Consider the following 144,179-nt stretch of genomic DNA (forward strand, 5'->3'; position numbering starts at 1 on the left):
TTTATAACATTAGACCGTTGGTTTTCCCGTTTGAATGGTTTTACACTAGTAATTTTGGGGCCCTTTATAGCTTGTTGTTCGGTGTGAGCCAAGGCTCCGTGTTGAAGGCCGTACTTTAACCTATAATGGTTTAATTTTTAAATTGTTATTTGGATGGAGAGTTGTCTCATTGGCACTCACACCACATCTTCCTATATCAAGGTACCATTTATAGTTCAGGTTGAAATAAACAGTCATATGATGTAAATTAAACCTTTATAAAAAGTTCATTGTTATGATTAGCGTCATAGTAGGATTTTGTAGATATTTGGCTACAATTACATATTCAAACAATACAAGTTTTGAATAAAAACCTACACTTACAGGGCTTACAACTTAAATTCAATTTAGTTGATTTGATAATTATCTTGTGTTGCTACAACGTGGGGTTTTACTGTACAACATGCAATAGTTGAAAGTCTTCAAATGTTGTTAAAAAAAACGACCGAAATCTGTGAAAAAAAGTTTTACGTCGGAAAATAATGTATCGCTCCAATAAATAGACATTCCGTGAGAAAACACTAATAATCCAATTTTGTTGAACACTTCAAGAACAAGCCCAATTTTATAAGCAACTTGTGTAGAATTATCGAAACGACACAATTATGAAACCTACTTGCTTCACAGTGTTTTTTCCATTTTTCGTTTTTCGTTTTTGTCGAAACAACAATTTGGTGAAATGGAACGAAACAGGAAAAAAAGATAGCATCCTTTTTTTACAGTTAATCGATAAGCAATTGCTCCAAAAATAACTAATTGACTTTAACGTTTGTAACATTTTAATAGATCATTTACTTATAGTTATACTTATAGCCAATTCTTCGAAGGAACGTATCCTCTTAACTTTAATGTTCTCATTCTCAGGGACTAAGATGCTGAGACAAATAAAATTCCAAATGAAATAAGAAATTAAAAAAACACATTTCATATTTGCTAACCGATATAACATTTCTTATTTAAATGTCTTTGTATCAACTCACTAAAGTCTTCTGTCCATGGTCTTTAGATTTTTAAATAAAAGAAATATTTTCGAATTCTGATCTGAACATTTAGCGATTGTGGTAGTTTTATCTATAGTGAAGTTACCACTGCATGAGTATTTATGAATATGATATAAAATGAGAGCAGAATATACAACTCTCCCACCAAGTCACAATGTATAATAAGTAGACAAATATTGGTCAAAGTACGGCCTTAAGCACGGAGCCTTGACTCGCAATGAACAACAAGCTCTATAGGGACAAACATGTTTAAAGTAAAACAATTGAAACTGAAAAAACAACGTTCTAATCTATATAAAAATCAAGAACAGAGAAATACTTATAAAACACATCAGTAAACGAAAATCATTAAACATCATGATGTTCGATGCATGATAGGAAATATTATCCCTTCTTTATATCTTGTCTTGCTTCTTCTGAAGTTCGTACTATTTCTTAAGTTTCTGAATTTTACTTTGAGCTTGATTTTGATATTATTGAAACAATCACACAAGCATAATAATTCTCTATAAAGGTCAACGATTGTGTAATAAATGCATTACGACTTGAGGGCACTACAGAAACATTCGACTGTGAAATGACATTTATTGACAGTTCTTAATCATTATTAATTACTGTACAAACACAAAAAGATTAGGATTATCATCTGACTTGAGGAAAACCTTTGAATATTGATGTGTAGTCAATTAACCTATTTATTTCATTGTAAGCATTTATGTTCATCATTTATATCATGTCAATAATATTTCCGTAAGCGTAAGTATGTTAAACTTTGTAATCAGCAAACTTGTGCATTTAAATATTTCCCACTTGAATATGCTAATTTTAACTGTTTCCTCCTGCTTCAGTATCAATTTTATATTTCTATTTTTGCAATGACACTTTTATGGATTTCTCGTTTACATAGATTTTTTTTATTTCCTGTTCAAACAAATTACGTACTATTCATTTCATATTATATCTAGGTGTAAACAGCTCTATGCACATTTATAAATGTCTTTCCGTGACAATTAGGCACATTATCATGGCAGGTCAGTTTGTATATTTTTATTTATCTAAGTTGGTTACGTAAGCTTGTTATAAGATTAGACTTTATCCATCACTGTTTGTACCAAGTCGGGAATAAGATAGTCGTTTGATGTGTTTCCGTAGGGACTTTCAGTTCAGAATTTTTCTGTCGTTATTTTTGTTATTTTACTTTATTATACGTCAAATGTCACATGTAAAGGCAATATATCATGATAATAGTGTGTGATTTTCTTTAAAGAAAAAAAATGTTTTAAATCTTAACTTGATTTATACAAGGAATACAAAACAAAAAAACGAAAGACCTATTGTATTTGTTCTGATTATTACTTTTTTTTCTTTTCTTTCAAGTTTTGTTTTGTCGCGTATAAATTGTGTGTTGCTTATATATTTGGTATATGATATCAAGCAATGTGTACAACTTTGAAATTAACACTGATTAACCAAATACTTTTCCTTGTAAGAGTTATTTCCTCGAGCTATATTTTCCTTGTGATTTTATCACCTCTGTAACCGTATAAGAAAGCGACTCATTTTTTTAACCAAATTGCTCGTTATATCCTAAGGATGTTTTGTCCAGTTTTGACCAGTTTTGACCAAAGCGATTCGCAAACTCCATATGAGAGCTATTTCCCCTTCTGTATTTGACATCAGTGATATATAAATGCAAAGCATGAATGATAAGTGATAAACGTTTTGCATTACGTTGCAAAACACTTGACCATTGAAAAGCCAACCTGATGTGACCTTGTGTAAACCGGAAGAGGCTATTCGTTGTACTTCCTTAATGTAAAGTATATTGTAGAATATATTTTATGAATCATTATCATGTAAACTATTAAAACTTCCAAGCGAGGACTGAAGCTCATAAACTCGGCAATCAATCCTTGCCGTCACCGGTATTTTGTATTTTCTGCGTCACTGATAGTTTTTGCGGACTTGATATTTTGTAGTGTGACGTCACGATATATAAACTGTCAGTTTCATTTGTAATCTACAAGCGTTCAAAGTGACACTTCTTGTTGTGGTCGGAACTACTTTTTTGGGGTTTACACCAAAGACCCAAAAAGGAAATAGAAATGAATAGACGCGGAATATATACGATTCGAGTTATTTAAATTTCAGTTACCTTTTTTTTTTATTTTTTAATATGTTTTCTTCAAGTTTGAATTTTATTAATGTAGAGATAAATGTACAGTAGTATTAAAACGAAAAGAAAAAGATTTACTTTATAAAGTAGAACCTGCAAGTGGATACGAAGAGACTTGAAAACAATCTACCATAAGACTTATTCAAACTTGTATTGCTTTTTCCCCAGGTTAAGATATTGGAAATTTATTATCAAATTTTGCCAGAAAAGAAATTCAGACAACTGTCTATTCCTTTCAAGGCAAATTCAATTTAAGCATTTTATTTATATTCATATGATTAAACCATATACATTGTCTTTCAATCAGTTTGATTAGAGTCTTAAGTTGGCATGTCAGTTATCAACTGCTAGTAGTCTGTTATTTTGTTTATTTTCCTATGCTACACCTACTGACATCAGACTCGGACTTCCCTTGAACTGAATTTTAAAATGTGCGTATTGTTATCGTTAACCGTTTACTTTGGCTAGGAGCTTAGGGGGAGGATTGAGATCTCATAAACATGTTTAACCCCGCTACATTTTTGCAACTAGCTGTCCGAAGTCAGGAGCATCTGGTCTTTGTCAGTCTTGTTTCATTTTTAATGTTAGTTTCTTGTGTTCAGTTTGGCGTAAAGTATGGCGTTCATTTTCACTGAACTAGTATATATATTTGTATGGGGGCCAGCTGAGCCGGAACGCCTCCTGCATGGTGCGGGAATGTCTCGCTGCATTGAAGACCAATGGATGAATTTCTGCTGTTGTCTGTTCTATTGTTGTGGTGTTGTCTCCTTGACACATTCCCCATTTACATTCTCAATTTTACTTTTATTTCAATGCTATACGGATCATTTTAAAAAAAGGGGAATTTTGAAATTAAAAAAATCACTAAAAGTTACTTATTCTAACAACCCTCAACATAAGCAAATCAAAACAAATAGAACAGTCTTTGCTCTTATCCCTTAATGCTGCGTGCTTAGTTGAGAAGCCTCAAACAACTACCTTTTCATGTTAAGCCTTTTAATAATAACAGAGTATAACAGAGTATTAGTCGATAACCATCCATATTCGTGCACATGGAACAGCAATTTTCGGTACATATTCAGGCTTAAAATAAATTACAATAAAATGAATGAAAATATCATATTTTTGTAAACTGGAGTGTACAACCTGAATGAGTGTACGACTGTAAATGGTATAGAGAGTGCAGGTTTTTTTCTGCTACAGGTAAACTATCAACCATACAAAATGCTAGATATCCGCCGAAAATTCAAAACGGAAAGTCCGTAATCAAATGGAATACTCAGAAGCTCAAACATATTAAAAAACGGATTACAACTGTGTGAACAAAACAAATAGACATAATAGATCAAATGTCAGAAATAGTGGTACATCAGTCATCATTTTGTTATCATATTAATAATTATAAAAACAATCAAATTTGTAACAAAGACACATAAAAACGCATACAACCATACATGTGTTATAATGATTACATACCATGACGATATCATCGCATTCTTCCTGCACAAGTTATTTGAATGACCATCCAAATTTCACTCAATCCTCTACTAATTTATAACAAACACAACTTAATTACATTAATCAATGTGCATGTTAAACTATATTTAACACGTATTTATAATTACAGATTACCAAGTATGATAAACAAATAAAATATAAAGAATATCTATAGTTATGTTCTTCTCACTTTGCCATTTGTATAACAGTTCAAATTAAATATAAGAGACTATAAAAAAAACGCAAATATTGTCATCGGGAAAGGTTATTTCAGCAAGTCTAGATGAATCAATTACAGTCAAATATTCTTCGAATTTGTGTCCTATCGTACGCATTTGTGTAATCGTTTCTTTTATCTGATAGCATCAAACTCAGTGTAATTATTCAAACAAAAAAATCGAGACATGTTTTGATTTTTTTAAATGATTTTAATTTCCATATGAGATTTTTTTCGGTTTTAATTTATGTCTTTTTAACAATTTTAATATTACGTTTGAAGTGTCAACAATTGGTTTGAAGTACTTGATAAATTGCTTGTTTATTTTGGTGGTTTTGTATCTATTTAGAGTTCAGATGTTTCTACCTACTTTGCCTTATAATTTTGATAAGTTTACCACTTTGTCTCATATTCTTATTAAGAAATAATCACACACCTAATCAAATGGGGATTTAAAAAGTAAAAAAAACCAAATACGTATGTTAAAACTCGTTTAGGTAATTTTCTAGTACAATCAAACAAAAGAACTATGTCTATTTCACATGCTTTAATACTATAACACCCCTTTTACCGGATAACATTTATTTTTCGCTTTGAAGATTCCGTATATCGCCAAGTTTTTGGAATTGAAATGGCGATTATCAGTGCACCACATATTTCGGACCTGTTTTTGGAATGTATAATGGTATTACCACTTGCAGGAAACACATACAATTTCTCTAATCTGGATAAACGTGCTGATTATGAAGAACTTTCAGTCTGTTTTCATTACCATGAAAAATATACAAAAAAAACACAATAAAATCATTTAAAAAATTGTATAGTTCAATTGTGCAATGTTTGCTATTGCATGTGTTGTCATAGAAACAAGCAGTCAATGTGCAAACTGATAAGAGTAAACGTTGACAAATTCGTTTAATGAATATCGATACATATAGCGAATACTGTATACAATTTTGCTACCGTTATGCAGGTTTTCTTGCATTTAGGAAATATTTATTAATAATACTTCAGGCATTGTTAATGATATTGCTGCCACAGAAGCAACAATTTATATACATATGATGAACGAACAAGTTTAACCTCGCAGCATTTTTTAGTATGACGTCCATTATCACTGCACTAGTTCATATTTTTGTTTAAAGACCAGCTGAAGCGCGCATCATCACGCTGTTTTGGAGAACCATTGTGAATTTCGGCTGTTTTCTGCTTTTATCAGGTTGTTGTCTCTAACACACATTCCCCATTTCAATTCTCAATCTTATTTGTTAAATTTAACCACGGGACAATGACGTACTTATCTAGGAGAGAATAAAATTGTGTTTGTTTGACTAATAACAGTAATATCATGTTGTTGGTATAATTTTATTTTAATCAGTCAACTTGTGAATGACTCACCAGCCCTGTATACACATGCGTTTATGTCGTCTTGGTTTCTTTGAAATTTAATCCAACTGTTTACCTTAACAGTTTTCAAGCGGTCATTGTTCTGTGTTACAAGCTCCATGAGATATCAAACTTCTCATTATTTTCTCCAACATAGGACTAGTGTTTGTAAAAACGTAATACTATAAAGTCAACAAGTTTAATCACTAATAAATATCATATAACGAAACACCATTAAAACTATTAAGTTACCTTTTCAATTATTTTCCGAAGTGACGCCAGTTTTGTTGTATTGGTTTTGGATGATCTCATTTTAAAGCGATTAGAATTTGATAACATCAATTTTAACTGACTTCAATAGTTTGATTGACAACAAGGTGATCGAGGTAAAAAATGACACAAGTAATATAAAACGTATATCAGTTAAAAATATGAATAGATATATGTGACGACGTCTGACAAAATGGGCCCAGATGCGGTAAACCGTAATTTTGGCGATGACGTTGCAAAGTTAACGTCGACGAGCACCTGCGAAGTATTCCATCGGAAATAACAGACAAACAAGACGATGAGCTTATTGAAGAGCTACATATTGTCGACAAATTGTATTTTGCCCAAATAGAAAATTCCCAAAGTGAAAATCTGAGCGATGATGACGGAGTCGGTGTATGTTATGTTAAGTGTTAAGTAGTTACATGTGTCTCCAAAACCTATCTCTGCCTCGGGTCTTTTCTTCTTCTTTATGATTCAAATAACGTGTTTGCGAGTTAAGCAATTAACCAGTAAGATATTGTCATATACTAGTATGGAAGTAAAGAAAAACAGAACAAAAGAAAAAAGAAAAAAAAAGAGTTCCATAAGGTAATAGCTAATAGAGAATAATATATCATAAAACGCTTTCAAACAAGAGGAAAAGTCAAGTAAACTGTCTTGCATATTGAACGACAGATCGTATACCTTTCTTTTCTAAAAGGATAATAACAGTTAAGAAACTGAACAAAATTGGGTCACCGGACTCGTTTTCTCGCTATAAAATAAAATAGTTAAATTCACACAACACATTATATAATGAAAGTTCCTTTATCTGAGTTTTCTACTAATACTGACAAAGTAAAAACAGGAGTATTTTTTATGTTCTTAATAAGAATAAAAAGTAGTTAATATCAATTACTTTATAAGATTTGGACTGATTGGTATCTTTTATTTCAAAATTTAAGATGGACGAAGACATCTAAGCTACCTGAAGACGATTTGCAGTTTTGTATTTTGCTAAACTTATAAAAGTTAATGATTTGACATTTTTAAGGTTGATGGTGATTAATGTTTTTGTCCATTTAGAGATACTATAAATATATTGTATTGTTAATGCTGTAAAGTGATATTATGTTTTTGTATATAATCACGCCATCAGTATAATATATTCGTCCTTGGTAAATAGTTTGCAGATGTGTTGTATGAAATGACGCATTTGATAAATATTTCGATCAGAATTTAGAACATTAGCTGACATATTTTCACATTTAACTTAAAATAGAAACCCCGTGTTCTGTTAAATTACATCTTTGTTAAATGAAACAGTTAGCCTAAATAACCTTCTCATATTCAGACTGCTAATGGGTAAAAATAATTCACACTTATTTGCAATTCATGCTCTGTAAATGCATTGTCCCCAACAAAAAAGAATAAACTATCTCAGTCTTTAAATTTAATTATTCAAGTATGTACACAAAGAGATGTGGTACGATTCACGATGAGACAACCATCAAAATGGGTTTAGTCTCGCACTTTTAGCTCTCCTATGGCGGTCGTTAACATGCTTGTTGTACATTATCCAAGAAACATGTTTTTTTTATTAAAGCATAAGGTATTTGATTTATGATTTTTGAATTAATAATAAATATATTATGCTACGTTCCAAATGAAAACATTTAGGCAACTGTTTTAAATATGTTGGGTATTTTATTTCGAAAAGTTATCTAGGATGACATGGATAAGCAGTGCATGCAGTGAATACAGCAAAGCACCTTATATGTTTGATTAAAATTGTCTTCATAGTCACTGAGAAGGGAAGCATTTTTACATAGTTGTATACTTTTACACAAGGGGTAAAGGAATAGTTATTGTTAGATAAAGGCAACAGTAGTACACTACTGTTCAAAAATCAGAAATCGATTGAGAGAAAACAAATTCGGATGACAATCTAAAACCGCGGGAAACACATCAACTGCAAGAGAAAAAATAAAGAAACAGCAAAAACACTGAAGTGCAACAAAAAAAAAAGTGCAAACGACAGGACATTTAAAAAAAAACATGGTGGGTTGAATCTTGATTAATGGTTAGCTAAATAAACTGCGTATATAGCAATATTAAAAAAACATCGCTAAAAATGACAACATAAATGACAAACGTAAGAACACTCATTTCTGTGAAACGAACAAATGAGTAACATAAAAGTCGCTACTACATGTAACCACAGAATAATAGCAGTAAGGTCCCTTTTCGATATATACATTGTATCATTGTTGTTTTTTGTTTGATGATTTGAGCATTACGTTTAAAGATAAAGACGAGATGGTTTATTTTTGTTTTGTTTGGTTTTTCTTATTTTGATTTGGAAGGGTAATACAATGCTGATACAGAGCATGAATTGAAAATACGTGTGATTTTGTTATACCATGACCATTCTTAATCTGAGAATTTTTTAACAAAGATGCAACTTATATTAATAGAACACCGAATTTATATTTCAAATTAAATGTGAAAATATGTCACCCGTGCTAACGTTCTAAATTGTGACAAAAAAAATATTAAGTGCGTCATTAAACATTAAACATCTGTAATTTACATTTATCAAGGTCAAATATTTGATACTGATGTCCTGATTTTATAAAAAAAAAAAAACGTAATATCACTTTACAGTATTAACAATACATTTATTATGTTTATAGGTCTCTTTAAATGAACAAAAAAACATGAATCACCTTAAACTTAAAAATGTCAAATCATTAACTTTCATAAGCTCAACAAAGTACCCGTCTTAAAATCCTCTTTATGTTGTTTTTATAAGTATTCATAGAGACAGTCAGTTCTTATCATATTAAATTTGAAATTGCTTTGATGGGTTAGTTGCAATTATTATTCATTGTTTTTTTACATAATGATCCATATAATTATGATATCAGATAGAAAATACACTTTATTCGAAGTATATTTATATTCAAGGTGTACAGAAAACACAAACCTGAAGTATAACCTGACTTAAAATTTTGCCCAATGACGGACACCTTAGCCGAACACCTTTTTTCTCGTTTTTCTCCCAAAATAACTCAATCTGAATATTCATATGAATGAATGCCAAATGCGACTATGCACTGTACCTATAAGACACAGAGGCATGATGATTAATTTTTTTGAAAAAAAAAAGAAGCGACACACAAAATGAGGTCTTCTCGTTGAATAGTATAGATACATGTATACATGTCAACCTTTCTAGTATATCCATTGCAGGAAAAAAAAGTCAGATTTTTTTTTTTTTTTTTTTTTTTTTTTTTTTTTTTTTTAATTTATGTACCAAAATGCATTCATTATTAGAATGTGCTGTATTTTCGAAACCAGTTAAGATATCATCATAACATTTTCCATTCATGGTAAACACATTAGTAGCATTGAAAAAATGCAAAAAACTGAAAATATGTATGAATCTCATCTGGACCCATTTTCTCAGTCACGGTCACATATATTGTTCCCAACCTTTATATGATAAGAACCGTTGAAAATATATAGTTGTAATCCTCATCAGCAATAGAAGGTAAGTTGTACAACCGTAAAAGCTTTTTTTCTACCTAAATAAACTATGATGTATCAATATTTGCAAATGTTTTACTTGAGACTTTGAACAAGAGCATAACAGGTTACCTCTTGCTACAGTGTTATATCCTTTAATGAATTTGCATTACATGCAGCTTGAATAAATATAAAAAGAAGATGTGACATGATTGCCAATGGGACAACTCTCCACAAGAGACTACATGACACAGAAACTATAGATCGCAGTACGGCCATCATAATTCAAAGTTAATTTATAAACATTACTATATCAATGATAATTCATATCAACCTAGAAGTTTTTACTACCGAGTAGGTGATACCTTTGAGGAATTAAAATTCACAAGGCCTTATATAAAGTATCGTATCAATTTGCAAAAACAAAGTAAAACGCTGGTGATGTTTAAAGTACTTTTAAAGTAAACCTGTATTCAAAGAAACAATTATATCAACCATGCAGATTAGGTGGTAAAAACATCAAAGAAGTCTTAAGTATCATTTCTGGTTTCCATTGTACATTAGATCTTAAAAATATCATCACAAACTGGAAAATGTTTATAGACCCTCCGAGACATTATTTGCAAATTTTCCATTTATAATATTTTTCGAATATTCTTCAAATAAGGGTATGTCAGTTATCAGGATCGATAATCTGTGAACATGTGCATTTATATAGTTTCCACTCGGGTATAATGCTATTGGTTGAATGTTTCTTGTCTTATTATCTATATTATATTTATTTTTGTTCTAATGGTATTTTTTAGGTTATCTCGTTTAAATGCATGATTTACTACTATCTCTAAAAAATAGTTGTTTTTATATCATTACTAGGTGGGAACAGCTTTGGGAACATTTAAATAACTTTTTCGGAAACAGCCACATATATTCATAATGGCAGGTGATTTTTTATAAGATAAGATAAAATAAGATAAAAGTTTTATTAATATAATCAAGAACCCATAAAGAGCATCATTTTACAACACAATATGATTGGAAAATACAAAACTTATACCATACTATAACGTTATCGGACAGGATCAGAGCCTAACACAACATGTTTTTTTATAGAACTATTATATTAAATCTTATAACAATAAAATATCATATTACTTCACATATTTTGTCCAACTTGTTAAGCCTGTGTACATATTTTACCATATATATAATAACAGAAAAATAAAGAGAAAATCTTGCAACCTCTGATAACACTGCTAAATTTGAGGCTTTCTTATTTACACCAAGAATATACTTCAAATATCCGAATTGTGATTTATCCAAATAATCATATATGTAGATTAATTCATTAAGATAATCATGTTTTCTTGCATGCAGCAAAATTAATTTTAAATGAACGCCAAATTTCACTACAGTATAATAAAATTGGTTTTATTGTGTAATCATAATAATGAATTGCAGTATCAATACTTGGATTACAAGCTGACATGGATTTTTGTAATTTAAATTTTGCCTTAAGGATTTTTTGAATAGCTCTTCTTTCCCCTGTTGAACAGACCACTAGAAGTAAAGACTATCCCTAAATATTTACATTTATTAACTAATTATATAGCCTCTTTATCTAAATAAAATGATGCCTTCAAAAATTTCCCAGGCTTGTTAAAAATTTTAAAAATTTTGTCTTGGACAAGTTTACATCTAGACACCAGTCAATACAATAAGTATGCAATATATCAAGTCGGTTTTGAAGACCTTTTTTAGTGTTTGATAGTACAATAATGTCATCAGCGTACATAAGACAATCAATTCTACGCCCATTGATATCAACAGCATCTGGACTTATACATTTATAAAATCAAATTTAAAACTTAAAATAACACCTGTAAAAAAATATCACAATCTTTACTTGCTAAATATAAGGAAGCACATTAATCTATAACATTGCATATGAAAACACTTACAAAAAGTCATAATGAGTTAATGAACTACTTCTTTTTACAAAAAATCTATTCAAACTTCATTCGGTCTTTCCCAGGGAAATAATTATAAAAAAAGAAGATTTCGTAAGATTGACAATGCAACAACTCTCCACAAGAGACAAACATGAACAGAAATAAACAACTAAAGGTCACCGTACGGCATTCAACAATAAGGAAAGCATTCATATTTACGATGCTTCCGGTTTGAATTAAATGCAAATCCAATTTGCATGAAGTATCATTCTAATTTTCATTTTTTTTTCAAAATACGTCCGCTTTTTCTCCATATCTTATATCAATAATTGTTTAAAGACTAGGTTGGTCATTTAAACTAAAATGCAAAAGATATAACCAGTAATCCCCGCCACTTCATAAATTACAGAATAGGTATTCAAAAAAAACGTATTTAAGGAAGTTCGCTACTCAATTCCAAAAAAAGTTTTAAATGTTTAATATTACTGAAAACATTTACAAATAAGTCAAAATCTTTCCAACGAGGAGATATATCGTTGTTAGTAACGACACAGGCACAATATACATAAATCATATCAACCGGGTTTTTTTAAATTATCTATAGATATTGCAAATAACATATATCTATCATCAGTAAGATTGTGATTTAAAATGAATCATATCAATCTACTTGTATTTGACTATAACAATTTCTAAATTTCTATAATGAAAACCGAATACAATAACCACGATAACGCTGAACAATTTTGAAATTTCAACCTGCAGTAGGTTATGTATTTCCAAAAAATGTCAAGATATGCCCCATACGAAACGAAAATCATGAGCACTAACTGGTTTGCCAATTTATGTTCGTTCCTCAGAGATATTCGAACCAGTCCGTCTGTGACATGTTGTCAATAACGCATGTACCGAAAGCTTGATTGGGTAACAATGTTGGGTCACGAATTATATATATCAAAAACCTGTATAACCTTGACAGGCTTATATAAGTGATCGGACCAGAAACAAACTGTTACATTCGGCAATTATCATGAATAAAACTCATCTGTTGTTCAACGCTTTCAATTGTGTGTTTTTCATTTTGCATTCTATAAAATAATTTCAGACATTTTGTAAAACGCCTGCAAATTTGTTCAAGCATTTAACGATGCTTTATCAAATAATTCCATTTAGATTGATTGATTGTTGTTGCCTAAAGGAGTAGGGGCTATAATGGCCTAAAATGGCCCCATATTTACAAGATGATTAAAAATTCTAACAGAGCAATTTTTACTCCATAAATTATTAGAATATTAGTCAATGATTTAAAAAAAAATTGTTTATCCTACTAGAAAAGGTTAAATGACGTCACAATGGTAAGTGCAAATGACTTCATAATTCGGGAAATAAGCAAAAATACAGAAAATTGGATGTTTTTTTCCTAAATTTTGACCAACGCACCATGCTTGCACTATTTTTTTTTTTTACATTTTAACAAGTTCATATATATCGAACTTCGGATACAAAATCTTTTCGATGCAAGGTTGGTGCGATTGTTTATTTTAAATTTTTCGTAGCCAAGCGGGGCAATAAAAAATTGAAATGTACCGTTTAAATTGGACCTATTCATCTGACAAAGTGTAGTTTATACATTCTTAAAAGTTATGTCTATAGGAACTTTATATTTTTGTTAATAATTGTAACGTGCATTCCTAAAATTAGTTCTGTAAGTATATCTAGTAAAATTCTTTTAAAAAATCCGAAAGCAATGATCTACATATGTAAGGGATTCAATAACAACTTTGAGGACATTTTTTTTAATTATGGAATTTTAGAAAGACCTTCAATATAACAAAATCTGTACACTATCTTATGTTTCTGCTAATTATCAATTCAAAATCTGGTGTTAGGACAAATGAATGTACTAATAATACTGCGCTCTAGAACTTCATAACTACCTTAATTGCATCAACAATTAATGTGCACATATGCAATATAAACGAATGATAAATTTACAGCTCGATAAAGTGTAACATTAGGCCAATGTCATTGGTCGAGTTCACTTGAAGCTCTAAAGCTATTTTCAGAGTTTTAAGAGTATCACGTGAATGCACTCGAGTTGTTATTCGTAATAACTCTACGTAACTCTAGGATAAGGCCCTGACTACACATATCAAAGGAAAACATCTGTTTGGTTTGGCGTCATTCAAGTATTTCTTGATTTTAACCATGGCTCAGTGATTGTTGGAACCGGGGTAAGAGCAGTTAACTCGAGTGGTTCAATTGATTAAACATGAGTTAGTAAAGTTAGCTCTAGAGTTTCACGTGAACTCGGAACTTTTGGTTCAAAATTCATAACAGGAAACAGGATGTCAACAAAGCAAAAGTAAAGGTAAAAGTAACCTCAAAGTGAAAGTGATGGTACAAACAAAATTAAGGAAAAATGAAATAAAATATGAATTTCTTAAAACAAACCTGATAAACAGACAACATATATACATAATATATACAACTGACAATTTTGCCAATAAATCTCCAGACCCATTTTACATTTCTATTTTTTAACGGCATTATATAAAGTACATTTAGACAAGTTGTAAAAATAATTAGGTTTAATGTGTTTCCTTTATTTATTTTAAATCATCATCAATTACACAAATGAAAGCATGTATTTGAAATAGCTTTCATTAGAACTCTATCAAGGCACTTTGTCTATTCGAGTCGTAAGCGATGGTCTGTTGCGACCACTGAATGCACTTAAGGTCTTATTTGTCCTTCATTAAACAAATCTAGAATATATTTTACCTTTTCGTTCAAATGGGAGATTTGGTGAGCAAAAATTCAATTCAACCCAACGTTTCTCTTAAAATTTCCTGTAACAAGTCAGTTATATGGCAGTTGTTTTCTACAGTCTTGTTTTTTGTAGTTCAGTGTTTCTGTAGTTTCCTATTATAGTTTCAATGTTTCCTGGTTTAAAATTTGAAACACTGGTTTAATTTATTTAATCGAATTAAGACTTTTGAACAGTGGTCTTCTTCTGGCGTCTTTGTGAATTGGATGTTTAAGTATGGTCTTTAACAATTCGAACATTGATATTGCTATTCATAGATTGAAAAATAACTACGAATTCGACAACAAGAGTATGGTTTATGTTTTCTCAAACATTCATAAAAGCAGAAATCAAATATAATAACATTTAGCTAGCAGTAGCTTTTGTTGTTCAATTCCGTTAAAATAAGCTAAATAGCATGGCTGATTTATTGTTTATTTGTCAAAAAGAATAACCAAATTTTATTCTTAAACTTAAATTTGACCTAGTGTAGAGGTTGGCTATGCATGTGGTCGTCATGGTGTTCGTTCCTTAAAAAGAAATGAATGTCAATTTTGGAAGAAAAACCAGACACCTAGAATAACCATTATAGAAACAATCATATTTGGTATCTATAACATGAAATAAAACCGATTCACAAAAATTGTCACTTCACGCTTGTCTGTTCTCGAATGTGGTGTAATATTTATAATTAGGTTTTTATCGGGTTAAATGAACACTATCCGAGGATTATAATAAAAAATACTTAGCTAACGCCAAGAAAAAGATACCCCAGAAATTCGTTAAACAAAACGAGAATGTTTTTCTTTTTGGACTTTTCATTTGTAACTTATTATACAATGTGAGTCAAACCGGTGAACAAAGAATTACACAGCTAGGTTCCCTTTACTTAATGTGTTACTAGTCAGTTATAAACACTAGCTGTCCTACATTTTGTCGATACTTATTTTTTCGAAATCACCATGGTCATGTTTTCAAAATTTGCTTTACATTTATCTAGTATATATGTATAGATGGATTTCTAAGTCTGGGAAAAGTAACTTATTTTCTAGTTGTAATGTGTTTAAACTTGCTAGTACTCATTTATCTGTTAAGTTTCTTTTAATTTTTTAATTTTTTTTTTGGGGGGGGGGGGTATTTTCTTAATTATATCGGTGAAGAAAGTTTACAAATGTATAATAAGTTTGAGTCTTAACACCGTGATGATGCATTGATGCCAATATATTTTGTCCTTCATATAGGGAAGTGTGACGCTATCTAACAAGTATTGCAAACCGTGAAATTGATCGAATTCAAGATGGTGTATCTATCTGAATCCCGTAAAATGTTTCCCAGGTTGCCAATGATTGGGTTCTTTTTCCAAAAGGTGCTGTTAATATTTATTTGAATACAGAAAGAAGAGATGTATGCATAATAAATTTATGGATGTCATTACACCTTGCTAAGCCATCTATGGATAAATAGGTAGGGTTTAAAGCCGGTTTATTTTGTTAGGGAACCATGTCTTCAGACTTACAACAAAACATTGTCTGTGTTTATAAAAGTGAATCTGTGTGCACCAAAGAATGTCTTCGCTTTGAACAGAACCTTTCATGCACAGACAATTGTCCATGTTAGTCAAGTGAAATGTGTAGAAATATTAACACACGTCTTGTGATGGCTGATGGTTATGAAGATGATGGAGATCAGGCTTGATTTAATAGATTGTAGTACTTGTCACACTGTCCTATGTTAGGGGAGGGTTGGTGCACCTTCAAACTAGTGGATCAAGTCATTAACTTATAATGCTATGGTTGTCATTTGTTTCTCTATTTTAAGCTCACCTGAGCTGACAAGTCAAGTGAGCTTTTCTCATCACTTGGCGTCCGTCGTCCGGAAACTTTTACAAAAATCTTCTCCTCTGAAACGACTTGGCCAATTTAAATTAAACCAGGCCACAATCATCATTGGGGTACCTAGTTAAAAAAATGTGTGGCGTGACCCAGCCAAACAACCAAGATTGCCGCCATGGCTGTTATTAGAACATAGGGGTAATATGTAGGTTTTGCCTTATATCTCGAAAACCAAAGCATTAAGAGCAAATCTGACATATATGTTAAATTGTTTATCAGATCAAGATCTATCTGTCCAGAAATTTTCAGACAAATTAGACAACCTGTTGTCAGGTTGCTGCCCCCGAAATTAGTAATTTTAAGGAAATTTTGCAGATTTTGGTTATTATCTTGAATATTATTACTAATAGAGATAAAATGTAAACAGCAATAATATTAAGCGAAATAAAATCTACAAATGGGTCAAACATGACCAAAATTTTCAATTGACACCTTAATATAAGGAGTTATTGCCCTTTATATGTAATTTTTAACAATTTTCATCAATTTTCATCAATTTTTGTTAATTTTAGAAAGTATTTTCAACTGTTATTACTGGGCCAAGTTCAATATAAATAGAGATAATTCTTACAACAAGAATGTTCAGTATAGCAAGTCACCATCACCAAAACACAATTCTTTCATCAATTTATCTGTGTCCATTGTTTAACATAGACCAAGATGAGCAATACAGACTCTTGATAGCCTCTAGCTTATATTTGTTTTGCATTATTGTGTTCATAGGCTGTTATATATAGCTTGAATATATCTATAATACTTAAATAACAAGGTCAAATTTGTCAGCCCTCATCGGGTAAAAACGACAAATCAAAGAATTCAACTTTATAAAAAGGTAATATAGGAAAATGTTGTTGATTGAAAATTACACCACTCCAGACCCTTTTGTTTTCTCCATAATAAATATTGCCAATAATTACGAAGTTCAAGTCGAATCCGATACCGATACCAATAGTATATTTACCTGTTACCTATTACCTTACCTGTACGTTCCACATCTGACAGGCGCTCCACCAAACGGTGATTTTAGTATTTTGCTTTTACACGGGTCATAATCACAGGGTTGACACTACTAAATTCAACTTTATTTACATCTAATATAGGACAATACTGTTGATTAAAAATACCTTTTGTTTTCCAAATAATTAATATTTACCATTAAATGATAAGTTCCAAGTCAACGGGTTCATACAGAAAGATTTGAAAGCAGAGAAAACTGTTTATCTTATAATTGGCATGACTATATCAGATGACAATACCAATACTAGAGTAAGAGTTACGCTTAGTTATATACTTTAACTCAGTCACGGACCCGCGATATCACGGATGTGTTCTAGTTCATTTGAATTGTTGTACGTTTGTAATTTTGGGAATTGTAAAGACTTTTTGTATGGGTTTTACTCATTGTTAAAGGCCGTACGGTGAAGTTGAAGTATGCCAGTTGGTCTGTTTTTGGTGAGTTGTGCAATAGCAATCGTACCACCATATTGAATACCTTTGAGTGAGTGGTTCGTTGCATGGAAAAATGGGGGTTATAGGTACAAAATCGGTGATGAAATAGACTATCAACGGTAAAATTCACAACAACAAATTATGATATGGAAGCAGCAATAATTGTGAGAAGCAACGAGTAGTCTTAAAACAGTAGTATCCACAGATTCAATTTGATGTCCTATTTGACTGTAATATACTGTTGCTTTAGGTTTGATACCGCACCCAATAAGCACGCTTGAAAATTTTTTTTTTGAAGTATTGCCCTTCATGACACTTGTTCGTTTACGTGATCTTGAAATTATTTAAAAGGTTAATAGGTTATAATCATTTTAAGGTTTTTAAAGTTTTGTTTATAACACATCGTTTCGGGGACGTTTTTTTGGGAAAAAACATTTATTATGATAAAGGTTTGTGTATAAAAACTAACAGTAGACAAGCTTATTCACTTTCGTTTGTATTGAAGAATAGATTAGAAAGTGAAAAAAATAATGTCAAAATGGAGACCCTCCAAACTTTTCACAGATTTGTAAAGATGACCTTTTGACCTCAATTTAAAAAATGTGACCATATCAGATCCTGACGACAGGCATATTATTATAGTACAAGGTTTTTTCTTTCAAATGATATATTATAGGTGTATGTCCGCACTTTGAAGGACGTCGGAGGAGACCATAGACTGCATATTTTTTTGGGTCGTTAAATATACATACATGTATTTTGTTGGAAAACAAATTAGCACAAAGTACTTTTTTTATTTCTTTTCATATTTTCTTTTTGAATTCGGGGTACTTACATTGACAACAACCTTAAAGAGAACAATTATTTCAGTTACCGGTATTCAAATACACTGATCATTACTTCGTCAATTTACTTGACCCATCTAGTTATCTCTCAAACGATGAATCGTAAAGCTCAATAAAAAGTTTGAACAAATAAAAATGATGGGATCTGAAGCGTGAGCGTATTCTCATTTTAGGTAATAAGATTTAAGAAAATTCTTTTTTCAAACACGCCGGAATGTAAATAGTGTTTATGACTGCCTCTACCTCTATTTTTAGTCATAAATTAAATTTCCGGTTTTAAACGCATGCTCTGAGAACCAAATTGTTTGATAGATAACAAGAATGAAAAATAAATAAACCAATCAGAGCGTTCTTCATATCATTGTTTTTAGATCGCAAGAACCACAATTATTTTACCTCCTTAAAAAGGGCAATTATTAGTCGCATTTATCTACATGTTATTGTAAACTACGATTATATATTATATTTGAACGTAGTTTTCAATTTAGACTCGTTTATAATATATAGAGATACTGTTTTCTTTGAAATGTTTACTATTTAAGAAGGCATATCAGTTGCAAATATGTTAAAATGAGTATTACATGTGGAATCAAAAAAATTTCCGTAGTATATGGATGCAACATCAGTTATATCATCTTCTTTAGTAGTTTATCAATAAAATGGATAAAAGCCTTGAAGAATATTAACTTGAATGGATACGATACCGAAGACGGGTATTTAAGCTTCATATCTCAGCCGAAGCCTACACGATGGACCACGAAGGCTATACGATGGATTACGAAGGCTTCATGGTGGATGACGATGATAGCGCGATGGCCATACGATGTCTAAAATGCGTTCTACCTGTTTTGATTTTTTTTATGATACGAACAGAATTTCAACAGCATATCGTTTCTGTACAAGTCTGCCATGCATGGCGGGAAATCGATCTTTTTGTCTAATTCTTATAAAACTTAGTTTATTATCCCCTCGCCTACTACATGTAAAAGAGGGACGAAAGACACCAAAGGGACAGTCAAACTCGTAAATCTAAAACAAACTGACAACGCCATGGCTAAAAATGAAAAAGACAAACAGAAAATCAATAGTACACATGACACAACATAGAAAACTAAAGAAAAAACAACATGAACCCCACCAAAAACTAGGGGTAAGTTGCGTGTACATAAAATTGTTATGGACACTCTAGTACCAAGATGCTCAAAACATGGTATGGTGTTACTCGATAAGAATATCTTAAGCGCTTTTGACTTTAAAGTTCAAAGTTCAAGGTCACAGTGGCAGTTTTAATACAAGGCAATTTCACCCTTGTGGACACTCTAAAACCAATATGCTTCAAAATATTTTAACCACATTTGGTATATTGTTCCTCCTTGTAATGATTTAACATGTTTTACGTTCAAAGCCAAAAGTCAAGGTCATGCAGATTGACTTGTATTTTCTCCTTGAAATAGTATAATACACAGGTACTTGTTTGCTCAAATTTTTACTTGATGGTTCTAAAGACAATATTAATGGTATTTCCAGTTACTGAATGTTTTGGTTGATTTATAAAAAAAATAGTTTAGGTATCAAATATGCACATTCAATATACCATTTTCTGCATTTGCCATATACAAATACAGTGTCCATATTTGTCCCCAATATGTTGCATACGAGGTGATGCAACGCTCGGCATTGCCTTGTCTGAACTGTAAAATGTGTAGACTTCTCTGAATAATCACCCATAAGTATGCCCATGTTTACTGATCTATCTTAAAGGTAAGGTAATAGGTTCCTTGATCCCTTTTATTCAAACAGAGCTCTTTCCGGGAGAATATCATAAAAATATAGACAAAAGGAAGGATGTGGAGAAAGCAACAAATGCGGCAAAATATGGCATATAGAAAACAAAATGGTTATGGAGTAAACATTTGTGTGACAACAACTCAGACGATACATAAAAAATCAGAATAATGAAGAAAAAGTTGGTTTCCCTTTATACGTGTACCTGCAGTGTTGGTGTACGAGTCGCCTTTATGACTGTTATACGGTTATTTGATATGAAAAATTGACAAAAAATAATATTTGACATGAAAAAGTAAATCCTGAGCCTGTAATAGCTGCTCCTCTGGTTCCATTTGAATTAATAGAAACAACGCTGTCGCCTTTCTTGATCTCATAGAATTATATGATATGAGCTCCATGTTTTATGAATGTCTTTCTTAACTGTCGTATTAGACTGATTAGTGCATATCACGTATGGCACTTTAAATGTATTTTAGCGCAAAAATTAAGTTACATTTAGTTGGATTTATTGTCGTCGTAGTTCCATCTTGTCGCCTTCGTACTTTTATTCGATGGCAACACGACGGGATTACGATGTCTTCACGTAGTCGTTTTGCCATCGTAAGACCTTTGGGTAGTTTCGTGTTTCAATCGTGTAGACATCGTCATGTCAAAACTGACCGATGGAAACGATGGAAACACGAATGCAATACGATTTTCAAAGATGCATTCCCGTTGACATTACGGTGGGTGATACGAACTCAATACGAACCATCAACATCGGACGCACCTTCGGGGATTTTTTAACATGTTAAAAAATTTAGAACCCTTCCCGAAGTTGTCCCCGACGGCTAGAAAAAGTAGACGATGGTTCTGCGATGGTCAAAGATGGCACTACGAATATGCCGATATGGATACGATCAGTACCGATTTTGAAAATTTCCATAATCGAGTGGCCATCGGCGTAAAAATCGGGACAGTGTGACGCGGGCATCAACAAATTACTACAGAACAAACCCAAATCGAACACACCTTTTTTCGAAATCAAAGCACTGTAAGCGCTGTAGGCAATTAACCAAAACCAAGACAAACATAATTAAGAAAACTATGGCTATGTTGCTTCGATTTGTTTTTTTAAAGATTTTAAAGAACTAAAATTAAACATTCATATATTGTTCATTTATGTTCATTTAATGAATTAATCATTAAGGCAAATAATTCATATTTTATCAATATTTTTAAAAGCAACGCATTTTTCATGGTCATGAGTCTGCAGTGTTACAAGTTCGCAATGATTGCAGTTCTTCTAGTTGATAGTTAACAAATAAAAACAGAAGATGTGGTTTGATTGCCAATGAGACAACTATCCACGAAAGACGAAAATGACACAGACATTAACAACTATAGGTCATTGTACGGCCTTCAATAATGAGCAAAGCCCATACCGCATAATCAGCTATAATAGGCCCCGATAAGACAATGTAAAAGATTCAAACTAGAAAACTAACGGCCTCATTTATGTAAAAAAAAATGAACGAAAAACAAATATTTAACACATAAACAAACGACAACCACTGAATTACAGGCTCCTGTATACTTTGGTATAAGTTGACTGTTAGTGGTTAAGGTTGACTTTGGTACGAGCTTGTAAAAGTATAAATGGACTTACTTCCCTGAAAATAAAAGGGAGTTGGGTTCTACAGTACAAAAGTTATAAGATACAAATCAGACAAATGTTGACTTCTGCAGGGATCAAAGTTGAGGTCTGACTGACCTGCCTATAGTAAATGTAAATGACCCCATCCTGACCCCATGTCCATGGTGTCTAAAATTGGAATAAAATGACAGGCAATTATAAAACAGTTGGTCAAACATACTTGGGCTTGAAAGATATGTTTCTTTAAAAGGAGCCATATTTAATTGAAAATTTTTATAGGACCAGAAATAATTAAAAATATAATTAAAGTAAATTCTGTAAACCTACTAATTTTTTTCCATCATTTAAATTTTATAATAAAGAAGAAATAATTGTAACATAATGCTGTTACGAAGTCTACAAAACAAAGCTCCCTTAATTATTCATTTTCGTGGTCGCCTGACATTTGGCAGAGTATAGTACACCTATTGGTTAGGTCTAGCAAAGTGATATGCATATGTGACGCCTATGAGATTGACCTTGAATGTCTTTCTATCGTTTTGAAGTGACAAACAGGAATAGATATGGTTTCGGAGTTGGTATCTCAATTTTTTACATATTCTCAAAACACACACAAGAGGGGGTGGGTGACTCTAGGGACTCCTCCAATAATTCATTCCATTTGTTATATTGTCCCATACATGAAAAAATATGGTTGAAGGATGGGGATCTCGACCGTTTACAAATTCTCAAACAGGAAGAGTTAGAATGGCCCACGAACTCCACCTACATTTCATATGATTTGTTATATTGTCCAATACATGCATATATATGGTTTAGAGGTGGGGATAGCGACCGTGTCCAAGTTCTCAAACAGGTGGGTTGGAGTGACCCCCAGGGACTCCCCTATATTTTATTTTATTTATCATATTATCCTAACATGAATTTATATGGTTTAGGGGTGGGGATATCGACTGTTTCAAAGTTCCCTAACGAGAGGGGTGGAGTGACCAAAGGGACTCCCCCTGTATTTCATTTGATTAGTTATATTGTCCCATACATGAATAGATATGGTTTAGGGGTGGGGATCTCGACTGTTTCAAAGTTCTAAAACAGGAGTGGGAGGGGTGACCCTAGAGATCCTCAATATTTCATTTGATAAGTTATATAGTCCCATACATGAATGTATATGGTTGATGGTATGGATCTCAAGTTTCAAAGTTATCAAACAGAAGGGGTAGAGTGGTACAAAGGAGAACACTTATATATCATTTGATTTGCTTGCATTCAGGTATCATTTAATCTAGTTGCACTATTTGTGAAAATAAACGAAGAAACTGCAAGCTATTTTAATTGATCCATCAAAATTGAGAGAAAAAAATACCCATTGAAATTGCAGTAATATGTTTACACTTGAAAAGCATCTAACATGCATTAACAACATTTATAACTGATAAAGAAAAATAAAACTGTCACCAGGAACATATATATTGTTAGATATACTGTTCCAAGCTGTCACATTGTACTGGATTTTGACATTACAATTTGTCAAAAAGTAATTTTGAGTTTCTGTACAAAATATTTTCTGCTTTTCTTCTTTTACATATATATTTTTGCTTTCAATTCTAGTGCTTATATTTATTTTCCATGAATAGATGTATTTTGTCACCTGTCTGTGGTTTTTTTTTTGTGATCTCCAAAACCCGGAATACCTTTATCCCCTTCCGGAATCGGATCCGACATTGTAATTGTCACCTCACGGCAGCCGTTTTATTTTCAATTATGTTTTTGTCAGATACGATTTTACTCGAAATTACACATTATTTGTGGGCGATTTTCTGTAAAAAAGCTAGCGGTTAAACAAAATGAACATCGCTGTCATGAATTAAAATGATGAAACCGTAAGGAGACTGGAAACTATTTTTTTTCATTTTCTTGCAAGACAAGTGGAACGTCCGTCAGGCTTGTCGAGCGTAGCTAGTAACAACTGTCCCAGTCGAAAGTCCGACTTCAAAAGTGGAGAGTCGCAGACCTCGGACCACCGCTAATTTGAACCCCTACCTCCAAATTGAGTACATACGAAAATTTCGTCTTCTAATTTGAAATTGCCGCCAACAGCATTATGTCATGAACAGTTGAACTTATTTTAATAGACTACTGACGTATAGTTGACTACGTATTGACGACACACACTATTCCTACGAGTATGCCACTTATGAAATCTAACCTAATTGACTTTAGAGATTTTCGGCGATTAAATATTTCATACATTTGTTCTTTGACATCTTAACCAAAAGCTCATGTGCAACTTTAAAACATTACAGTGATTCGACGATCACTTAATTTATTCTGGTCATATTTTTGTAATCCAAAATTAAAAGTACAAAATGTATGAAAAACTGTTCAATTAGTTAAAAATAACATAATATCCAGCTAGATATTAACAATGGCACGTATTTCATCATTTATTGGGTAGAACACAAATCTAGGGCGGTCGTATAAGGCAGCTTAACATCCTTAAAAAGCATATATAGGATTTCTTTATCGTTACATTTTACAATAATTGAAAAAAATACTTGTGTATATTTTTAAATGGAAACGATAGTTTTATCTGAATTTTGAACCTCATAAAGAGATTCTTACAAATTCTGCTTTCATATTATTTGTTAAACTGTCAGAAACATATCCTTTTAAATATTTTCCACCCAACAATATAATAAAAAGATAGATAAAATATAAAGAATGACCGGAAAAAAGGTATGATGTGGAGTTATTAAAATTAACTGTCATAATGAAAACTACGAAATATAACCGAATAGGGCGTTTGATGAGGTATGGTATATCTTTTTAATACTTTATCGTACTAATCAGAAAATTTAAGAAAACCATATGATAACTAAAAGTACAATATTTCTATTATTTTTCGTCATGATATTTTTTTTCATATGTACGTCATTCCAGTGTGTGATTTCAAAAGTCTTGGAATACCTAATTCAAAACTAAGCGATGTATACAATTTTGATGGATGGCAATTACCCGTCCCATTACGTCCTACGTCGAGTTACGTACATACATCATTTTATTGGAAATCTTTATTACAAATAAGGTTGAAATTCAGCTGAAAATATCTTATCAATTAGTAACAATTTTGAATGCAAATCTACACGAGCGTATAGGACTTGCAACTCGAATTACTTTTACTTAAGTTGATAGTTACCAAATAGTATCACATTGTACAATGTTTAATTGGAACGTTAACAGACCTCACATGTTTTTATCAGAACACATATATATGGTTGTTTTTTTTGTTTATATCATTTAGTTATTATAGGTTAGTCGTGTGATTTCTTATTGAAAGTTTACATTTATATATTATCATGTCAGACATTGTAGTTCTAGATTAAAATGAATAGATTCCGTTAAAAGTGTGCCATGGTAAAAATGTCAAGAAACAAAAAACAAACATAGTATCTTTTTTTTAAGATATGAGACTCTAAATTGAAATAATATAGATATTGAATTCTACGAAAATAACATTATTCAAACCTTCCTTCAGCATAAGTATGTCCGTAATCGGTATCAGTTATCAGAAAACATATTCATTTCCATAGTGTCCACACGGGTATGCTGATATCCACAGCTTGCTTCCTGCTTCTGTATGATATGAGTTTGTGTTTCAATGGTCTTTATCAGGTTTCCTCATGTAAACCGATTTAATATTCCGTGTTTTCCTATATTATAACTAGGTATCATTAGCTCTTTCATCATTAATCAACTCTTTCAGTAACAGTAGCACACTTAAATCATGGCAGGTGAGTTTGTATATATTTATCAATGTATACGTCAAACATCACATGTATAGGCAAAACATGTCTGACTTTATTAACAAAAAGTTTTTAATCTTTTCTCGTTAAATATAAGGAAAACAAACAAAAAATATTCACAAACAGAACTAAATTCTAAAACCAATCATATCCAAGTAATCCGGTCTTCCAATAATAAATAATGTACTATTATCATGTTTATTATTTCAAGGTAAATTGCGATCACAAGTGTCCAAAGGAATTAATCTATAATTCATTTTCCCCAAATTCGTCCACCTTTTCTCCCTATTTTACTGTATTCATGACAACCATACTATGATAGCTCGCTATCCTTTCCTGTCGATTCGAAAGTACCTACAAGTGCATACATCAAATTAAAACACTCAAGGTATTTATCATTTGGCAAGACTACTCAATACATTAATAGCTAGGGGATTCCCATGCACTCTAATAAAGATTTTTTTTCTCTTGAGTGGTTTTCCCGCCATGTGAATCCAAAATCAGTCGAAATTTTACACTCAGACAATTACAATTTTTCGACTATTCTGGTTGCTTAAGATCAAATCATGAACCATATGTCGATAATAAGACGAGATACTGGTTTATCATTTTTGGTTACTATACCGTCTATTTTTGGTGTTGTTAATCGGTAAATGTAAGTTGCGTCAACTTCAGTCGTTATTCCTGATAATTTTGAAAGAGCACGTTTATGGTTGGACGCACGTCATGTTGTAAAATGCAAACGAGAGGCAATCTATACCAAAAGGACATTCAAAATAATAGGTCCAAAATAAACTGTCAAAAGACAACTATATGGCCTAACAAAAAACAAAACAAATAATTGTACACAAAACACAATATAAAGCATCATAACCCCACCAAACACTGGGGTGATAATTTGTGCATCAGAAAGGTAATCAAATATTGCTCCACATGTGACACCCTTCGAGCAACTCATGTTGGTACACACCTGGAAATAAGTCTTATTCGTTAGGTCACAATCGGTAAAAGAGAGCGGAATTGTAGTTTACATTAGGAAAATAACCCATATCATCTCTGGAACGGATATTCCATAGTCGTAACGGTCAACCAACTGGGGATGACGTACGTAAAATGTGCAAAGGGATGACTTCAAATTCATCACTTGGAACTCTCTGATTATAGCTTTCTTGTGAGAAGCAACCCTCTCTCAAAAGAAGAAATTACAGGACCTGTATTACCGATTTAAACTGGAAATATATACTCCGTATGTTTCAGGCGAAACTCATAAAGTAAGATGCTTACACGAAAATACGACAGTCAGGTTGTGTTTTACTAGTTGGAAATTTGAAGCTGACAATCAAAACGATGATATCATCATATCTGTCATATTTCCTAAATTGAAATTGTCCACCTTGCAGTACCAAGGAAAATATGAAGATATAAAGCAGAACTAGTTTCGAGCGAATCCTTATTCTCAAAGTAACTAAATCAAAATGGAACAAAAATTGTTGTCTTTTATTTTGCCTAAATATCGTGACATCTGAACTCTCACTCAGATAATGCATCACAACATTTTAAAATGGTAATTGGTACTTATCTAACAATACGACATCACCTAATTAATAAACAATGCATTTTATCTTACGTGTTGTACCCTCTTAATTAACTTTAGTCACTAAAGAAAATGTATTATTGTAAAACAAAACGAAGAAAACTTTAAAAATAACATCGTGACAATACAGTTGGACAAAGACATAGCATAATATGTAGGAGGACGGAAAAAAAGTTAACTAGGCGTTCAATCGCCTGCATTTCTTAAAACGCCGAGTTAACTCCATATTTCAATAGACACTAGAACACACCCGCGAAATCGAAAGCATTTAGACCTTGGTTTAAAATATGTAAAATGTTGTAATTTGAATTTTTGTAAAAGGTTTTACAATGTCTGGAAAATTTTAAAAAGTATCAAAAGCCTTCTCCGTATTTTCCAAAGTCCGTTATTTATTTCCTTTAGTTAAATTCCATTATTTTCGCAGCCCAAGACCACACTATTCCTCCCCTTTGCTAAAATGCATTTTTTGCTAAAAATTTAATTAAAGAAAAACATTTGCACCTCTTCAAACATGAAATAAATGTAACTGATTATAGGGGGTTTAATCGGGGGTTCTCATCCCGGACCTCGTTAACTGTTCTTTTGTGCTTTCTCGTATTCCGCTTAAACTACATGTATGTACGTGAGCAATTCTCATTTTTTTTTAATTTCCTATGTCCCGCTTGACCCAATTTCTCTTTTTCACAGCATAATAATTTGACTTGAGTCGGAAAAAAAACAATCCCAGTTTTTGAGGTACTAAATCTGTACTCAAAACACCCATTGAAGTATTAAGACTCGCTAAGTTCTGACTCTGAAAACGTAGTCGAACTCATTTTTTTTAACAACATAATCCCTGGTTGATTACGGGTTTCTATCGAAGAATGTTTATCAATGTGCATGTATATACATATTTGGAATAAACAACGCCACATTGACACGGTTCAAATAAATTCTACCAAAAATAGCATTCTTAAAATATTCTTAAATCATAAGTATGTTTGTTATCAGTATCACTAAAAAGGTGCATATGATTTTTTTTTTAAATTGGTATTCTGATATGAATTGCTTCTTTCCTGCTCCTGTATCAATGTGATATTAGAATTTGTTACAATGGCCCTTATTATGTTTCCTTGTTAACATAGATTTATTATTATCTATTCGATCACACAAATTACGTAGTCAATTTCTTCTTGTGTGAATAGCTCTATGAACATTATTAACTCTTTTAGTAACAGATACGCATATTTATTATGGCAGTTCAGTTTGCATATATTTATTTAACTAAGTTTGTGTAGCTTGAAATAAAGCAAGTTGAATCCATCATTTTTTATATAAGAAAATGCATGTCCCAAGTCAGGAATATGACGGTTATTATCCATTCGTTTGAAGTGCTTGTGCCCTTGATTTCGCCATTTGCTTTGGGACTTGGAACTCTCCGTTTAGAATTAATCTCGGAGGTCAGCATTTTTGTAATTTAATTTTACTATAAGTCAAACAATCAACTGTATAGGCAATATATCATGTGTGTGACTTTTTGAAAACTAAACTTTAAGACAAAAGGGATCGTGTCGACTTCCCCATTGTGAACGTTCCATTAAAACAATATTCCAGGGCTTGTCTATACTATTGTAGCGTTGTCGTTTTTGTATGGATTCGTGAGTGTCGATGTGTATTTTTGTAGCGTAAATTACGTAAAATCTATGTTCGAATGGCACAAAGAAAACAAAACCACAACACAAAGTTTTAATTCAAATCACTATGTAATCTGATAAATTAATAAATGTATATCAGTTTGACATAATAAAACAGTTGAACAATAATCCTAATTCACTAACACAATATTACTCTCAACCCTTCTAACTAACAATCTATCTATTCTCTTTCTCTATTATCCTTCGGATCTCTCTCGCATCCCCTTATATACATAATTACAGGCGGTACCCCGACGGTCCCAAAAATGGGCTACCGGGCGGTTCTAAAGACACCGGGCGGTACCTCAACGGTTCTAAAGATGGGCTACCGGGCGGTACCCTGACAGTTTCAAAGATGGGGTTCCGGGCGGTACCCCGACGGTTCCAACGATGGGGTACCGGGCAATTCTTAAGATACCGGGCGGTGAAGTTAAATGATATAGATACCATTCATATAAATAAAATACCGGGCAGTGCCCTATATATTTGTAATTTAACCCAAATGTATGTAAAATTGATGATTGATTGATTGTTGGTTGCTTAACGTCCAGTGGCAAATATTTCATGCATATTCAGAACGAGAACAAGTTCACAATAAATACAATAGGTAGGTTGATACAATAGAGGCCATTTGGGATGAACGTCAGAGAAATTTGGAATGCCACCGTAAAAGGAGGATATATTGGATAGGGAAAAAATTTGGCCTTGCAACAGCAACAGGCCACCTACGGACCCCTCAGAGAGTTAATGACTGGAGAATTTCAGCAAAAGTATCATAAGTCATAGGTTATTGGGGACAGGAAAATGCTTTTTTTTATCCCTCCTCCTTTATTTCCAATATTCCCATTGTTTTGTTCTCTATCAATTTCAATATTAACATACATTTAGTATGTTATGAACATTCAAGTAGGGAGCCTGTAATTCAGTGGTTGTGGTGTGTTACATATAAGTTTTTCGTTAATTTTTTTGTACATAAATAAGGCCGCTTGTTTTCTGGTTTGAATTGTTTGACATTGTCAGTTCGGGGCCTTTTAAAGCTGAGTATGCGGTATGGGCTTTGCTCGTTGTTGAAGGTCGTACGGTAACCTATAGTTGTTAATATCTGTGTTATATAAGTCTCTTGTGGAGAGTTGTCTCAACATGTCAATCATACCACATCTTCTTTTTTTTTTGTAATCAATGCATTTTGAAAAACATTTAATGACTGGAGGATTTCAGAAAAGGTATTAAAAGTTCACATGAATATTTTTAGCGCTTATCTGTATATTATAAACATTCATTACTATATAAATATAGTGTATATACTTTCAATTCGAAGTTTACAAATCGATCCATAGTTGTCATTGATATAGTATACAGACGCTCTCTATTTAATAAACTATGCGACTGCCGTGGATAGTAAACTTGAAAATGATAGCAGATAGAATTCTGAAAATACACTTTATATATGTATGTTCAAAGTATACAGAATAACGCAAACCGGAAGTCTAATCTGATTTAAAATTTCGTCCAATTACGGGACAATACCCGGATGCCTTTTTTTCACGTTTTTATCCAATAATAACTCAATCTGAATAATCATACGAATGGATGACAAATGGCACTATGCACTGTACCTATAGGACACAGAGGCGTGTTGATTAATTTATTGTGAAAAGAAGAGAAGCGACACCCAAAAATGAGGTCTTCTCTTTTAATAGTATAGATGCATAGGCAGATCCAGAAGGCTGGGCCCTCCTTTATGTTGAATATTTTGTTGTTGATCAATAGGGCCACTGAAGCGTGACTGGAGCGCAGCCCTTTTAAGGGCCGTCAGCGCCCCCCCCCCACATCCCCTTACAAAAATTTCTGGATCCGCAACTAATATGCATGTGAAATGACCCCTTGAGTAGTAGACATTTCTAAGAAAACCGTGGACAGATTACTTAGGAAGCATTACCCTATATAATTAAAAACCAATTGTTCAGAGAGAACAATTGAAGGTCTTTCCATTGAAAACAATGTATTTTAATATGAAAGTTGTAAAATTAAGTTTAAAATGTCATTTCAATCGTCAACTGATAGGTTATTGTACGCTGATTCCAGAAATATATGGTTTCTATGCAATATTTTTTTAAATAAGGGAAATAATTTGTTACTTCCGGTTTGAAAAATGTTACTTCCGATAATATTTGAATATTTAATTGACACTGATTCCAAAATGATCTGGTTCTATATACTTTTTTTATTAATAAAGTACAAAAAATAGCTACTTCCGGTTTACACAACTTCACTTCCGGTTGTTTTTTTCAAGGTTAAATGGTTTGATCCCTTTTGCCAAAAGTCTCATGGCTATATTATGTATACATATGAGCTGAAAGTAAAGGTCAAAAACTAGAACGTCAAATTAATCTATGACCTTGAGATCAATTTCAAGGTCATAAACCAAGGACCTCAAATCAAAAGACCATAGGTCCGAAAAATATTTGGTTAATCAGTTATATCACCAAACGCGTATTTTTAAATACAAGAGGGGAGAAAACTCACTTTTACGTTTAAAGTACTCTTGCAATCAAAATTTATGTGTTACGACATGTCGCAAATAACAATTTAGTAAAAATAATATGTCGATATCTTATACGGTTTCTGGAAATTAGTGGAAATAAGCCAAATTCAAAAATTAGAATTTGACCTTGACCTTTGACCTTGACCTAATTTTTATTTTTTTGGACCAAGGACCTCAAATCAAAAGATCCTTGGTCTCTAGCACTTATGGTTTTCAAGATAGAAATGCATATCACTTATATCAAATGCATTAGGGGAAATAACTCTCATATGGAGCGTTCATATCACTTCGGTCAAAATAGGACAAATCATGCGAAGGATATAACGAGCAATTTTGTAAAATAAATTTGTCATAATATTTTACGGTTGCGAAGGAGATGCGCTAACAAGGAAAACAGTGTTTGAGGAGATAACTCCTACAAAGAAAAGTATTCGTTTACGCAGGGTAAATTTCAAAAGCGCATAAACTGTTCGATATCATATACCAAATATCTAAGCGACATATTGCGAAACAAATGTTTATCGCAAGAAGAAAATTAGGCGGAAGAAAAAAAAAAAAAAAAAAAAAATAATCAGAAGAAAAACAATAGGTCTTTCCACAGAAAAGTGGAAAGACCTAATAATTGGGAACTAGATTCCAAGACCACGAATAAAGTGAATTTAAATAATTGTGGTCTGAAGCCTACTGAACAAACGTATTTTTAATATTGTATTTGCTTTAACTATCAAATCCAAGTTTCTTTGCTTAAACTATCAAATCCAAATTTCTTTGCTTTTACTATCAAATCAAAGTTTCTTTTTCACGGCGACCACTTCTATCATAGATTGATTGTTGGTTGCTTAACGTCCAGTGGCAATTATCGTATGCATAATCCGGACGATTGCTATAATAGAGAGTCTCTATATATTATAGTATATAGTATTATCATAGTATAAATGTAGATGAACTGGAAAATAATTGCCCTTTCTTCGATTACCTAGAAATCTTGGTTATAAACAAGAAGTCCTTTCTATGACTTAAAAGTCGGTCTGATTACGGTTTTAATATCCAGACGCCTTTGTTTTTATCGTTTTTCTCAAAAAAAATCTCAATCTGATAAGCAACTGAAACGACCCCTTAAGGTGGTATGGGAGTCTAAAATAAAAATGATAGAATTTGTTCATACTTTGTCAAAATGTAGTATATATTGATACATGATCAAAAATATTATAAAAATGATAGGTCACCGTGCATTTTCTCAAGCTACAGGTTGTGACAAAATGACAAATTTGGTATGGATTATACAGGAAAAAACACCATTTTGTGAATAAAAACTAAACAAAATGATAGAATTTTAAAATAAATTAGGAAAAGATTGCTTTCAGACAATGCTTTGAGAATATCAAAAAAAAAAAAAGATAGGGTCACCGTACGTTTTTTCCGGCTTAAAGACAAAATAGGAAAATTTCATGTAGAGTCCTTCAGAAAATGCACTGTTATAGAGTTACCTCCCCTTAAAATGCCAATTTGAAAAATATTCAAAAACAACCAAAATTAATCTACATTTGTAAAAATATTAATATTTCTAAGTTATATTCTTATAAATTGGTTCTTTTAAATGAAAATTCACATTAAATTCTGCATTCCTGCATCAAATTTTGCTAACTTATTAGAAAATATGGACCTTAGATTCTCTGTTTTTTACAATCCAAGATGGCGAAAGACACCCAAACCACCTTAAACAGGTTGGGAACAAACCCTCTGGATGGTGATTATACCTGTATAGAGGGATAAACCTTCTTTAAAAGGATATAATTACCCCTCTATAGAGGGGTATTTGTGTTTGCACTGGATTTAAAGCAAATTAGGGCAGAATGTCATTTTCTAATTATATTGGATATAATCTCTAGCAGTAGGTGCATCAACATATGCACTTTACTCAAAATTGGGATAACCTGTTTTCTGCTAAAGTGACAAAACTTGAAATCTATTGTATACCTATCTGAACACCTGATCAACATCAAAAGGAATAGACCTTTAAAGTTCATGTTACACAAATGTAAATCTAACAATAGAAATTCTGTTCAGTGAGGCATAAGTGAGTAGATTTACTTGATCATCACAGCTTTCAATCATGATGAACAATCGATTTTATATATAGTCAGATAAGCAGCAAACTGGGCATGTGCATATTAAACTAAGTACATCAATTGGTGCATCAACTGTTGCAGGTTACCGCCATAATAAGTAGAGAATGCCATTCTGCCCTGTTTTGATTTAAATCCAGTCTAAATAAAAATACCCCTCTATAGAGGTATAATGTTATCCCTCCATAGAAGGTTTATCCCTCTATACAAGTATAATCACCATAGAGAGGGTTTGTTCCCAACCTGTTAAATAGTAAACATTTCAAAGAAAACAGTAGACAGAATACTTAGGGACCATTACCCCATATGATTATTGGGAACTATATTCCAAGACCACGAATAAAGTGAATTTAAATAATTGTGGTCTGAAACCTTCTATACATACGTATATTATTAATAGTGTTTTTACTTTTAACTATCAAATCCAAGTGTTTTTCACGGCGACCACTGTTGTAATAGATCAATTGATTGGTGGTTGCTAAACATCCAGTGGCAAATATTTCATGCATAATCAGAACGATTGCTATAATAGAGAGTCCCTATATATTATAGTATATAGTTTTATCATATTATAAATGAAGATAAACTGGAAAAAAATTGCCCTCTCTCCGATTACTTAGAAATCTTGATACAATGCAAGTTAAAAACAGGAAGCCATTCATATGACTTTAAAGTCGGTCTGATGACGTTTTCAATATACAGACGCCTTTTTTTTTTTTTCGTTTTCTCAGAAAAAAACTCAATCTGATATGCAACTAAAATGACCCCTTAAATACTAGACATTTCAAAGAAAACAGTAGACTGAATACGGGAACTATATTCCAAGACCACGAATAAAGTGATTTTAAATAATTTTGGTCTTCTGAACATAAGTATATTATTAATAGTGTATTTTCCTTTATCTATCAAGTCCTAGGTTTTTTTTTCATGGCGACCACTGTCATAACAGAGAGTCTTTATATATTAAAGTATATAGTATTATAATAGTATAAATGTAGATAAACGTGCTCTATTTGAGTACTTCTAAGCAAGTTTGAAACCGGAAGTCTTTTCTATGACTTAAATGTCGGTCTGACGACGGTTTTATTATCCGGACGCCTTTTTTTTTATCGTTTTTCCCTCAAAATAACCCAATCTGAATAATCATAATAAGGGATGAGAGATGCGACTGTGCATGGTACCTATAGGACACAGAAACATGATGATTGATTTATTGTGGAAGAAAGAGAAGCGACACACAAAATAAGGTCTTCTCGTTTAATAGTATAGATCCATAGGCAGATCCAGAAGGCTGGGGCCCTCCTTTATGTTGAATATTTTGTTGTTGATTATATAGGGCCACTGAAGCGTGACTGGAGCGCAGCCCTTTTAAGGGCCGTCAGCGGACCCCATCCCCTTACAAAAATTTATGGATCCGCAACTGATATGCATGTGAAATGACCCCTTGAGTAGTAGACATTTCTAAGAAAAACCGTAGACAGATTACTTAGGAAGCATTACCCTATATAATAATTGGGAACTAAATTCCAAGACCACGAATAAAGTAAATTTAAATAATTGTGGTCTGAAGCCTACTGAACAAACGCGTATTTTTAATATTGTATTTGCTTTAACTATCAAATCCAAGTTTTTTTTGCTTTAACTATCAAATCAAAGTTTCTTTTTCACGGCGACCACTTCTATAATAGATTGATTGATTGTTGGTTGCTTTACGTCCAGTGGCAATTACTTTATGCATAATCCGGACGATTGCTATAATAGAGAGTCTCTATATATAATAGTATATAGTATTATCATAGTATAAATGTAGATGAACTGGAAAATAATTGCCCTCTCTTCGATTACCTAGAAATCTTGGTTATAAACAAGAAGCCCTTTCTATGACTTAAAAGTCGGTCTGATTACGGTTTTAATATCCAGACGCCTTTGTTTTAATCGTTTTTCTCAAAAAGAATCTCAATCTGATAAGCAACTGAAATGACCCCTTAAATAGTAAACATTTCAAAGAAAATAGTAGACAGAATACTTAGAAACCATTACGATTAATGATTATAACCATTATGATAATTGGGAACTATATTCCAAGACCACGAGTAAAGTGAATTTAAATAATTGTGGTCTGAAACCTTCTATACATACGTATATTATTAATAGTGTTTTTACTTTTAACTATCAAATCCAAGTGTTTTTCACGGCGACCACTGCTTTAATAGATCAATTGTTTGGTGGTTGCTAAACATCCAGTGGCAAATATTTCATGCATAATCAGGACGATTGCTATAATAGAGAGTCGCTATATATTATAGTATATAGTTTAATCATACTATAAATGTAGATAAATTGGAAAATAATTGCCCTCTCTCCGATTACTTAGAAATCTTGATACAATGCAAGTTAAAAAACGGAAGCCATTCCTATGACTTTAAAGTCGGTCTGATGACGGTTTCAATATCCAGACGCCTTTTTTTTTTATCATTTTCTCAAATAAAAAACTCAATCTGATATGCGAGTAAAATGACCCCTTAAATACTAGACATTTCAAAGAAAACAGTAGACTGAATACGGGAATTATATTCAAAGACCACGAATAAAGTGATTTTAAATATTTTTGGTCTTCTGAACATACGTATATTATTAATAGTGTATTTGCTTTTATCTATCAAGTCCTAGGTTTTTTTTTCATGGCGACCACTGTCATAACAGAGAGTCTTTATATATTAAAGTATAAAGTATTATAATAGTATAAATGAGTACTTCTTAGCAAGTTTGAAACCGGAAGTCTTTTTTACGACTTAAATGTCGGTCTGACGACGGTTTTATTATCCGGACGCCTTTTTTATCGTTTTTCCCTCAAAATAACCCAATCTGAATAATCATAATAAGGGATGACAAATGCGACTGTGCATGGTACCTATAGGACACAGAAACATGATGATTGATTTATTGTAGAAGAAAGAGAAGCGACACACAAAATGAGGTCTCCTCGTTAAATAGTATAGATTAAGTTTAAGGAGTGTTTACACTCGCGTTTATCTCCACGTAAACGCAAAGGAGTTGCATCTTCTAAATTTGTTTGAAAGAAATGTTAACATGGACAAAGGCGCGTGTTCTCAGTTTTTAAAAGTGTACGAATGTTTTCTGGTTGAAGTAAAAGCATGTTGACGCAGACAGGCAATGTATATTAGATGCAGTGATCTATTATATTACACGATTAGCTACTTAAAAAAGCTAACTGAACACATATATAGAGTAACGATTACAATGCATTATAGAAAAGAAATAAATAAGGAAAATTAAAAGAGAGTAAAAAAATGATATATACAATGGGCGCGTATCACATTTTTATGATAATTGATTACACCTGCAAATATAATTGCTGTGGGCAAAGATGAATGTGCCAATACTTTTATTTAGTTATATTATACAACATTAAGATTCATGTCATTCAGCTTATGGGTAGATAGCTTAATTTGTGTTTAAAGCAGTATAAGTCTACGGCTACCTGTTTTTATCTCGATTATACTAAAAAGTTACAATATGTGGTCCTTGTGGATGAATAGTTTAACACAAATTGAGATCACTATAAATAAACGGGTACTTATATGTATGTCCATAAAAATAAAAAAAAGTGACCATACGTCCCTTTTTCATGAAGTGGCCGGACAAATTGGATACTTTGTTGTTTACCTCAAGATTGATTTTAATACATATAATAGAAGAATCTAAAGTTAAAAAAATGTAAAATGTATTGTCACATCAACAACATTTGGCAATTTGTTTTCCATTTTGTTAGAATAATTTGCAAATGCATTAGAATTATGTCTTAATGGTATAGTTTAAACACAAGTTGAGAGCTCTACGGTTACACACATTTATTTTGATTACAATTAAAAGCGACAATAACATTTTTTTATTTATTAATATCATAAACTGGCCTGATAATGGATTTTTATACATAAAGGTGAAGAAATGTAAGTTTAAAATTAAAAAAATAATTGTTGTCAGCATCAATATAATTTGATAAATTGACATCGTGTATATAATGTTGATCACCACAAGTTAAACCATGAACTACAGCAAATATTTTTGATTGTATTGTATCAAAATAAAATTTCATAGATGATTGTATATCGTCTGTTTTATTTAAATTTTGTAGCATTGCCTATCGTAATCGATACTGTTTTTTTAACATAAAGAAAACCCAAACTTTTGATTGGTTTTACAGCTATATTTTTTATAGAGATACTTTATTCATTTATAATTGACAACATATAAAAAAAGTCATTTGAAATACAGAAAATACTGATTAACAGAGTTCAATCATTGGACTCGGATGAAATGCATTTTTGAAATAAAATTTAAAAAGGTGGTGCAAACTGAATAACCCGCGTATATAGTTATTTTAAAGTGTGAACCACATTTTTAATGTTATTTCGAAAGACAGAAAAAATATAATTGTCTTTTTGTAAAAAAATAATTATCAATTCCATTTTAAAAAATTCAATGAAGTGCATGGCCACCCGTTTTAGGGGTTATCTCTTTTAACATATAGCAATCGCATTGTTTTATTACATTTTGAGTGAAAAAAACGGATACTGATGTTGTGCCAAAGTATCAGTCGAAACAATTTCATTTCATATTGATCGTCTATATTCTTATCAATAGTGCTGCACAAAATCGTTGTTCCGAATTCCTCAGGCAATGTTGGCTTATGATGAATTGGAATAATCTGTTATGGTTCCTATTATTCATAGAACTCTTAACCTTGTCAAGTATTTATGCTTTATTTTTATTTATTTATTTATTTTTTTTTTTTTGGGGGGGGGTATTCCTGCAAGTCCCGAAAAATGTCTTGAACATAGCAAATATGAATAAATGTTGTTTTCATTTAGGTGTCCATTATGATATATTGATAGACGATGAGCGCAGTAATCTAACACAAGTAGCGTTACTTATTCTTGATCTCACACCAAAAGCGATGAGACGACTGGCAACATCAGTCCATACTTCTTGGACCCCAGAAGCCATTCGACGTCACTATATCCGATGCACAGATAAAATGAATAACAAATTAAAGCTAACCAAAAATGAGAAGGAAATGTATAGAAACCCAGGAGATGGATTTATCAATTGTGACACAAGTTTTCTTTATAAAATCATTCGTGACTACGATTTAGTTATCTGTCCAACAAACGATTGGGATGCAAAAGTGACAGTTATAAGGAACTCTGGAGATATTGTCGAGACACTAAGAGAACTTAGAAATTGTGTTGTGCATAGACCACACGTCAGCTTTCGAGAACATGAATTGCATAATTTACATGAAGACATGCGAATGATTATAGAAAAAATTACTAGATTTACCCAAAACAATGATCTTCAAAACCATATAGACAACTACCTGCCTAACGCGTATTAAAACCCTCCGCTTTAGAACAGATAATGTAACAAAAATTAGTGCATACCCCTGTGTATCGAGGTTGTAACTGAATTAACTAATTATACATTTGAATGTTAAAAATAACACTATCATAATTCACCAATAAAGATTATCCAAAAAAAATTGTCATCAAATATTTCTAGACAGCGTGACAGCAAAGATAATAATTAGTACATGTTGTTAGCGATTGATTTTTTTCGATTCCATTATTTTTCAGCAATTTGTGCTGCGCTATCGGCATTTGTGTTGTGTATAAGAAAACAAGGTACATGGTTTTAAAAACTATTCGGCATTATACGTTGTTATATATTGGTTTTGAATAAAAATGTGAATTTTCCAACCTAGAGATAATAGACATTTCAAAGTACTGTCCCTTGTTTATGCCTGAGTCAGCGTATAAAACACTGCCATTTTAGTCAGCACGGGTTTTGATAAGAGAAATCTGAATATGCAGTTGTTTTTTTAGTAACAACTCATCGTGAGGCACTTGAAGATTAGTGTTGAGGGCAAACTTCAACATGCATTACAGTGTCTTTTATTGGCGAAATACGAAATTTTGAGTCCCGAAAACTGTCTCAAGTATACAAGCCGGAAGCTTTTCAATTAAATGTGTCGAGGCAGACTAAACGAATTTTTGAATGATATCCGGTCATACTAAAACTTATCGACACATGATTGATTCAGGAACAAATGATCAGTTTTATCTAATTTTCGAGCGCATTAGTTTTCTAATGAATGATATGTTGATTGGTTGATACACTTTTTTATTGTGTGTAATGTCAACACTATTAACCATATGTATAGCGTAAGGGACATTTGTATGAGTGACCAGGAAAGAACTGTCAACCGTCTACATGGACAAACTTGCAATCCTGGTCAATTAAGATTGCATATGAACGCACCTGCATGTTGGGTGTGAACACACAACCTTAATGTTGACATCATAGTGATTAAGTTATGCTCTTTATAGACCACTCTTTATCCAATGTCAGTTGAAGGTTTTACAATAAGTTGTTTCTTCTTTGCTTTTATTCATTTGTATGTATATACAGAAATAACAAAACATTGTCTTTTGGTTGAGTGTTCTTTAAATTATGTGACTTTCGAATTAACATTATTTGTAATTGACTTCTGTAACGAAGTGAAATAATTCAGACACAGACAATATACTTTCAGTTCAAAAAACTATTATAGAACCTAATAATCATAGACCGTTGAATAATTTCGGTAGTAAATTTAAACCCTCAAATATCCATCATAAATGTATTGTAGGGTTTACTTCAGGTGTTATTTTGAGAAAAAAAAATTGTTAAAGGAGTTTTGTATAAGCAGAAATGAAGTTCGTATCATAGTTTGAATATATACAAGCCAATCGCTTAGACTGAGACCTTCAAACGTCATACGATGGATCAGGTGTTATGTAACCGAAACATGAAATGAAATGTTCAAAATCTAAAGATGAAGTCAGCACGTTTTTCAGAGATTATAGTTTGAAGCTGTCCATCAGTTGACGAATTTACGAATAAAATGAGAGCGAAATAAAGCAGAAATACTTCTTCCTCTAGAATCGTTAATCTCAAGTTTATTTGAAATATTTGAGATGCATAAACTCGTTGAATTTATTGAATGACTCAATCGTATCAATATTTATCGAAAGTAAGGTCAAGGACTTTGCGAGATGTATTTTTTTTTCTTTTCAAAGAAGGTTCGGTATAAATTTGGTTTCATATGAGTACATAAAAGAAGTTGGCAATTACCAATTCACAATTGCTAAACTTGATACCAATTGAAATATCAATCTACCAAATTCTTTAGATAAGTTCACCATTTATATTTGACAATTCGTTGTGGAAATCAGAGTAGTTTTTCATAGAGGAACATATGACGGGACTATGCTCAAGGAATTTGTATTGACGTTTTAGATATTTGTAGAACAGGCTTTCTAATGAGATGATGCAGTCGATCTCTAAATTAAGTTAAGGAATTGTAGTGTAAAAAATAGAAAAACGCAAGTTTTGATATTACTGCAAAACTGTATTAATTGTGATCTCTAATTTCGGAATGAAAATGAGAACACATTTATGACAACACTAGTAAATTGTCTTGCAAATCAATTCATTTGATTATTTTAAACAAATTATTGTTCTTTGTGAAATACAATCATGAAAATCAAATTTAAGAATAGCATTATTTTTATATTACAAAACTTTGTAACCTTTTTTGTCAATTCCGTTCGTTTTCGTATTTTTGTTGGGTCTGTTTACTGTTTTTATTCGAGCTAACTGTTGAAACCTAAGTAGACAATAAAAAAATCTAGCGTTTCATCCTTTAATAATTCTATCTTTGATGAGTTTCTTACAGCCACTCGATCGCGTTAACGGCTTGTGGATTTTCTTGCCGATTATATCTTCAACTATTCAGATACGGTCAACTATTCAGAGCTAACAAAATGCATTCACCACTCGTCATGCGAAAAAAAAACTCAATCCTAATACTGTGAAAGTACTTTTATTCGTGGGGTACCAATTTTCGTGGTTTTCGTGGATGACCTTATCCACGAATTTAAGTGTCCAACGAAATAAAACAACCATTGTCCAAATCAAGACATGGAAAGATCCCCATGAAGGTTTGACTACTGATATGATCTAGAGAATACTTTAATAGCAGTCACAGAACTACAACTGCATGCAGGAATATACCCATTTAATCTTTAATAACCTAAACTGTACAACTTTTGATCTTTTAATTGTACGGGAAATAATAATTTCATGCTGGGCTTGATTTTGATAAGAATTATTTGACAATTCAAGATACGTTTATAGCATTTGTTTATAATACTGATTTATTTATGTGACATGTTTATGGCTTAATTAATACCTTTGATGGTCCTTTATCTGTTGATCACGTTATCTTGTGTTAATTAGTGTTGTCACTAAGTTTGGATCAATGATTTTGCAATAACCTCCAATCCAGACTATTGGTAACTTCGTTTCTAAAGGCTATAATTTTTCAATTATTCATTTTTTAGAAAACTAAAATCCACGAATTTAAAAACCCACGAACATGTAAATATTACTCAAACCACGAACATTGATACCCACGAATTAAAATACTTTCACAGTATACAATTATGATTGCAATTTTTCGTATGTGCGTAATACGTATGACGTTTTGCTATCATTCGTTTTATCCTGGAACAAAAAAAACCAGCTTTAATCAAATACATTCTCCAAAGCTAAAATTAAAAGGAAATGTTCCGTAAAACTTAAACAACAAAACGCTCGATAATATGAGTGAACGTAATGAATGGAAATTCCTGACTTGATAACAACATTTTCCAACAAAACATATTGGTTACATTTGGTTTAAATAGGTACTAAAATACCTTTAATTGTATGACAGATTTGTTTGGGGTTAAAATGACAAAATTGGGAGAGCAACTCTAACAGAAAGAATTGGTTAACCTGATTATAATTATGTTCTAGCAGCAAAAACTGTCGTAATATACGGCACAGAGATACATCATACCTGACTTGAAATATTTCAATGAAGATTTATTCTTATAGAATACATAGAGTGGAGTTGAATATTAAGACTTATCATACGTAAATGAATATAAGTCTCAAACCAAAAGTCTGACATTATATTTGCCTTTCAGCAAATTTATCTATTTGTTACATTTAAGTTTATCTATTAGTAAAATAAAAAAAATGATCCACTACGGTAAATTCAGTACAGTTTAGACAAATCGCGCGCAGTCTTTTCAGACTATTTGTGATGCTGTTTATCTGAACAGGTAAATAATAACCACTGACTTAACATACTAAATTGACTGAAAGCAAATTGCCTGATAACTACAGAATTTACCGCTGTTTGGTAAATCCGAAATTTACTAAACAGTAGTATACCGCTGTTCAAAACTCATAAATCCATGGACAAAAAATAAAATCGGGGTAACGAACAAAAAACTAGGGAAACGCATTAAATATAAGAGGACTCAAAATAATATAATATAAAAGACTCAAAATTATCTAATAACCAAAAGTCAATAATATTGGGCAAGGAAATGGGGAATGTTTCAAATCGACAACAACCCGACTGTAGAGCAGACAACAGCCGCAGGCCACAATGGGTCTTCAAGGTAACGAAAAATCCCCGCACCCGGATTCGTCCTTAAGCTTGTCCCTTAAAAAAATATGTAAACCATTTCAGTGTTAATGGACGTCAAGTCTTTAAAAAGCTGTTCTGATCTAAATGACTGTATAAGACGAAAATGCAATTATAGTGTATACACCTTCCAAAAAAATATTATTACAATGATACAAAATGAAAACAACATTATAAAAACAAGTACGTGATATATCCGATTCGTACCATTGAAACCATCCTCATCATAAATGCCGGAAAACAAGCTTACTTTCTTCGTCTAATTCATTCGTTTCGTCCCCGAGGGTATCACCAGCCCAGTAGTCAACACTTCGGTGTTGACATGAATATCAATAATGTGTTAATTTTTTTAATTTCCTGTATACAAAACATTGAACTTTTGAAAAACTGAGGATTTTCTTATCCCAGGCATAGAATTACCTGAGCCGTATTTGACACATTTTTTGATTTTGGATCCTCAATGTTCTTCAACTTTGTATTTGTTTGGCTTTCTAATTATTTTGATATGAGCGTCACTGATGAGTCTTATGTAGACGAAACGCGCGTCTGGCGTACTAAATTATAATCCTGGTTCCTTTTGATAACTATCATAACAAAACAAAGCCACACTTCACAAATTATCTAATGACAGTAAAAATTTCGCTTAACTCACAATTAGTATAATCGATTATGAAGAACTTGTATTTCTAATAATGCTGAACCTTTGTCAAGATTGATAAAAATACACTATTTTGAAAAGATAAACGCGTGTCGCTCCTGGAATCCTATGTAAACTTTAGGACATTAGTTGTACTGTGAGGGGGTTACAGTTTACTCTAAAATAATATTCAGATTCCAATCAATACATAAACACATATTAAAATCAAGTTGAAGTGGAAACACATACATGTTGAGATTACGAGATTGAGAAACCAATACAGGACGTTCCCTAAGATAATATGAAAATAAAAATAACAACCAGTTCGTGGTACCGGGGTGCTATTATACACAAGTTCAGATTGGACTAATATTAGAATTAACTAACAGAACTAAATAGAATAGTTCAAATATCAATTCGGAAAATTCGGAAAATTTAACATAATTAATGTTTGACAATTTATAAAGATATACAGTCATCCTGAAGTCAACTGTTAATATATATAAAATAAACTTTCAGTGAAAGACATATATTTTTTAGCCATCAATACAAGACGCACATCCAGACAGAATGAAGCCTTCGTATATTATCTAACCTTTGAAACTATGCCAGAAATGATACGAAAGTTGATACCAGAAGAAGTTAGTCCAGCTTTCATATCCACTTCATATAGTCATAACAAAGACAAATATAATAAAGCCTTAAAACTTTCTGAGAGAGAACAAAAAATCGTTTCGAATTTAAGTTCAGACGGATTTCTGAAATGTGAAACGAATCTTCTGTATAAGCTATGTCAGTACTTTGATTTTGTGACTGCTCCCGTAGACGGTTGGGGAAGTTTCAATAATGAACTTCAAAATATAGGTGACGCAGTAGAAGCAATAGTCAAATTAAGAAATGAAATTATCCACAATTCAAATCATGATCACAAGAAAACAATCGATAGAATGGTTGAAATCGCTAAAGTGGTTGATAAAGAGTTATCTACGGATGAAAGGTTTGAAGATGCTGTGAAATCTTTCTGTGTTCATGAATTTGATGAAAATTATGTTGATGAGTTTAAATCTGCCTTCCTAAACATGACAGAAGAAGGTAAAATATTATTTTTTATATGTATTTTTTCTCTCAATTTTTTTTTATCCTTGTTTATTTGGGTCATTGTATTAAATCTCATTTACATACCTGTATTTCAGAATTTGGAAAGTATTTTTATTTATATTTTGTATCTGCTTTTCCAATGAAAATTAAATGCAAACATCACTAAATGACAGACGATATTCCAAAAACATAATGTATGCTGGTTTATTTTTACGATGTTTACCTTATGTTGGCAAAATGTATACACTAAGGGCTATATAACCTGCTGTTCGGAGGATGTTGTTTAATACAGTCCATAAGTATTTCTCGTTTTTTATATTGATTATACTGCTGTTTTTCCTATTTCAAAGGTTTCACATAAGTCATATTGGGTCTTGTAAGCCTTCTGTTCAGATTGAGGCAAGACTCTATACTTAAGGCTGTAGTTTGACCTATATATTGACTTATAATCTTGATATTAGTTTACATTTTACTTTTGATGACTTCAATGGACTTGTATCATTGGAACTCAAGCAATATATTCTTAAATCTTTGAATTGAAAGCAATTGTTTACGATGCCCTTTCCTTTGCAGCAACAAATGGTTCACAAGGTTCTTTTGAAGACGAAGTATTGAAAGGTATGTTTTCCCTTTAACACAATATGTAGTTACCTGTAATTCAGGATTATTTTTTGTGTACCAGCGTGGCATTCAATATATGAAAAATAATAAGTTTTTCATTGATCTCAAATCTACTACCAAAGATATGCACATATTATAGAATTTCAGTATTTCTTTTCTTTTTTGTTCCGTTTTTTTCCTTTTAACTGATGTGTTTCCCTTGGGTTTTGTTTCTGACCTGGATGTTTTTAATCAATTTATGACTGCAAGTATATTTCAAAATTACTTTTAAATATATTAAACGTTAGTTCTGTGTATTTTCCCTGTATATTATGTTATTTGAAAATACAAAAACATACTAAATAGTTATCAAAGGTACCAGGATTATAATTTATTACGTCAGACGCGCGTTTCGTCCACTTATGTTATTTATTTAATTACAGAAGATGAGCCAATGTGTTTTGACGAAGACTACAATCCCGATGTACTGCAAAAACCAATCGTGTTTTCATCCGATCTTTTTGAGAACACAGGAGAATGTATTCGAACTGAAATGAAAAATATTAATGAGTTCACTGACAAATTATTCAAGCAAAGCCCTTTAAAAGGTAAACGTAAGATCATGTCGATATAGAATAATGTTTAGTATTCGACGATTATTTCTTCTCGTGGTTGTAGTAAAGACTTTTCTGAACTTTGATAACTAATGATAAACGAATATTCATCCACTCGAGTTAGCAATAAAAAATGCAGACTATCCAAATGAGATATAACTTTCGCTTGACAAAAAACTTATTTATTTTGTATTTTCTAGGAACATATTCAAACTTAAATGTCTATATTTAACATAATGATAGTTATTATGAATGTAGGACAGAAACTCACAGGACAAAAAAATCAAGGATAAAAAGTTACAGAATAAAATGTTTTTTAGATTGTTTTCTTTGAATAAGAAAACAGTTATTTAAAAAAACAAAAATCTTTTATTTCTCTTGAAGTATTGTATATATAAACAAACTTTGTAAACAAAATGTATAAAAAATATCAATAATGATCGAATTATTCTTTAAAAAAAACTAAATGTCAAAGTGGCTAGGTGACGAGCAATATAATAAACAGCAAACATTTCAAGATTATTTAAATTTAAACAAATCAAACAAATATCGCCAAATGATTTTTGACATTATATCCTATCACAGTTTAACTTTCTGTCCTATGACTTTTTATCAATTTACCATTTATAGGCTAAATCCTCACGACCCTACTGCCTGTACATCCTTTTTTGGGGGGGCATCGCAGAAGTCATGTCTTCTTTAACTGTCGATGGCGCTAAAACACTTAATCCCTGGGATGATTTTAAATGATTTTATTCTCTAATGTATATTGTTATTATAAAACACCCATGCAACCACGCATGCAATACTGCATTATATGACCTGACACCTTTTTAGTGTTTCGGCAGTTAAACCTTGGTTTGGTCATTTGAAGATGCATTTTTATAATATGATCAACTTCGAAAAATTATAGAATTTTATGTATATATTGATGTTTGTATAGTTCAAAGATGACGCAGGAAGGTTAATGCTGTTCTAGAGTAAATCGGCCATTTGTTCATTAAAATATCATGAAAATTTGAAATTATTTTTTATTTTGGTCCAAAAACATTCATACCCAGAACTTGTTTTTAGCATCCAAGGTTTTAATTAAGTAAGTCAATAGGTGATAAAGAAATTAAAAAAACAAATGGCACACATACAGGTGAACTCGTTTGGACCCTGCAAGATGATTGACCAAAAGGAAAAATGTAAATCCTATAATGCACTGGTCATTAGTCATTTCTTTACATGCATGTCTTCTTTCATAATCATAACAGACTAAATGCACTGATCCAGGGTTTGGTGTTTGAAGGCTCTACCAATGTTTGGAGTTAAAGAACCATATTTTACCCCAAAAAATGGATGTAGTCTAATCTATGAAATATATTCATTTCTTAAAAAAAAGGGGGTGGGTTGAAATTGAAGAAGAAAAAATAATAAGCAACTGCGCATCCAATTTAGCATTTCAAGCATGTCAGTCATTGTGATTACAGTTTCTAAAACATATCATTTATTCATTTTTTTTTCTAATATATTTTTCGGTGTTAAAGAAGTTATCTAGTCCTCCCCTGAGTGCTCCGTATAAAAACATTTTGGGGGAAAACACAGATACATTGGATTTGACAGTTTGACACCACCATTTAATTGTTTTTGTGCTGCTACTCGTTACTGGACACGTTACTAGGATAACCTTGGGGTGATATGTATAAAACTACTTATCCGAAAGGACGGATTTTTTTCTACATGTCCTACGATAAATAAATAATACCATAAGATCTGTCCTACTAAAAAGCGCTTGGGAACGCCCGAGAGCGCCCGAGAAGAGAAAAAAAAAGCCCGGGAGAATAAGTGATTTCCTGAATGAAAAAAAAACATTAAGTGTTTCACCCGTATAAATGGGAATATTTACGATGCTAAATCTAAAGTGTGTAGATAGTGTTGTTGCACTTTTACATTTTAGATTTAAAAATTGTATATAAGTTGGTAAATATAAGTATATAGAAGAATCATGAACGATATTGTCCTCGATCAAAACGTATATTTAGTTAGTTTAAATAAAATCAGTGCCCGAGGTCTAATATTCGCAACTGCATGGTGAACAATTACTTTTACCGTTCTTAAATAATGTGCAACTCTTTTAATTTTATAAAATTAATATTTATCTGGAAAATTTGAGAAACGTATCTGTCGGTGTTTAACGATTTATAAATCTTCAGTATAAACTGTGATCCATTATTAATTTTTCGAAATAGTATTCATATATTATTGTTAAAATTGAAACATTCATCTCTATATATTTTCCACGGGCGCTATTTTTTTCCCGGGCGCTTTTTCTTCATCCGGGCGCTCCCGACGCTTTTTAGTAGGACCCGATTAGATATCTTAACTTAAGTAGTTTTAAATTATTGAAAAACAATAGTTACTAGTTTTAAATAGTTTGAAGGAGTATGATTGAATTTAAGTAGAGTAGAACTCGTTTTTATAGTTTTACTTTTAATTTTGCAAGTTAAATTAATCTAATCGTTATTTTTCAGTACAATATGAATTATGTTGAAACAAAGTTACAATTTCTTTTAAAACTAACAGTGTTTTTTAAATAGTTTATTACAGTGTAGACAGTTGAACGTTAATCTTAACGGGATTCCTAAATGTTATGACACATTCAGTAGGTCAGTCTAGTCATTAAGAGTTCAAATAATAGTCGTCTGCAAATGCAGCTGGTGGATATTTAATTACATTGTTTTTATCATCTCTGGGAATCAGGTTAACTTAGTGTGGAATTTTCTGTCTAATGTTGCAGACGTAAACAGTTCGCTTTTATTACAGCGAAAACAATGTGAAATTATAATAAATGTTGTAAATATTGGATAAAAAAATTAGTTATAAGCAAACATTCGATGTCACTGCTTTAGAGAAGATAATACTTTTGCAAATTTAAACGTGAAATTACAAAAAATCCTAATGCAATTGTTATAAAATATATCATATAACAAGTACTATGAGAAAAATTTCAAAATATTCATAACTGTCATACAAGCGCGGAATATAGTTTCAATTGGGAGATATATTCTCCGTAACACATGCGAATATCAACCAGAATACAGGTGTGCCTATACATGCGATTTCTTTATAATAAATAACTAGAGGCTCTAAAGTACGAAGCCCTGTTGGTCTCACAAAGATTATAAAGTGTCTTTTAAAGATATAGAGTCTAGCGCTAGAGATGTACAGTCTAGCGCTAGAGATGTACAGTCTAGCGCTGGATATGTAAAGTCCAGCGCTGAAGATGTAATGTCTAGCGCTGGAGATGTAAAATCCAGCGCTGGAGATCTAAAGTCTAGCGCTGAATATGTAAGGTCAAGCGCTGAAGATGTAAAGTCTAGCGCTGGGGATGTAAAGTCTAGCACTGGAGATGTGTAAAATCTAGCGCTGGAGATATGCAAAGTCTAGCGCTGGAGATGTAAAGTCAAGCGCTGCAGATGTAAAACCAAGCGCTGGAGATGTAAAGTCTAGCGCTGAAGATGTACTATCAAGCGCTGGAGATGTAAAGTTAAGCGCTGGAGATCTAGATGTTAAGTCAAGCGCTGGAGATATAAAGTATAGCGCTGGAGATGTAAAGTCAAGCGCTGGAAATGTAAAGTCCAGCGCTGGAGATCTAAAGTCCAGCGCTGGATATGTAAAGTCAAGCGCTGTAGATGTAAAGTCTAGCGCTGGGGATGTAAAGTCTAGCGCTGGAGATGTGTAATATCTAGCGCTAGAGATATGCAAAGTCTAGCGCTCAAGATGTAAAGTCAAGCGCTGGAGATGTAAAGTTAAACGCTGGAGATCTAGATGTAAAGTCAAGCGCTGGAGATATAAAGTCTAGCGCTGGAGATGTAAAGTCAAGCGCTGGAAATGTAAAGTCCAGCGCTGGAAATGTAAAGTCCAGCGCTGAAGATGTAAAGTCTAGCGCTGAAGATATAATAAAATTAACGGTATCAATTTTCTTGCACCAGATGCGCATTTCGACAATACATGTATCTTCAGTGATGCTCGTGGCCAAAATATTTGAAATCCAAAGCTTATAAAAAAGACGAAGAGCTATAACCTAAAAGGTCCAAAAAGTATAGCCAAATCCGTGAAAGGAGTCCGAGCTTTGCATGAGGGAGATACATTCCTTAATTTATAACAATTTCTATAATTTTGTAATAGCAAATTTTAATAAAACATAAAAAATCCGTATTTTCATGCCAGTACCGAAGTACTGGCTATTGGGCTGGTGATACCCTCGGGGACTAATAGTCCATCAGCAGAGGCATCGACCCAGTGGTAGTAATAAAATTAACGGTATCAATTTTCTTGCACCAGGTGCGCAATTCGACAATACATGTCTCTTCATCAGTGATGCTCGTGGCCAAAATATTTGAAATTTGAATAATATAAATAAAGGCAACAGTAGTATACCGCTGTTCAAAACTCATAAATCCAGGGACAAAAAGCAAAATCGAGGTAACAAACTAAAACCGAGGGAAACGCATTAAATATAAGAGGAGAACAACGACATAACACCTAAACGTAACACACACAGAAACGGACCAAGCATCAGACAAAACACCACGGAAAAAGACGAAGAGCTATAATACAAAAGGTCCAAAAAGTATAGCCAAATCCGTATAAAGTGTAGCGCTGAAGATGTAAATTCAAGCGCTGTAGATGTAAAGTCTATCGCTAGAAATGTAAAATCGTGTTTTATAGTGTGTTGCAAATAAGGATGCAAGAAAAGCCTCGGTCACATCTTACCGGATAGCTCGAACGCACGCCTAACGGAAAACCTTTTTTCAATCCGTTCATGTCCGTTAGACGTCCGTTCTTATTCTTAAGACGTCCGTCCATATCCGTTGCATGTCCGTTAAGCGTACGTTTTATCCATCGACGTCCGTTCTGTCCGGTGGAAAATTTTGAGCATATTCGAAACGTTGAACGGACGTCCAACGGATAAAATGTCCGTTGAACGTCCGTTAGGCGTCCGTTTTGTACGGTACTCGTCCGTTTCGTTTCCATTTTGTATAAGTTACGTGTCCGTTATAGATCTGTTGGTGGTCTGGATGATAAACTCACCAACGGACTTCATCCGGACGTATAATGGATAAAACGGATATTGAACGAATGAGAAACGGACTTCTACCGGACGTATAAAGGATAAAACGGATGATCAACGGATCTGAAACGGATATATGCCAATTGAAATTTTTGCGTCAGAAATGCCAGTTATTGGTATGTCAGATTTCTTAAGGTTCATGAATTCTTACTATTCATAATCAACCTTAAAGTAAGGCCGATTCTTCACAATCAAGCAGTTCTTATTTCAGACGCTGACCTTATGCGGTAATTTGAAGAATAAACCAAAAACAGTTTTTGAATATGTATGCGATGTACATGTATTATTATTGTTGCCTTTTATTTTTCCGTATATACGTATATATTGTTCATCCGTTTTCTCCGGTACGCTTCCGTTAGGTGTGCGTTTTATGCGGTACTCTTCCGTTGGATGTACGTTCGACATCCGTTCTGTCCGGTACGTTTCCGTTTCTCGTACTTTGCATATCCGGTATGTGTCCGTAAGGCATCCGTTACACGTCCGCTGTATTCGGTCAGTACATCAACGGACTCCCAACGGATAACAATTCTGTCAACGGACAACTTTAATTATCATTCGTTAGGCGTCCGTTCGTGCTTCGGTCACACCTTACCGGATAGCACGAACGGACGCCTAACCGATGAAAAAAAAAGATGTCCGGCCAGAACGGATGTTCAATGTATATACGGATGGTATGCTTCTTTCACGAAAAAATACTTTGGGTAGCACTTTACCAAAGAGAATAAGCCTTCTTCAAATCTCTTCGATCACAAACTTAAGTTTTATAAAAATGTCCATGAACCAGAGTTTGAATGGTGTCGAAACTTTCATATTGACTGCTTTATTTGAATGAACGAATCAGTACATTGCTTTAAAATTAATGCACTTATATAATAGAATCGAAGAGTACATCGATAGAGTATGGTTATTAAATTGGGTATGTTGTAAATGTTAGATGAAATTGTCTACGTTTTTTTATTCTTCTGAAATGTTTACTGTTTTCAGAGTGTTTTTTTGTTTCTTTTTAGCCATGGCTTAGTCAGTTTATTTTCGACTTGTGGGTTTTTATGTCCTCTGGGTATCCTTTGCCGGTTTTTTAGTTATGATTTTTTTTAAAGTAAAAGAAATGGCGGATAAATTGTTTATTTTTAAATAAATTGTTACCTATGTCAAATTCAAAACATTGCCAGTGTTTATCTTATGAGAGCACCAAATGATAGACATGTCTACCGAAACAAAAACATATTCTAATAAAATCGTTATCACGATATGATCGATTTTTTAATATGTTGATGCATTATAAGCATTTCCAAAATTATTTGATTTCATAATATTAATCCACACATTATGCTATCTTATAATATTATTGATTTTTATAATATATCTTAAATTATGGTGTACCATAATATTCGTTATGGTGTAATGTAACTAGCACTTTACCAAAGAAAATAAGCCTTCTTCAAAACTCTTCAATCATTAGCTTTAGTTTTTCAAAGATGACCATTAACGAGAGTTTGAATGGTGTCGATAGAGTATGGTTATTAAATGTGGTATTTTGTAGATGATAAATGATAGTTATGGATTAACCGTTTTACAGATGATATCGGATATGTTCCTTATTTCATAACTAAAATCCCCTTTCCTTTTCACGTATATGACATACCAAATTAAAGTATTTACCGGGTTTGTAATAACATGAGCAACACGACGGGTGCCACATGTGGATCAGGATCAGCATACCCTTCCGGAGCACCTGCTATCATCCACAGTTTTCGTTGGGGTTCGTGTTGCTCAGTTTTTACCTTTCTGTGTTGTGTATTGGGTTCTATTATTTGAATATTTGTCTTTTCTTTTTTAGCCATAGCCTTGTCAGTTTATTTTCGATCTATAAGTTTGACTGTCCCTCTGTAATCTGTCGCCCATCTTTCACAGAGAGTGGTTATGTTGTTTTAGTATTTTGTAAGCTCGACATTTTTGTAAACTTAATAGGTAGTAACATTCGTATATGTAATTTATTATTGTATTAGTTTAAAGCAATTCAATGGGACGTCATATATCTTATATGAATTCACTCGTTTAAACTTAAATTGGAGAAAAACAGTTTCTTACGACAAAACACGATAATACCATATCAACCCGGCTTTTTACTAGTCTGAAATGTTGACCAGGATTCAAGTCTTGCTAGTTCACAAAGTGTCAGTCTGTTGTCTGCTCTCTGGCTGGAGTGTTGTCTCTTTTACATATATTCCCTATTTCGATCTCAATTTTATGTAATTAGACATGACGTCCTACTCGGACATATTATAGTGAATCCGGAGTAATAAGTCATTACTCTCAATAAAAAAATACTACTTAATTCGGAAATTAAGGAATACAGGTGTTATAGTTTTAGAATATTAGCCGAGATAATAGAACAATTTTTAAACCTTTATACAACATTTCTCGTAGCTTTTATATTATATTCTATTGTTTGAATCAACTGATTTACAATTCAATGAATTGCGATTAACACGTAGTGATTGATATTTGTTTGGAGTGTTCAAATCTCTATATTATAAATATTTAATATATTCATTTATATTATTCTATATTATATTTTGACTAACAAACTTCGTGTTTTGACTAGTATGATGTGCAAAAAAGTCAACGAATAAATTTGGATAAATAGAAATAGAATTTTTTTTTTTCGATTTTAATATTATATATTAACAAACAAAAATAAAAGTCTATTATAAATGTCGTCATGCATAAGTCATCATCCACATTTCATACAGTACTTATATCTTTATTTCCAAAAGATTATTTTGACAGGTTGCACTCCCATTAGTACGTTGTGATATAATTTTAACTAGGCATTAATATTATGAGTTCATTCTGCAATGTGTATAAATTTTCATATCAAACGTAAATTATGTCATCTGTTTCTTACCAATTAATCATACTGCTGAACTAAATAATATTGTATTACATGACCTTGCTTCGCATTGAAATAGTTTAATATTTACAATTTATTTCTTCTGCTGTTTTTATACTTGTATATACATTAATTTTGTGGTTCCTAAGAACCAATATGTTATCTTATTTTTTTAAGAATTTTTTTCTGCAGATATATAGAAGTCAAATGGACAATAACTGAATTTTGATATGCAACGTGTTATGTAGGAAAATAACAATCATAAATGTCATAGTGCTGTTTTAAATACTCAGGTGTATCTATCATCAAATATTGACCGACGTCGAAATAAATATTTATTGGTAATACATCAAAATGAATATCTAATTTCTACCTGCCTATGTTTATAGATTATGATTTTTTTTTTAATTCTGTCTTGATGTCTCGATTTTTATTATAAGATGTAATTTTTATTTACATGTAAGACAACACAAGAAACTTTTCTTTTACAGACACAATTTTAATTTTAAAGGATTTGAAAAGAAACATTTCAAATTTGATGGTGACAGAAAAAATACGTTGTATGCATGTGTATTCGAATTAAAGTACCCACCTAACCCAATATGCACAAATACACATATGCAACATTAAAACGGTCTGCAACATAAACTGAATTTGAAACAATAACAATTGCATGTAATGAGTTTTTGTGGATCTGACCATTAATTAAATTTCGTCAAATCAAGACATATAAACACGTGAAAGTAATGTGTTTCTATACCTATTGTGTACATAGTCATTTATAATTTATAAAGACGTCTGAAGGATGTGTACTATTTTTTTTATAACATTTCCCCTTGATAAAACTAATGTATTGAAAACGAGGTCAACTGACACACTTATTTTCTACATTTATTTTCTAAAACGCGATTTATTCATTGTTTAAGGAACGATAATACATTTAAGAAAAAGATGGCTTATAAGACGACACGATTTGTCTCCCTTGTACAAAATACTGTCCTAGATAAAAGACATTGAAGACGAAAGCATTTATAATGATGACGTAAGCAAGGCGACGATTGTCGGATGAATATAATCAATAGATGATCATAAAAATAGCATTTTAAGATTAATAAATTACGGAACTTGTTATCAGTACCCAAAACATTGTTTTTCGGACACATCAAATTTAATTTTTTCATGCATAATTATGAAATTCAATAATATTCAAAATTATGGATACGCATAATATAACTGGAAATATTATTTAATCTCATAATATTATGGATTTTCATAAAGCAGTCAAATTTAGCCAATTCCATAATATTATGGAGTTCGCTAAGTGCCCCGACTGTCTAAGACATTTCTGATTATTAAAATGAAAATCAAACATGTTCAAACGTGCAAAATAATAAACACAGCTTTTTGAGTTAATTGCTAAATGTATCTGTAATTTAGATAGAATATCGCCTAAAGCGTAGTAATATAAAAAAAAACGGATCGTTTTACCTGAGGAATAGATAACCTAAGCTATATCTTGTAAAATAATATTAAGAATAACGAATGTCCAAGGCTCTTCTACTTCGTTTTTAATTTAGCTTTTTCAAGTTTTACTTTTGTCTAAGAACGTTACCAAAGGGTGGTTCATCGAAAAAAAAATGTGCGTCTTGCGCATTAAATTTTAATCCGGGTAAAAAAAATGTATATTTAGTTTGATGAGTTATTCACTGCGTGTGCATGTTTTTTTTAACTCATGAACATATTTGTTAAATAAACATTGGAAATTCACTTCTGTAAAACTACACACCAATAGTACGCTGGTTATTTTTGATGTGTCAACTGTTTCCATCATGAATCGTTTTCATACCATTTATAACGCTGAGCAAAGTAAAATGGTATGAAAAAAATGGTTTTAATTGCTTTTTTGTAAAATGAACCGAAATTAGGACATTCCTTTGGTAATCTTTAGTGTCCATTTAAAGACAACAACATTGAAAAAATACCGAACTCATGTAACGCGTATAGTCTTTTTTGCAAAGGACGCAATTTAAAGATCCAACACAACAAACGATATGACCACAAAAGAGGGACGAAAGATACCAAAGGGACAGTCAAACTCATAAAGCTAAAATAAACTGACAACGCCATCTGTCATACTGTGGACATGGTACAGACATTTCTTTATGTAGAAAATGGCTTATTACAACTGGTTTTCTAGCTATCTCACATCACGTCTGGTGTTGCATGTCATGTGTGATTTCAAGTGATATCCCAAAGTTTCCTCCTTATGACACCTTGTACTATAACGACATATAATTTGTATGGTGAAACGTCGACATACCTGACTACGATATATCCATACTTTTCAAAGTCTGTTTTTACTTTTGGTGTCACTTGAAATTGATCTCCATTAAACTGATAGACTTAAATAACAGAAAAATATTAGACATGATTCATGAAGAAAAGGAAAAGATTTCACTAATTTCAAAATAGAAGCAGTAGAAAGGAACTATTTAACGTATAATAAAAAACAGTCAACAAAATACATCATACAAAAAAAATAAATACAGAGAACACAACATCAACTTAAATACGTGACCATATGTGTCCAGAATTGGCAGTATTTGCCCGAACACCTATAACTCGTTGTGTTGCCTTATTCAATTAATATCCAGGAATTTCATAAGTATTACATAAGTTGTTTACTTGAAGATTATTTTTATATTGATTGCTTTGCTCATAAATCTATTATAAATGATAAGAACTATTCGTATGTGTTCGTTGACAATTGTTTTGCTTATTCAAATACGTGTTGTGCTGTAGAATAATATTTTTACAAAGTTTTTATACGATAAGGAGACGTGGTATGATTTCCAATGAAAATACTATTCGCTAATCTTTAATTAAAGTGGATGTAAGGCAATTGTATGGTCTTCAAGAATGAGAAGGTCTCATTCATACCGTATAGTCGGCTATAAAAGGCGAAAACATGAAGAAAAAAAAACAGTTCACTTAATGTAAAAAAGCAACAATTTACAAAAAACAAATGTGACAGACATCAACTAACGTAAACTACTGACTTGCAGTAGCTCTTTTTAAAAAAAACCGTACCACTAAGATTGGTCTTAAGTCAAGAACAAATCAGTTAATTTACGATCAATCATAGTCTGTTTTTTTTTTTGCGAAATCGACTTCAGGCTCGTAACTTGGGAAAGCATACACATTATTTGAATATGACGGTTTTAAACATGTTTGTTATCGCTTAACTCTATTCCCAAACTTAGTACATTTGTAAAACACCACAAAATAAGACAAAAGGGTAAAAATCAGTTAAAAAAACTCATCAGATCGATGCAATCAGATAAAGCACCCAACATAAACTCGACAGAAGAAGAGATATCAGTTACTATGGTACTTAACTATAACATGTATAAGGGTTATATTTGGGAAATGGCACTTACCTCCATTTAAGTCGCACTCCCCCGACATTGTGTAGCTTTTTTTCCTTTTGAAAAATATTACAACATTTTTATTCTGATTGGTGTACAATTTTATGAATAATTTCGTTTTGTAGAAAATATACTCAACTGTTTTGTCTACACATTGATTGAATTTTCTAACATAGTGGATACTCAATTGCGTTGTTTTTTTTAACGGAAATGTAAGTTTTTAACTAATCTTTTTGTATATGTTTCTGATTAACATTTAAATTGAATTGAATGATATCCGTTGACAGTGTTTAATTCATGTGGCACTTTCTCAAGATAATTATATTCGGATAGGTCTACATTTTTATGGATTATTATTCTATATAACCTAAACAACACAGTTTTAGAAGGCTTATATTTTTCTTATATGGTGCGTGGATTGTGGACGACAATGTGTGTTTTTCAAATATTGTTGTTTACAAATTACTTTACTATACAACTTAAATTGAATGGAGTTCTTAGAAAGTGTTTAATTTTTCAATAAATCTACCGCATTGTTTATACAATTAAAATAATAGTATAACTAAACAGTGATACATTTATCTAGTGCAAGAATATAGACAACAGTGTTGGTTTTAAATCAAATCAAACCAAACTTTCTTGACATTGGTTTATAATGCCATTTATAGTAAAATTCAAGAGTTGTAAAGAGGGACGAAAGATACCAGATAAACTCATAGATTGAAAATAATCTGACAACGGCATGGCAAAAAAAAAGACCAAGAGCAAATACTATCACATAAGACACAACATAGATGCATGATAATATAGCAAGTTGATGTAGTTGGGTAATGGATGTTGATGTTCATTTCATTTATACAAAATAGTGATCAATAGCGATTAAATTAAAGTATGTCTGACAAGCATTATTATCCATACATCACGACGATAACTGTAGACAACATATACACATCGTAAATAATATTACACTATCCAGAAACTGTTATAATTTATCAATTGTATTATGCGTAATGGTATACGTTCAATAACCAGTCGAAAATAACTGTGAATCTTACCTAAATTATATATATGGTGTCCTTTTGTTACATTATTATCTTTCGTATATGCATAAAGGTAAAGGTTATCTCTGATTATAAGGTAAATGTAAAATCTAGTCCAAAGGTTACCCTATCTTTTATTGTTTTAAGTAATATAAAATAGGTACATTCCCTTCTAGAATTAAAAAGTAAACCTTGACTTTAATTTAACATGTTGTGTTATTTTTCCACATAACAGCTCCTATTAAAAAAAATAACAAATGTGAAATACCTGAACGGTACAAATTTAAAGTATGATAACAATTAGTAATTATATTTACCAATTACATGAATTATGTCCTTGTAAGAATGATTAAAGTTGCGATAAAGAAACCCCTGGTGTAATAACTTCGATGTAATACAAAGATTGTTTTCGTTAAAATCAAAATCGTAGATACATACACGAGCGAATGGAACAAATTGAGATTTATAAACACCATAAGATTGTTAGAAAGAAACATCTTCGTCTACGTGTAACAATATATAATTAACAATAACAATTGAAAAAATAATCTATTCTATCAGTATTAAATCACGTAAGGTATTACAATTCTCTGCATGGTCATGTTTTTAACAGAGAGGCATATGTGGATGATAATAAAAGTATCTCACTGTGTTATCCTTCACCTTCACTAAAATAGATTTGGCTCGTTTAATTTTCAGAAAACTTTGACAAGGTATTTACATTGACCCTTTGACAAAAATATAAAAATTAAAAAAAAATGAACTATCTATTTGATCAGAAATATTACACTAGTTATATAATAGTTTGACGAACACTTATTTAGATCAGCAAGAGGCTTAATATTAACAACAAGTCCTGCAATCAAGCTATTGAATTGTACAAATATAACATTTTTTTAAATTTCTTAAATCATAAGTATGTCGTTTATCAGTATTACCAATGCTATTTAAACTGATCGGGCGGAGCTTAAGTTTTAATTAGCATAAGGACAGTCTATTTGAAGATGTGTGTGGCAAGGATGATTACCGTTATAATTATAACTGATTTCTAATCACCTATCAGTGTTATCAAAGTAATTTACTAAAGAATAACTGGACACTTCATTAATGAGTTTATCCTAAAACACCTATTCATAGATGGAATGGTTTGTGATGAGCGAACTGGTGAAGCTCCGCCCAGTCAAGTGAAATAAATAGAGTAATATCAATAATCAGTAAACATGTGAATTTCAATAGTGTCCACACGGGTATGCTGATATGAACTGCTTGCTTCCTGTTTCTGTATGAATATGACATTATTTTTTGTTTCAAAGCCCTTATCAAGTTTCCTTGTGTACATTGATTTATAATGATGTGTGTTTTTATTATAAATAGGTAATAACAGCGTTATGACCATAACTCAACCCGTTCAGTTACAGTAACACACATTAATCATGACAGGTGAGTTTGTATATATTTATTAATTGAAACGTTAAATGTGTTAACATCACATGTAAAGGCAAAATAGGACTAACTTTATAAACAAAAAGCTTCTTATATCTTTACTTGATATATAAGGGAAACAAACAGAAAATATTCACTACCAAATATACATACTTCTTCAGAAAAACTAAATGGTTTTCAACAATAGCATATCCAATTAATCCGGTCTTTAATACGGAAATGATGAATGTTTATCATGTTTATTGTTTGAAGGTAACATATAATCACAATTTTCCAAGGGAATCCATTTCAATTATATTTTCCCCGAGTTTGTTCGCATTTCCTCCCTGATCAATTGTATTTATGACAACCATATTGTGAAAGTTCGCTATCCTCCCCCTGTATATTCAAAAGAACCTTCAAGTACACATATCAAATTATAACACTAAAGGTTTTTCTCATTGAGTAAGACTCCTCAATACATCAACATAATTTAAAGACTTCACATGTAAATATAATCAAAACAATACTAGTGTACGAGGGTATCACCAGCCAAGTAGCCAGTACTTCGGTACTGGCATGAAAATACGAATTTGTTTGTGTTATTAAAATTTGCTGTTACAAAATATTAGAAATTATTATAAATTAAGGAATGTATCTCCCTCATGCAAAGCTCTGATTCCTTTCATGAATTTGACTATACTTTTTGGACCTTTTGGATTGTAGCTCTTCATCTTTTATTTAAGCTTTGCATTTCAAATATTTTGGCCACGAGCATCACTGAAGAGACATTTTTTGTCGAAATGTGCATCTGGTGCAACAAAATTGGTACCGTTGATTTTATTACTACCACTGGGTCGATGCCTCTGCTGGTAGTCCCCGAGGGTATCACCAGCCCAGTAGCCAGTACTTCGGTACTGGCATGAAAATACAGATTTGTTTGTGTTATTAAAATTTGCTGTTACAAAATATTAGAAATTATTATAAATTAAGGAATGTATCTCCCTCATGCAAAGCTCTGATTCCTTTCACGAATTTGACTATACTTTTTGGACCTTTTGGATTGTAGCTCTTCATCTTTTATAGAAGCTTTGGATTTCAAATATTTTGGCCACGAGCATCACTGAAGAGATATTTTTTGTCGAAATGCGCATCTGGTGCAACAGAATTGGTACCGTTGATTTTATTACTACCACTGGGTCGATGCCTCTGCTGGTGGAACATTAGTCCCCGAGGGTATCACCAGCCCAGTAGCCAGTACCGAAAAATACGGATTTGTTTGTGTTATTAAAATTTGCTGTTACAAAATATTAGAAATTATTATAAATTAAGGAATGTATCTCCCTCATGCAAAGCTCTGATTCCTTTTACGAATTTGACTATACTTTTTGGACCTTTTGGATTGTAGCTCTTCATCTTTTATATAAGCTTTGGATTTCAAATATTTTGGCCACGAGCATCACTGAAGAGACATTTTTTGTCGAAATGGCATATGGTGCAACAAAATTGGTACCGTTGATTTTATTACGGGTTTAAAATCTTCTGAACATTGACGAAGAAAAGAAATCAATGTAACTTAGTACACACTATTGGAATCTCATTCACTTCGAAGGAAGTGAAATCGGGTTCGTCGTCAGAGTAAGAGGGTTCTCCTCTGAATGGTTTTCCCGCTTTGTAAATCCAAAGTCAGTCAAAATTTTACATTCGGACAAATACGGATCTTACGACTTTTCTGATAGCAAAAGATCCAATACATGAACTATATGCCGATAGTAAGACGATACACTGACATATCGTGCTTGTCTACTGATTCGTGTTGTTGATCGTTAAATTTAGGTAGTGTCATCTTCAATCGTTATTCTTTATCATTTTGTGATGGCGTACGTAGCATTCACCGTTTGTAGCCCTTTGTTTATAGCTTCCTTGTGAAAAGAACTCTATCTCAAGAAAATTTCAATAGGAATTACAGGTTCTGTATAAAATTTGAGATATATGTTAGACTCAGATCGACGTCCGGCCTCTAATCGACGTCCGTTCCTCAAATCGACGTCCGTTTCTCAAATCGACGTCCGAATCTGACGTCACATTCTCAAATCGACGTCTAATATTTTGATACTCTTATTTACGTCTAATCAGTCGGCATTACTTGCCAAAACTACGCCCGATTGATTGTTGTCGTCTTAAATCAATGTCCAGTATCAATAAATAATAAATTATTGATCGCAGATATTAAGGCTTTTGTTTTTTCGTTTGACTTGTTTTATACTGTCATTTTGGGGCCTTTTATAGTTTACTATGCGATATGGGCTTTGCGCATTGTTGAAGGCCGTATGATGACCTATAGTTGTGGAGAGTTGTCTCATTGGCAATCAGACCACATCATCTTTTTTATATCAATTGTTTACACTTATGCATGTACATAATTTATTTTTCAATCCGAAATAGGTATCATGTATATTAAAAATTATCTTGATAAAAAGTAAATCCAATATATTTATCCACACCAAGGAGCGTGTGTCATTCCTATTCATAATAATAAATTACGTGCATGTAAATGTAGGCAATTAGTAATGCAAACAGCGACAAAGAAAACCAAACGGCATCTAGGAGCTTTATTTAACAAATTTCTGTGTTTTACATCAGGAGTGAAACGTAAACGCAAGATGATTGGAATTATGTTTTAATGTTATGCTTTTACCTTTACCTTTTCTAGGTTGACTGCTCACACATATGTGTAAACCCGACATATTCTGTATGGGCCTGCATTACATAGGTTTTCGATGGTTTATATCTGTCATATTTGTTTTTCGGAATTGTTTTTAATAAATAGAACCGTTAATTTTCTTATTTGAATTTTTTACATTATTCATGTCGTGGCCTTTTATAGCCTTTGCGGTATGGGTTTTTATCATTGTTGAAAGCCGTATGGTTTATAATTTTTTTTATTTCCTGTTCAAACAAATTACGTACTATTCATTTCATATTATATCTAGGTGTAAACAGCTCTATGCACATTTATAAATGTCTTTCCGTAACAATTAGGCACATTATCATGGCAGGTCAGTTTGTATATTTTTATTTATCTAAGTTGGTTACGTAAGCTTGTTATAAGATTAGACTTTATCCATCACTGTTTGTACCAAGTCGGGAATAAGATAGTCGTTTGATGTGTTTCCGTAGGGACTTTCAGTTCAGAATTTTTCTGTCGTTATTTTTGTTATTTTACTTTATTATACGTCAAATGTCACATGTAAAGGCAATATATCATGATAATAGTGTGTGATTTTCTTTAAAGAAAAAAAATGTTTTAAATCTTAACTTGATTTATACAAGGAATACAAAACAAAAAAACGAAAGACCTATTGTATTTGTTCTGATTATTACTTTTTTTTCTTTTCTTTCAAGTTTTGTTTTGTCGCGTATAAATTGTGTGTTGCTTATATATTTGGTATATGATATCAAGCAATGTGTACAACTTTGAAATTAACACTGATTAACCAAATACTTTTCCTTGTAAGAGTTATTTCCTCGAGCTATATTGTCCTTGTGATTTTATCACCTCTGTAACCGTATAAGAAGGCGACTCATTTTTTTACCAAATTGCTCGTTATATCCTAAGGATGTTTTGTCCAGTTTTGACCAGTTTTGACCAAAGCGATTCGCAAACTCCATATGAGAGCTATTTCCCCTTCTGTATTTGACATCAGTGATATATAAATGCAAAGCATGAATGATAAGTGATAAACGTTTTGCATTACGTTGCAAAACACTTGACCATTGAAAAGCCAACCTGATGTGACCTTGTGTAAACCGGAAGAGGCTATTCGTTGTACTTCCTTAATGTAAAGTATATTGTAGAATATATTTTATGAATCATTATCATGTAAACTATTAAAACTTCCAAGCGAGGACTGAAGCTCATAAACTCGGCAATCAATCCTTGCCGTCACCGGTATTTTGTATTTTCTGCGTCACTGATAGTTTATGCGGACTTGCTATTTTGTAGTGTGACGTCACGATATATAAACTGTCAGTTTCATTTGTAATCTACAAGCGTTCAAAGTGACACTTCTTGTTGTGGTCGGAACTACTTTTTTGGGGTTTACACCAAAGACCCAAAAAGGAAATAGAAATGAATAGACGCGGAATATATACGATCCGAGTTATTTAAATTTCAGTTACCTTTTTTTTTATTTTTTAATATGTTTTCTTCAAGTTTGCATTTTATTAATGTAGAGATAAATGTACAGTAGTATTAAAACGAAAAGAAAAAGATTTACTTTATAAAGTAGAACCTGCAAGTGGATACGAAGAGACTTGAAAACAATCTACCATAAGACTTATTCAAACTTGTATTGCTTTTTCCCCAGGTTAAGATATTGGAAATTTATTATCAAATTTTGCCAGAAAAGAAATTCAGACAACTGTCTATTCCTTTCAAGGCAAATTCAATTTAAGCATTTTATTTATATTCATATGATTAAACCATATACATTGTCTTTCAATCAGTTTGATTAGAGTCTTAAGTTGGCATGTCAGTTATCAACTGCTAGTAGTCTGTTATTTTGTTTATTTTCCTATGCTACACCTACTGACATCAGACTCGGACTTCCCTTGAACTGAATTTTAAAATGTGCGTATTGTTATCGTTAACTGTTTACTTTGGCTAGGAGCTTAGGGGGAGGATTGAGATCTCATAAACATGTTTAACCCCGCTACATTTTTGCAACTAGCTGTCCGAAGTCAGGAGCATCTGGTCTTTGTTAGTCTTGTTTCATTTTTAATGTTAGTTTCTTGTGTACAGTTTGGCGTAAAGTATGGCGTTCATTTTCACTGAACTAGTATATATATTTGTATGGGGGCCAGCTGAGCCGGAACGCCTCCTGCATGGTGCGGGAATGTCTCGCTGCATTGAAGACCAATGGATGAATTGCTGCTGTTGTCTGTTCTATTGTTGTGGTGTTGTCTCCTTGACACATTCCCCATTTACATTCTCAATTTTACTTTTATTTCAATGCTATACGGATCATTTTAAAAAAAGGGGAATTTTGAAATTAAAAAAATCACTAAAAGTTACTTATTCTAACAACCCTCAACATAAGCAAATCAAAACAAATAGAACAGTCTTTGCTCTTATCCCTTAATGCTGCGTGCTTAGTTGAGAAGCCTCAAACAACTACCTTTTCATGTTAAGCCTTTTAATAATAACAGAGTATAACAGAGTATTAGTCGATAACCATCCATATTCGTGCACATGGAACAGCAATTTTCGGTACATATTCAGGCTTAAAATAAATTACAATAAAATGAATGAAAATATCATATTTTTGTAAACTGGAGTGTACAACCTGAATGAGTGTACGACTGTAAATGGTATAGAGAGTGCAGGTTTTTTTCTGCTACAGGTAAACTATCAACCATACAAAATGCTAGATATCCGCCGAAAATTCAAAACGGAAAGTCCGTAATCAAATGGAATACTCAGAAGCTCAAACATATTAAAAAACGGATTACAACTGTGTGAACAAAACAAATAGACATAATAGATCAAATGTCAGAAATAGTGGTACATCAGTCATCATTTTGTTATCATATTAATAATTATAAAAACAATCAAATTTGTAACAAAGACACATAAAAACGCATACAACCATACATGTGTTATAATGATTACATACCATGACGATATCATCGCATTCTTCCTGCACAAGTTATTTGAATGACCATCCAAATTTCACTCAATCCTCTACTAATTTATAACAAACACAACTTAATTACATTAATCAATGTGCATGTTAAACTATATTTAACATGTATTTATAATTACAGATTACCAAGTATGATAAACAAATAAAATATAAAGAATATCTATAGTTATGTTCTTCTCACTTTGCCATTTGTATAACAGTTCAAATTAAATATAAGAGACTATAAAAAAAAACGCAAATATTGTCATCGGGAAAGGTTATTTCAGCAAGTCTAGATGAATCAATTACAGTCAAATATTCTTCGAATTTGTGTCCTATCGTACGCATTTGTGTAATCGTTTCTTTTATCTGATAGCATCAAACTCAGTGTAATTATTCAAACAAAAAAATCGAGACATGTTTTGATTTTTTTAAATGATTTTAATTTCCATATGAGATTTTTTTCGGTTTTAATTTATGTCTTTTTAACAATAATAATATTACGTTTGAAGTGTCAACAATTGGTTTGAAGTACTTGATAAATTGCTTGTTTATTTTGGTGGTTTTGTATCTATTTAGAGTTCAGATGTTTCTACCTACTTTGCCTTATAATTTTGATAAGTTTACCACTTTGTCTCATATTCTTATTAAGAAATAATCACACACCTAATCAAATGGGGATTTAAAAAGTAAAAAAAAACAAATACGTATGTTAAAACTCGTTTAGGTAATTTTCTAGTACAATCAAACAAAAGAACTATGTCTATTTCACATGCTTTAATACTATAACACCCCTTTTACCGGATAACATTTATTTTTCGCTTTGAAGATTCCGTATATCGCCAAGTTTTTGGAATTGAAATGGCGATTATCAGTGCACCACATATTTCGGACCTGTTTTTGGAATGTATAATGGTATTACCACTTGCAGGAAACACATACAATTTCTCTAATCTGGATAAACGTGCTGATTATGAAGAACTTTCAGTCTGTTTTCATTACCATGAAAAATATACAAAAAAAACACAATAAAATCATTTAAAAAATTGTATAGTTCAATTGTGCAATGTTTGCTATTGCATGTGTTGTCATAGAAACAAGCAGTCAATGTGCAAACTGATAAGAGTAAACGTTGACAAATTCGTTTAATGAATATCGATACATATAGCGAATACTGTATACAATTTTGCTACCGTTATGCAGGTTTTCTTGCATTTAGGAAATATTTATTAATAATACTTCAGGCATTGTTAATGATATTGCTGCCACAGAAGCAACAATTTATATACATATGATGAACGAACAAGTTTAACCTCGCAGCATTTTTTAGTATGACGTCCATTATCACTGCACTAGTTCATATTTTTGTTTAAAGACCAGCTGAAGCGCGCATCATCACGCTGTTTTGGAGAACCATTGTGAATTTCGGCTGTTTTCTGCTTTTATCAGGTTGTTGTCTCTAACACACATTCCCCATTTCAATTCTCAATCTTATTTGTTAAATTTAACCACGGGACAATGACGTACTTATCTAGGAGAGAATAAAATTGTGTTTGTTTGACTAATAACAGTAATATCATGTTGTTGGTATAATTTTATTTTAATCAGTCAACTTGTGAATGACTCACCAGCCCTGTATACACATGCGTTTATGTCGTCTTGGTTTCTTTGAAATTTAATCCAACTGTTTACCTTAACAGTTTTCAAGCGGTCATTGTTCTGTGTTACAAGCTCCATGAGATATCAAACTTCTCATTATTTTCTCCAACATAGGACTAGTGTTTGTAAAAACGTAATACTATAAAGTCAACAAGTTTAATCACTAATAAATATCATATAACGAAACACCATTAAAACTATTAAGTTACCTTTTCAATTATTTTCCGAAGTGACGCCAGTTTTGTTGTATTGGTTTTGTATGATCTCATTTTAAAGCGATTAGAATTTGATAACATCAATTTTAACTGACTTCAATAGTTTGATTGACAACAAGGTGATCGAGGTAAAAAATGACACAAGTAATATAAAACGTATATCAGTTAAAAATATGAATAGATATATGTGACGACGTCTGACAAAATGGGCCCAGATGCGGTAAACCGTAATTTTGGCGATGACGTTGCAAAGTTAACGTCGACGAGCACCTGCGAAGTATTCCATCGGAAATAACAGACAAACAAGACGATGAGCTTATTGAAGAGCTACATATTGTCGACAAATTGTATTTTGCCCAAATAGAAAATTCCCAAAGTGAAAATCTGAGCGATGATGACGGAGTCGGTGTATGTTATGTTAAGTGTTAAGTAGTTACATGTGTCTCCAAAACCTATCTCTGCCTCGGGTCTTTTCTTCTTCTTTATGATTCAAATAACGTGTTTGCGAGTTAAGCAATTAACCAGTAAGATATTGTCATATACTAGTATGGAAGTAAAGAAAAACAGAACAAAAGAAAAAAGAAAAAAAAAGAGTTCCATAAGGTAATAGCTAATAGAGAATAATATATCATAAAACGCTTTCAAACAAGAGGAAAAGTCAAGTAAACTGTCTTGCATATTGAACGACAGATCGTATACCTTTCTTTTCTAAAAGGATAATAACAGTTAAGAAACTGAACAAAATTGGGTCACCGGACTCGTTTTCTCGCTATAAAATAAAATAGTTAAATTCACACAACACATTATATAATGAAAGTTCCTTTATCTGAGTTTTCTACTAATACTGACAAAGTAAAAACAGGAGTATTTTTTATGTTCTTAATAAGAATAAAAAGTAGTTAATATCAATTACTTTATAAGATTTGGACTGATTGGTATCTTTTATTTCAAAATTTAAGATGGACGAAGACATCTAAGCTACCTGAAGACGATTTGCAGTTTTGTATTTTGCTAAACTTATAAAAGTTAATGATTTGACATTTTTAAGGTTGATGGTGATTAATGTTTTTGTCCATTTAGAGATACTATAAATATATTGTATTGTTAATGCTGTAAAGTGATATTATGTTTTTGTATATAATCACGCCATCAGTATAATATATTCGTCCTTGGTAAATAGTTTGCAGATGTGTTGTATGAAATGACGCATTTGATAAATATTTCGATCAGAATTTAGAACATTAGCTGACATATTTTCACATTTAACTTAAAATAGAAACCCCGTGTTCTGTTAAATTACATCTTTGTTAAATGAAACAGTTAGCCTAAATAACCTTCTCATATTCAGACTGCTAATGGGTAAAAATAATTCACACTTATTTGCAATTCATGCTCTGTAAATGCATTGTCCCCAACAAAAAAGAATAAACTATCTCAGTCTTTAAATTTAATTATTCAAGTATGTACACAAAGAGATGTGGTACGATTCACGATGAGACAACCCTCAAAATGGGTTTAGTCTCGCACTTTTAGCTCTCCTATGGCGGTCGTTAACATGCTTGGTGTACATTATCCAAGAAACATGTTTTTTTTATTAAAGCATAAGGTATTTGATTTATGATTTTTGAATTAATAATAAATATATTATGCTACGTTCCAAATGAAAACATTTAGGCAACTGTTTTAAATATGTTGGGTATTTTATTTCGAAAAGTTATCTAGGATGACATGGATAAGCAGTGCATGCAGTGAATACAGCAAAGCACCTTATATGTTTGATTAAAATTGTCTTCATAGTCACTGAGAAGGGAAGCATTTTTACATAGTTGTATACTTTTACACAAGGGGTAAAGGAATAGTTATTGTTAGATAAAGGCAACAGTAGTACACTACTGTTCAAAAATCAGAAATCGATTGAGAGAAAACAAATTCGGATGACAATCTAAAACCGCGGGAAACACATCAACTGCAAGAGAAAAAATAAAGAAACAGCAAAAACACTGAAGTGCAACAAAAAAAAAGTGCAAACGACAGGACATTTAAAAAAAACATGGTGGGTTGAATCTTGATTAATGGTTAGCTAAATAAACTGCGTATATAGCAATATTAAAAAAACATCGCTAAAAATGACAACATAAATGACAAACGTAAGAACACTCATTTCTGTGAAACGAACAAATGAGTAACATAAAAGTCGCTACTACATGTAACCACAGAATAATAGCAGTAAGGTCCCTTTTCGATATATACATTGTATCATTGTTGTTTTCTGTTTGATGATTTGAGCATTACGTTTAAAGATAAAGACGAGATGGTTTATTTTTGTTTTGTTTGTTTTTTTTTATTTTGATTTGGAAGGGTTATACAATGCTGATACAGAGCATGAATTGAAAATACGTGTGATTTTGTTATACCATGACCATTCTTAATCTGAGAATTTTTTAACAAAGATGCAACTTATATTAATAGAACACCGAATTTATATTTCAAATTAAATGTGAAAATATGTCACCCGTGCTAACGTTCTAAATTGTGACAAAAAAATTATTAAGTGCGTCATTAAACATTAAACATCTGTAATTTACATTTATCAAGGTCAAATATTTGATACTGATGTCCTGATTTTATAAAAAAAAAAAAACAACGTAATATCACTTTACAGTATTAACAATACATTTATTATGTTTATAGGTCTCTTTAAATGAACAAAAAAACATGAATCACCTTAAACTTAAAAATGTCAAATCATTAACTTTCATAAGCTCAACAAAGTACCCGTCTTAAAATCCTCTTTATGTTGTTTTTATAAGTATTCATAGAGACAGTCAGTTCTTATCATATTAAATTTGAAATTGCATTGATGGGTTAGTTGCAATTATTATTCATTGTTTTTTTACATAATGATCCATATAATTATGATATCAGATAGAAAATACACTTTATTCGAAGTATATTTATATTCAAGGTGTACAGAAAACACAAACCTGAAGTATAACCTGACTTAAAATTTTGCCCAATGACGGACACCTTAGCCGAACACCTTTTTTCTCGTTTTTCTCCCAAAATAACTCAATCTGAATATTCATATGAATGAATGCCAAATGCGACTATGCACTGTACCTATAAGACACAGAGGCATGATGATTAATTTTTTTGAAAAAAAAAGAAGCGACACACAAAATGAGGTCTTCTCGTTGAATAGTATAGATACATGTATACATGTCAACCTTTCTAGTATATCCATTGCAGGAAAAAAAAGTCAGATTTTTTTTTTTTTTTTTTTTTTTTTTTTTTTTTTTTAATTTATGTACCAAAATGCATTCATTATTAGAATGTGCTGTATTTTCGAAACCAGTTAAGATATCATCATAACATTTTCCATTCATGGTAAACACATTAGTAGCATTGAAAAAATGCAAAAAACTGAAAATATGTATGAATCTCATCTGGACCCATTTTCTCAGTCACGGTCACATATATTGTTCCCAACCTTTATATGATAAGAACCGTTGAAAATATATAGTTGTAATCCTCATCAGCAATAGAAGGTAAGTTGTACAACCGTAAAAGCTTTTTTTCTACCTAAATAAACTATGATGTATCAATATTTGCAAATGTTTTACTTGAGACTTTGAACAAGAGCATAACAGGTTACCACTTGCTACAGTGTTATATCCTTTAATGAATTTGCATTACATGCAGCTTGAATAAATATAAAAAGAAGATGTGACATGATTGCCAATGGGACAACTCTCCACAAGAGACTACATGACACAGAAACTATAGATCGCAGTACGGCCATCATAATTCAAAGTTAATTTATAAACATTACTATATCAATGATAATTCATATCAACCTAGAAGTTTTTACTACCGAGTAGGTGATACCTTTGAGGAATTAAAATTCACAAGGCCTTATATAAAGTATCGTATCAATTTGCAAAAACAAAGTAAAACGCTGGTGATGTTTAAAGTACTTTTAAAGTAAACCTGTATTCAAAGGAACAATTATATCAACCATGCAGATTAGGTGGTAAAAACATCAAAGAAGTCTTAAGTATCATTTCTGGTTTCCATTGTACATTAGATCTTAAAAATATCATCACAAACTGGAAAATGTTTATAGACCCTCCGAGACATTATTTGCAAATTTTCCATTTATAATATTTTTCGAATATTCTTCAAATAAGGGTATGTCAGTTATCAGGATCGATAATCTGTGAACATGTGCATTTATATAGTTTCCACTCGGGTATAATGCTATTGGTTGAATGTTTCTTGTCTTATTATCTATATTATATTTATTTTTGTTCTAATGGTATTTTTTAGGTTATCTCGTTTAAATGCATGATTTACTACTATCTCTAAAAAATAGTTGTTTTTATATCATTACTAGGTGGGAACAGCTTTGGGAACATTTAAATAACTTTTTCGGAAACAGCCACATATATTCATAATGGCAGGTGATTTTTTATAAGATAAGATAAAATAAGATAAAAGTTTTATTAATATAATCAAGAACCCATAAAGAGCATCATTTTACAACACAATATGATTGGAAAATACAAAACTTATACCATACTATAACGTTATCGGACAGGATCAGAGCCTAACACAACATGTTTTTTTATAGAACTATTATATTAAATCTTATAACAATAAAATATCATATTACTTCACATATTTTGTCCAACTTGTTAAGCCTGAGTACATATTTTACCATATATATAATAACAGAAAAATAAAGAGAAAATCTTGCAACCTCTGATAACACTGCTAAATTTGAGGCTTTCTTATTTACACCAAGAATATACTTCAAATATCCGAATTGTGATTTATCCAAATAATCATGTATGTAGATTAATTCATTAAGATAATCATGTTTTCTTGCATGCAGCAAAATTAATTTTAAATGAACGCCAAATTTCACTACAGTATAATAAAATTGGTTTTATTGTGTAATCATAATAATGAATTGCAGTATCAATACTTGGATTACAAGCTGACATGGATTTTTGTAATTTAAATTTTGCCTTAAGGATTTTTTGAATAGCTCTTCTTTCCCCTGTTGAAAAGACCACTAGAAGTAAAGACTATCCCTAAATATTTACATTTATTAACTAATTATATAGCCTCTTTATCTAAATAAAATGATGCCTTCAAAAATTTCCCAGGCTTGTTAAAAATTTTAACAATTTTGTCTTGGACAAGTTTACATCTAGACACCAGTCAATACAATAAGTATGCAATATATCAAGTCGGTTTTGAAGACCTTTTTTAGTGTTTGATAGTACAATAATGTCATCAGCGTACATAAGACAATCAATTCTACGCCCATTGATATCAACAGCATCTGGACTTATACATTTATAAAATCAAATTTAAAACTTAAAATAACACCTGTAAAAAAATATCACAATCTTTACTTGCTAAATATAAGGAAGCACATTAATCTATAACATTGCAAATGCACACTTACAAAAAGTCATAATGAGTTAATAAACTACTTCTTTTTACAAAAAATCTATTCAAACTTCATTCGGTCTTTCCCAGGGAAATAATTATAAAAAAAAGAAGATTTCGTAAGATTGACAATGCAACAACTCTCCCCAAGAGACAAACATGAACAGAAATAAACAACTAAAGGTCACCGTACGGCCTTCAACAATAAGGAAAGCATTCATATTTACGATGCTTCCTGTTTGAATTAAATGCAAATCCAATTTGCATGAAGTATCATTCTAATTTTCATTTTTTTTTCAAAATACGTCCGCTTTTTCTCCATATCTTATATCAATAATTGTTTAAAGACTAGGTTGGTCATTTAAACTAAAATGCAAAAGATATAACCAGTAATCCCTGCCACTTCATAAATTACAGAATAGGTATTCAAAAAAACGTATTTAAGGAAGTTCGCTACTCAATTCCAAAAAAAGTTTTAAATGTTTAATATTACTGAAAACATTTACAAATAAGTCAAAATCTTTCCAACGAGGAGATATATCGTTGTGAGTAACGACACAGGCACAATATACATAAATCATATCAACCGGTTTTTTTTTAATTATCTATAAATATTGCAAATAACATATATCTATCATCAGTAAGATTGTGATTTAAAATGAATCATATCAATCTACTTGTATTTGACTATAACAATTTCTAAATTTCTATAATGAAAACCGAATACAATAACCACGATAACGCTGAACAATTTTGAAATTTCAACCTGCAGTAGGTTATGTATTTCCAAAAAATGTCAAGATATGCCCCATACAAAACGAAAATCATGAGCACTAACTGGTTTGCCAATTTATGTTCGTTCCTCAGAGATATTCGAACCAGTCCGCCTGTGACATGTTGTCAATAACGCATGTACCGAAAGCTTGATTGGGTAACAATGTTGGGTCACGAATTATATATATCAAAAACCTGCATAACCTTGACAGGCTTATATAAGTGATCGGACCAGAAACAAACTGTTACATTCGGCAATTATCATGAATAAAACTCATCTGTTGTTCAACGCTTTTAATTGTGTGTTTTTCATTTTGCATTCTATAAAATAATTTCAGACATTTTGTAAAACGCCTGCAAATTTGTTCAAGCATTTAGCGATGCTTTATCAAATAATTCCATTTAGATTGATTGATTGTTGTTGCCTAAAGGAGTAGGGGCTATAATGGCCTAAAATGGCCCCATATTTACAAGATGATTAAAAATTCTAACAGAGCAATTTTTACTCCATAAATTATTAGAATATTAGTCAATGATTTAAAAAAAAATTGTTTATCCTACTAGAAAAGGTTAAATGACGTCACAATGGTAAGTGCAAATGACTTCATAATTCGGGAAATAAGCAAAAATACAGAAAATTGGATGTTTTTTCCTAAATTTTGACCAACGCACCATGCTTGCACTATTTTTTTTTTTTTACATTTTAACAAGTTCATATATATCGAACTTCGGATACAAAATCTTTTCGATGCAAGGTTGGTGCGATTGTTTATTTTAAATTTTTCGTAGCCAAGCGGGGCAATAAAAAACTGAAATTTACCGTTTAAATTGGACCTATTCATCTGACAAAGTTTAGTTTATACATTCTTAAAAGTTATGTCTATAGGAACTTTATATTTTTGTTAATAATTGTAACGTGCATTCCTAAAATTAGTTCTGTAAGTATATCTAGTAAAATTCTTTTAAAAAATCCGAAAGCAATGATCTACATATGTAAGGGATTCAATAACAACTTTGAGGACATTTTTTTTATTATGGAATTTTAGAAAGACCTTCAATATAACAAAATCTGTACACTATCTTATGTTTCTGCTAATTATCAATTCAAAATATGGTGTTAGGACAAATGAATGTACTAATAATACTGCGCTCTAGAACTTCATAACTACCTTAATTGCATCAACAATTAATGTGCACATATGCAATATAAACGAATGATAAATTTACAGCTCGATAAAGTGTAACATTAGGCCAATGTCATTGGTCGAGTTCACTTGAAGCTCTAAAGCTATTTTCAGAGTTTCAAGAGTATCACGTGAATGCACTCGAGTTGTTATTCGGAATAACTCTACGTAACTCTAGGATAAGGCCCTGACTACACATATCAAAGGAAAACATCTGGTTGGTTTGGCGTCATTCAAGTATTTCTTGATTTTAACCATGGCTCAGTGATTGTTGGAACCGGGGTAAGAGCAGTTAACTCGAGTGGTTCAATTGATTAAACATGAGTTAGTAAAGTTAGCTCTAGAGTTTCACGTGAACTCGGAACTTTTGGTTCAAAATTCATAACAGGAAACAGGATGTCAACAAAGCAAAAGTAAAGGTAAAAGTAACCTCAAAGTGAGAGTGATGGTACAAACAAAATTAAGGAAAAATGAAATAAAATATGAATTTCTTAAAACAAACCTGATAAACAGACAACATATATACATAATATATACAACTGACAATTTTGCCAATAAATCTCCAGACCCATTTTACATTTCTATTTTTTAACGGCATTATATAAAGTACATTTAGACAAGTTGTAAAAATAATTAGGTTTAATGTGTTTCCTTTATTTATTTTAAATCATCATCAATTACACAAATGAAAGCATGTATTTGAAATAGCTTTCATTAGAACTCTATCAAGGCACTTTGTCTATTCGAGTCGTAAGCGATGGTCTGTTGCGACCACTGAATGCACTTAAGGTCTTATTTGTCCTTCATTAAACAAATCTAGAATATATTTTACCTTTTCGTTCAAATGGGAGATTTGGTGAGGAAAAATTCAATTCAACCCAACATTTCTCTTAAAATTTCCTGTAACAAGTCAGTTATATGGCAGTTGTTTTTTGTAGTTCAGTGTTTCTGTAGTTTCCTATTATAGTTTCAATGTTTCCTGGTTTAAAATTTGAAACACTGGTTTAATTTATTTAATCGAATTGAGACTTTTGAACAGTGGTCTTCTTCTGGCGTCTTTGTGAATTGGATGTTTAAGTATGGTCTTTAACAATTCGAACATTGATATTGCTATTCATAGATTGAAAAATAACTACGAATTCGACAACAAGAGTATGGTTTATGTTTTCTCAAACATTCATAAAAGCAGAAATCAAATATAATAACATTTAGCTAGCAGTAGCTTTTGTTGTTCAATTCCGTTAAAATAAGCTAAATAGCATGGCTGATTTATTGTTTATTTGTCAAAAAGAATAACCAAATTTTATTCTTAAACTTAAATTTGACCTAGTGTCGAGGTTGGCTATGCATGTGGTCGTCATGGTGTTCGTTCCTTAAAAAGAAATGAATGTCAATTTTGGAAGAAAAACCAGACACCTAGAATAACCATTATAGAAACAATCATATTTGGTATCTATAACATGAAATAAAACCGATTCACAAAAATTGTCACTTCACGCTTGTCTGTTCTCGAATGTGGTTTAATATTTATAATTAGGTTTTTATCGGGTTAAATGAACACTATTCGAGGATTATAGTAAAAAATACTTAGCTAACGCCAAGAAAAAGATACCCCAGAAATTCGTTAAACAAAACGAGAATGTTTTTCTTTTTGGACTTTTCATTTGTAACTTATTATACAATGTGAGTCAAACCGGTGAACAAAGAATTACACAGCTAGGTTCCCTTTACTTAATGTGTTACTAGTCAGTTATAAACACTAGCTGTCCTACATTTTGTCGATACTTATTTTTTCGAAATCACCATGGTCATGTTTTCAAAATTTGCTTTAAATTTATCTAGTATATATGTATAGATGGATTTCTAAGTCTGGGAAAAGTAACTTATTTTCTAGTTGTAATGTGTTTAAACTTGCTAGTACTCATTTATCTGTTAAGTTTCTTTTAATTTTATTTGGGGGGGGGGGGGGGGTATTTTCTGAATTATATCGGTGAAGAAAGTTTACAAATGTATAATAAGTTTGAGTCTTAACACCTTGATGATGCATTGATGCCAATATATTTTGTCCTTCATATAGGGAAGTGTGACGCTATCTAACAAGTATTGCAAACCATGAAATTGATCGAATTCAAGATGGTGTATCTATCTGAATCCCGTAAAATGTTTCCCAGGTTGCCAATGATAGGGTTCTTTTTCCAAAAGGTGCTGTTAATATTTATTTGAATACAGAAAGAAGAGATGTATGCATAAAAATTATAAGGATGTCATTACACCTTGCTAAGCCATCTATGGATAAATAGGTATGGTTTAAAGCCGGTATATTTTGTTAGGGAACCATGTCTTCAGACATCTAACAAAACATTTTCTGTGTTTATAAAAGTAAATCTGTGTGCACAAAAGAATGTCTTTGCTTTGAACAGAACCTCTCTATGAACACACAATTGTCCATGCTAGTCAAGTGAAATGTGTAGAAATATTAATACACTTCTTGTGATTGCTGATGGTTATGAAGATGATGGAGATCAGGCTTGATTTAATAGCTTGTAGTATTTGTTGCACTTTTCTAGGTTAAGGGAGGGTTGGTGCACCTTCAAACTAGTTTAACCCCGCCACATTCTGCATGGATCAAGTCATTAACTTTTAGTGATATGATTGTCGTTTGTTTCTCTATTTTTAGCTCACCTGATCTGACAAGTCAAGTGAGCTTTTCTCATCACTTGGCGTCCGTCGTCTGTCGTCCGTCGACCGTAAACTTTTACAAAAATCTTCTCATCTGAAACTACTGGGCCAATTTGAATTAAACTTGGCCATAATCATCATTGGGGTATCTAGTTTAAAAAATGTGTGATGTGACCCAGTCAACCAACCAAGATGGCCGCCATAGCTGTTATTAGAACATAGGGGTAATATGTAGATTTTGCCTTATATCTCGAGAACCAAAGCATTTAGAGCAAATTTGACATATATGTTAACTTACTTATCAGACCAAGATATATCTGCTCAGAATATTTCAGACAAATCAGACAACCTGATGTCAGGTTGCTGCCCCCGAAATAAGTAATTATTAGGAAATTTTGCAAATTTTTGCTATTATCTTGTATTTAATTATTAATAGAGATAAACTGTAAACAGCAAAAAAAGATCTAAAAATGGGTCAAACATGACCAAAATTTATAATTGACACCTTGAGGAGTTAATGCTCTTCATAGATAATTTTTAACAATTTTCATAAATTTTTGTAAATTTTTGTTAATTTTAGAAAATATTTTCAACTGTAATTACTGGGCCAAGTTCAATATAAATAGAGATAATTCTTACAACAAGAATGTTCAGTATAGTACGTCACCATCACCAAAACACAATTATGTCATCAATTTATCTGTGTCCATTGTTTAACATAGACCAAGGTGAGCAATACAGGCTCGTGATAGCCTCTAGCTTATATTTGTTTTGCATTATTTGTTCATAGGCTGTTATATATAGATTAAATATATCTATACTACTTCAAAAACGAGGTCAAATTTGTCCGCCGTCATCGGGTAAAAACGACAAATCAAAGAAATCAACTTTATATATAGGTAATATGATATTGATAGAAAATTACACCACTCCAGACCCTTTTGTTTTCTCCATAATAAATATTGCCAATAATTACCAAGTTCCAGGCCGATACCGATACCAAAAGTATATTCACCTGTTACCTATTACCTTACCAGTACGTTCCACATCTGACAGGCGCACCACCAAACGGTGTATATAGGATTTTGCTTTTACACGGGTCATAATCACAGGGTTGACACTACTAAATTCAACTTTATTTATAGCTAATATAGGACAATGCTGTTGATTAAAAATACTCCGTTCCAAAACCTTTTGTTTTCCAAATAATTAATATTTACCAATAAATGATAAGTTCCAAGTCGACGGGTTCATACAGAAAGATTTGAAAGCAGAGAAAACTGTATATCTTATCATCGGCATGACTATATCAGATGACAATACCAATACTAAAGTAAGGGTTACACTTTATTATATACTTTAACCCATTCACAGACCCGCGATATCACGGGTGTATTCTAGTTCATTTGAATTGTTGTACATTTGTAATTTTGGGAATTGTAAAGACTATTTTGTATGGGTTTTCTTCATTGTTAAAGGTCGTATGGTGACCTGACGTTGAAGTGTGCCAGTTGGTCTCTTTATGGTGAGTTGTGCAATAGCAATCGTACCACATTTTCTTATTTTTATATTGAATACCTTTGAGTGAGTGGTTCGTTGCATGGGAAAAAGGGGAGTTATAGGTACACAATCGGTCATGAAATAGACTATCAACAGTAAAATTTACAACAACAAATTATGATATGGAAGCAGCAATAATTGTGAGAAAAAAACAGGAGCAACGAGAAGTCTTAAAACAGAAGTATCCGCAAATTCAATTTGATGTCCTATTTGACTGTAATATAATGTTGCTTTAGGTTTGATACCGCACCTAATATGCAAGTTTGAAAAAAACAATTTTGAAGTATTGCCCTTCATGACACTTGATCTTTTACCTTATATTGAAATTATTTAAAAGGTTAATGGGCTATATACATTTAAGGGCTGGAAAATGGATTTTTAAAGTTTTTTTTATAAAACGTCGTTTCGGGAACGTTTTTAGGGGGAAAACATATATTATGATTAAGATTTGTGTATAAAACTAACAGTAGACAAGCTAATTCACTTTCGGTTGTATTAAAGAAAGGATTAGAAAGTGAAAAGGGGAGTTATAGGTACACAATCGGTCATGAAATAGACTATCAACAGTAAAATTTACAACAACAAATTATGATATGGAAGCAGCAATAATTGTGAGAAAAAAACAGGAGCAACGAGTAGTCTTAAAACAGAAGTATCCGCAAATTCAATTTGATGTCCTATTTGACTGTAATATAATGTTGCTTTAGGTTTTATACCGCACCTAATATGCAAGTTTGAAAAAAACAATTTTGAAGTATTGCCCTTCATGACACTTGATCTTTTACCTTATATTGAAATTATTTAAAAGGTTAATGGGCTATAAACATTTTAAGGGCTGGAAAATGGATTTTTAAAGTTTTTTTTATAAAACGTCGTTTCGGGAACGTTTTTAGGGGGAAAACATATATTATGATTAAGATTTGTGTATAAAACTAACAGTAGACAAGCTAATTCACTTTCGGTTGTATTAAAGAAAGGATTAGAAAGTGAAAAAAAGTCAAAAAGGAGACCCTTAAAACTTTTCACAGATTTGTAACGATGATCTTTGACCTCAATTTAAAAAATGTGACCATATCAGATCCTGACGACAGGCATATTATTATAGTACAAGGTTTTCTCTTTTAAATGATATATTATAGGTGTATTTCAGTTACCGGTATTCAAATACACTGATCATTACTTCGTCAATTTACTTGACCCATCTAGTTATCTCTCAAACGATGAATCTTAAAGCTCAATAAAAGTTTGAACAAATAAAAATGATGGGATCTGAAACGTGAGCGTATTCTCATTTTATGTAATAAGATTTAAGAAAAGAGTTTTTTCAAACAAGCCGGAATGTAAATAGTGTATTTGACTTGCCCATACTTCTACTTTTTTTTAGCATACTTTTATAATTATATTTCCAGATACATTTGACATTTGGAATTATTAAAAGACATCTGCACAAAACATAAGTTTACACTTTATTGAATCAACTAATTTGTGTATAGTTTGTCTTCAACTGTATGACGCATATAGTCTCGGAAGACTTGCTCAAACGTAGATGTAATATGACGTCAATGTTTTTAACTTGTTTACACAAATGACGTTTCATTCTACAATTCGATACTATTAAACGAGAAGACCTCAGTTTGTGTGTCGCTTCTCTTCCTTCCGAAAATATTTAATCCTCATGCCTCTGCGTTCTGAAGGTGACATGCATAGTCGCTTTCGTTATCGATTCTTATGATAATTCAGATTGAGTTATTTTGTGAGAAAAACGACAAAAAGGGCATCCGGATATTGTTCCATCATCAGACTGACTTTTAGTCATAAATTAGTTTTCCGGTTTTATAAGCATGCACTGAGAATCAAATTGTATGAGTATAACACGTGGAATCAAAAATGTTTCCATATTATATGGATGCAACATCGGTTCTATCATTTTCTATGCTCAGTGGACCGAGAAAATGGGGTAAAATCTCTGATTTGGCATACAGATTAGACAGATCACATCAAAGGGATCATATTCCCCACGTGTCGAGTTGATTGTAATTCATCTTCATCAAAAACTTCCTCGACTAAAGACTTTAACGTGAAGCGGGACAGACGAAAGGACGAACACGAACGACGCACAGACTTGAAAATATAACGCACATAAATGGGGCAAACAAATTTATTGTTGAAAGTGAAAGTAGTGATTTGGCAAAAATGAAAGAAGGGTAGAAATTAGAGAAGGCAGGATATTTTTTGTACTTCGAGATGGTTGTTTTTAAGCTCAGGATTTTACGGATTGATGCTTACGGGATTCGGGAATTCTTTTTTTCGAATTTCGATATATAAAATTCTTAAAATTCGGTACCTCGGGATTTTATATTTTTATGTCCGGATTTCCGGACTTGAAATCCCTCCGACCAGCCTACCAGTCATTTATAAAAGATATAAATCCTACCATTGGCATGTTAAAAGGGCTCTAAAAGAATAAGCACTGATGGATTGTTCTACAAGCATATCTTATTAGAATAATAATGGTCTATAACATAGGCAGTTACATTTGTTCATTGTTTGAAGCGGATCAAATTTTAATCTATTTTTTACCAAAAAAATAGATTATATCGAAGGGGAAGAAATATTGTGGTCTGAGGCCGGAAACACGACGTAATTGAATTCGACAGAGAGAAAACAACTAACGGACTTTGGGAAAAAAAGGAGAGGGCTTTTAATACCTTTTATGAAATTCTCCTGACACAAAAAGTTTTGCAAAAAATCATCCTACAAGTTTACAAACTGTAAATACCCGCGAACTAGTATGTATAAAAAACGGACATGTCCAAACTAACTTATTATTGAATTGTATTTAGTTAAGATGATCCTTTTTTATGACCAACTAATGATATAATGGGAATATGATATTTACTGGTCAGTGCATCCGTCTGTTCTTCCGTTGTGTTAATACCAAATAAATTATATACTAACTTTGACTTTGACTTTGTTACATACTTTACACATTTCCGTTAAGCGGGGGTCACACATTCATGATTTTTACTGCCGTCCTTGACAGGACCATTCCCGATTAAAATTTGTTAAAAGTCTGATCATGATCCTGTGAATCGTGGATGGAAATTCAAACTTTAATTAAAATTTGTAAAACAAATAATATAATCACGACAACAATCAGATATTGTTCAGGAAGCGCCGATATTCCAAGCGACTCTATCCCAATAATCCCGTTATCAATCCGCTTCTAATCCAATTTGTATCTTTCGCCAGGTAAATTTCGACCGAGCCTGTTACGACTGCGTCCCGAATTTACCGAATGTAATCCGACAGAGATCAGACAGTGCCCAGACAGTGAACCGACGCTGACGGAAGTTATCCGTTCGAAAATTGTCAGCATAATCGGGATCAGCAGGTACTGTCGGAACGTTATCCTACCACGGTCCGCTCTATCGCATTGCAAATTGCTTTGTCTAGTCTCAGTCGTATTGTATTCTATAATTGTCGGGACTCTGACGTGGGTATTATTGACGAATTTTGTATTTATAACGGGACTGTTCCGGAACGGTTTCGGCAAAACCGGTTCGCAATCGACAAGATCTAGATGCAATCTGAACTCAAATCGGCAGAAGAAAAAAAACAATGAAAAATTTCTCCACATCATTCCCGTTCCACAAGACACCGTTCAGAACACACAGAACATTGTTAGGATTGTGATCCGATACAGCAGAATTTGTCACGACATAGGCACGATTGTAATCCGACTAAAGTAAATCGGCTGAGTTTCCCCGAATGTTTCGGGACGCACCAAACTGTCGGGGTGCTTCGCCGAACTATTCGGTTCAATCCCGACCCGTAGGAATCTGTTGCGAACTTAAACGACTTCGTTAAGACAATGATAGGACATTCCAGATAATTGAGGATAGTAATCCGACTTTTTCACTTTTCGTTTCGTATCGCTGTCTGATCTCAAACGGGAGCAATAATCGGCAATGTGTGAACCCCGCATTAATGATTTGCTCATTAGAATAAATAATGTGATCCTCTTAAGTTGTTTATCAATAAAATGGATAAAAGTCTTGAATATTGTTCACTTGAATGGATATTAAATGTATTCACTGGAAATATCTTTTGTATTTGGAATTGATAGCATTCTCGTTAAATAAATTACTACAGAACAATCCCAAATCGAACACACCTTTTCCGAAATGAAAGCACTGTAAGCGCGGTATGCAGTTAACCAAAACCAAGACAAAAATAATTAAGAAAACTATGGCAATGTTGCTTCGATTTGTTTTTTAAAGATTGGAAAGAACTAAAATTAAACATTCATATATTGTTCATTTATGTTCATTTAATGAATTAATCATTAAGGCAAATAATTCATATGTTATCAATGTTTTCAAAAGCAACGCATATATCAAGTATATTTTTTTCATGGTCATGAGTCTGCAGTGTTACAAGTTCGCAATGATTGCAGTTCTTCTAGGTGATAGTTAACATATAAAAAACAGAAGATGTGGTTTGATTGCCAATGAGACAACTGTCCACGAAAGACCAACATGACACAAACATTAACAGCTATAGGTCATTATACGGCCTTCAATAATGAGGAAAGCCTATACCACATAGTCAGCTATAATAGGACCCGATAAGAAAATGTAAAACAATTCAAACGAGAAAACTAACGGCCTCATTTATGTAAAAAAATGAACGAAACACAAATATGTAACACATAAACAAACGACAACCACTGAATTACAAGCTGCTGTATACGTTGGTTTAAGTTGACTGTTAGTAGTTCAGGTTGACTTTAGTACGAGCTTCTTTACTCTTTTCTTGTTAAATATAAGGAAAACAACCAAAAACTGTTCACAAACAGAACTATATGCTAAAACCAATACAATCGAAGTAATCCGGTCTTCCAATAAAAAACAATGTACTATTATCTTTTTTATTATTTCAAGGTAAATTGCGATCACAAGTGTCCAAAGGAATTCATCTATAATTCATTTTCCCCAAATCCGTCCACATTTTCTCCCTATTTTACTGTATTCATGTCAACCTTCCTATGATAGCTCGCTATCCTTTCCTGTCGATTCGAAAGTACCTACAAGTGCATACATCAAATTAAAACACTCAAGGTATTTATCATTAGGCAAGACTACTCACATGTAAATATAATTAAGACAATACATGTACTAGTTTACGGGTTTTAAATCTTCTAAACATCGACAAAGAAAAGAAATCAATATAACTTTCAAATAGCTAGGGGATTCCCATGCACTCTAATGGAAGTGAAACAGGATGCGTCGTTAGATGAAGACTTTTTTCTCTTGGGTGGTTTTCCCGCCATGGGAATCCAAAATCAGTCGAAATTTTACACTCAGACAATTACAAATTTTTCGACTATTCTGGTTGCTTAAGATCAAATCATGAACCATATGTCGATAATAAGACGAGATACTGGTAGATCATTTTTGGTTACTATACCGTCTATTTTTGGTGTTGTTAATCGTTAAATGTAAGTTGCGTCAACTTCAGTCGTTATTCCTGATAATTTTGAAAGAGCACGTTTATGGTTGGACGCAAATCATGTTGTAAAATGCAAACAAGAGGCAATATATATCAAAAGGACATTCAAAATAATAGATCGAAAATAAACTGCCAAAAGACAACGCTATGGCCTAACAAAAAACAAAACAAACAATTGTACACAAAACACAATATAAAGCATCATAACCCCACCAAACACTGGGGTGATAATTTGTGCATCAGAAAGGTATTCAAATATTGCTCCACATGTGACACCCTTCGAGGAACTCATGTTGATACACACCTAGAAATGAGTCTTATTCGGTAGGTCACAATCGGGAAAAGAGAGTGGAATTGTAGTTTACATTAGGAAAATAACCCATTTCATCTCTGAAACGGATATTCTATAGTCGTAACGGTCAACCAACATGGGATGACGTACGTAAAATGTACAAAGGGATGACTTCAAATTCATCACTTGGAACTCTTTGATTATAGCTTTCTTGTGAGAGGCAATCCTCTTTTAAAAGAAGGAATTACAGGACCTGTATTGCCGTTTTAAACTGGAGATATATACTCTGTATGTTTCAGGCGAAACTCATAAAGTAAGATGCTTACACGAAAATACGACAGTCAGGTTGTGTTTTACAAGTTGGAAATTTGAAGCTGACAATCAAAACGATGATATCATCATATCTGTCATATTTCCTAAATTGAAATTGTCCACCTTGCAGTACCAAGGAAAATATGAAGATATAAAGCAGAACTAGTTTCAAGCGAATCCTTATTCTCTAAGTAACTAAATCAAAATGAAACAAAAATTGTTGTCTTTTATTTTGCCTAAATATCGTGACATCTGAACTCTCAGTCAGATAATGCATCACAATATTTTAAAATGGTAATTGGTACTTATTTAACAATACGACATCACCTAATTAATTAACAATTTATCTTACGTGTTGTACCTTCTTAATTAACTTTAGTCACTAAAGAAAATGTATTAATTGTAAAACAAAACCAAGAAAACTTTAAAGATAACATCGTGACAATACAGTTGGACAAAGACCTAGCATAATATGTAGGAAGACGGGAAAAAAATAACCAGGCGTTCATTCGCATGCATTTCTTAAAACGCCGTGTTAACTCCATATTCTAATAGACACTAGAACACACCCGCGAAATCGAAAGCATTTAGACCTTGGTTTAAAATATGTAAAATGTTGTAGGTTGATTTTTTGTAAAAGGTTTTAAAATGTCTGGAAAATTTCAAAAAAGTATCAAAAGCCTTCTCCGTATTTTCCAAAGTCCGTTATTTATTTCCTTTAGTTAAATTCCATTATTTTCGCGGCCCAAGACCACACTATTCTTCCCCTTTGCTAAAATGCATTTTTGCTAAAAATCAAATTAAATAAAAACATTTGCACATCTTCAAACATGAAATAAATGTAACTGATTATAGGGGGTTTAATCGGGGGTTCTCATCCCGGACCTCGTCAACTGTTCTTTTGTGCTTTCCCATATTCCGCTTAAATTACATGTTTGTACGTGAGCAATTCTCATTTTTTTTTAATTTCGTATGTCCCGCTTGACCCTATTTCTCGTTTTCACGGCCATTAATTTGACGTTTACGTGTCACGATTACAAAAATTTGGTTGTCCCGCGTCACGCAAATGCGACCAACCTTATAAAACATTATTATTCTAATAAAATATGCTTCTGAACAAGCCATCAGTGTTTTGTTAGAGCCCTATGAACACGAAAATTTGAATCTTGAATAAATTACAGAGGCAGATTTCTACCCTTCTTTTATTTTAATCAAGTCACTACTTTCACTTTCAACAATATTTTTTTCCACATCTTTTACTAACTTAAATATATACTAGAACACACCCGCGAAATCGTGGGCATTCGGAGCGTAGTTTAAAGTATGTAAAGTGTTGTTGGAAGAATTTTGTAAAATATCGACTGTATACACATTGGTACAAAGAATGAAATAATAATACATAGTATACATAGTATACAAAAGTAGCATAAGTCATAGGTTATTGGGGACAGGAAAATGCTTTTTTTTTTTATCCCTCCTCCTTTATTTCCAATATTCCCATTTTTTAGTTCTCTATCAATTTCAATATTAACATACATTTAGTATGTTATGAACATCCAAGTAAGGAGCCAGTACTTCAGTGGTTGTTGTTTGTTTATGTGTTACATATATGTTTTTCGTTCATTTTTTGTATATAAATAAGGCCGCTAGTTTTCTGGTTTGAATTGTTTTACATTTTGGGCCTTTTACAGCTGAGTATGCTCGTCGTTGAAGGTCGTACGGTTGATTGATTGATTGATTGTTGGTTGCTTTACTCCGCAAAAAGGCTATATCGCGGCGAGAGCTAATTCGAATATTTTTTCAATTGAAAGCATATTTTTAAAATAAGACAAAAAGTCCTTCAATTAATATACTAAATTTTTTGACTAAAGCGAATTGAGTAAATACAAATGAAAATCAACAATAAAATCGATTTAAATATAATAACATTTTTATATTCTATAATGAATTTCAATTTCTTTTAAAAAAGCAACAATATTTGTAAATGGAACATTATTAAATAAATCATACATATTATTGACATTGAAATGCTTCTTACGAATATCAGCAAAGTCAATACAATTAATTAAAACATGTTTAATAGTATACTTGCAGTTGTAAGGAACACATTGTAGTTCATCTTCATTTTTTAAAAGATACTCGTGTGTTATTCTAGTATGATCAATACGACATCTAGTAATAACACACTTATCTTTTCTGCACATAATATTATTAAAAGGTTTGCTTAAATTAGTTTCAATTTCATAGAGGGTCACCCAGGGCATTCCCTGCCTCAAGGTCTACAGCTGTGTTTCCGAGGATTCCAACATGACTCGGAACCCATAGAAATATTATTTCTTTCAGAAGAATTTTTAAATTCCTCATTACATATTAAATTTTCAGGATTGTTGGGTTTTTAATTTTAGTATTTCGTATAGCTTGTAAGCATGAAAGTGAATCCGAACATATAATAAATTTGGATTTATCTGAAGAAGCAATAAATTTCAAAGCCAAAATTATTGCTTCTGCTTCAGCAGTAAAGATGGATGCATTATATGGCTAACGGAGGGTTGCAGCTCTGTCCCTGAAGACAGCAGCAGATGCAACTCTATCACCATCTTTTGATCCATCAGTATAGACAGTTGAAAAATCTAGATAATCGCCTTTAATTTCAGCACAGTGTTGTTGAATTAAAATATAGTTGTTCCGAATTCCTCAGGCAATGTTGGCTTATGACGAATTGGAAAAATCTGTTGTGGTTCCTATTGTTCATAGAACTCTTAACCTTGTCAAGTATTTATGCTTCGCAGCGCTTTCATGTTTTTTTTTTTTGGGGGGGGGGGTCTTTTACATTCCTGCAAGTCCCAAAAAATGCCTTGAACATAGCAAATATGAATAAATGTTGTTTTCATTTAGGTGTCCATTATGATATATTGATAGAGGATGAGCGCAGAAATCTAACACAAGTAGCGTTACTTATTCTTGATCTCACACCAAAAGCGATGAGACGACTGGCAACATTAGTCCATACTTCTTGGACCCCAAGAGCCATTCGATGTCACTATTTACGATGCACAGATAAAATGAATGAACAATTAAAGCTAACCAAAAATGAGAAGGAAATGTATATGAACCCAGGAGATGGATTTATCAATTGTGACACAAGTTTTCTTTATAAAATCATTCGTAACTACGATTTAGTTATCCGTCCAACACACAAATGGGGTGCAAAAGTGAGAGTAATAAGTAACTCTGGAGATATTGTCGAGACACTAAGAGAACTTAGAAATTGTGTTGTGCATAGACCACACGTCAGCTTTCGAGAACATGAATTGCATAATTTATATGTAGACATGCGAAGTATTATAGAAAAAATGACTAGATTTACCGAAAACAATGATCTTCAAATCCATATAGACAACTACCTGCCTAACGCGTATTAAAACCCTCCGCTTTAGAACAGATAATGTAACAAAAATTAGTGCATACCCCTGTGTATCGAGGTTGTAACTGAATTAACTAATTATACATTTGAATGTTAAAAATAACACTATCATAATTCACCAATAAAGATTATCCAAAACAAAATTGTCATCAAGTATTTCTAGACAGAATGACAGCAAAGATAATAATTAGTACATGTTGTTAGCGATTGATTTTTATCGATTCCATTATTTTTTCAGAAATGTGTGCTGCGCTATCGGCATTTGTGTTGTGTATTAGTAAACAAGGTACATAGTTTTAAAAACTATTCGGCATTATACATTGTTATATATTGGTTTTGAATAAAAATGTGAATTTTCCAACCTTGAGATAATAGACATGTCAAAGTACTGTCCCTTGTTTATGCCTGAGTCAGCGTATAAAACACTGCCATTTTAGTCAGCACGGGTTTTGATAAGAGAAATCTGAATATGCAGTTGTTTTTTTAATAACAACTCATCGTGAGGCACTTGTAGATTAATGTTGAGGGCATATTTTAACATGCATTACAGTGTCTTTTATTGGCGAAATAACGAAATTTTTAGTCCCGAAAACTGTCTCAAGTATACAAGCCGGAAGCTTTTCAATTAAATGTGTCGAGGCAGACTAAATGAATCTTTGAATGATATCCAGTGATACCAAAACTTATCGACAAATGATTGATTCATGAACACATGATCAGTTTTATTTAATTTTCGAGCGCATTAGTTTTCTTATGAATGATATGTTGATTGGTTGAAACACTTTTTTATTGTGTTTAATGTCAACATTATTGACTATATGTATAACGTAAGGGACATTTGTATGAGTGGCCAGGAAAGAACTGTCAACCGTCTACATGGACAAACTTGCAATCCTAGTCAATTAAGATTGCATATGAACGCACCTGTATGTTGGGTTTGAACACACAACCTTAATGTTGACATCATAGTGATTAAGTTATGCGCTATATAGACCACTCTGTATCCAATGTCAGTTGAAGGTTTTACAATAAGTTGTTTCTTCTTTGCTTTTATTCATTTGTATTATATACAGAAATAACAAAACATTGTCTTTTGGTTGAGAGTTCTTTAAATTATGTGACTTTCGAATTAACATTATTTGTAATTGACTTCTGTAACGAAGTGAAATAATTCAGACACAGACAATATACTTTCAGTTCAAAAAACTATTATAGAACCTTATAATCATAGACCGTTGAATAATTTCGGTAGTGAATTTAAACCCTCAAATATCCATCATAAATGTATTGTAGGGTTTACTTCAGGTGTTATTTGTGAGAAAAAAAACTTTGTTAAAGGAGTTTTGTATAAGCAGAAATGAAGTTCGTATCATAGTTTGAATATATACAAGCCAATCGCTTGGACAAGACTTTACGAATAAAATGAGAGCGGAATAAAGCCTTTCTTCTTCCTCTAGAATCGTTAATCTCAAGTTTAAAATTTTTGTGATTTTACTTTTTATTTGAAATATTTGAGATGCATACACTCATTGAATTTATTTAATGACTCAATCGTATCAATATATATCGAAAGTAAGGTCAAGGACTTTGCGAGATGTATTTTTTTCTTTTCAAAGAAGGTTCGGTATAAATTTGGTTTCATATGAGTACATAAAAGAAGTTGGCAATTACCAATTCACAATTGCTAAACTTGATACCAATTGAAATATCAATCTACCAAATTCTTTAGATAAGTTCACCATTTATATTTGACTATTCGTTGTGGAAATCAGAGTAGTTTTTCATAGAGAAACATATGACAGGACTATGATCAAGGAATTTGTATTTACGTTTTAGATATTTGTAGAAAAAGCTTTCTAATGAGATGATGCAGTCGATCTCTAAATTAAGTTAAGGAATTGTAGTGTAAATAATAGAAAAACGCAAGTTTTGATATTACTGCAAAACTATATTTATTGTGATCTCTGATTTTGGAATGAAAATGAGAACACATTTATGACAACACTAGTAAATTGTCTTGCAAATCAATTCATTTGATTATTTTAAACAAATTATTGTTTTTTGTGAAATACAATTATGAAAAAAAATTTAAGAATAGCATTTATTTTTATATTACAAAACTTTGTAACCTTTTTTGTCAATTCTGTTCGCTTTCGTATTTTTTTGGGTCTGTTTACTGTTTTTATTCGAGCTAACTGTTGGAACCTAAGTAGACAATAAAATAATCTAGCGTACCATCCTTTAATCATTCTATATTTGATGAGTTTCTTACAACCACTCGATCGCGTTAACGGCTTGTGGATTTTCTTGCCGATAATATCTTCAACCATTCAGATACGGTCAACTATTCAGAACTAACAAACTTTTCATTTACATACACAAAATGCATTCACCACCCGTCATGCGAAAAAAAAAACTCAATCCTAATATACAATTCTGATTGCAATTTTTCGTATGTGCGTAATTCGTATGACGTTTTGCTATCATTCGTTTTATCCTGGAACAAAAAAAAAAACAGCTTTAATAAAATACATTTCTCCAAAGCTAAAATAAAAAGGAAATGTTCCGTAAAACTTAAATAACCAAACGCTCGATAATATGAGTGAACGGAATGAATGGAAATTCCTGACTTGATAACAACATTTTCCAACAAAACATATTGGTTACATTTGGTTTAAATAGGTACTAAAATACCTTTAATTGTATGACAGATTTGTTTGGGGTTAAAATGCCAAATTGGGAGAGCAACTCTAACAGAAAGAATTGGTAAACCTGATTATAATTATGTTCTAGCAGCAAAAGCTGTCGTAGTATACGGCACAGAGATACATCATACCTGACTTGAAATATTTGAATGAAGATTTATTCTTATAGAATCCATAGAGTGGAGTTGAATATTTTAAGACTTATCATACGTAAATGAATATAAGTTTCAAACCAAAAGTCTGACATTATATTTGCCTTTCAGTAAATTTATCTATTTGTTACATTTAAGTTTATCTATTAGTAAAATTAAAAAAATTATCCACTACGGTAAATTCAGTACAGTTTAGACAATTCGCGCGCAGTCTTTTCAGACTATTTGTGATGCTGTTTATATGACAAGGTAAATAATAACCACTGACTTAACATACTAAATTGACTGAAAGCAAATTGCCTGATAACTACAGAATTTACCGCTGTTTGGTAAGTCCGAAATTTACTAAAAAAGACAACAGTAGTATACCGCTGTTCAAAACTCATAAATCCATGGACAAAAAATAAAATCGGGGTAACGAACAAAAACCTAGGGAAACGCATTAAATATAAAAGACTCAAAATTATCTAATAACTAAAAGTCAATAATATTGGGAAAGAAAATGGTGATTGTTTCAAATCGACAACAACCCAACCGTAGAGCAGACAACAGCCGCAGGCCACCAATGGGTCTTCAAGGTAACGAGAAATCCCCGAACCCGGATGCGTCCTTTGGCTTGTTCCTTAAAAAAAATATGTAAACCATTTCAGTGTTAATGGACGTCAAGTCTTTTAAAAGCTGTTCTGATCTAAATGGCTGTATAAGACGAAAATGCAATTATAGTGTATACACCTTCCAAAAAATATCATTACAATGGTACAAAATGAAAACAAACTTTTAAAAACAAGTACGTGATATATCCGATTCGTACCCTTGAAACCACCCTCATCATAAATGCCGGAAAACAAACTTACTTTCTTCGTCTAATTCATTCGCTTCGTCCCCGAGGGTAACACCATCCCAGTAGTCAACCCTTCGGGTTGACATGAATATCAATAATGTGTTCATTTTTTTTAATTTCCTGTATACAAAACATTGAACTTTTTGAAAAACTAAGGATTTTATTATCCCAGGCATAGGATTACCTGAGCCGTATTTGACACAATTTTTTGGAATTTTGGATCCTCAATGCTCTTCAACTTTGTATTTGTTTGGCTTTCTAACTGTTTTGATATGAGCGTCACTGATGCGTCTTATGTAGACGAAACGCGCGTCTGGCGTACTAAACTATAATCCTGGTACCTTTTGATAACTATTTACACCACTTGGTCGATGCCACTGCTGGTGAATGTTTCGTCCCCGAGGGTATCACCAGCCCAGTAGTTAACACTTCGGTGTTGACATGAATATCAATAATGTGGTAATTTTTATAAATTTCCTGTATACAAAACTTTGAACTTTTTGAAAAACTAAGGATTTTCTTATCCCAGGCATAGATTACCTTAGCCGTATGTAGCACAATTTTTTGGAATTTTTGGATCCTCAATGTTCTTCAACTTTGTATTTGTTTGGCTTTCTAACTATTTTGATATGAGCGTCACTGATGAGTCTTATATAGACGAAACGCGCGTCTGGCTTACTAAATTATAATCCTGGTTCCTTTTGATAACTATCATAACAAAACAAAGCCCCACTTCACAAATTATCTAATGACAGTAAAAATTTCGCCTAACTCACAATTAGTATAATCGATTATGAAGAACTTGTATTTTTAATAATGCTGAACCTTTGTCAAGATTGACAAAAATACACTATTTTGAAAAGATAAACGCGTGTCGCTCCTGGAATCCTATGTAAACTCTAGGGCATTAGTTGTACTGTGAGGGAGTTACAGTTTTCTCTAAAATAATATTCAGATTCCAATCAATACATAAACACATATTAAAATCAAGTTGAAGTGGAAACACATACATGTTGAGATTACGAGATTGAGAAACCCATACAGGTCGTTCCCTAAGATAATATGAAAATAAAAATAACAACCAGTGCGTGGTACCGGGGTGCTATCATACACAAGTTCAGATTGGACTAATATTAGAATTAACTAACAGAACTAAATAGAATAGTCCAAATATCAATTCGGAAAATTCGGAAAATTTAACATAATCATTGTTGGACAATTTATAAAGAATCCTGAAGTCAACTGTTAATATATATAAAATTAACTTTAAATGAAAGACATATATTTTTTAGCCATCAATACAAGACGCACATCCAGACAGAATGAAGCCTTCGTATATTATTTAACCTTTGAAACTATGCCAGAAATGATACGAAAGTTGATACCAGAAGAAGTTAGTCCAGCTTTCATATCCACGTCATATAGTCATAACAAAGACAAATATAATATAGCCTTAAAACTTTCTGAGAGAGAACAAAAAATCGTTTCGAATTTAAGTTCAGACGGATTTCTGAAATGTGAAACGAATCTTCTGTATAAGCTATGTCAGTACTTTGATTTTGTGACTGCTCCCGTAGACGGTTGGGGAAGTTTCAATAATGAACTTCAAAACATAGGTGACGCAGTAGAAGCAATTGTCAAATTAAGAAATGAAATTATCCACAATTCAAATCATGATTACAAGAAAACACTCGATAGAATGGTTGAAATCGCTAAAGTGGTTGATAAAGAGTTATCTACGGATGAAAGGTTTGAAGATGCTGTGAAATCTTTTTGTGTTCATGAATTTGATGAAAATTATGTTGATGAGTTTAAATCTGCCTTCCTAAACATGACAGAAGAAGGTAAAATATTTTTTTTTATATGTATTTTTTCTCTCAATTTTTTTTTTATCCTAGTTTATTTGTGTCATTGTATTAAATCTCATTCACATACCTGTATTTCAGAATTTGGAAAGTATTTTTATTTACATTTTGTATCTGCTTTTCCAATGAAAATTTAATGCAAACATCACTAAATGACAGACGATATTCCAAAAACATAATGTATGCTGGTTTATTTTTACGATGTTTACCTTATGTTGGCAAAATGTATACACTAATGGCTATATGACCTGCTGTTTGGAGGATGTTGTTTAATACAGTCCATAAGTATTTCTCGTTTTTTATATTGATTATACTGCTGTTTTTCCTATTTCAAAGGTTTCACATAAGTCATATTGGGTCTTTTAAGCCTGCTGTCCAGTTTGAGGCAAGACTCTATACTTAAGGCTGTAGTTTGACCTATATATTGACTTATAATCTTGATATTAGTTTACATTTTACTTTTGATGACTTCAATGGACTTGTATCATTGGAACTCAAGCAATATCTTCTTAAATCTTTGAATTGAAAGCAATTGTTTACGATGCCCTTTCCTTTGCAGCAACAAATGGTTCACAAGGTTCTTTTGAAGACGATGTATTGAAAGGTATGTTTTCCCTTTAACACAATATGTAGTTACCTGTAATTCTTGATTATTTTTTTGTGTACCAGCGTGGCATTCAATATATGAAAAATAATAAGTTTTTCATCGATCTCAAATCTACTACCAAAGATATGCACATATTATAGAATTTCAGTATTTCTTTTCATTTTTGTTCCGTTTTTTTCCTTTTAACTGATGTGTTTCCCTTGGGTTATGTTTCTAACCTGGATGTTTTTAATCAACTTATGACTGCAAGTATATTTCAAAATTCCTTTTAAATATATTAAACGTTAGTTCTGTGTATTTTCCCTGTATATTATGTTATTTGAAAATACAAAAACATACTAAATAGTTATCAAAGGTACCAGGATTATAATTTATTACGTCAGACGCGCGTTTCGTCTACTTATGTTATTTATTTAATTACAGAAGATGAGCCAATGTGTTTTGACGAAGACTACAATCCCGATGTACTGCAAAAACCAATCGTGCTTTCATCCGATCTTTTTGAGAACACAGGAGAATGTATTCGAACTGAAATGAAAAATATTAATGAGTTCACTGACAAATTATTCAAGCAAAGCCCTTTAAAAGGTAAACGTAAGATCATGTCGATATAGAATAATGTTTAGTATTCGACGATTATTGCTTCTCGTGGTTGTAGTAAAGACTTTTCTGAACTTTGATAACTAATGATCATCCACTCGAGTAAGCAATAAGAATGCGCACTATCCTAATGAGAAATAACTTTCGCTTGACAAAAAACTTATTTATTTTGTATTTTCTAAAGGAACATATTCAAACTTAAATGTCTATATTTAACATAATGATAGTTATTATGAATGTTGGACAGAAACTCACAGGACAAAAAATCAAGGGTAAAAAGTTACAGAATATAATGCTTTTAAGATTGTTTTCTTTGAATAAGAAAACAGTTATTAAAAAAAAAATCTTGTATTTCTTAATAAAGTATTGTATATATAAACAAACTTTGTAAACAAAATGTATAAAAAATATCAATAATGTTCGAATTATTCTTTAAAAAAAACTAAATGTCAAAGTGGCATAATAAACAGTAAATATTTCAAAATTATTAAAATTTAAACAAATTAAACAAATATCGCCAAATGATTTTTGACATTATATCCTATCACAGTTTAACTTTCTGTCTTATGACTTTTTATCAATTTACCATGTATAGGCTAAATCCACACGACCCTACTGCCTGTACATCCTTTTTTGGGGGGCATCGCAGAAGTCATGTCTTCTTTAACCGTCGATGGCGCTAAAACACTTAATCCCTGGAATGATTTTAAATGATTTTATTCTCTAATGTATATTTTTATTATAAAACACCCATGCAACCACGCATGCAATACTGCATTATATGACCTGACACCTTTTTAGTGTTTCGGCAGTTAAACCTTGGTTTGGTCATTTGAAGATGCATTTTTATAATATGATCAACTTCGAAAAATTATATAATTTAATGTATATATTGATGTTTTTATAATTCAAAGATGGCGCAGGAAGGTTAATGCTATTCTTGAGTAAATCGGCCATTTGTTCATAAAAAAATCATGAAAATTTGAAATTACTTTTAATTTTAGTCCAAAAACATTCATACCCAGAACTTATTTTTATCATCCGTAATATCATCCAAGGTTTTAATTTCTGGTGTCTAAATGCCTCCCCCCACCTGGTTACCATGGTAACGGGCATCATTCAAAGATGGCGTGTGAACGGACAACTTCAAAAACCTGGCGCACCCTAAAGAACTACACAAAATAACGAACATAAAGTTGTTCTGTGTTGACAAATATGTTATCTTTCCCGTAACATCTGTTTCTTCCTTTAAATTTGCCCTTTTTAAATAAAAGATAATAGAAGTGTCATACAATCCAACCTTGGCCAACTATCTTATCGAGTTGTATTTATTTTAAAAAGAAGAAACAGCAATTTTTGGTATTCTGGAGCTTTTCAAGAATAAATATGCCAAGTTTTACAGAGGTCAATAAATGTTAACGGGGTGTGCCAATGCGATCTTCATAAATGAATGATGTTAAAGTCCTTACGCGGCGACATTTTTAAACACTAAATTGATTCAGTTCGATTATTTCCCTTTGCGGTGTTAAATACCGGAAAAGAAATAATCGACATTTTGACAGTTTTTGACTAGAAAAAAAAAACACATTAAAGAAGAGGGGAAAAAGGGGGTACTCTAAAGTTATACTTTGTAAGAGCTTTCGTAACCCAATGTTCATTTTTAACCGCACATCTGTTTGATATGTGCCGATTGCAAATAAAATTATTTTGCTTTCTTTCTTAAGTTTGATTTATCATACTAAGGTCTTTACGTTTTTTAGATTACCAAGGTTTGGCATAGTAAGACAGCGTGATTACGGACGACAAAACACCAATTTCTAAAATAAAATGATTCTCCTGACAGGAGAAAAAACACTTTAACAAGCACTTGTGCATGGTAGTATGAAACACCTTTTATCAAACTCATTTTTCATGAGAAATATTAATCTGCTCAGCCCTGTTCGATTTTTTGTCAATGTTTTTATTTAAAAACATTTTTATTTGCATTATTAGGATCAGTAACTGTCACATAACATGTCTGAATAGGTCGTTCTTACGGAAACTATATCAGCTGAAATCAAGGATTTCTAGAGCTATGTTCATTTGTTGAAAATTCATCATTCATTAATTGCAGTCTTTTCAGTATAAAAAAGTAAATTGTTATGGAAAAAAACCCATTAAAAAACAGAAATTTCCCTGAGATAAAACTATTCGTTTATTTAATAAAGGTGTATGCATGTGACAAGCTTGAGTTCATTATGAGTATTATTTGCCTTTTAAATACATATATGTCTATTTCAAAAGTTTCAATTTCCACGAATGCTAAAATAAATTAAAACTTACGTTCCTAAAAAAATAAGCAACACACTTCTTTAACAACATGTTTTTGTCGAACTGGTGATAACGACTTCTATCATAACAAGGTGTCCGATCAGCTGTTCGTGACAAGCTCATAAATAACGTCGACGGCACGTTTAAGCCAATGACGTGTAGAATAGTTAAGAAAATGACGTCAAATTTAGACTGCGATGCAAACATTGAAAATGGTTTCCGGTTTTTTTAAACTGCATTAACCTGCCTGCGGAACTTTAATTAGGAATCATAAGTATTTGCTAGACGAAATGATCCATCATATGAAATGAATCCTATTTCTGCCATGTACATACTTTGCCTCTACGTTTTAATGCAGAAGTATTTGATTCATTATTACGAACATAAGTATTTCTCAGATTTCCGGTGAAGAGACTGCTTCAATTGCCGTACCTGTCATTTGTTTATGAATGTTCCCATCAAATTCAAATGCATTCTTAAGTTTGTGTTATATCGCATCTTACTATTTTAAAATGTTCCACCTTTTATCATTATTTTAAATTATGCCGATAAATTTTTACTTCTGTGTTTGTATAACACATTTAGAAGTTTGGTCAAACATGTTTACTTCCGTACTTTAACAACAAAATCATTATATTTGAATTAACCTCTGTTCGTTGTTTTATTTAACGCTCGTTAGTTCCTGGTTAGAGTTGACATATTAAGACGTTCCTACATCTGTTTAATAGCTACCTGTGACGTCTATGTTAAAAAGTCTTTTATGCTTTTAATTTTATATTTATATTGTGTTATAGATCAAACTTTTTCGTTCAATGTATAATACAAGTGAGAATGGAAATGGGTAATATGTCAAAGAGACAACAACCCAACCATAAAAAAACAACAGCAGAAATTTCCGCACCCGGAGGCGTCCTTCAGCTGGCCCCTAAACAAATATATACTAGTTCAGTGATAATGAACGCCATACTAATTTCCAAATTGTACACAAGAAACTAAAATAAAATAATACAAGACTAACAAAGGCCAGAGGCTCCTGACTTGGGATAGGCGCAAAAATACGGCGGGGTTAAACATGTTTGTGAGATATCAACCCTCCCCCTATACCTCTAGCCAATGTAGAAAAGTAAACGCCAAACAATACGCACATTAAAATTCAGTTCAAGAGATGTCCGAGTCTGATGTCAGAAGATGTAACCAGAGAAAATAAACAAAATGACAATAATACATAAATAACAACAGACTACTAGCAGTTAACTGACATGCCAGCTTCAGACTTCAATTAAACTGACTGAAAGATTATGATTTCATCATATGAACATCAGGCATAATCCTTCCCTTTAGGGGTTTAGTATCATACCATCATAACATATATGAGAAGAACATAACCCGTGTCATGCCAACAACTGGTTTTTTAATAAATGTGTTTAGTTCCGATGCAAAGACCCTATAAGGGAATAAATATTAACGCCAAAATATGCAATCTTTAATGACCTGACAACATAACTGTAACTTTATCCCTTCTTAATAAGTCTATTTAAAGGTTTTGTTAGTTTCTGAGGTGAATACTGACACCATTGTGCTTTATAAAGATTATTTCCATAAAAAAATGGATGTGATATACCTGAACATATAAGAAGTTTACATGTTGACCTTTATTTACGAATGATGTTCTTGTACCGATGATAAAATTTAGTAAATGTTTTGACTAGTTTTTGATATCAAAAACACTGCTGTAATAATTTTTCAGTAATACATACATTTCTCTCGTTAACATATAAAACATTGTTACATACACGAGCGAATCGTACAAGTTGAGATATATAAACACCGTAAGATGTTGACAAGGGAACGTCACCATCTAAAAATGGATAATTAACGATCGGAAATGAAAAATCATCTCTTTTATTATAGATTTTAGTAGTTGGCTTTCCGTTAGAGATATAGATGTCAAGATATGGGAAAGGGCAGTGGTCGTTCTTAGTATTAGCTTTAATTAAAGTCAGTTCAACCGGATATATTTCTTTAATACACATACTGAAGTCGTCATTATTGAGAGCCAAAATATCATCCAAATATATAAAAGTATAATTAAATTAATTTATCAGATGTTGTTCCGATGGGTCTTTGCTTATTTTTGTCATCAATTACAACTCATAGCAATACAAAAACTGGTCCGCAATAAGTGATACACAGTTAGTCCCCATTAGAATTCCAATAACCTGACGATATACGGAATCCCCAAAGCGAACAAAATGTTATCTAGTAAAAATTCAAGGGTATATATAGTATCAAATCATGCGTTTACTTGTTATTGTGTAAATGTCATTGTGAACGAGTTATGCACTTTCAATTGATATTGTATAATGTGTCGTTTAATGTTGTAATGTTCCACTACTTTCTCAGGTTAAGATGAAGGTTTACGCCTATTAAAACGTGTAAACTGCTGCATGCTAATGCACCTGTCCTAAGTCAGGAGCTTGTTCAGTGGGTTTCATTTGTTGGTTTTGGTTCATTAGTATTTTGGTGTCTCATATACATTCGACCATTGCTTTTCCTGTTTGAATTGAATTCTATTCATCTTGGGGCTCTTTAAAGCGTGATGCTCAGTGTGAGCCAACGCTCCGTGTTAAAGGCCGTATTTTGACCTATAATTGTTGACTTTTTATACATTGTGACTTGGATAGAGAGTTGTCTGATTGGTACTAATATTACAACTTCTTATTAATATAAGTAAAACTAATCAGCGTGTAGACTTTCATGCATGTTAATAAACAAAATCCAGATATTTTATTTTTACTGAGTGCAACTCAATATCTATTTATTCCTAAAAATATAAAATCGTGAATCGTGAAGGTTGAACACAAATGTTATGTTGACCCGCCACGTATATGCAGATTGTAGATAAACACTACTAAATAAAAGAAAGTTATATATATATATATATATATTGGGTTGATGTTTAGACGAGTTGTATATATATATATATATATATATGTCGAAGTGTTACTAAACCATTTGTTGAAATGTTCATCTGTCGATCTTATTTTGTAATTTCAGATAAACTCGCTGGTTCAAAAAAGTCTTTAAGAAGAAGAAAAAGGAAGTCAACGTCAACCAAACATGATCTCCAAAGTTTGTCATCTGTAAGTTCTTTTTTTTAAATATGTTTTCGAAGATCGATTGCGGAGAAGCTGTGTTGCAACTTTAAAGAGGTGAATCTTAATAATTCACCAAAAATTACCTACAAATGCATGTACACACATAAGAATTTCGTTCACGTAACAAATGAAAAAAAGCATACATTATTAAGGCAGATCCTAAGTTGTCTGTGTTTTGTTTTGTTTTTGTTGCAAGGGGGGGGGGGGGGGCAAATGGACAAATTCATTGACACTGTATATATCTACTGATACATACATTTATATCATAATGGATTATGACAATTTGTCACGTATTGTTTCTACTTTCAGGAATTAGAAGCTGACGTTGGTTATGCAACGTCTTCACCAATGAAGTGCTAGACTTGACGGGTTAACTTGTGTTTTGTGTTATCTGTTGTAACTTTAAAGATACTTGTCAATCATTTGGTCTACTATCGGCACTAATGTACCTATTCAGATTTATCATTTTCTTCTTTATAATTAATTCCTTTATAATGCTGTATTGTTCGATGTTATATAATTATATAATGAATAACTCGAAGGTGCGACAGGGACAGTTGGTGCGATGGTCTACGCCGAAGTGGAATGGTCCGTACGATGAAAATCGTGGGTCTATAAAACTCGTGATGCTTAATTTAACAGATGTTTAATTGTTTTAATATCAAATAAATATATTTACATTTATTATTGTCTATGTATGACCAAAGTTACATACTAAATGAGCAATTATTCGCTTTTATTTTCTACATATTTAAGCTATAGGTTCTCAAGAGCCTGTGTCGTTCACCTTGGTCTATGTGCATATTAAACAAATTGAACAATGGATACAGACAAATTCATATTTAACAATGGATACAGACAAATTCATGACAAAATTGTGTTTTGGTGATATCGATGTGTTTAAATCTTTCTTCACTGAACATTCTTGTTGCTACAATTATCTCTATTTATAATGAACTTGGTCCAGTAATAACATTGAAAAATATTTTCTAAAAATTTACAAAAAATTATGAAAATTGTTTCAAATTGACTATAAGGGCAATAACTCCTTAATGGGGTCAACTGACCATATTGGTCATGTTGACTTATTTGAAGATCTTATTATGCTGAACATCATTGTTGTCTACAGTTTATCTCTATCTATAATAATATTCAAGATAATAACCAAAATCTGCAAAAGTTCCTTGAAATTACCAATTCGGGGGCAGCAACCCAACAACAGGTTGTTCGATTTGTCTGAAAATTTCAGGGTAGATAGATCTTCAATGTTCTAAATGCTTTGGTTTCAGAGATATAAGCAAAAATCTCCATTTGACCTCTATGTTCTATTTTTAGCCATGGCGCCCATCTTGGTTGGTTGGCCGGGTCACGCCACACATTTTTTAAACTAAATACCCCAATGATGATTGTAGACAAGTTTGGTTAAATTTGGCCAAGTAGTTGCAGAGGAGAAGACTTTTGTAAAAGTTTACAGACGACAGACGCCAAGTGATGAGAAAATTAAAGCTCACTTGACCTTTCAGGTCAGGTGATCTTAAACATGTAGACAGAATTGAGCGTTTACATTTTATCTTTACCCTGTTCCTTTCTATTGTAATATTATTTCAGTAGGATTTTGACAATGGACCCGTATGTATTAAGAGGATGCAAAATGCCCAATCATACGTAAAATAAAGGCTTTTGTCTATTTTGAAAAAAATCATCCATTAAAAGATTTATTCCCTGTTCGCCAATCCTTCCCGTTTCTAGTAGTATTACAATTAAATACGCCCCTTATTAACTCAAAAACCTGTAAAATCGCCTCTTACAAACAAATTGACATCTATATCGACATTAATAATATTTAAAATGTTGTTTGATAAGATCATCGCTCTTCAGCGCTTCAGGGCCAAACCATAGCACATCATTGTGATCATCGCGGTTTTGAGTACCATTGTGGTTCAGAGTTTTACATTTGTAAAATAGTTCCGACTGTAAGAGGAAGACCATGAGACTTATTATTCAGATATGTTGAGGGAAGGCATGGTTATCATAAATTCAGATAAGTGGTGCAGATACTCAAATACATGGATAGCATTTAAACAAGCGGCAACCGACAATTAATAGATCAAATTGAAACAACACTGTCCAACATGTTTCCATTTCTATAGACAATTCTTGTGTGTCTTCCTCTTTAAATATCTTTTAGTAACACATGTTACAGAGTATGTATTCTACACGAACGTAATATAAATGAAATATTTTTAAATGGAGATTAAGCAAATATGTAGAGAAAATTAAAGTTACAAAAAATTCAATATTTTAAGGAATAGTATCAGAATTACGGCTTTTATAAAAAGAATCGAAGTCAATTTGGATTTTGGTTTGATGTATATTTATTGCCAGTCACAAATAGTTCACAAGGCAATTACATCAAAAGATTTTAATGTTGGACTTATGTTTTTCAGCGTCTATTCTAGCTCTATGAACCTTTTAGGTTTAATATGCCTTCACCTCACAAAAGCACACATGGGCCACCAAGAAAGAGTGGTTGTATGGGTATTTTAACAAACAAAGGGCACGACAAGTTTCAAAAACCTGACATCAGTCATCGTTTAATTTGTCGCCTTCTTCAATTATTTCTAGGTGAATTAAATAATTTCTACAACCAATTTTGGTGTACGCAGATTGCTGTTGGTTGCATACGCAGTTGTTATAGCTAGCTGTTTTTCCTTGACCGTAAACGTACAAAAAAAGTATTGAAGGAAATCTACTAACATTTGTTTCTCAATGAAAACACAGAGCAAATCGTTTTTACCCTCTAGCCAACCAGAGTATTTGGAGAGTATGATCACTAGTTAAGCAATGTGCGAGGTCATCTAAACTTGCGATTGAAGCATTGCATTTGCTGAAAAAATGTGTTTTCACAACACTAGCATCCTTTGTGGCGGCAAACGTTACCTTTAGCTTGTTTAGATCATCATGAAGATATCTGAACTTTCGGATCATACAATGAGGTGATAAATGCACTTCCAATCTTAACGGCGATTCCTGATCTCCAGTTTGAAAACTTATCGAAAGAGAGTACCACAAGCCCATTTTCTGCACTTCAATGTTAATATCAAATATATAGTCATTTGTATAATTAACCGTTTGCAAGAGTACTAATTATTCGTTTCTGATCCCAGGCATAGACTACTTTGGCCGTATTTGGCACAATTTTCTGGATTTTTTGTCCTCAATGCTCTTCAACTTTATCATGTTTATTTTTGTTTGACGTTCTTTGTACTTTGATTTGAGCGTCACCGATGAGTCCTATTTAGACGAAACGCGTGTCTGGTGTATGAAAGTATAAGCCTGGTACCTTTGATAAATACTGTCATAACTTGGAAGATTGAAAGAAGAGCAAATTTTCTCTTAAAGGGGTGAATTATATCAGATTTACAAGATTTCCACATGTTACCATTATCATGGAAGTTGGAACAGAGCAGAAGGTATGGCACCAATAGGATATGTCAATATCCTGACTAGTCACATCCTCATGCATTCATATATCCTATCAAATCAGAGACATTGAAGAACTAAAATGCGCAAGGATGTGTCTTGTAAGAATCCATCGAAGTACAGCAGTTTTCCCCTTGTTAACTATAGTATGCCTCTACAACCTTTAAAGTCTTAGCCATATCACTCCAGATACTATTTAAAGCTCCATGTTTATGTCTGACTGCAAAGCTCACCTGACATAAAGACGGATTTTACAGTTTCAAACAAATTCAACATATCAAATTCATATGTAGGCTGGTGTCCATCTAGCATTGTTCGTCCGATTGGCAGTGAAAAAGCATCGCAACATTGCACCTGCCATGTGCAAATGTGAAAGCCAAAACCCAATCCGTTTAGCCGTAATGTTCTGTAACAATATCTCCACTACACGAAGAAACGTATCCCAAAATACGAAGGCTGGTAATAGTTTACAGAGTGTATTTTAAATTCTTTAATCAGTTGCAACATCTTTCTTTAAATTAGAAAAAAAAACTGTTCAATACCTTCATCGCTTTTGGGGGTTTCAGCAAATGAACTGTGACAGTCAATGAACGCCTTCCATACATTTGGTTCAATATAAATGAAACGATTTTCATCTTTACACCAATTGAAGAATGTTTTTAAATTAAACACAAGAGCCATGACAGCTAGCCTCATATACCAAAGTTAATCCTCGAACATGTCTGGCATAAACAATTTTACATTTGGACAACAGCATACAATTAATTTGTCAAATGTTTGCACGGCATATTTAATGTTGACCAGCACGTTTTGACATATCTTAACATTGTTTCATAGTTGTAGATACTATTGTCATGTCGCTAGGCTTGGCATCAATGACTGACAGTATAGGCGACAGATGAAATTTGTTTATTGCTTTCTGCTGAAAAATGGAAACGGATCTTTAGTCTCGAAAAAAAGTAATAAAATACCAAAGACAGGGCATATATGTGGGTTTTCCATGAAAAAAGACTAAATCTCCCCATAAATATTAGAATATTTGGAACTCATGTAGGCGATAAATGATTCATTTTGATACTGAAATACAACTCAAGTCATACAGTGCAATGTATTTTTTCCATCGAATTTTTCAACATTTAAGTCAATATTTTCTGCTTCATCTTGTATAATACGACCACCTTTTCTAAATAGAGCAATACTGTCATGAGATCCGAGCATTTAATAATAATACAAGAATGATGTATGAAACTCATCAGGGTTTATTCAGGTGATACAGCAATTATACACAAAATAGCGTAATGATATAGATAATCAATGCAATCAATGCATGTGGTTATATGTGAAGAGTCAGAATGTAGCATTATGCGTATAACGTCATCGATACATGATGAGGAACATGTAAAGCATGGACTGGTTCAGTACTATATATTCATTTGGTATTCAGCACCACACTCTCCCTACCTCAGTAGAACCAGACCATGGTTAAATAAATGACTAGATATAACGCACTGTCTGTGAAAATTACTCAATATAGTAATGCCAGAATAAGTGATGTCTCATATACTAGTAACACACATAAATGTATAAAAGTTCATACTTAAATCACAATGTTAAACGATCAATATTCCTTTAAACGCTATTAATGTTTCAGAGTTCATAAAATACGCAAAACAAACGGTCCTAAGAGTAAAATGTTTCTTTCTATCTGAAAACATAATTCAATAAGGTAGGACTTATAGTTCGATAAAGTAACACAATTTTATAAACGAGATAACAAGATGACGAGTTAGACGCCGGAAACCCTTTTACTGGTATAAATCCATGGTTTGGGATCTAAAAGATAATAATATACTGTCCTTATCTGTAAACATCAGCACAGATATTGGAATATTCCTAAGGTTCTTGAAGTAACAAGTTGGTTCTCCACGAAAGTGTAAAGTTCATTCTGTAAAAATGTACATGTAATCCAGTAGATCGTCACGAGTGGAACATTCTAACCATGTCCTAATTTGATTAAGTGAACTCATCATAAGTTGGCACTAAAGATGCACATGTTCCTCGTCGAATATGGTACGTTCTACTTCATCTTGTATTGTATGTCGGTGCAACAAAGAACCTGTCTGAGACTCTTTAACTTCACGGCTCCAACAGGTCGTGTGTGGTTTCCAATACAAATGCATCTTTAACATTGCGTCTCAACTTGAACTGTGTCACTAATCCACACTAAAAAAATGATGTGGTCGACTCCTATGTGAAAAAAAGTGTTTACTGCTAAATAAGTTGCAATGACAGAGAACCGGCGGGACCTAGGGCCCCTGCAGATTTCTGTTGGAAGACTCCTTCGCTACGGAATACAAGGTGTTCAGATGTTTTATCTATTGAATCCTCGTAACTTACTCTACCAATGACCATCAACATTGTGGTCCAATTCCCATGATGTGAGTTATTCAGACAGGCAGATAGTTATGTATTGGGACATTCACATAAACGTCCTTAGGTAGTGATTTCATTTCCACTGTTATAAACATAAACATAAACAAATTTAGAACAGGTGTATTCGTAAGAACTTTTAACAAAGACTGAACTCTTTCATCTATCAGTTGTGAAGGAATTGATTTTTCATTTAAAACAAAAAGCCTACAATTGCGCTGCATACAATCAGAAAATGCAGGCCAAGGTTAATTGTACAGATCAAATATATGACACACATCTCTAATTGTATAGTGAGGTGCCTTATATAATTGAAAAAGATATCAGTAACTAGTTGAAGTCCAATTCCTTTTAAAGTACAGTTTCACAGTTTTGTTGAATATTTGATATCGGGGGACTACTTAGTAAAGCATTAACAGTAGAAGTGTCAATGGTAGCCCTGACTTGTATGGAATTTACAACTACACGTATATCTAAACTTCTACCGAAATTTCTAACAACATGGTCATTATGGCTCTCATCCTCTTAGGTAGACGTGAGCCTAGTAGCCTGACCCTAACCTGTTTAAAGATAGGTTTTTTTGTGAGTTCGATGAAAATTAGTGAATTTGTCCTTTTGAAAGGCGTGATCCCCTGTTTTTTACTAGAATTTGAACTACTTTATGGTGACGGGACGTGTGAATTCTGAGAGCTCACGAATTTCAATTGTGACCTTGGAGGAGTTGGTGATCTGACATAAATTCTACGGGGGGCGCATTGAGAGCCAGTTGTAATATTATCGGTGCACCTCAGGATTTAATGGTCTGTTGCTAGTTATCAAAGGTACCAGGACTATAATTTAGTACGCCAGACGCGCGTTTCGTCTACAAAAAACCCTTAGTGACGCTCATCTTTTTCAATAACTGGTTTACAACAGATATTAAGTTTTTCATTTCGGATTGTAATACGTTGTTTATCGTTTCATACGTCTGACTGTTTTGCGAGGCCGTGGGCTTCTGTGAACAATAATGAGAGTTGTTCATATTCGGAAATAATATAACATGTTATAGTTATCAAAAGTACTAGGATTATAATTTAGTACGCCAGACGAGCGTTTCTTCAACATAAGACTCATCAGTGACGCTCATATCAAAATATGTATAAAGCCAAGCAAGTACAAATTTGAAGAGCATTGATGATTCAAGATTCCATAAAGTTGTGCCAAATACTGAAATACGCCTAAGGTAATCAATGCCTGGGATAAGAAAATCCTTTGTTTTTCGAAAAATTCAAATTTTTGTATAAACAGGAAATTTATAAAAATGACCACTTGGTCCATTTTAACGCTTCACTTATAGTTCTGTGATTTGTCTTTATGATTAATCGGGCAACCTCCTTCTTTTTGTAACCTCCGAAAACGATAAAACTGGCTTACGAAAGCACAAATGTTAGGTTCATGAATTTATTATACTGTATTCATATATTCGAATTCAAATTATACATATATTAAAAATAACATTAATTTTGGCAACGCCGAATAGTTCAATATTTGTGGAAAAATAGAAAAAACACCAAACATCATAAGTCTAATGAAATGCAGATATAAATTTAACTTGAAATAAAGATTGCAATCATTATAAATATTTACAAAATACACCAACCTTAAATTTTCAAATATTCTTGTTCACAAAACTGAGAAACAACTACACCTGTCGATCAGTTATTTATCAATAGTAAAAATATACAATGTAGTGAACAGTTTTTACCTGTACACTAATTACTAGAATGAAGTAAATAATATTTTGAAATATCTTTAAATAATATTTGGACAAAGTAATCAAACTGTATCATAAATATGATTTAATAAAATATATAAGAGCTAATATAAAATTCTCTTTTTTCAATTTTAGTTCATTTCCAAATTTCACTTCATTTGCTTAACTCCATACAAAGATAGATAACTCAAACATTTCTAATGTCATACAATGTTTTTGACACGTTACAAAATATCAATAGCTGAACTCTATATATACATATCATCTAAATAAATTAGTAAGATTTCAAAATTTTTGTCATTAAAACATGCTTCCATTATTTTTTTGAATGTAGCCGCACTATTAGAAAGTCCCATCGGCATTCTTAGGTACTCATAAAGACCTCCCGTTCCAACAAGAAATGCAGTCTTATGTATATCTCTTTCATCGGTCGCTACCTGATAATAACCTTGGGATAAGTCTAAAGTTGTATAAAACTTGGTTCCGTGCAAAGTGTCTAATGCCTCCTCGATTCTTGGAAGTGGATAAGCGTCACGTATTGTCTTTTTATTCAGTAATCTGTAATCTACGCACAGTCTAATAGACTTGTCATGCTTACGTACTATTTCTACGACCGCAGCATAAGGACTACTACTCTTACAAATAATGTTTTGATTTAACAATTGTTTGATATGTGCTCTAACTTCTTACATTTGATTAGGTGGAATGCGTCTATGTGGAATCGCAATTGGTTTCTCGTCTGTTGAAAGAATTCTATGCTTCACAATGTCTGTATAACCTAAATCTAAAGCGTTTTTACAAAATAAATCGGTGCTCTTGTTTAACAAATCTTTAACTTTTTCTATTTGTTCATCGGTAAGGTTTTCCTTTTCTATATCGAGGTCATTCAATTGTATTTTCTTATTCTCTGTATTTGTTGTAGCTCGATTACAAACAGCAATATCTATTTTCTTTACTTAAAAATTTATTTGAGTCTGATCTATATCAATGTCAATATTGTCTTGTGACACCTCGTGTATCAGTGAAGCTGAATGTAATGTACCAACTCTTGTTTTCTGATTAATCCATACATTTTCTAATCCTATATTAATCATACGTACCGGTACTGTTCCTTGACTTATCTCAGCATAACTATCAACTACCATAATGTTTCTCGGTAAAGAGCCGTGGTTACCTTGTAATGACTGAACAACTGCACAATACTTTTCATTATAGTCTTTTTGTCTGGTTGTACACATTATTGTATTCATTGAATTTCCGGGTATATGTACTAGATTGCTACCTGCTATCTTAACAAAAGATATTTTTGGAGAATCTATTTCACAGTCAAAAGAGTTATTATATACAGTTAAAATATCTGACAATTGCTTCCCAATAAGAGTGTTTGTTTCGGTTTCATTATAAACTTCTAAAGCTTCTTTCATCTTCATCAACACATTACTTCCTAGTAAAAATGGTAATTTACTAATGTTATCAGTGTCTTTCACAACAAGAAAACCAACATTCAGAATCATTGTTTTCCCTACTGAAATATTGAGTTCAATATAACCTAAATATAAGATTGGTAAATCATTGGCTCCAGTGACTTTCATCCATTTTGTTATATCATGTAGTATTGGTTTCTTTTGTAATAATGTTTTAAAATATGTTTCAGTAACTGTTGAAACCTTGGAACCAGTATCTATAAGTGCTATAACTGATTGATTTTCAACAACAATTTCTGTCTCTGGACTTTCACTAGCAATGTTTTTAAAAATGTTTCTCTGAAATGAATTGGAGTCTACTTGTACTGTAGTATCTTCTACTGATCGAATCACCGCAGTAGAAGCTACTCTTTTACCTCTTCTGAGTCACCAGGAACAACACCACCTCGACCTTGATATATGTTACCTCTTTGGTTATTTCTACCACGATAACTTCTTCCTCTACCTCTAAATTGTCCTCGAGTATGTGTTTTCTGTGTATCTTCGTCACTTCTTTGTGCTTGAAAAGCTGATGGACATTCCGGACGTTTATTACCCTTACCACCACAATTATAACATACAATCGGTTTATGGCTATGATATACATCATTGTTTATTGAATCACTATATGTTTTAACATTAGACCTGTAAGACAACCTATCAATTTGCTGTTGTTGCTTTTCTAACATTTCCTGTTGTTTTGTCAGAAGTTTTAATATCTCGGAGTTGTCTGTCGATGTGTGTTCAAATTTTATTTGCTTGATTGCTAACAACTTCGGCATCTTGCATTTGTAGTTTTACTTTCCAACTTTGTGTATTTTCATTTACCCAAAGTAACACTTCTTGTCTTAACTCAAGAAATTTCATTGTTTTGTGCTCATAACTGAATCGTTTTACTTCTCGTTTCAAGTGTGGTTCTTTAATACCCTTCAATAAAGCGATCTTTAAGAACTTTATCTTTGTCACCCAAAACTGTGTTATCTCGCTTGTTTATTTGGTCAAAAATTTTCATCAAATTCAAAGAATAGTCTTGCAAAGTTTCATTCTCTTTTTGATTTCTTTGGACAAATAGCTGTTGTAATTGACTTACTGAATCATCACCATCATAAATACTATGAATCAAAAGCAAAATTTTATCAGCAGAATCTCTTTCTAATAACGGTTTCAGTCTTATCTCATCTTAAGCTGGAGATATTAGATTTTGCATAAGAAAGTCAATTTTGGCTTTTTCGTCTGGTATTGTAACGAGATGTTTTCGGGCATCTTCCAACCAATCACTTATAATCGGATCTTTGTCTTTTTCGGGTCTACCGGATAATTTTGTAAACGGTCTCTCTTTTGCAACATATACAGTTTTTGTTGATTTTTGTATTTGTTCAATGATTTTGTTATTATGATCTAAATGTTGCTTTAATTGTAAGTTTTCACCTTTTTCTTTGTGCATATGGTATAATTTCTTACTCAACTTGTCTACTTCTTTCTGTAGCTTTTCTTCTTTAGTTTCCATCTTGCTTGTAATATCTAACACTTTAACCCTAGAAAATATTGTCTAACCAACGTTGCCAATTTAAATATATGTATAGTTATCCTGTATACGACGCCATTTTTGTAACCTCCGAAAACGATAAAACTGGCTTACGAAAGCACAAATGTAAGGTTCATGAATTTATTATACTGTATTCATATATTCGAATTCACATTATACATATATTGAAATTAACATTAATTATTTGCAACGCTGAATAGTTCAATATGTGTGGAAAAATATAAAAAACACAAAACATCATAAGTCTAATGAAATGCAGATATAAATTCAATTAAATTTAACTTGAAATAAAGATTGCTTTTTTCAAATATCTATCAAATACAATAGAAACATTAATTTATACAAAGCTATATAAAAGCTATAAGAACACGATTATCTCCCTTTCTGAATATTACAATTCAAAACATTTCTCAAATCAAAATATGAACACAAGAGAAAGTCTTCAAAGTAAACAACATTTGTTTATGAATAATCAATAATGTTTCAATTAGATATATCAAAAATTAACTAAACATAATCATAATATCAATCAAAGGCACATAATAACAATTCATTATACATACCCTAAATAAGGAAATGGCAGACAATTTTACTGCAATAATATCATCCTCTAGTATGAAAATCACATAGATCTACCTGTGAACAATATTTTCTTTATCAGTACCTTTTATATTTAAAATGTAAAACACATCTTTCATAGTACAAATATTTCTCAACAATGCCTATCAATAAGTTCAATAAAACTATATTTCAAATTCAAATGATTAAACAAAATTTCAAAATCATATTTGCATTTGCAAAACTTCAGATAAAAATATAGAATGTTATTTGCATGTACATATCATATTTTTTGTTCTTTTGTATTTTATAAAACTCTTTTATATCAAACAGTCATATTCACAATCATTATAAATATTTACAAAATACACCAACCTTAAATTTTCAAATATTCTTGTTCACAAAACTGAGACACAACTACACCTGTCGATCAGTTATTTATCAATAGTAAAATTATACAATGTAGTGAACAGTTTTTACCTGTACACTAATTACTAGAATGAAGTAAATAATATTTTGAAATATCTTTAAATAATATTTGGACAAAATAATCAAACTGTATCATAAATATGATTTGATAAAATATATAAAAGCTAATATAAAATTATCTTTTCTCTTTTTTCAATTTTAGTTAATTTCCAAATTTTACTTCATTTGCTTAACTCTATACAAAGATAGATAACTCAAACATTTCTAATGTAATACAATGTATTTGACATGTTACAAAACATCAATAGCTAAACTCTATATATACAAAGAGAGGTAACTCAAAAAGTTCTAATATAATTTTTGGCATGTTATATGACGTTCAGGAAAGAAGTATCAAAAAGACATATAGCAAAAAACGGTAAATATTGGTAACTTCGGCTGTTGAGGAATCCTACTCCTCCCCCTAGCATACTCTTTCATTTGGGATAAGTCCACACTTGATAAAGATTTATCCCTCTGATATTTTTTTCTATTTTTCTCCACTTGTGTCTGTCTTGTGGCTGGAGCCGTCGGTTCAGCTGATCCAACAATGTGCTTGACTCCCATTAGCTGATATCTGCAAGACACATTTTGTGTCAATTTAGGTGCAGGTCAGTCTTCAACTAATTATATAATATAGTGTCATAACCTGACGACGGGACCAAAGTCCCCAGGCCAGTGTGACCCTGTGAGATAAAGTCAATTGGTTTTGTTTCACGGGTTCCAGTTATGTACGGAACTTCACCATATAAGAATACGGGGCCGTTCCAATAGTAGACATTGTATCAAACTGTTCTTGTTTGGTGAATGCTGTGTCCGACTGAGCTTACCCAATTTAAGAAGTATTCATAGGCGGAGCCAAGAGCCCTGATCAACAGAAACTTCAGGGTTTGGATACTCATATTTTTGTTAAGCTACTCCTTGTGCAGTATCTCACTTGAGACAGATCTCTGTTGATGCACACATGTTTCCCTGTATGTCTCTGTTCATGAAGTATAAAGTAGATTTACTTATAGGTGACACCATGCTCAATGCATGATATGGTGTTGAGCTAGCTGTATTGCCAATAAACTTGTGTCTTGCTTTTCTGGAACTTCAGGATGTTCGTCCTGCAACAATGGAATGTGATTTTGGAACTGGATGGTTTGCCTTATTAACTGGCATTTTCTCCATTTTAGTTACGCAGATAACTAATGCTACAGTTGTTTCTTCCGTTTTGTCAACTTCAGCCAATATCTTATCTTCCTCTTGTTGTCTTGGTCTGATGTTATGATGCAAACACGATACCTGCACTGTAGTTCAACCGTTGACACCGTATTTGATAATGCCAAGTTGCCTGTATTGCCAAAATATGCACAGAAAGCCAATTTCCGTCCTGTTCAATTTGGACAAGATAAAGTTAATGGCTATTCAAAATGTCGACTCACTCACGCGAGAAACTAGACAATCATTACATTTGAAACAGTGAATTTAATATGAAGTACTGTCTAACAAAGTACCTTAAGTCTAAAAAATTGAAGGAGGTTTAAGTTTAAAATATAGCCTCCGCTATAATTTGCAGTAATTTATGGAAAATGGTGTGAAACGTACCGTACAAAAACGGTAGTTTCAAAATCAACAGATTCGAGCTGTCGACGACGCCAATGTCGTGAGATCCGAGCATGTGATAATAATACATGATTGATTGATTGTTGGTTGCCTAACGACCATCGTCAAATATGTCATGCATGTTCAGGACGAAAACAAGTTAACAATAAGTTCAATGGGTGGGTCTTGTCAAAAAAGAGGCCATTGGGGATGATGGTCGGAAAATGGACTGCCACTAGAGAATGATGAAACATTTGACAGGAATAACAAAATTTGCCTGGCAACAGGCCACCTATGGACCCCATAAAGAATTGTTGCAAGGGTTCTTAACGTGCAAAAAGCGTGATATTCTCTTTACATGAGGCATCGGATTTAACGTCCACATTCTTAACGGACGTCACTGCGAACTTAATACATCCCGCATAGCCAACATGACTGAACGTGACTGCGAACTTAATACATCATACACAGCCAAACGCACTCCCCACTTCGGCAAGCGTTTTACTGCCGGTCTGGAGAAGACTAAATGACCATATTTCGTTTACTCAGTCACCCTTGGGGTGGGCTGGTAATAATAATACAAGAATGATATTTGAAACTCACCAGGGGTTATTCAGGTGATACAGCAATTATATACGAAATACAGTAATAATATAAATTATCAATGCAATTAATAATGTGAAAACACTATCAAATCATGTGGTTATATTTGAAAAGTCAGAATGTAGCATTTTGCGTATAATGTCATCGATACATGATGAGGAACATGTAAAATATGGACTAGTTCAGTACAATATATTGATTTTCAGGACTACAATACCATTAGGTACATGTCTTGGAGTCTGCTAATTTCCAAATTTGCTAAACTACTATATCAGTTCTTTGATTTATCGTTTAACCCCATGACGGCTAACAAATTGGACCTCGTTATTTTAGTATTGTAGATACCGTTATAGCACTGTTCCGGGCTAAGTGAGGGTTGACGTCTTCGAACACGAGCATAAATTGGTGTCATTAGTTTTTTCTGTGAATAAGTTATAAATATGAATACATTTTCAGATAACAATTTATGAACTAAAAATAAATACCTCAAAGACTAACACATACAATTAGACACATACAATTAGGTTTGGCTAGCCACAACACCAACATAACTGTCATCCTGTGACAATCAAGATGCAGGTCATGACCTGCATTGAAGAATGAAATATCAGGTCACAACGCGTGCACACTTATTCGAGCTGAATTTCAGTATTTAGGTGACATTTTTATTTTTAAAAATAAAGCATATTTTATTAACAATCGCCTGTTACATCAACCCTCAGTTGTCCAGGGGAGCAACTAAGGCGGCCCAAATTTTTACAGTCTCATTCGTCGGGGAAAAAGCAAATGAGAAAAAAAAATCCCACTATAAATGATAACATCAACCTTTAAAAATATTATCTTTCCTTGTACAAATGTACATGTACCTGCAATCATTAACGATCTATATATCTTTAACTCTCACCATGTATAATTATTTGAATAAAGTATGTTTTGTATCTTTATTTATTTCTCACAAAGGCTATCTGTATTTATTAAGCAGTTTCAATGTTACCGTACATCAATTCTTTTGTAATGTTAATTTCAATTACATTAAATTTCTGGTCCAGTGATCATTTACCACGTGCAATTTGTTAAAGGGATGTGTTACAGTAGTTCATTCATAAAAAAAATGATTATTTAATGATTTTTTATTTCCAAAAAGGATTTATTTCAAAGATATGGTGAGTAAATATTTGTTTATAAAATGAACATGTTGATACAACATGTCTTGTTACAATTAGATGATATACATGAATTACATGAATTACATACACAATAGAAATTAGGGGAAATTTTTCTTATAATTTAAATGAAACAGTTTCCAGAAAATGGTCACATGGTTTAGTAGTTTGAAACTGTATTAGTTATTATTTCATTACACTTTTCATCGGTTTTCTCGATTAATCCCCTATTGCAGGGCCTACCCGTATTTATTGTTTTTTTCTCGTTCTGCCGTACGTGTATTTTTTTCCATTTGATTTTACGAAAAACTAAAATAACTCGAATGTTTATTATCAAATATAAAGATCTTTATACACAAAAGTTTAAATGAGTACGTCAAAACATCGACTGTATTTTTGTTAACTGCCTTTAAAGACAACTTCATTTTGTTCATAGATTCATAATAAATTATGCATAATGTAGCCTTTTAATCACAAAATCTTTACAAATATACAGCCTATGTACAATTATACAATTCAAATAATTCTGCAATGAACAGTTCATTTATTAAATGGCATGAGGCGTATAATATCGTAAGAAACGAAAACAGACGTTTATATCTTATTTAATATTCAGTGAAAATTAACACGTATTAAATAATTTGTATATAAAGAAGAAAACTATAATGAGTGGAAAATATTTTTGTTGAAAGTAATCTGCCGTTGCAATGAAGCATGCAGTTATTAAATATTTATGTTAAAATATATAAATTTAGACATTAATAGTTCAGTTGTTTGCAAATCGATTAGACACGGTGAGTAAACGCCATTATGTTATCATTTCAAATTATACAGACATAACGAAAAGAAAATGTTGGCCCATTTCACATTGAATTTGGTTTTAAATATACCATGATTTATTTGTACGTGGTCTTAAATCAAGTTTTTCATCAGACGGTGTATTTGCACATATCAAATTGTTCAAATGTAACGTTTAGTTTTCACACTGGTGTTACAGGGGCAAAGAATGAGAACATATTCCGACCGGAGGAATTTCATGAACACTATTTAAATCACATTTAATTTCACAAGAAATTTGTGGGGCAGACATGCACTTTATAGATTTGTTTTGTGAATGACAGGGCTCCTTACATTAATTGAAAGAAATTAAAAATATTCTCCTAACGAGTCCTGATTAAAAACGATGGAATTCTTAGCAGAAACCAGAGTAAGTCTAACTTTCTGCACAGTAGCACATTGGATAGAGATTGATCATACATTTGCAGCATTAAAGAGAAGATGTTGTCCCCTTACATATCTTATAATGTAATGTTTTAAGTTGTTGTGCAATGCATGGAATTTGTCTCGCGCGTAATGATACTAAGAATCAGCAGGCTCAGGAGAGAATTTGTTACATCGATAAAACATCGAAAAGTGAACACAGCAAAAAAGAAAAATGTGCGCCTTCAAGGTCATGCTAACACATTTAAAAAATCGTTACATGTAGCTATTGACTTTGGCAAATCATTATAACTTGTGTATTCGCCAGATCGATATTACATATACCATTTTCACATTAATCACAATGAATATATAAGGTCTTTTAGATGTCAAGGATGCAGTTTGCGTTGACGGATTCAACTTTTTAAAAGAGTAAACTCACATTATAAAAGCTTCTTATAAGCTCCCATATCTTCATTTTAGCCCCAAACCTTTCTAAAAATTCTTTCAAAAACTAGGTATAAGAAACATAACTTTTTAATAAGATGTTATTGGCTTTGAACTAGCTGTAACTTTGCATGGTTTTGACGAGTAGTGCTCTGTTCAAACTTGTTTTAATTGGTGACGTTGTTGGTAAAATGTTAGATTTCTTTTTTGGTTAGTGTATATATATATATAACAAATTGGTCTTTTATAGATTAGATACGGCGAAAGACAACAGAAGGACATCCAAACTCATAAATAGTAAATAAACCGACAGCACAGTGGATGAAAAAGACAAACAGACAAAAGATAGTTAACTCAACCTAACATAGAAAACTAAAGACTGATCAACACGAACCCCAACCTTACCCTTCGTGTAATCTTAGGTGTTCCGGAAGAGTAAGCAGATCCTGCTCCATATGTTGTACCCGACATGTTGCTCATGTTAGTACAAATGCAGTTGTAAATCGTATTCGATAGGTAACATGCTATTACATGAGGAACATAACCGCTATCATATGTGAAACGGATATTCAATATTCAGTTTGTGGTAAGCTTGCTATGCAGTATATCTTTTTATAGATATGGACGTGTGCTGACACTGAGGTAGAGTCTAATATTTATTTGAACGACAAAGCACTCTTATTATAAGAATGGTAAAACTCTTATTTGAATACAATGAGATTTGAGGTATACCTTTCTGGGGCTGATTGATGAAGACAAATAACAAAAAAAAATTTACAGGGTAACGATTATTGTCGTCAACAATAAAAAGTTTTTTTTATTGACAATTGTGTTGAGAGTAAACAAATAGAATAATCACTAAAGGCTTTACACAGCATTTTCAGACTGTATTGATAATATAATATACTTATACGGATAGATTCAATAAAATATTCATTTATCATATTTTTTTCTGTTAAAATGAAGATAGATTTCCAGAAAACCCTTCATATTGTCGAAACGATAGTAGGTTGACGAAGTATAACCACGGTTGACGGTATCCAAAACAAACAATATCAATGTATAAATCTAACCCATAAGGTATGTTTTCTTAAAACATTTAAAATCTTCGTACCAGACTTACAGCTGACTTAGGCACGGTTGACTAAATATAAAGACTAGTTCATTTTTGACTGCTGTTACAGATGCTGAAATTATATCTCAGGGTCGGTTTTTCAACCTTCTATTATTGATTTTTGGGTCAGTAGATCAGCCAATCAAAGCTTTTGTCATGTGAACAAGGAATATCGAGTAATAAACCGCAAATACCAAATTAATATGTCTGCTCGAGTTTATAAACTATGACACTGTTGGGATTCAAAAGATGACCACTAAAACAAAACAAAGATACATAAGCAAGTTTAACAAGTAAAGACGTCCTACATCATTTATCATAAACGTACAGACCAACCAACCTTAATTATTCTGTACGAGGTAAACGATGTAAAAGCGTAAATAAAACAGCTGATTCATAATATTGCTACAATAAATTACGGACAATACAAGATCCATTAATTTTAACCACACGATTATTTAATCGCAACAGTACTCGTATGAATATATTAAAGCTTATCTTATTGTCAAGGACCACTACTCGGTCATCGAGACCTTTTCTCGACTAATATTCTATCATTTCCCGATCAACGCTAAACTGTTTGATATGTGGTCCAGATTAACTCTTTCAATGTCCGATCTCTTATCATCCTTGCAACTTCTATAATTTTTTATTCCAGACTAACTCTACAATACCCAATCTCTACGCGACTATATTTGACCTCTATTCGATCTGTACTCGACTACATATTACTATTATACGATTCCCTTTAAATGTGTGCAGATCTGATAAACTCTCATACATTTGCAAGGACTATCTCTATAAACCCTACGCGTCGATATTGTATTGCCAAGCTCAGGCTGAAAACAAGAATAGTTGATTTGATCTAGCTAGTCGAGAACAGATCGTATAGAGACCGTAAATTGGTCTGAAGTTATCAAAAATGTATTCAATGTGTGGTTGGGTTGGAGTCGTTATGGAATCGAGTTAAGGTCTTGTACAGTCAGATGCAGTCATAAAGAGGCCCTTTTAAGAATTTGGTCACGCTTGGTTATTGGAAATTGGGCAATCGGGTTGATCTGATTGGCAGTGTGAACCTAGCATTATAAAATTAGTGTACGCCTACAAAAAATATAATACATATGCATTTTAAGTGAGTTTGCAATACAAAAGTACACAAATGCAAGGATTCGTAAATTTTTCCAAAATATTTCTCTACGCATGTAGACATTATCGTGTTAGTCATTTGTCTTGTTGTCCTACGGATTCAATGTACTTGTACTAGCTTTGTGTAATACTTGTACCAATTACATGCATACTGACGTATGCGAGAAACATATATGATATAGTTTAAAACTTGTCGTAAAGGGTCGTTTTTTAATTAACCTGTATTTGTTCAACTATTAGTCGAATATGATTAACACACAAAATGTTCATAAAGAAGATTACATCTTCTGTATAAGCAATTTTACAATTATCACCCTTCACGTTTGGATGATTAAGTATGATGCAACATTAAACATTAATACGTTTTACATGAACATGTCTTGTTTATATAAAGAGTTGCATATGCTTGCACTTTATTAATTCATTAGTCTTAATAAACATACTGAATCATTTTTATATGTTGAACAAGATTTACAAAATCATTAAATGTACTTTGCTTTTCATCTTGATCGCCATAAACTCACATAGTCTACACTACAAAGGACTCTTCAGTGACAATCACATCAAATTATTTTCAAACAAACTTAAGTACGAATTTAAGATAAGATGCATTATACAATGTGTTAAAAAAAATGTTTATGGCAAAGGTGCGCAAATTGCAGCACAAATGGCAGCTGCCGAACCAGTAGCTCCAGCGGCCAATTTCGCAGTTGCTCCCGTCATTCCTGCTGATTGAAAAGTAGCAAACACACTTCCGGCAGGAACAGCACCTGCAAACGAAGCCATCCATGTTGCAGCCCATGATCCGGCTGTTATTCCAGAAGATGTAAAACCTAGAACTGGTAGTATGGCTACTGTCCCAAATAATGCAGTTGCTCCAACGGAGGCAAGACATGAAACGTAGCATATTGGTCCACCTGAGGAAATTACATCATTGTGTTAACATAAATAAATATATGGTGTATTTATTTAACTACGCATTTTTTCACGCACTCGTTCTGTACTGCTATAATTCATCTTTCTGTGAATTGTTGTTTCTATTCATTTCTCTAATGTTCCTATTTAGGTTTACAACTGATGTGTATATTCTATGTGGTGTTTTCATCATGAAGCTCCTTGGGCAGCAACCATTTGATTTTCTGGGGGGATGGGGGGGTCTATGGTGTTTTTTTTAGATAAAAAGTTTGTTTCCAGGTTTTGGTGAAAAAAGATAATTTGTTTTGGACCCTGAGGAAAAAAGATTGTTTGTTTCACCCTCAGCTGCCACTATATATAATGCTAAATTTGACAGAAAAAAAAATCAAATGGTTGCTGCCTTATGTTGTTAGTATGTATACTTGGATTAAAGTTCGTACGTAATCGCCCACCACTGCTGGGCTGTTAAATAACAAAGGCGTCATTTACTCATACATGTTCATATATATATCTTCACTTGAACGTTAACCCTAAGATAATTAAGATTTATTTTTATTTATTTCAATTGAGGAATTTCAAACTCGGGAACGATTTGTAAAAAAATAAAGTAGGGCATTCCACAAATATATTACTTGTATTTGCGACTAAAATATGTGTTCATTGATAGGTATAACCAACTAGACAGACAATCTTAATCTTACCTCCAACACTAGACGGAAGGGTCAACAGAAGTACAACAACCAGCACAGCGTACTTTTTATTATGCATCATGTCTAGAATAAGCAAAGCAATATTGGTATTTAACATGTTATACATGTCTATTCATTTAAAAAAGAATATTTCCAAAATCAATGATAAAAATATAATATAACAAACATTCTGAACTCCAATGAAAACTGAAAAAAAAAGAAAATCCATTAACAAATAGCCTAATCAAAAGTTCAAACGAATGGAAATCAACTGTCATATTCCTTAATTGGTACTATCAATTCATAATATACCAGGTGTTCGGTAGCAAGTTTAAGGCACCCATACTTGGAATACATTGATAAAACTTTCATGAATATACAACATAACCTTATACTAGAGATGATTATTGCTACCCATTACTTTACAAAAAATGCAAATATATATTTACTGACTATTAAGCTTTAGTCTTTTGTTTGTTTTACTTGCCTTAAAGATAACTGGTTTTGCTCTTCAACAAAATACATATCATGCATATATTAACAATCAGTGACAAAATTACAAAATAATCAATTATTGAAAACCCTAGTTATACATGTTATTTGAATGAAATGTGTCGTAATTGTTTATGAAGTTGTATCATTACCACGAACTCAAACAAAAACTGTTTGATGAAAATGTTATCAAGCGAAGGTGATCATAAACATTTAACCACTAATTTGAATTCTTACTGAAAAATTGTTTTTAACTTCAGTTATACATTGTGTATACTTCTTTTTTTTAATTTCTAACCTAAAACACTATTCATATTTTATGGATACTTTGTAAGCAGTTATTGTTTACATTTTTACTCTTCAAATAGTGTTATCCACATTTTTTTTAAATCAAAATATTGGTTTCGAAGAAATATTAAACATTGTACTAGACTAAGTTTACTTACATATTCTTTTATATTAGAAAAACCAACGAATTCAAACACAATTTAACCTTGAATAACATGTGACTAAAATGTATAAAGAAGAAAAATCATCCAAGTTTCTATTGAATGTGTCACTATAGTATATACACTCGACACTTAGACTGCCAAATCATATTATAAAGGCGGGTAACGTTTTAAAACATTCAAGTGATTTAAAGATTTAAACTACATGTGAATAGATTAAATCAGTGTAAAACTGTACAATATAGGTGTCCGCGTATATTTATTTTTTTGTAACAAACCCTTTGAACATTTGTTGAATGCATTAACATAAATCAATTCACTATAAATATTCCTTATTGAACACATATTCAATAATTATTTCGTGAAGAATGAAAATGACGTATCGTATTACAATTCTGTTTTATATTTCGAATGATAACAAAAGGCTAGGGCATAGCAGAAATGATATAAAATCCAAAAGAAAAGTCGAGAAAAAAAGGAGTAATGAATGAGAATTAAAATCCCTTACAAACTCTGAAGACGTTTACCAAATTGTATAGGATATCAAGATAACGTCAAGCAACTGCAATTTTAACTATTTTAATCGATAATCAAAGTTTTGACAAAGTCCAAACATTAAAGGTTTTAATTTGATAATCTCACCTTCCAGTATATATCGTTTCGTAACACGTCTTTTAAAACTGCAGTGTATTTATAAATGAATGATAATTTAGTTTGTAACGATTCAAAAGTTAATTGATTAAAAGTGTATTGAAGAGGCATATATATGACCACCTTAAAAATATTAGTTTCGCAAAGTACTTGGTATATTATTAATGCGTGAAACATGATGAGATCAATGTTACATTTTTGTGTTGTAAATATGAACAGTGTATTGACATTATTGTGTACACCCTAAATCGTAGCCATATACTAGTATTCCTATGCCTAGTAAGCTTGGAATCATGGGTTTTATGTTCAAATCTAACGAATAAAGTGATGATCCTCTTATTTATACATAACGGAGTATCCATAGTCAGCTATAAAAGGCCCCGAAATTACAATTCAAACGGGAAAACTAACGGCCTTAATTACTTACAAAATAAGAACAAAAACAAATATGTAGCAAAAAAACGGGATTGTTGTAATTTGCAAGGACTTATCATCAACGAATGTCGTAAGATTTAAGTGGAGTCAGTTCAACAGAAATCTTGATGGAGAGGATCCCGGAGAAAAACATATTTTCTTTTAAAGGCATGGATGTAAATTACAATCATATTAAACATTAGATCTGTATGAAATGTAAATAAAAAGTTATATCGAGAGATGTGTTATGTGTTAAGTAAACACTGGAAATATTTGTGAAAATACAAAATAAGAAAGATATTGATAAACTTGAAGCTCTATCAAGTAGTAAAGACTTCATTTGCTCATTTTGCCTATATAAGGACAATAACATAATTACTCATTATTAAATTGCAAGTCTTAACGAAGAAGTCTAGAAACAAATGATAATACTTTATATGCAATGAAAAATCATTTCAACCATACAAACAATGACAAAAGCCACAACTATAACGTTCAAACTAGATCGGTATGGCTACCGGGTTTCAACGATTGTAGCGAACGTTTTTTTAGATCAAAAACTGTCCATATAAACAAAACGTATTAGACCAAATAAAACTACATAAGATTGCAATAAAAGAAAATTATAATTCACTCAGCAAGGACTAGTGGAATTCAACAGTAGTTATGCATAAGTTAACCATTCATTTCGTCCTCAAACAGCATCATCTGCTCAGCTTTATTTATCGCTACGCTTTTCATCAACAATTAACATGTTATTTAACAAACCACATTCATGTTTAGCCAGCTTGAAACATCGTCTCAAGATACAAGTAGATAACATAATGAGCTAACTTGTGATTATCATCTTGTATCCAGCAGAGCATGGAATCCATGCAACTTACTTGCATGTATTGTATATCAACACGTTTTATGATAAGACAATTCAACAAAAGGTGATGATAGGGATCAAATTATATGTTGTTAAGTGTTCATTTTTCATTAGAAACACCTCATATATATGTCATGCGTGTGGTGTATAAAAACATTTTTAATCTGTAACCTTTGGATGGCTATTATTCGTTTGTTTCTCTGTCCTATATTTTCTCCCATTTATCGGTTTATTTATTGTAACCCTGTTGTGTAATGTTGTAATTTAAGTGTTATAATTAACATTGCCATAAAAGCGGGAGGTTGTGCATGCCACAAAATCAGGTTCAACCCATCATTTGAAAAAAAATGCCCTGTACTAAGTCAGGAAAATTGCCAATGTTACAATAAAGTTCATTTCTCTGAGTGTTACGTTTAGATTTTGTCTCTGCTGTGTCGCAGTTTTCTTATATTTGATAAGTTTCTCATAGTTTTAGTTTGTAACCCGGATTAGGTATTTTTTCTCTATCGATTCATGAATTTTGAACAGCGGTATACTACTGTTGCCTTTATTCATCTCCATTATGGCGTTTTGAAATATTTATGTTTTATTTTTGAGAACCTCATTCAGAGAAGAGCATGATAGATACGATACGGGTGTATATAAAGTGAGAAACGAAATAGGTACGAAAAGAAACGAAATATGAATCAACGAAAAGAAAAGCCGATTATATTTATAAATATTATTTATTGTTTAGTTTGATACAATTTCTTTTAAAATTGAGAAAAAGCTGTGAAATTCCGCGTATTCGTTAACAATCTGTGGTTTAGGAACGACTTAAACACAATATCTGATATTTCATTATGAACTCTATGTGTTATGCTAGAAAGACATGATTAGGCCCGAACCATTTGTCTTTATTGGGGGCATCCATTTGATATTTGATTTAGTGGCTGGACCTTTCACTTTCATCTTTCCGCTACCTACGCATAAAGTTGTGAATGGAAATTGGAATGCATTAACGGGACAACAACTCTTCCAACGAGCATAAAACAACACAAGACCCAAAATCGCACACCCGAATGCGGTTTGCATGCAACATACGTGATTTTGCGGAACGAAAACTTATTTGCTCTATTGTACATAATTTTTCCTTTAATTTTATGTTGCAAATATTCATTAACTTTCTGTCTTATGCAGGAAGCAAGTTTTTCCTTTTGTTTAAGTTATATCGGGATAGACTAGGATATTTATTATTAAGATATTCATCAATCCCACCCTTTGGAGGAGGATTGGTTTTTACCTCAATACTTTTTACAGACTTTTCAGAAACAAACTAAATGACAGTTTATAAGGGGACGACCATTTGATTTTTCAGAGCGAAAAAGGATGGGATATTCGTGAAGATCTTGAAAATGAATATTACGGTCTTATCTGGCGGTAAATCGGAAAATAAACCAAAAACTTGGCACTTGCATTATATAACAACAGGTGGATGGTCAGTGCCAGGGACCTATAATACATTACATTTATTAAAGATCCATGTCAGTTGGATATTTGTCTCGTGCGCCAAGTGTTCGCCTGATTAATTGTTATCTCTCGATCAAATTGAAAATTAAGTGTATATTATTGTATTTTTGTATATGTATAGTATTTTTGTATTTTATATGTCATTTATGTACAACGCCATTCAATACATATTGTATATGTAGAAATAGGCGTTTAATTAAGTTTTCATGTTTCAGTGCATAGCGGGATAAACAAATGAAAAGATCTTCTAATATAGCATCGTCAGGAGACCAAAGGAGGTAGACAGGAGAGTTCTTCAAGAACGATAACTCTATGAAAATATTGGCCTTGAAACAATATCTATACCACGTGCATTACCTGCAACAGGTAATATTATTTCGCCGATCGATACTGAGGTAGGACAGTAATAATTTGTTGAAAATATAAATTGATAATGATCTTAAAGCGATATATTACAAGTTTAAATACATTTTATAAGAATTATGATATTTTAAAAAGGTTAATTTCAGATTTATGTATTGGCGAAAAGAAACGAAGGTGACGATATTGATCACTTTCGGTAAATTTATTTTTCTTCTATCGAAACCAACGTTTACCTTTTAAATTTGAATGTATGAACATAATTAAAGAAATATAACATGACTCCTTTTTTTTTTAAATGTCTAACTATCTCTAAAACACGATTTTTGTGAATTAGGAATAGTAATTATCTCCCTTGCAACTATAGTCTTACCAGCTATTGTTATTATTACAAGTGTACGCTACTGCAAGAATTTTGCTATGAAACCCCTTAATCTGATGTTATTATGATATTATGTGAATTGAAATATTTCTCCATTTTTTTATCAGTGTTTTTTTTTAGATGAAGGGTTTTGTGAAAAGGGGGGGGGGGCTGTTAAAGATCTAATGTGGGTTATATATATATATTGAAAGGGTTTTATGTGCCTCTTGATAAACATGTGAAATGGAACAGAACAGCTTAAGACTATAATAACAAATGTTCCGGGAAATGAGAGGAAAAGGGGGGGGGGGGGGGGGCGTCACCCTTATTTCCCCTAAAAAAACTTTAGGATCCCTCTGGGACTACTATAATAGAGGTTCCACAAAGTGGTTCCGTTTTGATGAAAAACAGTAACAATTCTTGGCAATTAATGCTTATGGTTTATTAGAATAAAAATAGACTTTCTTAGCCAGCTGAAGGACATTTCTCGCTGCATTTGAAGACCTGTTTGTGACCTTCTGCTGTTTTCTGTTCTATGGTTTGGTTGTTGTCTCTTCGATACATTCATCTCTTCGATACATTCCAAATTTCCATTTTCAATTTAATGTAAATTACACATTTTTACAAATCAGGATTTATATTTTCCAAAAATAACAGTAAAAATCATTATTTTATACCTTTTATGAATCTGGATAAGGATATTTTTACAAATCACGGTAAAAAAATTAACCAATTGGATACTAGCAAAAAGTGATCATTTGACGCCTCACAATAAAGGGCATTGAGGCCATAATAAATTATAGGTTTGTTTGCCCAAACGCTACCTACCCAGGAAAAAGCTGCATACTCAAATTCTTTTATTGTCCTGATTTGAAGAAGTTTTTTTTTAATCAAGTAGGCATAGAGACCTCAACCTTTTGCTAGGGTTTGGGCAAACCAAAATATTTTTAAGTGTGGCCTGATATCCTCTTAAAACAACTGTATAATAGTTCCATGTGCTTTGTAGTCTTATGAAAACAAAATACATGTATATAAAAGTCACCATATTTATATTTTCAGCTCCAACAGTTATAAGAAGACATTCCATGATAATTTGACAGCCACTTTTGAACAATTTACAATCATTTATACCATAAAACAGTAAATTTGCTAATAAAGATAAGTATACATTATATGGCAAACATAAAATATCATTTACATGTTTACTGGTGAATTTATTTTTAATGCAAATGTTTAAACTAAAGAAAGGGGAGATAATTAACCTTGCACAAAGCACAATATCAGTGTTTTTAAATCATAAAGCTGAGTATTAAATACATTATATCATTCTGCGAACATGTATCTGGAATATAATTGAATCATTAGATGTAAGATGATGTGAGGGCCAGTAAGACAACTCTCCATTTAAGTCAAAATTTGTAAAAGAAAATCCATTACAGATCAAAGTACAATCTTCATCAACAGGGTCTCTGCTCACACCTAACAGTAACCCATATAGAGCCCTAAAATGAAAAGTGTAAAATCTTTCAAACAGGAATGAGATGTGAAAATGAATGAGACAGTGACTAACCAATGAAACATGTGTAAAAGGTCAACCATTGAAAAGTGCCCTTCATAACATGTTATCTTTATTAACTTTTGAACAATACACATATTTCAAATAGTTATGGCAATCTTACAATAAAAACATTATTATTTTCAGTTCCAATATTTATTATTGGTGGTATATACTGAACAGTAACTTTTTGATACACATTGGAATTGTACTACAGTCAAGTTTATTGAAGGTAAGTTTCATTTTATAAGAAATATAGAAATATCATACCTGGGAAATTTATTGCAATGCAAATAATCAAACTTTAAAAGGGGAGATAATGAATATAGTTTTAATACTTAAATAGAAATAAATATGTACATGTATTATATATCTATTAGACAGAAAACAACCAATGAAACATGTGTAAAAGGTCAACCATTGAAAAGTGCCCTTCATAACATGTTATCTTTATTAACTTTTGAACAATACACACATTTCAAATAGTTATGGCAATCTTACAATAAAAACATTATTATTTTCAGTTCCAATATTTATTATTGGTGGTATATACTGAACAGTAACTTTTTGATACACATTGGAATTGTACTACAGTCAAGTTTATTGAAGGTAAGTTTCAGTTTATAAGAAATATAGAAATATCATACCTGGGAAATTTATTGCAATGCAAATAATCAAACTTTAAAAAGGGGAGATAATCAATATAGGTTTAATACTTAAATAGAACACCATCAGTGATTTTATTATAGTATAAAGCCTTGTAAAATACACAACTAACAAAAAATCAATAAAAATCAATAAAAAATTGTTTATATGCATAACTAGATTTGTTGAACTTGAACAATTGAATTAAGGCACAATCAATGAAACATGTCAAAGGCATTTTTAAAATGTTATGAATGAAACTAGTGAAAAATAGAAGGTTGATAAGGCAAATATTTCTGTACTATATACTTAAGAAACATTATAATTTGCAGTTGTTACATGAGAATGTGGTCCTCTCAATTTGATTCAGACTTGGATGACTGTGAAAAGATAAAACACAAATTAAGACTTACTGGTGAAAATGAAGAATTGTACATAACAGTTCCTCTGCATTACTCAATAAACAAAAACTTAAGATTATTTTTTGATGCACGTGAGGCTATACTTCACAGATATTTATATAATGAATATGCTATAGTAGCACCTTCATTGTGTATACATGAGGAGCTTAATTCTAGGACAGAGAAAAGTGATAATTGTATTTGTCATCATTGCATAAGACATGCAAGCTTGGCATGTTCTTCTGGGTTCAGTTTGTCTTTTTTGAATTCATCAAAAGTAACGAAACAGCCATTAATTTTTGAGAAAAAAGAAGAAGATGTAACTGAAGCTTTGTCAGTATTATCTGAAAATAATTTAGGAAATAACCCAGAAATATTTTCAAATAGTGAAGACATTAGTGGGGTCAATGGTTCTGATGACTAGAAAATAAGTCAACAGATACCCTCATGACACAATCACCACAGAAGATGAAAATTAAATACATCTCCTCTGATGATAGTGACAGGACATTGGCAAATGGTTCTGTTGACCTATTTTCTTTGTCTGAAAATGAGTCAAAAAAACATTGCGCATCAGCTCCAGATGGAAAATCACAGAATGTTTCTGAATCTTTAAAGGAGAGAAATCATGAGGATTCAGAAACATGCTGTTCAGTTGCATCTGTGAGTATTTTAAAGCCTAAGAAAAAACAGCTGGGAAGGAAAATCTTTATTTCTCAACATCAAACTGAAAATCAAGATAATTCTCCTGGTACAACTAGTTCACTGCAAAGATTAACTGGTGTTAGGGAAGACAAACCAATCATTATCAGTAGTACTGATTCTGATGGTGATTCCCTATCACAAAGTATTCTTCGCAGAAAACATCCTAGGCACTAAACCCGATACCCTTCTTTTATTGCTCCATTTTATGTTTTTTATGGGGCAAATTAGGCACCATACCATTCATACTGTCTCCTTTCTATAACAATGTGGTTTTTTTTATAGAAATCAAATTGTATGCCCCAATAAATGCATTTTACAGGTTTCTTACTTTTAAGTTTTTTTTTATGCCCACAGTAGGACAGTATAGGGGCATTACGTTTTCTGGTCTGTGCCGCCGTTTGTCTGTCTGTGCGTCCGTTCTCTTCAGGTTATAGTTTTTGGTCAAGGTAGTTTTTGATGAAGTTAAAATGACATCAACTTGAAACTTAGTACACATGTTCCCTATGATATGATCTTTATAATTTTAATTCCAATTTAAAGTTTTAACCCCAATTTCAGGGTTTACTGAACATAGGAAATGATAGTGCGAGTTGGGCATATTTGTAATATGGATACATTCTTGTTCTATTTTACGTATAGTATATAGTTATACCAGAAAGATGAAATTTCATTTGAAGTTCCAGAGTTATTTCCCTTTGAATAATTAAAAAAAAAAAATCCAATTGTTTTCCAAAAGTTAGGATTCGTATACAAATATATATGTCACACTCACACAACAAATAAATTATTATCACTTTTCTCTTTTCACTGTTGTAAATAGCTTCATTGTATATATTTAAAATCATTTTCATTCATAATTCATTGTTTGAATTCTTTGTATGTATTTAGTATTAGCAGAAGACCATTATGTGCACAGAAGTATCATAAAACAGGTAAAATTAATTGCAAACATATCTTTCACCAATTATAGCACATGGATATGTAAATAACTTTTTTTGCAGGATTCCCCATCACTTTCTGCATGCTCATAACATTAAAATGCATTTGCACAGTGAAGCAATCAACTTATAGTTAAAGTGAAGTTACCTATTCTAAGGTAAGTTCCTTATTATGATGCAGGTATTTTTTTCCACCATATGTATTGAAATTATATTATGCTCTTCTTTGCTTTTCTGTAATGCATGTGCTTAATTTGGCTTCACTGTTAAATCTTTGCTTTACTGTAATGCATGTGCTTATGTTAGCTTTACTGGTAAACTTATGCTTTAAAATACATGTACAACAAAATAATTGAAATAAATATATTAAGATTTGTCTCCCTTAAATTATGTTTTATCTCCCTTATCTTTAATATGAAGCATCAAAAAATGTTTTCAATATAAACTTATATAATAGACTTAAATCATGAAGAAAATAATAAGTAATTATGTCATATCCTTCTTTTTGCCACAATTTTAGGCATTTATCAAATACACTCATTTACCGGTTCAAATTAACTGTATTTGTTTCAGTTTGTACATGTATTTTGCCCTTTTCATGTATATATGTTCTGTGTTAATGTTCATGTTCATGTGATATAGTGTCTGTACATATTTTTATTTGCTTTATGTGCTAATCTTGCAGCTACAGCTTAGTATTAGGTAATATTAATTAACATGGCACATTTTCCACCACTCCCATTCAAGGTTGATAAACTTACAAATCAAATTGCTATTGATCTATACACCAATAGTAGATTTTATTATAAATCTGGAAGTCAAAGAATTTTTCACCACTGGATATCGGAATTATCACCAACCGACCATATAAATTTGACTAGCTTGATAAACAGAATAAAATCATTACTAAGAGATTATAACCGAATTAAATCAAGCAAAAATACTTCAAGAATTTCGGCTTTTCTTTAAGAAAATTTTAAATTACCTGCTATCAACAATTCAACCTTAAAGGCGCTTTCAGTAAAAGAAACCAAGACTAAAGAACTGATTTATCAGCTGACAACTGTAAAACGGAAACTTTGCATAGCATCATCAAACCTATCAACACTAAAACAGGCAAACAAAAGGAAAGAAAGTCAGAATATCAACCTAAAAAGAAAGCTTAGGACTTCAAGAACATCTGAATCTCCAAAACTGAAACAGAAAACGCAAAGCTGTCAAACCAACACTGTACAGAAAAAAATGGTCTTGGAAAAGAGTAACCAATGCAATCTACTAAATGCAGACAGTATAAAGTTAAGAGAAGAGATTTCATTTTGGCAGACAAAAACCTTACAACAACAAGAGGAAGCCCATGCTCCAACATTTAGATTCAAATTGCAAAGTTAGGGAAGCTGTTTACAGCTGTCTACAGTTCAATGTGTCACGAGAAAATATTTCACCACTTATTAAGGAAATTGTCAGAATTTTTACTGGAGAGGACATAACAACTTTACCAGCTCCATCATCAATCAGTACAATGGCAAGAGAAGCTGGTATTTTGTCAGAACTACAATTAAAAGAAACATTGTCCAACAGTAACAATTTGACCTTACTGCGGGATGCCACAACCAAGAGAGGACGCCATTATTATGGTGTAAAACTGTGTACAGACACACAAGATTTTACATTAGGTAATTTAAGCTCTGTTAGTTCAAATAGAGACAAATAGATACCTATTGGGGATATTCAAAATCATAAATTGAAACAAAACAAAGTGATATCAGTCTGTCTGTCTGTCTGTAATGAATTGTCGGCTCTTTATCTGTAGAAATGTTCTAATTTCAAAGTATCATGTATATTAACCAACACTAGAGAGTGCACCATAATGTGCAATGTATGTACAACTTTCTAGGTTAAAGGTCAAGGTTAAAAAAATATCAGTAATATCAACCATAGGTCAATCAAGGGTGGGCCTTGGCACCCCCTTTTTGATTGGAAATTTTGGTTAATTATATTGGAAATCACTGAATCATAAATGGATTGGGGCCCCTCTTAGGGCTGTCAGTATGCTCCTTGTTAGAATTTCATGATCTACAGCTGTTCCTTAATTATGCATGCTAAATGAATGCGCCCGTTGCGCTTTTTTGATTTACCTTCATCATGAATGCTCAAAGCCAAACATTAAAATCCAAAGATGTATAAGTACCAAAGTACTGACTACTGGGCTGATGATACCCTCGGGGACGGATAGTCCACCAGCAGAGGTATCAACCCAGTGATGTAAAAATAGGGGGGAAAAAACACGTTAAGTAATGTCATGCGTCTGTTGCGCTTTTCTTGATTTACCTTCATCAGGAATGCTCAAAGCCAAACATTGAAATCCAAAGATGTATAAGTACCAAAGTACTGACTACTGAGCTGATGATACCCTCGGGGACGGATAGTCCACCAGCAGAGGTATCCACCCAGTGATGTAAAAATAGGGGAAAAAAACACGTTAAGTAATGTCATGCGTCTGTTGCGCTTTTCTTGATTTACCTTCATCAGGAATGCTCAAAGCCAAACATTGAAATCCAAAGATGTATAAGTACCAAAGTACTGACTACTGAGCTGATGATACCCTCGGGGACGGATAGTCCACCAGCAGAGGTATCCACCCAGTGATGTAAAAATAGGGGAAAAAAACACGTGAAGTAATGTCATGCGTCTGTTGCGCTTTTCTTGATTTACCTTCATCAGGAATGCTCAAAGCCAAACATTGAAATCCAAAGATGTATAAGTACCAAAGTACTGACTACTGAGCTGATGATACCCTCGGGGACGGATAGTCCACCAGCAGAGGTATCCACCCAGTGATGTAAAAATAGGGGAAAAAAAACACGTGAAGTAATGTCATGCGTCTGTTGCGCTTTTCTTGATTTACCTTTATCAGGAACACTCAAAGCCAAACATTGAAATCCAAAGATGTATAAGTACTGAAATAGTTGAAGATTTAGAAAAAACCAATGTTAAAGTCTAAGGTTTGACCCTGCTGGGGTCAAAAGTCACCGTTGACAAAGACTATTACAAGACTTCTTTTGCAATAATAAAGAGAGGAAACCATTATTATGGTATAAAACCTTCTAAATATTACATTTAGCCATCAAAATCAAATAATGATATTAGTTTTGACATGTAAAAGGAAGCTCGGGGGTATAGATCTATTGGTTTTTTAAATAAAGAATTTCACTATTTTTTTCTATCAAAAAAGAAAGAAGCATTCATTTTTGTAAAGGTACAAAATGTACTTTTAATTTGTTTATGATGAACGAATAGAAGAAAAAAAGTAATATTGAAAATAAAAAAGAACTACATTACAGAAATTGCTAATCTTCTACAATAGTTTAGTTTAAGTACAGTTCATTAAAAAAATATAGGTCATCGATGACTAGATAAAGTAATTTCAATTTAAATCGCCAAATATTGCATTTTTTATCAAAGGGAGATAATTTGAAACTTTTTCAATGAAATGAAAATTTTAAGTCATCTGGGGCAAAAACGAATTGATTTTTTTGGTTGATTTGGTACCATATCATAAAGTAACAAAAAATAGTTTAATAAATAATATTTGTTATGAAAACAAAAATTGTTTGAATTTTATGAATTTTTTGGAACCCTCAAGCCTCCTTAAGATATTAAAATCAATGTTGAAAACATACATATGCATACAAAGGGTGTGTTTTAATTCATATAGGTACTAAGGAAATTTCGTGCGGTACTGCTGAACAGTATACCGAAGCCGCTGTTGAAATGCTGGAAAATATTAGTTCACCTGACAATCCTATTGTATCCAAAATATCAAATTTTATGACTGATAGAAGCGCAACAGAAATAAAGACCAACAGATTGATCACCAACGTCATTGAATCATTAGAAGAAGACAAAAAAAACATCATCATTTCATTGTTCCGTTCACCCTCTTTTACAGTTTGCAGAAGAGGCCGAAAAAGTTGCAAAACATTTGGAAACTACGAAAAATCTTCAACTGAACAAATTAGTTTTTAAAAGTCATGGAGAATCTTTTACACAAAATTTTCTACGATGCGTTTCCAAAATTTTTTATGATGACAAATCAGGAGATCCTGGCTTTTCACAACATTTTTTAGACATGGTTGGAATTTCGCATATATCTATAATGAAATTTAAAGGAAACAGATTTAACACCTATTTTTACAATGCCACTGGAACTTTTTCAATTCATCAACATCTATACAAATATTTAACTTCATCAAAAATTTGGCCGAATATTCTTCAAAATTCCATCATCCATTATATTAGAAATCCTGTGATACTTTCTATATGCCAAGCCATTGCTCTTGTGTGTCACCATATAACTACACCATATTTTCATCTAGCTGCTACACCACCAACAGCCTTGCAGATGTCTTCAGTCTACAACCAACTTATATCAGGTCTTGATAAAATTTTTGAAGAACCTCAACTTATTTTAGATAAAAATTTACAAATATTTTCGGTACAACATTTGGAGACCAAAAAACCAGAGAAAACAGATTTAGATTCTAAAATATTCGAACAAACTGAAACAACTAATCAGGACACTGTTTTAGAAGCCGTTAAACTGATTTGTCGTAATTTATCAACTAAAAGCAAAAAACTCTTTGGCGATTTTTTAAATGGTGGAATATATTCAAATCCGTCAGAAGAATTGATTTTAAGTTCCAAATCCTGTCCTGCAAATAACATTACCTTGGAAAGACTAATGGCCCAAATAGATCGGCAAAAGACAATTGCACCAAATACATCGACTTCTACAATTAATTCCAAATTAATGTTCAAAAATAATGGGACAGCAGATTGGCTGAAAGTAAAAACAGAGGAGCAGAAAATTACCCTTATAGTTAAATGCAGAAAAATGGGGGAAGAAAAAAGGCAAAGAGACATCCGAGATTTTATCAAAATTTATACTGAAAAAACATCTATAATTGAAACCAGAATAAAAGAAAAGGAACTTAAGGAAGCTAAAAGTCTTGCTGAAAAAGAAAAAAATATTTTAGATATCAACAATTTAGGGGGGAAATGGACAACATTAGACCAAATTTATTCTTTTATTTCTACTTGCAAAACTAAAAAGCTGAAATTAAATGCCATTAAATGTCAAATTACATATCGGAAAGAGATACAAGTGCAAAAAGTGGATTCAAATTCAAAACATTTGTTTAAAAAGTCGCTTGACCTTCCAGAGCTTACAGAAAATTTGAAAAAATTAATACAGCTGGAACAAACTTATTTAGAAAATAGAGACGAACTTATAGAAGACATGGAAACTGATGGTTTAACAATAGCCACTGATAATCATACCAACAACATAGCCCCTTATATTGAAAGCGATCACAACAACAATGTCCCATGTATAATGGACACGTCCATACCTGATCATGAAGTGGATGTTAACGAACCAACCAACTATGTAGGGAAACATATCATTCATATCTGGGACGAAGGAAGAAACATTCTAACAGAATATGATGGAAAACTGTTAGATTATAACAGCGCAACAATGACATTTAGGGTAATTTCCAGCTTCTTGAATACCCTCACGTGACGTGCATGTATTCATCAGCAATGTACTCTGCACAATAATAATCTACACAAATTATCTAATGTCTTCACCCTCATATTTTATTCCTGACAATTAAGTCATTTAACAGTTATAATATTGGATTTAAAATGACTATGCTTACCCTAAACATACCATTAGGATATAATCCTAACAATGTTTAGTGTCACCATTATGAACAATACATGTGATTTACTTGTAATTCACCAAAAATAAAATAGGAAGTTAAATCATTAAACCAGTTTTGGTTATGATATATACTGCAGTCATTTTTTAAACATTTTATTACCATAAATAATTATTTTCCTTACTCCTAATAGATGAACACATAATATGAATTTATGCTACACTTGTTATACTAATTGCAAGAAAATATTACATTTTTCAAGCCTAAGTTGTATATCTTTATAAGTTTAAACATTAATCAGTAATAAAAAAAAGCTAACTTTAGAATGTTAAATTGATAAAAATACATTGAAAAGTACCTAAATGACATATGTATAGAAATGACAGTTGTTCATGATTGTGAATGATTACCAATGGGTCAACTCTCCACCAAAGACAAAACGGGTGATGGAATGTTCTTTATTTCAATCACATTGTACTATGCTTTTCCATGGGTTCAACTTAGAAGTACTAGTTTTTAAACAATACGTTACAATGTATACTTCAATGGTGATATTCATGATTATATATGTACAGTTACAAACAGGTTTTAAAAATCTTGAAATAATTCATGCATAAAGTGACAATTTGCATTATTGTTTTGTTTTGTTATATAGACAAATAGACTGGTAACCATTGTTTGTCATGTTAGCTTTTTCTTCATAACAGGTTGCATATTGGAACAGCAAAAAGGGACACAAGTTCCATAAAAGACTAAGGAAATATGAACTTTCACTACAAGAATTCAAAGATGACATGAAGAGTGGTGATCTCAAAATCATGTAGGTGTTTTTATGAGATAGATTAATTTTAAAAAAGGGTTCACTTCATACATGTATGCTTTTCATTAAAAAAAAAAGGATGTTTTGACATATTTTACTCAAAATAAACAAGTCAGTCTAATTAAAAGAACACATTTGCTGTTTACAGCTTATCTTTATAAAAAAAATTGGGAAAAAGATATAAAAAAAAAGAAGTTTTAATTATACTATACAGTACAAAACTATTTACTTTTATTGTAAACCTACCATTCATATATATATTCTTATTTTCAGAAACTAATTTACAGAACAGACTATAGAAGAAAAGTGCTGATTGATTACATGTGAGCAACCAAAATAAACTTGAGTTACCTCTCTTTGATTAAACACTTTTGATGGAAAATGCCTATTTTATCAGATTTTGAAAAGGTCAATTCGTGATTTAAAATAACCAACCAATGAAATTGCCGGGAGTTTTTAGACAGGTGAAGGTCATCAGATATTGATTTTTTAAAGGAAACACATAGGTTTAGGACTTGATTTTTTTTTCCTGACATAGCTATCTAATATATCATACCTTTGTTTGTGCTTTTCATCCATAATGCTTTCTTTAACATTAAACATGTGTCAGGAGTTCGGAATATTATATATATTATATACAAGATTAAATAATATCATTTAACATAACTTTTTCTGTTTACTCTTCTGCTAAATCAATCCAATTTTTCGTCCATATAGAAATTGGAACTTATACTTATACCAATACGTATAAATATGTCATGTACACATGATTCAGGATTGTGTTATCCATCAATCAACAATTAAAAAAGAATGATGAATCTGCAACACATTAATCAATATTATCAAATATATTTTTCATTGGTGTTACAACAGACATCCCATTTAAACATGCGATTGCCATTCCTAGGCAGCCTGTTTGAGCATATTTTTTTTATAAACAAACAAGTACCAGAATCACCTAAAACAAGTGGAATATTCAGATAAAGTTGATTGTACATTCTGCATGTTTTATGAGTTGGTAGATGACCAACACTGTGCTGAAAATGTGCTAGCGAAGATATTCTCATTGGAAAGGTAACAACTCCATTCGCTACTGCTGTTGCCAGTCCTAAACTCTGTAGTTCTACTTTTACATTTTCTTCTTTCCCAAAAGCTACGCACTTTCCATCGATCTTCGACTTAGATCCATATGCTATTGTTTCCGTAGTTGCTCCGGTTAATGTAAGAAGTTCGAAATCGATGAAGTTGTCGTTCAAATACTTTGTTGAAAGACCTTGAAATATATGTAGATACTTAAAATATACATATTTCGAATTTCACATGACATCTTCCTTTAAAATATCATTGTAAAACCTAATTGTACATACTCACCGCCTTCTACATTAAGGAGAAATCGAAGGATATCTTAAACAAAAGATAATATACAGTTTAATTCGCAATTTCAAAATACTTGGAATTTGACAATCAATGACTAAACAATTACTTCTTGTCTATTTTTTATCATGTTAAGTTGATCATTTTACAATGCATATAATACAAATAAAAACAAAGAGTTAATAAAACAACGTATGAGTTAATTTTCTAAAGCTCAAATTGTTCGTATAAGTGTTTGTTATTAAGGATATTTCTTAAAATAATGATGAACTTCTTAATTGTTTTCAGCTTGCGTTTCGTAGACCTATGAAACTATAAAAGGAGGATATATTAGATAGGACAGGACTTTTTCATTCTAACTGGTTACCTAAACGCCACTCAAGAGTGTTGGTACAAGGGATCATAACGTGCAAAGAGCTTTCTACAATCAGTACAGGATGCATCGGCTATGACGTCATTCTGCTTTGAAGTGGATGTGTACATTGTACTTGTATATTCCATACAGACGAATGGAAGCTTCAAATTAGCACTAGGTTTTCTGACGGTCAAAAGAAAATTGCAGTAATTATATAATTATTACCTAGTCAACTTTGGGGCAACCACATATAAAGGTCTTAAACATAATGTAATGTTTTAATAACATGGGCATTTTTTTGGTCAAGTTAAGTGTTAAGGTCTTTCGTAAACCCCCAGATATCATTAATATATTATGTTAAAAACATAGTACTATTTTACACATTCTTTTGTTATTTCTACACTACTAATACATTCTCCATTATGCTACTACGTTTGATCTTACAAAATTTCTAGAACATCCCGATGTTTGCGTTATTAACTCTGATGGTTAGCGCCGAACGGTGTTACTTTTACAATATATGACATAATTATGAAACATATCGATTCCAATGTTGGCATGGATACACCTAGCCGATAATTCATCCATGTGGGACTACCAGTTTAAAACTTTATATCAACTTGAAGTCAATATAGACATTTTAAATATTTTCTGTTGATTGTTTAAATCGCTCGATTAGCCATGTTAACACGTTTATTTTTATCGTTGTCTAAATATAGACCTAAGTGCATAGGTAATTTAAACAACTGTCTCAGTACATTAACCGTGAATCGTTCAAAACGCACACGACGTGGAACGAAAGCAGGTAGAAACATACTGCGATCCATACGAACTATAACTAGCTCGTATAGAGACAATTCAAATGATCACTCAACAGGAATAAATCATGACAATTTAATTCCTTTGACAACCGAAGCTCCGTCGAATATTCCAACAGAAGTTCGCCAGCGATCCGACAAACTTTATATTCGAGTAGTGTCAACGTATCGAATTTAGTATATCCGGAGAAATCACATAACTGGAACGGCGCTAACCAACTTTTATAAACATTACTCAATGCTAGATCTGTGAAAAATAAAGCTCTTTCCATCAATGGTTACCTTATATCAAATGATATCGACATTCTAGCACTTACGGAAACATGGCTTAGTTCTATCGCTGATAAGTGCGTCATTTCAGAACTTGTACCAAATGGGTATGGTATACACCATATATCTAGAACCGAACGAAAAGGAGGTGGAGTAGCGATCATTCACAAGTCGAAATCAAACCAATCAAGCGCAAAAAACAGCTCACACTATTTGAACTTCTCGAATGAAGCATTAATTCCAGCCTGTTCTGACAATTTGTTGTGTATCGTCCCCCGCCATCCCGAAACAATAAACTGAAAACAACCACTATTTTCGAAGAATGGTTAGAATTCCTAGACTATACTACGGAATTTTCAGGTGAAATCATCATCGTAGGTGATCTTAATTTCCATCTTGATGACGTTAGCGATTGCGGTGGGCGAAGGTTCACTGAGTCACTTAATGATCGTGGACTAGGACAAGAAGCTGATGGACCCACACATATCCGTGGACACACGCTCGATGTTATCATAAGTAGAGATAATCAGTTCAATCTTGTTGGGTTAACCGTCAATCGAAGACACGCAAATATACAACGATAAAAGCAATGCGACCTTATATCATTTTGCTGTTCATAGCCGAATCAATCTTAGCAAACCAGCAAGACTGACATCATTGACAATCCGAAAGATAAACACTATCGACGTTGAAAGTTTTAAGGCTGACATCGACAAGAATTGTTTCATTCACAACAATGATCCTGACATTGAGAATTTGGTTAAATCGCATAATTCCGATCTCAAGACAGTTTAAGACAAACATGCACCGGTTAAAAAAAAATCATAACGATGCGACCGAACACGGAATGGTATGGCGACAAAATCCGCAAAAGAAGGTCGAGCGTTGGAAAGCTGAGAGAACTATGCAGAAAACAAAGCTCGAGGTTCACAAGTTGATATTCGAAGAATTATGTGTCACATCAAATAAAATACTGATACAAAGTAAAACTGATTACTATTCAAACAAAATTGCGGATATTGGAAATGATCACAAAAAACTTTTCAGATTTTCAACGGACTTTGGGGAAATAATAATGACGTCATCCTTCCATCACATCAAAGCGAGTTTGAACTGTAAAATCGTTTCGGACATTTTTTTCTTGAGAAAATCGAAAACATCAGGACAAGTTTACTTTCGGCGAATAATTCTATCGACGATATTGACCCTCTACGAGCAGATATACTTTTTAAAGGCAACACTCTCACCGACTTTCACCCTGCGTCAATTGATGAAGTGTCGAAAATAATTCTAAAAGCGTCAAGTAAATCTTGTGAACTCGACCCAATCCCGACTACGCTTTTGAAAACTTGTGTAAACAGCATTGCCGGCAATATAACGATGATCATAAACAAGTCATTATCAACTTCTACTGTACCAGTATCATATAAAGAGGCTATTGTGCGACCTCTGTTGAAGAAACCCGGTTTAGATAAAGACACACTGAAAAACTATCGCCCGGTTTCGAACCTTCCTTTCGATTCTAAAGTTCTCGAAAAAAGTTGTTGAAAGTCGTCTAGAAGAGCATCTATTGTCAAACACTCTTCATGGCCCTGCTCAATCTGCATATCGTGCGGGACACTCAACCGAAACAACGTTACTTCGGGTTCACTATGTCATTGCCAGTGCGGTAGACAAAAACTGTTGTGCCGTTTTATTGATGCTCGACCTTTCAGCAGCGTTTTGTGTGATTGACAATAGCATTATCGAAGCTAGATTAGAATATGCTTTTGGAATCTCAGGTTTTGCTCTGAAATGGTTACTCTCTTACCTCCGAGATAGGACACAGTGTATAGTAGTAGGCTCGGCCCACTCCAACGAATTTCGTCTTAATTGCGGTGTGCCGCAGGGCTCCGTGCTTGGGCCCAAAGCTATATACTGAAACGAAATGAGGTTTCCTTGAAAATGAACTTGTTTTCCCTAAAATTGTGTGATGATGTTGTTAAAACCTTACCGTAAATTGACTATTTTTATTATATATTTCTTGCATAGCTATGTTTATTAAAACTCTTTATTATTCTTGTCCATGTTTTTACAATCGGAACAGCTGTGAATTGTTAACTTCATTTTAAGTACACCAATGACGTCATAACCTAATATATCTATGACGTCGGCTCTGGGTTTGGTAATTTAGGTAAATGGTTAGCGGAAATGGTAAGCCGAAATGGTAAATGTTAAACCATTTTGGTAATGGTTTACCAAAGTATAAATACGGCGGAGAAAAAGGGCAAAGACTTCAGTACGACTTTACCCTGTGCAAGTGACACACGCTAATTCCAAGCGATTAAATAACTAGCAATAACCAGACTATTTCCGTATAATGTTGGCTTTTTAGTTCCATAACAAGTTGTATTTAGAGAATTACTTCTCGAGAGAAACGTTTTATTTTGACGTTGAATTTCCGTTACCATTTACCGATTACCAAACTATCTTGTTCGTAAACTTTCTAGGTATTTATGTATTATAGTTCCGCTATCTATCTTCTTTACGATATTCTAATAAAGTAAGGTATTTATTTGTTAAACTAGAATACTGCTACTAAAGTTATAAATTATGTGTACGAATTGCTGATATTTATTGCACGTAAATACAAGTGGATTTTTATTCGACGAGTCTATTATTCTTACAAAAACCTAAACGGAACCAAACTATGATCTATCAGAATACCACAACGTACCACAAAACCTATACAGAACCAACTGTAGATCTACCCGAATATCACGACACCAGAGAACCACGTTACCAAAGAAGAGTCGCCAGTTATAACTTTAGTTCATATATCATGTATATTCCATTCTTATAGCAACACACTAAGGGTTCCAATATTTACAGTTAACACCAAAGCCTGACCGCTCGGTTTTCGTTACTATATTTTCGAAGCCGATCGGTGAAATCTGTAGACGTCACAACATGTCTTATCAATGCTAAGCCGATGATACGCAGATCTATTTAGTTTTCGAACCTCTTGATAACTGGAAAAACACATCGAATCGAATTGAGGACTGTTTGGCCGATATAAGTTCCTGTATGTATGTAAACATGCTTAAACTGAACGAGGATAAAACGGAACTGATGCTATTTGCTCCGAAAACCCGAGTGAAAGATTTGAGGGATTGCAATCTCACCTTTAAAGGAAACATCATTACAAGTTCTGAGTGTATAAAAAATCTGGGTGTTCATTTTGATAAGACTCT

General features: G+C 32.2%; 5 protein-coding genes and 1 long non-coding RNA gene across 6 annotated transcripts; 4 read left to right on the forward strand and 2 right to left on the reverse strand.

The window, feature by feature from the left end:
- The first annotated feature begins 2,049 nt into the window (after positions 1 to 2,049).
- Positions 2,050 to 39,734, forward strand: LOC134719516 (uncharacterized). Its single transcript, XM_063582510.1, has 2 exons — positions 2,050 to 2,071; positions 39,101 to 39,734. Exons 1-2 carry the CDS (start codon positions 2,065 to 2,067, stop codon positions 39,625 to 39,627), a joined length of 534 nt encoding a protein of 177 aa, XP_063438580.1. The 5' UTR covers positions 2,050 to 2,064; the 3' UTR covers positions 39,628 to 39,734.
- A 5,266-nt stretch (positions 39,735 to 45,000) lies between these two features.
- On the forward strand, positions 45,001 to 50,166 carry LOC134717747 (uncharacterized). Its single transcript, XM_063580241.1, has 4 exons — positions 45,001 to 45,544; positions 46,124 to 46,168; positions 46,594 to 46,758; positions 49,949 to 50,166. The coding sequence occupies exons 1-4, from the start codon at positions 45,058 to 45,060 to the stop codon at positions 50,164 to 50,166; spliced, it is 915 nt and encodes a 304-aa protein (XP_063436311.1). The 5' UTR covers positions 45,001 to 45,057.
- Positions 50,167 to 63,672: 13,506 nt separating this feature from the next.
- LOC134719517 (uncharacterized) lies at positions 63,673 to 89,538 on the forward strand. Its single transcript, XM_063582511.1, has 2 exons — positions 63,673 to 63,725; positions 88,901 to 89,538. The coding sequence occupies exons 1-2, from the start codon at positions 63,674 to 63,676 to the stop codon at positions 89,425 to 89,427; spliced, it is 579 nt and encodes a 192-aa protein (XP_063438581.1). The 5' UTR covers position 63,673; the 3' UTR covers positions 89,428 to 89,538.
- Positions 89,539 to 94,427: 4,889 nt separating this feature from the next.
- On the forward strand, positions 94,428 to 102,287 carry LOC134719518 (uncharacterized). Its single transcript, XM_063582513.1, has 5 exons — positions 94,428 to 94,971; positions 95,552 to 95,596; positions 96,023 to 96,187; positions 101,567 to 101,652; positions 101,977 to 102,287. Exons 1-5 carry the CDS (start codon positions 94,485 to 94,487, stop codon positions 102,025 to 102,027), a joined length of 834 nt encoding a protein of 277 aa, XP_063438583.1. The 5' UTR covers positions 94,428 to 94,484; the 3' UTR covers positions 102,028 to 102,287.
- A 10,618-nt stretch (positions 102,288 to 112,905) lies between these two features.
- On the reverse strand, positions 112,906 to 113,484 carry LOC134719519 (uncharacterized). Its single transcript, XR_010107608.1, has 2 exons — positions 113,276 to 113,484; positions 112,906 to 112,978 (listed from the first exon to the last, which is right to left on the reverse strand). It is a non-coding gene; the product is annotated as an uncharacterized LOC134719519 (long non-coding RNA).
- Positions 113,485 to 120,749: 7,265 nt separating this feature from the next.
- Positions 120,750 to 123,300, reverse strand: LOC134719520 (uncharacterized). Its single transcript, XM_063582514.1, has 3 exons — positions 123,171 to 123,300; positions 122,245 to 122,316; positions 120,750 to 121,545 (listed from the first exon to the last, which is right to left on the reverse strand). The coding sequence occupies exons 2-3, from the start codon at positions 122,312 to 122,314 to the stop codon at positions 121,265 to 121,267; spliced, it is 351 nt and encodes a 116-aa protein (XP_063438584.1). The 5' UTR covers positions 122,315 to 122,316; positions 123,171 to 123,300; the 3' UTR covers positions 120,750 to 121,264.
- Positions 123,301 to 144,179: the final 20,879 nt, after the last annotated feature.

Source organism: Mytilus trossulus, chromosome 5 (genome assembly GCF_036588685.1).
Source record: "Mytilus trossulus isolate FHL-02 chromosome 5, PNRI_Mtr1.1.1.hap1, whole genome shotgun sequence".
NCBI lineage: Eukaryota > Metazoa > Mollusca > Bivalvia > Mytilida > Mytilidae > Mytilus > Mytilus trossulus.

Excerpts from the sequence above, each read along its gene's own strand:
- LOC134717747 (XM_063580241.1), top strand. The coding sequence starts at position 45,058 with ATGCCAGAAATGATACGAAAGTTGATACCAGAAGAAGTTAGTCCAGCT. Across the intron at positions 45,545-46,123 it reads CCTAAACATGACAGAAGAAG|CAACAAATGGTTCACAAGGT; the intron begins GTAAAATATTAT and ends TTTCCTTTGCAG. Across the intron at positions 46,759-49,948 it reads CAAGCAAAGCCCTTTAAAAG|ATATAGAGTCTAGCGCTAGA; the intron begins GTAAACGTAAGA and ends TGTCTTTTAAAG.
- LOC134719517 (XM_063582511.1), top strand. The coding sequence starts at position 63,674 with ATGCACATTTATAAATGTCTTTCCGTAACAATTAGGCACATTATCATG. Across the intron at positions 63,726-88,900 it reads TAGGCACATTATCATGGCAG|GTGTCCATTATGATATATTG; the intron begins GTCAGTTTGTAT and ends GTTTTCATTTAG.
- LOC134719518 (XM_063582513.1), top strand. The coding sequence starts at position 94,485 with ATGCCAGAAATGATACGAAAGTTGATACCAGAAGAAGTTAGTCCAGCT. Across the intron at positions 94,972-95,551 it reads CCTAAACATGACAGAAGAAG|CAACAAATGGTTCACAAGGT; the intron begins GTAAAATATTTT and ends TTTCCTTTGCAG. Across the intron at positions 101,653-101,976 it reads ATCTCCAAAGTTTGTCATCT|GAATTAGAAGCTGACGTTGG; the intron begins GTAAGTTCTTTT and ends TTCTACTTTCAG.
- LOC134719520 (XM_063582514.1), bottom strand. The coding sequence starts at position 122,314 with ATGATGCATAATAAAAAGTACGCTGTGCTGGTTGTTGTACTTCTGTTG. Across the intron at positions 121,546-122,244 it reads CCTTCCGTCTAGTGTTGGAG|GTGGACCAATATGCTACGTT; the intron begins GTAAGATTAAGA and ends TAATTTCCTCAG.